We start from the raw sequence: 144,179 nt of genomic DNA, 5'->3' as shown, positions 1-144,179 counted from the left end.
TGTATGGGAAATGTATGGGAAGTGTACAGGAAGTGTATGGTTGTGTATGGGAAGTGTATGGTTGTGTATGGTTGTGTACAGGAAGTGTATGGTTGTGTATGGGAAGTGTATGGGAAGTGTATGGTTGTGTATGGGAAGTGTATGGGAAGTGTATGGTTGTGTATGGGAAGTGTATGGGAAGTGTATGGGAAATGTATGGGAAGTGTACAGGAAGTGTATGGTTGTGTATGGGTAGTGTATGGTTGTGTACAGGAAGTGTATGGTTGTGTATGGGAAGTGTATGGGAAGTGTATGGGAAGTGTATGGTTGTGTAAAGGGAAGTGTATGGTTGTGTATGGGAAGTGTATGGGAAGTGTATGGTTGTGTATGGTTGTGTATGGGAAGTGTATGGTTGTGTATGGGAAGTGTATGGGAAGTGTATGGAGTCATTGTAGCTAAAGGAGGCACAACGAGTTGTTGAGTGTTAGGGGACAATCACTTTTTTAATCACACATCCCATAACATATCATGATTTCTGGTTATTCCTTTATGTCTGATTCATAACTTGTTGTTGTTGTGTGGAAGACTCACCTGATATAAAGAGGCCAATGAGAAAAAACGTTCTCAGAACAAGCCATGTGAGAACTCACACACTACTGATCAACTGGAACAGTACAAACATTCACTTCCTGGTAAAGTAGGTCACATGACACATATTGTATAACATTGAAGCTTTAGTCCATAGTCACATAGGTTCTTCAGTTCTTCATGAACTAACAGCCGCATATTGAACATTTTGAATGTCATTACTTGTAATTAATTTCCTTTATTTAGTTTGAACATTAAAATATAAAGATAAGATAGTGAAGTAGTTGACACTTGCCTTACACTGATGTAAACGGTCCACAGGAGAGACTGTCACACACACATAGTGTGTTCTGACAAACTAAAGTGCTGAAATTCATGTGGCACATCTCACATCTCATCAGTGACGTACTTCCTAATAAGTGCATTTATGTGACAGGATGCTTGAATAGTCTATGTGCTGGGTGTCAACATCAGTTGTGAAAACATTGTATGCTAATGTAAGTGTTTAGAACATTGTAATTTTCTAATGAACCTTCTACTCCAGAACAATTAGTTTCAGTCACTTGAAACATTGCAGAGGTGGCCTGATCCATGTTTCACCAGCTTCAAATGAAATGGACCCCAGCTGCCCACTGACTGATTCTACACACAAAGTGTGTGTTAGCCACTGACTCAACAGCATTATATGACCTATACATTTCATTACTGCCCAAAATGAAGCACTTATATACAAGATATTTTTCATTGTGGGATAATAATATTCATTGCAGTTAATGTATGTGTGGTGGGTAAATAACCCTTTTAGGGGAAGGGGACCCCTTTACAGCCTTTTGTTACAGGCCCCCAAATAGTCAAGTCCGCCCTTGATACAACAATGGAAACGTTCTGCAACATAACCATCTCCCTCTCCTCTATCTCACATGCTTAAATGGTCATTTGTGTGAGATTTTTTTTTATGTAGCTAAATCATAAACCAAAATCCATCCAACTTGATAAGTTAAATTTGAGTTCAGTAAAAGATTCCCAGGTTCTGACATTATCTTTCAGCATGAAAAACAGACTTTGTCAGAAACAGAGTAACTGTAATTGTAGCTCATGGATTATCACACACTCCTCCATTTCTCCTGCATCCACTTCCTCTTTCATTACATCACTTCTATCTGCCAAGAAGAGCATGGTGGGCTGGGAGCCACAGGAGGGAGCCATCGACCTGCAGGGCAAGGTGTACCGCTTTGACGGTCATGTCTAGATGGTATACAGCTTTTGTCAAATTGAGGTTCTTAAGTTGATTTTATGTATTATTTTAGCTAACCCTAACCCTTTTTCTTACCTTAATCTAATTATCCTAACCTGCTACATTAATTCTCCCAACCTGCTGCACAAGTTCTCCTACATTTGCAAGGATTCTATTTTGACAAAAGGATATATCCCTTCTCTTCAAAACCCTCTTTGACCTGCCCAAGGCCTTCTGGGAGAAGGAGACAGGAGCTGAGGACGTACTTTACCCAGCAGGTGGGTTTTTACTACAGTGCAATTAATGAACAACCTCAAATGCATTCTCATTTGTGTCTCTTGAACAACACTCAAAATAAAAACAACACAATTTTATTTAACCAGGCAAGTCAGTTAAGAACACATTCTTATTTTCAATGACAGCCTGGGAACAGTGGGTTAACTGCCTGTTCAGGGGCAGAATGACAGATTTGTACCTTGTCAGCTCGGGGGTTTGAACTCGCAACTTTCCAGTTCCTAGACCAACGCTCTAACCACTAGGCTACGCTGCCGCCTCTACACTCTAACCACTAGGCTACGCTGCCGCATCTACACTCTAACCACTAGGCTACGCTGCCGCCTCTACACTCTAACCACTAGGCTACCCTGCCGCCTCTACACTCTAACCACTAGGCTACCCTGCCGCCTCTACACTCTAACCACTAGGCTACGCTGCCGCCTCTACACTCTAACCACTAGGCTACGCTGCCGCCTCTACACTCTAACCACTAGGCTACGCTGCCGCCTCTACACTCTAACCACTAGGCTACGCTGCCGCCTCTACACTCTAACCACTAGGCTACGCTGCCGCCTCTACACTCTAACCACTAGGCTACGCTGCCGCCTCTACACTCTAACCACTAGGCTACGCTGCCGCCCCACAATAACTCCCAACAATACACACATGAACATAGACATGTAATGGGGATATTTAAGATGAATAAAGTTCAGATTCAGTTTAGAGTGATTCATATAGTGTTCAGCATATTTATCTATTTGACCTTCCTGTAACATGATTTCAGGGGGGAGAATATGGTACAGGTTACAGGGTAGTCCAGGTAATTGAGGTAATATGTACAAGGAGGTAGGGGTAAAGTGACTAGGCATAGATAATAAACAACAGCCCAGCGTCGTCTGGGTCAGGGGAGGGTTTGACCCCCAGGGATGTCCTTGTCCCATCACGCTCTAACGACTCATGGGGCGGGCCAGGTGCACGTTGACACGTCGCCAGGTGTATGTTGTTTCCTCTGACACATTGTTGTGGATGGCTTCCAGGTTAAGCAGGCATTGTGTCAAGAAGCAGTGCAGCTTGGTTGGGTTGTGATTCGAAGGACGCACAACCTTTGCATCTCCTGAGTCCGTAAGGGAGTTGCAGCGATGAGACAAGACGGTTACTACCAATTGGATACCACAAAATTGTGGGGGAAAATTGGTACAAAATTAAATAGAATTAAACAAAGTATCTGTCATTAAAAATAAATCATATATACATTTTAGGACCTTCCTCTGACACCACGTGGTGTCCTTGATGGCTGGTTATACTGTTACATTGATGCGGTTGACCTGGATCACTGGTTGCTGTGGAAAATGAGGAGGTCAAAAGGAGGGTGAGTGTAACCGATGTGACATGGCTAGCTAGTTAGCGTGGTGTGTGCTAATAGCATTTCAATCTGAGACCTTGAAGTAGTTGTTCCCCTTGCTCTGCAGGGAACGTGGCTTTTGTGGAGCGATGGCTAACGATGCTTCTTGGGAAGCAGTTGTTGAAAGAGGGTCCTTTATTCGAGCCCAAATAGAGTCGAGGAGAGGGACGGAAGTGAAACTGTTACATTACAATCACGTCTGGCAGTGATTACAGCTGTGAGTCTTTCTGGGTAAGTCTATAAGAGCTTTGCACACCTGGAATCTACAATATTTGCACATTATTCTTTTTAAAAATTCTTCAAGCTCTTTCAAATTGGTTGTTGATCATTGCTAGACAGCCATTTTCAAGAGGTGCCATAGATTTTCAAGCCGATCAAAACTGTAACTTGGACAATTAGGAACATACAATATTGTCATAGTAAGCAACTCTGGTATATATTTGGCTTTTTGTTTTAGGTTATTGACCTGCTGACCTGCTGTCTTTTGAAAATCAGACTGAACCAGGTTTTTCTCTACAGTTTTGTCTGTGCTTAGCTTTATTCCATTTATTTTCATCATAAAACACTTGATGACAAGTATACCCGTAACATATTGCAGCCATCACCATGCTTGAAAATATGAAGAGTGGTACTCAGTGATATGTTGTGTTGGACATAGTGAATTTCTTTGCCAAATGTTTTGCAGTTTTACTTTAGTGTCTTATTGCAAACAGAATGCATGTTTTGTAATGTTTTTTATTCTGTACATGTTTCCTTCTTTTCACTCTGTCATTTAGGTTAGTATTATGGAGTAAGTACAATGTTGTTGATCCATCCTCAGTTCATCCAATCACAGCCATTAAACTATGTAACTGTTTTAAAGTCACCATTGGCCTTATGGTGAAATCAGTGGAGGCTGCTGAGGGGAAGACAACTCATATTAATGTCTGGAACGGAGCAAATGGAATGGAATCAAACACATGGAAAACATGTTGGATGTATTTGGTACCATTCCACCTGTTCTGCTCCAGCCATTACCACAAGTACTTTCTCCCCAATTAAGGTGCCACCAACCTCCTGTGGGTGAAATCCCTGTGCAGTGTTTTTCCTCTCCGGCGACTGAGTTAGGAAGGATGCCTGTATCTTTGTAGTGATTGGGTGTATTGATAAACCATCCAAAGTGTAATTAATAAACTCATTACGCTCAAAGGGATATTCACTGTCAGATATATTTTATTTTTACCCATCTACCAACAGGTGCCCTTCTTTGTGATACATTGGAAAAGCTCCCTGTCTTTGTGGTTGTATCTGTTTGAAATTCACTGCTTGACTGAGGGACCTTACAGAAAATTGTATGGGTGGGGTACAGAGACGAGGTAGTCATTCAAAAATCATGTTTAACACTAGTATTGCACACAGAGTGAATCCATGCAACTCATGTGACTAGTTAAGTAAATCTTTACTCCTGAACTTATTTAGGCTTGTCATAGAAAAGGTATTGAATACATATTGACTTTCAGCTTTTCATTTTTATGTCTAAAAACATAATTCCACATTGTGTGTAGAATAGTGACACAAAATCTCAATTTAAACAAGTTAATGAGATGTTAAATGTTGGACCAATAAGACCAAAAGATTCCATGGAAATTTAATTTAAAGGTTTTTATTACAGTGCAATTAATTAACAACCTTAAATGCAACCTAAATTGTTTTGTTCATTTAACACTAAATATAAAAACTTACAAGATAAATTATAAATAGATACAGTTGAAGTCTGAAGTCTACATACACTTTAGCCAAATACATTTAAACTCAGTTTTTCACAATTACTGACATTTAATCCAAGTAAAAATTCCCTGTCTTGGGTTAGTTAGGCTCACCACTTTATTTTAAGAATGTGAAATGTCAGAATAATAGCAGAGAGTGATTTATTTCAGCTTTAATTTCTTTCTTCACATTCAAAGTGGGTCAGAAGTTTACATACACTCAATTAGTATTTGGTAGCATTGCCTTTCAATTGCTTAACTTGGGACAAACATTTCGGTTAGCCTTCCACAAGCTTCCCACAATAAGTAGGGTGAATTTTGGCCCATTCCTCCTGACAGAGCTGGTGTAACTGAGTCAGGTCTGTAGGCCTCCATGCTCGCACACACTTTTTCAGTTCTGCCAACACATTTTCTACAGGATTGAGGTCAGGGCTTTGTGATGGCCACTCCAATACCTTGACTTTGTTGTCCTTAAGCCATTTTGCCACAACTTTGGAAGTATGCTTGGGGTCATTGTCCATTTGGAAGACCTGGTATTGTTCTGGTATTGATTTGCACTTTTCGCACCAAAGTACGTTAATCTCTAAGAGACAGAACGCGTCCCCTTCCTGAGCGGTTTGACGGCTGCGTGGTTCCATGGTGTTTATACGTGCGTACAATTGTTTGTTCAGATGAACGTGGTACCTTCAGGCGTTTGGAAATTGATCCAGACTGGTGGATGTCCACATTTTTTTCTGAAATCTTGGCTGATTTCTTTTGATTTTCCCATAATGTCAAGCAAAACATCTCATTCCAAAATCATGGGCATTAATGTCAGTCATGAAATAGCTGAATCCACGCATTTGAAGGGGTGTCCACATACTTTTGAATATATAGAGTATATGTAACCTACGATTGTGCCCTACGTGCCCGTTTGACATTTAATTAACATCTTAACGATCGGACCTAAAATGACATACCCAAATCTAACTGCCTGTAGCTCAGGATCTGATGCAAGGATATGTATATTCTTGATACCACTTGAAAGGAACCACTTTGAAGTTGGTGGAAATATGAGGGAAAGGGAAAGGGAGAGGGGGAGGGGGATAAGTAGCCAGTTGTCCTACTGAATGTATTCAACAGTAACCTCTCTTCCGCATTTAACCCAACCCCTCTGAATCAGAGAGGTGAGGGGGGCTGCCATAATCGACATCCACGTCTTCGGCGCCCAGGGAACAGTGAGTTAACTGCCTTTGCTCAGGGCCACTGATTTTTACTTTGTCAGCTCAGGGATTCGATTCGAACCTTCCGGTTACTGGCCCTAAAGCTCTAACCACTAGGCTAGTAAAAGATAAAACAAAGGAAAAATATGTGTTTAAAAAAAAAAAAATAATCTTTGAAATGTAAGAGAAAGGCCACAATGTATTATTCCAGTTTAGTCGCAATTTGGATTTTGGCCACTAGATGGCAGAATTTTAGACTGATCCTATGAACCATTGCATTTCTGTTCAAAATGTTGTATCAAGTCTGCCCAACTATGCCTAATTGGTCAATATATACATGTTCAAGTACATAACTGTGCACTCTCCTCAAACAATAACATGATACGTTTTCACTCTAACAGCTACTGTAAATTAGACAGTGCAGTTACAGTGGTTCCTCCTTTAAAAGTTGTGAGACTTAGAGGTACCCAGCATCACAGCTTCATTGCTCCAGACCACCGCAAGGGGGAGTTAGAGCACTCATTATGCATTTGGGTCCCAAGGTTTTTATATGACCAATCATATCAAGTGGTTCCAATGACGAATTTGATGTGAGCCACCCATCCCTGCTGACTTTCTTCAGCAAAGATAGCTGACAAAAAAAAGGCAAATTTAAGTAATTATAACGTCATAACGAGTCAAGCAAAAAATGTACAATTGAGAGGAATGTGTTAGTTAATGTAGATTGTGCATATTTATTTGTCAAAAATTTTAACTTTCGAAAATAGCTATTTAGCAAGTTTTTTTCCAGTCATATCCAATACCAGGTGTATCAAACTCCATTCTTTGAATGATGCTGTGTCTGCATGTATGTATTACAGATATACACTTCAACAGTGTTTACCACTCTTGCTCCTGGGACATCAATGATTACACATTGTAACTATGCAATAGACTAGAAACATGATTTAAGTAAAGGCTGATTTCTAATTCATATATACAGAATAAAAAACAGTACATCCTGCCAGCACGCCCACAAGCGAGCCACTCAGGTGGAGAATGAGACGTGGAAGAGAGCGTGGAACGAGATTGGAGTAACAATCCAGGCTATTTGCTCTGAGACCGGCATAATAATGTAATGAAACAAGCAGGGAGCAGGTTTTGAACCTTCAACATTCTAGCCTGAAGTCCAGCACGCTATCGACTGTGCCCAAATAGATTAATTGGGGTTGGGGTCGATTGTGGCTAAAAACACTTCTATCAATTGGAATCTTTAACATGTGGAAAGGGGAAAAAGTATTATTATTAGTTTTTCACAAGCATAGCAGGATGGGCGATTAGCCGAACAATAGACTATTCAACCTTTACGAAATAAATGTTGAATAGCCGAGCTAGGTGTGAAACCCCCCTCCCCCTCCCCAACTTGAGCTAGGTGTGAACCTCCCCTCCCTTCTCCCCAACTTTCAAAAAATAATCTTTCCACATCTACTGTACCTACACACGCATAAACTTGCCCGAGATGGCATAGCAGTTCAGACGTCTTTTGTCCTCGTCTTGTCGTGTCGTGTATATATATATATTTTACAACTTTTTTCACATACATTTTATTTTTATTTTCCATCAACTCATCTTCAATACACTCTCCTGCAACCTGCCTCACCAATTGATATGTATAAATACGTATTATTTACCTCAAATCTGCAATCCTCCAAGAAGCTAGCCAGAAGCTAGCCAGAAACTCCAAGAAGCTAGCCAGAAGCTAGCCAGGAGCTAGCCAGAAGCTAATCAGAAGCTAGTTAGCTTCTTTACTGGCAACTCGTTAGTATTCAGCTAACCACGGTTTGTGGTCATCAGCTATCCTTTAACTCGAAAATCAGTTTTGTACGGCGCAGCGCGGCTCGGAACGGAACATACCGGACCGATTTTTCTCTCCATGTCCCTGGATTTCAACTGCTCTCTGGACATTCACTCCCGGATCTCACAGCTAGCTGGCTGCTATCCGTGTGTCTATCTGCTTTCGTCGATTCCGGAGCAAACATCAATTACTCCGGAGCTAGCCAGCTCAGTCAATCACTCCTGAGCTCCGTCAATCACTCCTGGGCTGCAGTCACCTATCCGGACCCGTTTTACTGCCTACGCGGAGCCCCACCGGGCCTTCACAACTGGACTGCCGACGTTATCTACCCGAAGGAGATCCGGCTGGCTCCTCCGTCGCGACGTTACCTGAACGCCCATCTGCGCCCTGCTAACCGTTAGCTGTCTTACCGGCTGCTCTCAGAATAGACAATCGGACAATTTATTTATTTTTATTATTATTATGTTTCTTCTTGGGCCTCTATAACTATATCTATTGTTTTTATTTTTTTGTTGTTGTGTGATTTGGACTAATCCCCTACAACACGGAACTCCACTAATCTACTGACGGAACGCAAGAGGTGGCTAACAACAGACCTCCATCCTATGCTAGCTTGCTACCGATGTCCTGGCTAGCTGTCTAAATCGCCGTGACCCCCAAACCAACCTCTCCACTCACTGGACCCTTTTGATCACTCGACTAAGGATGCCTCTCCTTAATGTCAATATGTCTTGTCCATTGCTGTTCTGGTTAGTGTTTATTGGCTTATTTCACTGTAGAGCCTCTAGTCCTGCTCACTATACCTTATCCAACTTATTAGTTCCACCACCCACACATGCAATGACATCTCCTGGTTTCAATGATGTTTCTAGAGACAATATCTCTCTCTTCATCACTCAATACCTAGGTTTACCTCCACTGTATTCACATCCTACCATACCTTTGTCTGTACATTATACCTTGATGCTATTTTATCGCCCCCAGAAACCTCCTTTTACTCTCTGTTCCAGACGTTCTAGACGACCAATTCTTATTGATTTTAGCCGTACCCTTATTCTTCTCCTCCTATGTTCCTCTGGCGATGTAGAGGTGAATCCAGGCCCTGCAGTGCCTAGCTCCACTCCTATTCCCCAGGCGCTCTCTTTTGATGACTTCTGTAACCGTAATAGCCTTGGTTTCATGCATGTTAACATTAGAAGCCTCCTCCCTAAGTTTGTTCTTTTCACTGCTTTAGCACACTCTGCCAACCCGGATGTTCTAGCTGTGTCTGAATCCTGGCTTAGGAAGACCACCAAAAATTCAGAAATTTTAATTCCAAACTACAACATTTTCAGACAAGATAGAACTGCCAAAGGGGGCGGTGTTGCAATCTACTGCAAAGATAGCCTGCAGAGTTCTGTCCTACTATCCAGGTCTGTACCCAAACAATTTGAACTTCTACTTTTAAAAATCCACCTCTCTAAAAACAAGTCTCTCACCGTTGCCGCCTGCTATAGACCACCCTCTGCCCCCAGCTGTGCTCTGGACACCATATGTGAACTGATTGCCCCCCATCTATCTTCAGAGCTCGTGCTGCTAGGCGACCTAAACTGGAACATGCTTAACACCCCAGCCATCCTACAATCTAAACTTGATGCCCTCAATCTCACACAAATTATCAATGAACCTACCAGGTACCCCCCCAAAGCCTTAAACAAGGGCACCCTCATAGATATCATCCTAACCAACTTCCCCTCTAAATACACCTCTGCTGTCTTCAACCAAGATCTCAGCGATCACTGCCTCATTGCCTGCATCCGTAATGGGTCAGCGGTCAAACGACCTCCACTCATCACTGTAAAACGCTCCCTGAAACACTTCAGCGAGCAGGCCTTTCTAATCGACCTGGCCGGGGTGTCCTGGAAGGATATTGATCTCATCCCGTCAGTAGAGGATGCCTGGATATTTAAAAAAAATGCCTTCCTAACAATCTTAAATAAACATGCCCCATTCAAGAAAATTAGAACCAGGAACAGATATAGCCCTTGGTTCTCCCCAGACCTGACTGCCCTTAACCAACACAAAAACATCCTATGGCGTTCTGCATTAGCATCGAACAGCCCCCGTGATATGCAGCTGTTCAGGGAAGCTAGAAACCGTTATACACAGGCAGTTAGAAAAGCCAAGGCTAGCTTTTTCAAGCAGAAATTTGCTTCCTGCAACACTAACTCTAAAAAGTTCTGGGACACTGTAAAGTCCATGGAGAATAAGAACACCTCCTCCCAGCTGCCCACTGCACTGAAGATAGGAAACACTGTCACCACTGATAAATCCACCATAATTGAGAATTTCAATAAGCATTTTTCTACGGCTGGCCATGCTTTCCACCTGGCAACTCCTACCCCGGTCAACAGCACTGCACCCCCAACAGCAACTCGCCCAAGCCTTCCCCATTTCTCCTTCTCCCAAATCCATTCAGCTGAAGTTCTGAAAGAGCTGAAAAATCTGGACCCCTACAAATCAGCCGGGCTAGACAATCTGGACCCTTTCTTTCTAAAATTATCTGCCGAAATTGTTGCCACCCCTATTACTAGCCTGTTCAACCTCTCTTTCGTGTCATCTGAGATTCCCAAAGATTGGAAAGCAGCTGCGGTCATCCCCCTCTTCAAAGGGGGACACTCTTGACCCAAACTGCTACAGACCTATATCTATCCTACCATGCCTTTCTAAGGTCTTCGAAAGCCAAGTCAACAAACAGATTACCGACCATTTCGAATCTCACCATACCTTCTCTGCTATGCAATCTGGTTTCAGAGCTGGTCATGGGTGCACCTCAGCCACGCTCAAGGTCCTAAACGATATCTTAACCGCCATCGATAAGAAACATTACTGTGCAGCCGTATTCATTGATCTGGCCAAGGCTTTCGACTCTGTCAACCACCACATCCTCATCGGCAGACTCGACAGCCTTGGTTTCTCAAATGATTGCCTCGCCTGGTTCACCAACTACTTCTCTGATAGAGTTCAGTGTGTCAAATCGGAGGGTCTGCTGTCCGGACCTCTGGCAGTCTCTATGGGGGTGCCACAGGGTTCAATTCTTGGACCGACTCTCTTCTCTGTATACATCAATGAGGTCGCTCTTGCTGCTGGTGAGTCTCTGATCCACCTCTACGCAGACGACACCATTCTGTATACTTCCGGCCCTTCTTTGGACACTGTGTTAACAACCCTCCAGGCAAGCTTCAATGCCATACAACTCTCCTTCCGTGGCCTCCAATTGCTCTTAAATACAAGTAAAACTAAATGCATGCTCTTCAACCGATCGCTACCTGCACCTACCCGCCTGTCCAACATCACTACTCTGGACGGCTCTGACTTAGAATACGTGGACAACTACAAATACTTAGGTGTCTGGTTAGACTGTAAACTCTCCTTCCAGACCCATATCAAACATCTCCAATCCAAAGTTAAATCTAGAATTGGCTTCCTATTTCGCAACAAAGCATCCTTCACTCATGCTGCCAAACATACCCTTGTAAAATTGACCATCCTACCAATCCTCGACTTTGGCGATGTCATTTACAAAATAGCCTCCAATACCCTACTCAACAAATTGGATGCAGTCTATCACAGTGCAATCCGTTTTGTCACCAAAGCCCCATATACTACCCACCATTGCGACCTGTACGCTCTCGTTGGCTGGCCCTCGCTTCATACTCGTCGCCAAACCCACTGGCTCCATGTCATCTACAAGACCCTGCTAGGTAAAGTCCCCCTTATCTCAGCTCGCTGGTCACCATAGCATCTCCCACCTGTAGCACACGCTCCAGCAGGTATATCTCTCTAGTCACCCCAAAACCAATTCTTTCTTTGGCCGCCTCTCCTTCCAGTTCTCTGCTGCCAATGACTGGAACGAACTACAAAAATCTCTTAAATTGGAAACACTTATCTCCCTCACTAGCTTTAAGCACCAACTGTCAGAGCATCTTACAGATTACTGCACCTGTACATAGCCCACCTATAATTTAGCCCAAACAACTACCTCTTTCCCAACTGTATTTAATTTATTTATTTATTTTGCTCCTTTGCACCCCATTATTTTTATTTCTACTTTGCACATTCTTCCATTGCAAAACTACCATTCCAGTGTTTTACTTGCTATATTGTATTTACTTTGCCACCATGGCCTTTTTTGCCTTTACCTCCCTTCTCACCTAATTTGCTCACATTGTATATAGACTTGTTTTTTTTACTGTATTATTGACTGTATGTTTGTTTTACTCCATGTGTAACTCTGTGTCGTTGTATGTGTCGAACTGCTTTGCTTTATCTTGGCCAGGTCGCAATTGTAAATGAGAACTTGTTCTCAACTTGCTTACCTGGTTAAATAAAGGTGAAATAAATAAAATAAATAAATAAAAATCTACCTACACACGGTTAATGTTCTGAATTTAAAAAATAATAATATATATATATATATATATATATATATCGAATTCAGGCTGTATCACATCTGACCGTAATTGGGAGTGCCATAGGGCGGTGCACAAGTGGCCCAGCGTCATCTGGGTTTGGCTGTATACTGTATACCTACCATATGCGAAATGATTCTCACTAGTGTTGAGTAATGTTCTGTTAAACATTGTGACGGTCTTATATATTTCAAGAGCATATTGAAGTTAGAAACAAAAGCCTACAACTATTTTAGCACCGTTTCGCATGGCCCTGAGACAAGTGTGGGGACTGGTCTTGATGAATCAATTAGATTTTTTCCCCCACTTAATGTCCGTTTGGGTATTGGTTAGACAAGAATTAGAAAATGAGTGTGCAGAAATGGTATGCTCTTAGTGTAACCTTTATAGGCAAGTCAGTTAAGAACAAATTCATATTTAAAAGGACAGCCTACTCCTTCCTCCCCGTAGGGGAATTGAACCAGGTCTCCCACCTGCCCTGCGGGAATTCTTTAGCTAAATAGCCCAGTACTGTACTGCCGACCATCACGTTGTACAGCACCATATTTTCCGTTCCATACTAATGGAAATCCAGAGGGTTTTTCGTTTTTTCTTGGAATAGAAAAACCATAATATTAATCAAAATAATTAAGCAAGTACCAGTCAAAAGTTTGGACACACCTACTCATTCCAAGATTTAAAAAAACCAAACTATTTTCTACATTGTAGAATAATAGTGAAGACATCACAACTATGAAATAACACATATGGAACCAGTGAAGTTAAGAACAAATTCTTATTTACAAGACAGTCTACTCCTTCCTCCCTGTCAGGGATTTGAACCCCCGTCTCCTGTATGCTCCGCATTCTGTAGTACAGACATGGCCTGCTCTCCCTTATGTAAGGAATTAGGCACTTTCCCATGTTTACTACAGTATGTATTGTAGACTGCACAGTAGCCTAATAAAAAAATGCAGCTGGCTCATATCTTCAAAATGCTTTAAGTGTTTTATTATCCAAATGTAAAAGCATATACTGTACGGTACTGTATTTCTTCATCAGGATCTTTATGCTTTCGTTAATAAAATAATGATAAAAATACTCTTTCAAAATGCAGATGTTGATTTAGTTATGGATCCATAATGAATTACTGTGGGAATAAATATCACTGATTTACAGAAATATTGGAACAAAGTTGTCTAATGAAAGCAAACTATTTAGAATCCTCCTCATGCTGTAGCCTACATCTGACCGTCATGTTGTACAGCATCCATCCATCCTAACGGAAACCCTGAGGGTTTCGTTTTTTCATTTTTCTCGGAATAGAACACCAAAATAATAATCAAATTAATTAAGCCAAATTTCTTAAAATCAATCCAATTTCCAATGTTTTTACAAAAAAGGTTTTAAATTCTCTGGTAACGGAAGACAATCAAATGTTTCTCAAAGATGCCCTCAAAGATGCTCTCTGGTGGTCAAACTAGCAATAACTTGCATTAACAGAAAAAAATGGCTGACAAATAGATAACGTACCACAGAATGCTGCAGCAGGCAGCAAGGTGTGCCTCAGTATGACCCAACTTTTAAAGGAGGAACTACTGTAGATTAACAAGAATTTAAGCTTTCTGCCCATATAAGACATGTCTATGTCTGCGTCCTAGGAAATGTTCTTGTTACTGTCACACCCTGACCATAGTTTGCTTTGTATGTTTCTATGTTTTGTTTGGTCAGGGTGTGATCTGAGTGGACATTCTATGTTGTGTGTCTAGTTTGTCTGTTTCTGTGTTTGGCCTGATATGGTTCTCAATCAGAGGCAGGTGTTAGTCATTGTCTCTGATTGGGAACCATATTTAGTTAGCCTGTTTGCTGTTGGGTTTTGTGGGTGATTGTTCCTGTCTCTGTGTTTGCACCAGATAGGGCTGTTTAGGTTTTCACATTTCTTGTTTTGTAGATTGTTCATGTGCAGTTGCTTTATTAAAGTACCATGAATAGAAACCACGCTGCGTTTTGGTCCGCCTCTCCTTCACCACAAGAAGACCGTTACAGTTACTTACAACCTCATGCTAATCACATCAGCGCACGTTAGCTCAAATCAAATCAAATGTATTTATATAGTCCTTTGTACATCAGCTGATATCTCAAAGTGCTGTACAGAAACCCAGCCTAAAACCCCAAACAGCAAGCAATGCAGGTGTAGAAGCACGGTGGCTAGGAAGAACTCCCTAGAAAGGCCAAAACCTAGGAAGACACCTAGAGAGGAACCAGGCTATGTGGGGTGGCCAGTCATCGTCTGGCTGTGCCGGGTGGAGATTATAACAGAACATGGCCAAGATGTTCAAATGTTCATAAATGACCAGCATGGTCAAATAATAATAATCACAGGCAGAACAGTTGAAACTGGAGCAGCAGCATGGCCAAGTGGACTGGGGACAGCAAGGAGTCAACAGCCTTCCTGTGGGGGGGACCGATCACATAGAGGATAAGAAATTATTTTGGAAGTAGGTTAGGATTACAGAACGGCACCTGATAGCATATGATAGCAAAATGTATAGAATTGCAGGAAATTAGCTTTAAAACAGAAACCTTTTCTATCAGCCTCATGGCAAAATGTGTTTAGTAGCAGGAAAGTAAGCTCAGGATCCCAAATGCGGTCGTCCAACACTGGATAGGAGAGCATTTCCCTAACCCTAACACTTTTACCTAACCTTAACCTCAGTCTCCTAACATGCAGAATTAATTCTCCTAACCTACTGCATAAGTTCTCGTAAACTCCTATGAAAAAGTAAATTCCATATCGAAGTGACGTGAAAAGTTTGTATCTGTGGCATTCAGCCCAAAAGGCTCTTCTTGGCAAATAGACTTCAAAGAGGAAGTTGGTATAGGAGAAGTTGAGTGGTGTGTAAGAATCACTCAGATACAATTACAGTTACTCTGTTTCATACCAAGTCTGTTTTTCATGTTGAAACATAATGTGACAACCGTATGTTTTGTATCAAACTAAAATTGAACTTTTTCTTGTTTTGTCTTGAATAAATGAATAGTGGATTTTTGTTCATGATTTAACTATATGTTTAAATCAAACACACATTCCCATTCAAGCCTGTGAGATAGAGGAGAGGGAGATGGTTATAATGACGTTTCCTTTGTTGTATTATAACAATTTATTAGGGGCGGACTTAGTGATTTGGGGGCCCGTTTCTAAATGCTGCTGACCTGTCCTACCGTGACAAAGGGACATTAAATACCGTAGTATTCTTAAAAAAAAAATCTCATTACAGTTATTAGGAAGTACGTCACTGTTGAGATGAGAGATATGCCACATGAATTTCATCACTTTAGTTTGTCAGACCTCACTATGGGTGTAACAGTTTCTGCTGTAGACAGTTTACGTTACCGTCTAAGGCAAGTATCGACTTCTTCACTATATTTTCTGATAATTTTAATGTTCAAAATAAATTCAAGGAGATTAATTATGAGTAATGAGATTCAATATGTTCTAATGTACTGCTGTTTGTTCATGTATTAGCTTTACAACTGAAGGATATAGTGTAGTTGATATGGAGATGGTTCAATGCAATGTGTTGTGTGAGTTAAGTTACTCCACCAGTAAGTGTATGTTTGTACTGTTTCAGGTGATCAGTAGTGTGTGAGTTCTCACATGGCTTGTCCTGAGAACATGTTTTTTCTCATTGGCCTCTTTATATCAGGTGAGTCTTCCACACAACAACAACTAGTTATGAATCAGAGATAAAGGAATAACCACAAGTCATTATATTTTATGGGATGTGCTATATTCCAGCTTTTTAATTGTGTAGAAAAGTGTAAAGTTAATTCCTGATTAGTGTATTTAATAGTCTGGATTTAAACTGCTGTGAAAAAGTTTTTGCATGTTTTTGGTACTGAACATTATCAGATATTCAATCAAAAGCTGATATTAGATGAATGGAAACTGAGTGAACAAATAACACAACAATGACGTATTTATTTCATTTATTTCATTAACAACGTTATGCAACACCCAATGTCCCTGTGTGAAAAAGTAATTGCCCCTTATACTCAATAACTGGTTGTTTATCCTTCAGCTGAAATGACTCCAACCAAATGCTTCCTGTAGTTGTTGATCAGTGTCTCACGTTGCTGTGGAGGGATTTTGTCCCAACTCTCCTGTGCAGAACTGCTTTAACTCAGTGACATTTGTGGGTTTTCAAGCTCGTTTCAAGTCCTGCCACAATATCTCAATTGGGATTAGGTCTGGACTTTTAGTAGAACATTCCAAAACTTTAAATTTGTTGCTTTTTATCAACTCTCATGTAGACTTGATTGTGTGTTTTGAAATGGTGGCACAACCAGTCATTGAGAGTAAGGGAGAAAATCCCTTTCCACACAGAGGAACTGGGTGTTGCATTACTTTGTTAATGTAATAAATGAAGAACTATAAAAAAAAGTGTTATTTGGTAACTCAAGTTGCCTTTATCTAATATTAGGTTTTGGTTGAAGATCTGATAACATTCAGTAAAAAAAGAAGCAAAATAGAGAACCAGAAAGGGGAAAACCTTTTCATGTCATTGTATGTTCATGTGAAACCAGAGTATGCGGTTAACAGTATATCTTCCACCACTGTCCCTGTCCCCATACCGGGCTCAAACTAGTGGTCATCTGCTCACAAACACATGTCACCTCACTCCTTGACAACACACCAACCAATTGAAAAATAACCTGTACATTGAAATAAATTCATAATAATGTTATTGGGAGAGGCTGTACCAATGATGTGTATAAACCCTGGATCTCTAATGCTATGTAACGGCCAATGAGAGACTTTAAATCCACCGGTCTCTATATATGGTACTCCCCAGAAGAAGCACTCCTCCATAAGAATTAATGGAATTATACAGTATTTAAATCAAATGTTTCATGGACTATATTACATGTATTTCAGTATTTTGTTGTAGAAGGGACAGTAAAGTTAGTACTCTATAAATAAAATACTTTAATGTCTTTACATGTTTATTTATTTATTTGTTATGTTCAGGTGATATAAAAAGCATTATCTGGAGCACACCCAGAGAAAATGACTTAGTGTAGAGGTGCTGACTAACGGTGAATACACTGTAAGCTATAAAAACAAAGAGAGTTGCACAATCTATATATATATATAAACTCCCAGTCATTTATTGGGTAAAACACCAACGTTTCGGCATCACTGTTCCTTCTTCAGGGTAAAGTCATGAATGCTTGAACCAGGTTATGTAGAAATACAGTGCAATTAGTGCAACCAATAACAATAGTGAGGGGTGTGTCACAATTATGAGGTTAATTAGAATGAATTGAGTGAAACTGTTAAGATGATAGTTTACAGCATATTGACTATATTAGGCTATTGTTATCATTAACATTAGTATAAGATTAACATCACATATATAATTTCACATATATTTAATATATTTAATATGTTGTTACATGTAATCTTGTGGTTCATCCATAATGCATAATAAGCATCATCAACAGGGGGAACATATTGGTTCTACGCTGATAAGATGTAGAAAGAATAGATCCATTTATAAGACTTGTTCATAAAAATAATTGTTCATAAAAAGGGCCAGAGATCAAAGTCAGTATTCAGACCACTAGGGGTCAATGTTTCTAAATGGGAAATCCAGTAGGCCTCCCTCTGTAGTAGTAAGATCTCCATGTTACCTCCTCTCCTTGGTAGAGCAACATGCTCAATACCTGTGTATTTGAGGGAGGAGATGGGATGGTTAGCTTCAACAAATTGAGCTGCTTCTAGATAATAGTGTTCTTACAGCTATGCATTGTTTTAATTGTTTTTTTGTTTGTAATGCGTTGGCTTTCCCAAATTTGTCTTGCAAGAGATGATATCTCCAATATTGCGAGATCACCAGTGGGGTTCCTTGAAGATGTACACAATTTTTTTGTTGTCTGATTGTAGAACATCGCAGTGCTTTTTCAGGATTGCTTTAATTTTCTCTGAACATTTGGTGTTCTTAGTGCAAAAGACTGTTGCATTGTTTTCTTCTTTGGTTTAGTTTTTAGCAAATCCTCTCTTGGTTTTTGAGATATTTTCATCATTGCAGCATCAAGACTTTTTTCCTTGTAGCCTCTGATTTTGAAATTATTTTTCATTTTCTTATTATTGCCGTCAAAATCTGACTGTTGGCCACAGATTAGTTTAACCCTGCATAACTGGCTATATGGTAGACCATTCCTGAGGGGAAGGGGATGCATACTATCCCCACGTAGCAGGTTATTGAGGTCTGTTGGCTGTGTGTACAAGTCTTTATGTTATGCATCATTCTCTTTGATGATCCATAAGTCCAGGTAGTTTATACTTCTCTCAACAGTCTGCATGGTGAATTTGAGATATTCAGAGCTCTCTTTTAGCAGAGTTTGAAATTCATTTAGTTCCTGCTGAATTCCTTCCCAGAGCACAAAGACATCATCTATGTATCTCTTCCATAGGAGGAATATAGAAAGTAGGGAGTGTGTCTTTGTTTTGTAGATGAGTGCTTCCTCAAATTGTTCCACATACAGGTTCACATAGTTGGAAAAGGGGGAGAGGTCATGGCTACATCCTGAAATGAAAGGGAAAAGTCTGACTCAAAGATGAATTAGTTATTAGATAATACCAGTTCAGTGAGATACAAGATGCACTCATTGGCTGGAACAAGGGTAGGGTCTCTCTGCTGAAGGAAGTGTTGTAGGTCACAAAATATAATTTAAAAGTCTGCATTAAGGTGTCTCTAATAGAATATACTTGTCAAAAACGAATGTAGACATTAATGAATGCATTTCTATAGCTTCCAACATCTGTTTTACACTGGAGGAGGAGTAACAAGATGGCTGTGCAGTTGCCTCCAAACAGAGGCCCCTGTCAGTCATCTAGGGTTAATACATATCATTGGACTGAACTGATAATATATCAGAACCTCCCTGATGTTGTCTTTTATGTTGCAGGTGTTTTGGCCTGTTTTGGTCAACGAGATTTGATCACCACAATGCCAGATAAACTGGATGGACTGACTGGCTCCTGTGTGCAAATCCCATGTTCATTTGATATTCCTGACCAACATAAGGATAAATTTAACAGCACAATACTACTCTCTGGAGTGTGGATTAAAGGAAACCAATACTTTGGTGGGCGTCCGGACAGAGTGATTTTTAACAGTAGTGAGACGGTCAACAGATATCAAGGGAAGATAACTGGAAACATGTTCCAGAAGAACTGCACCACAGTCTTCTTCAATATAACCACCAATTACACTGATATATACTTCTTCAGGATTGAGAGTCAACCATTCCTTGCAACAGACACTGGAAAGTATGTTGAAATAGTTGTCAGTGGTAAGAGACAATTGAACTGTTTACCAACTATTTTTCCCAGTTTAGATTCCTTGCATCAAAGATAAGAACAAGTGGATAATTTAACAATTAGTGTAAAATATATTTATCTACAATTTTTTACAGATTTGCCTTCCAGTCCCATCCTTTCTGTCTCAGGTGAAGTGAAGGAAGGGACCCCTGTCAGTTTGAACTGCTCTGCTGTCGCTCCCTGTCCTGAACACCCCCCTGAGCTGACATGGACTCTCCCAACACAGTTCACACCTGAGAACCAACTGCAGGAGAAATCAGACCAAACCAAATCAGTTCTCTCCACGGTGACGTTCACTCCGTCATATCTTCATCATGAGAAGAACATCACTTGTACTGCAGTCTACCCAGTAGGGACAAGCAACAAGACAGCTGAACATAACATGATGCTTAACGTTTCATGTAAGATTTAGTCACCGGTTCCTGAAGAATAGATATTTTCACTGATTATTGTAATAGAGTGGATTTGATGAGACTATTCAATATACCATATCCAGATACATTCTAAATGAACCCCTCTCCCTCAGTCTCTCCTAAGGACACCTCGGCCTCCATCAGTCCAGCTGATCCAGTATTAGTGGGCAGCTGTGTTAATCTGACCTGCAGCAGTACAGCCAACCCTCCTGTGACAAACTTCACCTGGTTCAAGATCAGTGGGGGTAAACGAACACAGGTAGCATCTGGACAGAGTTACACCCTCAATGTGACTGTTGGTGATGGAGGACAATACTACTGTGAAGGAAGAAATAGTCACGGCTGTGGGAAGTCGAATGAAGTGCAGCTGGCTATAAAAGGTAAAATGGGCACGTTGGGCACAATCTTAGGTTAGATACAACATAAATATTCAAAAGTATGTGGACACCCCTTCAAATGCGTGGATTCTGCTATTAAATCCTCACATGTTTTGCTGACATGTGTTTAAAATCGAGCACACAGCCATGCAATCTCTGTAGACAAACATTGGCAGTAGGACTGCAACATTCACTACCGAGTTCCAAACTGCCTTTGGAAGCAACGGCAGCACAAGGACTGTTTGTTGAGGGCTTCATGAAATGGGTTTCCATGGCCGAACAGCCGCACACAAGCCTAAGATCACTATGCGCCGTGCCAAGAATCAGCTGCAGTGGTGGGAAGCTCACTGCCATTTGACTCTGGAGAAGTGGAAATCCGTTCTCTGGCTTGTTGAATATACGATTCACCATCTGGCAGTCCGGTGGGCGAATCTGGGTTTTGACGGATTCCAGGAGAACATTACCTGCCCCAATGCATAGTGCCAACTGTAAAGTTTGGTGGATGAGGTATAATGTTCTGGGGCTGTTTTTATTGTTTGGGCTAGGCCCCTTAGTTCCAGTGAAGGTAATTCTTAAGGCTACAGCATACAATGACATTCTATATTCCATATTAATGGCCATGATTTTGGAATGAGATGTTCGACGAGCAGGTGTCCACATACATTTGGTCAGGTAGTGTACTTGAGAGATCTTTTTGTGAGAATTGACCATAATATGTCTTGTATTTTCAGGGCAAGAAGAGTCAAAAACCTCAGGGGTTGGTTTCTGGTTTCTGGTTTCTGGGGTTGCAGCAGGAACTCTGGGGGCCATTTTGCTTATCAGCCTGATCAGTCTTTTTGTATGGTAAGAACTATTCCTGGCATCAACGCAAAACAATTTTATTTCTGCTGTGTTTGTGCTTTTGCATATGGAAACCCTCTCAGTGCATTCAGAATACCTTTCTAAATGTCTTCCAGGAGGAGAAACTCGAGGCTCCACGATGGACTTGAAAGGACAGACAGTCCATGGGGACAGGTGGGAATAAGGCTCAACTTACAAAACCATCTACAAAGTGTGTCTAAGGAAGTACAGAATTAGTGCTGAAACTATTTAAAGCCATGAGGTTAACATAATTTCAGAGCAAGTTTAGGGGGAGATGACCACATCGAAAGCAATGCCACATCCTGTAATGACATGGAATAATAACAGAATAGTTGTTGGACTTTGACAGTGTTTTGTTTAGATTGGAGCTCATTTGTTGACAAAATGAAATTCTTTACTCCTGTCAGTTTAATTTTAATTTTCATCGTCATCCACTCAGTATGTGTTGTGTAACCTGCTGACATTAGAGTTTTACACATTACTGATCTTAGAGCTTTACACCTGTTCCTCTCTCTGTGTTCTCTCCACAGAACTCCCCGGTTGGGACAGTGTGTACTAACCAGGCCACAGCCGGAGACGAACCAGAGGAACCTGCAGAAGACCAGCCTGAAGAGATCCAATACGGTGACATAGACTTCTCCAAACTACAGACCAAAGAGACCCCAGCTGCAGCCCAGGACAGGGTCCAGGGACAGGAGAGTGAGTACGCTGAAGTCAACGTGACTGGGAGTAGGGCCCAGTTACCACCACTGAACAACCTAGATGGGCTTTATGCACAAGTGACTAAATAAGTGCTTGTTAATTATTTTTCCAATGGGTATTAAGTGTTTTTATGTACAGTATTGTCATTGTGTATCTGTTTTCTATTGGTACTTTTGTTACATTTATAATTGTGTGCTCTTTGATTATCTGCATATTTGTAGAATTTTCTGGGATGAAAAGTGTTTAACTGTTACTATAGTGTTGATATGATGATGTAGGCTACTCTTTATTTTAGACCATTTATTTTGACTGTTGAGTTCACAGAGCTTCTGTTTAATGGGTTCCAGTATAGAGGAACTGCTGAGTTCAACTAGCTCACTGAAGGCAGTTTAAGACCATATAAAGTCAATGATGACTGAGGAGAGAAGACACAGTTAGTTGGAGAGACAGTGGTCTGATACAAGACAGGAAGTTGGTGCAGGAAGTCTACATGACGGCAGAATGGTGTTAACATCTACTAGTCACTGTTTATCTTCATCTTTTGTGCAGTTCCCAGAATAACAATGTTATCTATTTTCAGTTTATATCTATTTAGAAGTTATCGCGTCAGCTTTTATGTTGAGTGTTAAATTGAAGAAACAAATGAGACTGAATTTATTAAGGTTGTTTATTAATAATAAACCTTTACATTCAATTTCCATGACATCTTTTGGTCTTATTGGTCCAACATTTAACATCTCATTAAAATGGATTAAATTGAGATTTTGTGTCACTGTTCTACACACAATGTGGAATTATGTTTTTAGACATAAAAATGAAAAGCTGAAAGTCAATATGTATTCAACTCCCTTTCTATGGCAAGCCTAAATAAGTTCAGGAGTAAAGATTTCCTTAACTTGTCACATGAGTTGCATGGATTCACTTAGTGTGCAATACTAGTGTTTAACATGATTTTTAAATGACTCCCTCATCTCTGTACCCCACACATACAATTATCTGTAAGGTCCCTCAGTCAAGCAGCAACTTTCAAACAGATATAACCAGCTTTGCCATTGCCTCACAAAGAAGGGCACCTGTTGGTAGATGGATAAAATGAAAAGAAATCTGTTGGTAGTTGGGTAAAAATAAATGGAATCTGACATTTCCCTTTGAGCGTAGTGAGTTAATTACACTTTGGATGGTTTATCAATACACCCAATCACTACAAAGATACAGGCATCCTTCATAACTCAGTCGCCGGAGAGGAAAAACACCGCACAGGGATTTCACCCACAGGAGGTTGGTGGCACCTTAATTGGGGAGAACGTACTCGTGGTAATGGCTGGAGCAGAACAGGTGGAATGGTACCAAATACATCCAACATGTTTTCCATGTGTTTGATTCCATTCCATTTGCTCCGTTCCAGACATTATTATGAGTTGTCTTCCTCTCAGCAGCCTCCACTGATTTCACCATAAGGTCAATGGTGACTTTAAAACAGTTACATAGTTTAACGGCTGTGATTGGAGAAAACTGAGGATTGATCAGCAACATTGTACTTACTCCATAATACTAACCTAAATGACAAAGTGAAAAGAAGGAAATATGTACAGAATTAAAATATTCCTAAACATGCATTCTGTTTGCAATAAGGCACTAAAGTATAACTGCTTAAAAATGATCACATCACTGTGACGTGTAAATGAGTGAAGAGGTGTGGAGTCAGGCGCAGAGAGCAAAGGATGTGGGAAAAACAACACGCTTTAATGTCCTGGAAACATAACATGTACAAAAGTGGAAACACAAATGAACAGAAATATAAACGGACAGCGTGAAACCCAAATGCAAACAAAATACACTCAAACAAAGAAACAGGAGAACAAGCCCGCACGAAACAGAAGCGGGCTGAACAGACTATGTATAACCCTATCCTAACAACCAAACAAGAAACAGGTGATACCAATTAGACAGAACTAAACGAACACAGAACAACGGATCAGCGATAGCTAGTAGACCGGCGACGACGACCGCCGAGCGCCAACCGAACAAGAAGGGGAGTCACCTTCGGTAATATTCGTGACAATCACTGAGTACCACTCTTCATATTTTCAAGGTGATGGCTGCACCGTGTTATGGGCATTCTATTTAATCCATTTTTAATTCAAGCTGAAAAACAACAGAATGTGGAATAAGTCAAGGGGTCCTTTCTGAAGACACGGAGGATACCAAACATTAGGAACACCTTCCTAATTTTGAGTTGAAACCCCTTTTGTCTTCAGAACAGCCTCAGTTCATCAGGGCATGGACTCTTCAAGGTGACGAAAGCGTTCCACAAGGATTCTGGCCCATTATGACAGCAATTTATTTTATTTATTTTTATTTCACCTTTATTTAACCAGGTAGGCTAGTTGAGAACAAGTTCTCATTTGCATCTGCGACCTGGCCAATGCTTCCTACAGTTGTGTCAAGTTGGTTGGATGTTTTTTGGGTGGTGGTCCATTCTTGATACACACCTGAAACTGTTTAGAGTGAGAAAAAAACAGCAGTATTGCAGTTCCTGAAACCAGTGCACCTGGCACCTACTACCTCACCTCATTCAAAGGCACTTACATTTTTTGTCTTGCCCAAACACCCTCTAAATGGCACACATACACAACACACTTCTCAATTGTCTCAAGGCTTAAAAATCCTTCTTTAACCTGTCTCCTCCCCTTCGTCTACACTGAAGTGGATTTAACAAGTGACTTCAATAAGGGATCATAGCTTTAACTTGGATTCATCTGGTCAGTCTATGTCATGGAAAGAGCAGTAAGACTGGTTCTGTTTTATCACCTAATACCTACTCATATATCCATTGATAGTGAGTGGTAGCCTGATCTGCATGCAGGCACATCGTTTCATTATATTTTCATACATTTTATCCACATATAGGCAAAGCAGTTGAGCTTGTTAGTAATTTTAGTAATGTTAGTATTTTTTTGTCAGTACTACCATATCCCCATTCCCACCATATAGCAGCATCAGCGTAGTATAATGTCCAATAGTCAATACTTTCTCTCTTCTCTCTCTGAATCATCTGGTCCCTCCACCTCTCAATCCCTGATCCTGTCCTCCAGAGCCTTCAGCTCTCCCTCCACCTGTTGGGGGAGGTCGGCTCCCACCTGCTGGGTAAAGTACGCCCTCCTGGGTCTCCTTCTCCCAGAAGACCTTGGGAAGGTCGAAGAGTGATTTGTCCAAATGTAGTTTTCTAGCAAGATTAGGAGTATTAGGCTGCAGGTTAGGAGAATTAACGTAGCAGGTTATGATAATTAGATCAAGGAACGGAAAAGTGTTAGGATTAGCTCAAATGCTAAAAGAATTTGACGCCAATTTGACAAAGCTTTATCCCAACTAGACTTGACCGTTGTAGAGTGAGCCCATGTCCAACTTGCCTCCCAGTACCTGTTGGTCGTGGTCTCGGACATTCTTTTCACGCCACTTCAATAAGAAGTGATTTTGGTAGCAGGTTAGGAGCAGGTCTGGACTACAGAATGGCTCAAGATAGTAAATTATATAAAAATGTGTTGAATAGTGGGAAATTAGCTCGAAAACAACAAACAAATTTAGTCAGCTTCATGACAACATGTCAATTTTTTTATTTTTTTTAAATTTTACCAGGCAAGTCAGTTAAGAACAAATTCTTATTTTCAATAACTGCCTGTTCAGGGGCAGAACGACAGATTTGTACCTTGTCAGCTCGGGGGTTTGAACTCGCAACCTTCCGGTTACTAGTCCAACGCTCTAACCACTAGGCTACGCTGCCGCCCCTAGCATTATAAAACTGTAAATATGCATTTCTGCACCATGGGTTGAAATTCTCTCCACACCATGGCAAAATGGGTTGAAATGCTCTCCCCACCATGGCAAAATGGGTTGAAATGCTCTCCATACCATGGCAAAATGGGTTGAAATTCTCTCCACACCATGGCAAAATGGGTTGAAATGCTCTCCACACCATGGCAAAATGGGTTGAAATGCTCTCCACACCATGGCAAAATGGGTTGAAATGCCCTCCCAACATGGCAAAATGGGTTGAAATGCCCTCTCAACATCAAAATGGGTTGAAATGCACCATGGCAAAATGGGTTGAAATGCTCTCCACACCATGGCAAAATGGGTTGAAATGCCCTCCCCACCATGGTAAAATGGGTTGAAATGCAGTAAGTAAGAGGGGGGTGTGGGGTCGTCCAACCCTGGTTAGGAGAGCATTTTGACTAACCGTAACCCATAGCCGTAATTCTCCTAACCTGCTGCAGAAATTCTTCTAGCCTGATACGAAAAAGTCAAATCTGTATAGAAGTGGTGTGAAAATGTGTCATCCAGCCCACCAGGGTTTTCTTGGCAAATAGACTTCAAAGAGGAAGTTAAGCAAGAAAAAGAGGAAGTTGGTGTAGGACAAGTTGAGTGGTGTGTGTGAGAATCAGTCAGATACAATACACTTACTCTGTTTCATACCAAGTCTGTTTTTCATGTTGAAAGAATGATGTGACAACCCTATGATTTTGCATGGATCCCAAGATCCTCAAAAGGTTCTACAGCTGCACCATCGAGAGCATCTTGACCGGTTGCATCACCGACTGGTATGGAAACTGCTCGGCATCTGACCGTAAGCCGCTACAGAGGGTAGGTAGTACGTACGGCCCAGTACATCACTGGGGTCAAGCTTCCTGCCATCCAGGACCTATATACTAGGCGGTGTCAGAGGAAAACCCCAAAAAGTGTCAGGGACTCCAGTCAGCCAAGTCATAGACTGTTCTCTCTGCTTCCGCACAGCAAGCGGTACCGCAGCGCCAAGTATAGGACCAAAATGCTCGTTAACAGCTTCTACCCCCAAGCCATAAGACTGTTGAACAATTAATCAAATGGCCAACGGACTATTTACATTTACCCCCCACCTTCATTTGTTTTGTACACTGCTGCTTCTCGCTGTTTATTATCTATGCATGGTCACTTCACCCCTACCTCCATGTACAAATTACCTCGACTAACCTGTACCCCCACATTGACTCTGTACCGGTACTCCATGAATATAGCCTTGTTATTGCACATTTTTTTTGTTTCTTTTAATAATGTTTTACCTTAGTTAATTTAGTAAACATTTTCTTAACTCTTTCTTGAGTTGCACTCTTGTTCTATTCAGAGATTATGATTTAACTCATTTAAAAAAAACATCACACACACGTTCCCATTGAAGCCTGGGAGACCACCTGTTGGGGGAGGTCGGCTCCCACCTACTGAGTACGCCCTCAGTTCCTGGGTCTCCTTCTCCCAGAAGGCCTTCGGGAAGGTTGAGGGTTTGGTCTAGAAGGGATACAGCTTTTGTCAAAATTGAGTTTTCTAGCAAGTTTGGGAGAATTTTTACAACAGGTTAGGAGAATTAACATAGCAGGTTATGAAAATTAAATTAAAGTACGAAAAAGGGTTAGGATTAGCTAAAATGCTGTAATAATTACACTTTTTTCACATTTTGACAAAAGCTTAATCCTATCTAGACTTGACCACCGAAGAGGGAACCCATGTCCTCCTTGCTGTCCAGGACCTGCAGGTGTCTGGCTCCCTCCTGTGTCACCCGCGACATTCTTTTCACGGCACTTCAATAAGAAGCGACTTTGGAAGCAGGTCAGCAGCAGGGATTACTGAACGGCCCCAGATAGCATATGATAGCAAAATGTGTAGAACTGATTGTAGCGTTAAAACGGCAACCTTTTATATCAGCGTCATGGCAAAATGTGAACACAAGCATGAGGTGCTATAAAACAACAAACATATAAAAAATAATTCTCTCTGCACCACTGCAGAACGTGTTGAAATGAAGGAAAGTAAGCTCAGGGTCCCAAATGCCCTCATCCAACCCTGGATAGGAGACCATTTTCCCTAAACCTGACTATTTAACCTGACCTTAACCTCAGGCTCTTAACATGCTATGGTAATTCTCCATAAATTCTCATAAACTGCTGCGAAAAAGTCAATTCCGTATCAAAGTGGAGTGAAAAGAGTGTCTCTGTGGCATCCAGCCCACCAGGCTCCTCTTTGCAAATAGACTTCAAAGAGGAAGTTGGTGTCGGAGAAGTTGAAAAGTGTGTGAGAATCACTCAGATACAATTACAGTTACTCTGTTTCATACCAAGTCTGTTTTTCATGTTGAAACATAATGTGACAACCTTATGTTTTGTATCAAACTCGAATTTAATAAATTTTACTCTTTAATAAATGAATAGTGGATTTTGGTTCATGGTTTAACTATATGTTTAAATCCCACACACATTCCCATTCAGGCCTGGAAGATAGAGGAGAGGGAGATTGATATAATGCCTAAAGTTTCATTTGTTCTATTTAACAATGTGTCGGGGGCGGACTTAGTGATTTGGGGGCCAGTTTCAAAACACTGCTGACCTGTCCTACCCCGAGAAAGGGACATTAAATACAGTAGTATTCCTTTATAATGATTTCTCATACACATATTAGGAAGTACTTCACTGATGAGATGTGAGATATGCCACATGAATTTCAGCACATTAGTTTGTCAGACCACACTATGTGTGTAACAGTTTCTGCTGTAGACAGTTTACGTTACCGTCTAAGGCAAGTATCAACTTCTTCACTATATTTTCTGTTCATTTTAATGTTCAAAATAATTGAAAGGAAATGAATTATGAGTAATGAGATTCAATATGTTCTAATATACTGCTGTTTGTTCATGTATTAGCTTTACAACTGAAGGACATAGTGTAGTTGATATGGGGATGGTTCAATGCAATGTGTTGTGTGAGTTAAGCTACTCCACCAGTAAGTGTATGTGATACGGATATAGATACAGATATCCTGGGTGTGTGTGTGTATCCTGTGTCTTTTCTCTCATTCTCCCCTCCTCACAGGTGGCAATCATCATTCCCCAATCAGTCACCATTCAATCATCAGTCAGTAGACACACCTCCTATTCCCATTACCCTATCACATCCCCTTTCCCTTGGTTTGAAAACCCAGTTGTTTCCTCTAGAGCTCAATCTCTCTGTCAATCTTGGGGTCAATATCTCTGTCATACAATCTCTACGTAGTTCTCTTGTTTGTTTTAGCATCTCCAGATCACTTTGTTCCCACCTGGACAACTATAAACACCTGGGTGTCTGGTTAGACTGTAAACTCTCCTTCCAGACTCACAGTAAGCATCTCCAATCCAAAATTAATCTAGAATCGGCTTCCTATATCGCAACAAAGCATCCTTCACTCATGCTGCCAAACATACCCCTGTAAAACTGACCATCCTACCGATCCTCGACTTCGGTGATGTCATCTATTAAATAGCCTCCAACACTCTACTCAACAAACTGGATGCAGTCTATCACAGTGCCATCCGTTTTGTCACCAAAGCCCCATACACTACCCACCATTGCGACCTGTACACTCTCGCTGGTTGGCCCTCGCTTCATACTCGTCGCCACTGGCTACAGGTTATCTACAAGTCTCTGCTAGGTAAAGCCCCGCCTTATCTCAGCTCACTGGTCACCATAGCAGCACCCATTCGTAGCACCCGCTCCAGCAGGTATATCTCACTGGTCACCCCCAAAGCCAATTCCTCCTTTGGTCGTCTTTCCTTCCAGTTCTCTGCTGCCCATGACTGGAACGAATTGCAAAAATCTCTGAAGCTGGAGACTCTCATCTCCCTCACTAGCTTTAAGCACCAGCTGACAGAGCAGTTTACAGATCACTGCACCTGTACATAGATGGGCTATCTACCTACCTCATCTCCAAACTGGTATTTATTTATTTTGCTCCTTTGCACCCCAATATCTCTACCTGCACATTCATCTTCTGCCGATCTACCATTCCAGTGTTTAATTGCTATATTGTAATTACTTCGCCACCATGGCCCATTTATTTCCTTAACTTACCTCATTTGCACTCTCTGTATGTAGACTTTTGTTTTCTTTTGTTCTACTGTATTATTGACTGTATGTTTTGTTTATTCCACGTGTAAATCTGTGTTGTTTTATGTGTCGAATTGCTACGCTTTATCTTGGCCAGGTCGCTGTTGTAAATGAGAACTTGTTCTCAACTAGCCTACCTGGTTAAATAAAGGTTAAATAAATAAATAAAACCTGTGAGTATTGTTTGTGTTATGGTGTCTGATGTTGGGAAAAGGGGGCACCAAGACAAGTTGCCCATGGGCATACACTACCTGTAGGACTACTTTGTCTAAGAACACTAGGTAGAACTGGGCAGACCACCCACTGTATGTTTGGTTAGTTAGTTAGCTGTATTGAAGTAGGCTAGTCTAGCTTAGGGGTGTTTTGGTTATTTGTTTCTTTCCTCAGCGCCGTTTCCTGCCCCCCCTTTACCGTGTGTTTTCAAATAAACCATGACTGTTTGACGGTAATTTAGTTGTTTGTGGTTATTTCGTTCTCACTCTTACTTTTTCACTATTATAATTTGCATAAGTTATGTTACGGGTCTCGTTACCATCCCCCCTAGACTGTCGGGCCAAAAGGGATTCGTAACAGTATGTTTGTACTGTTTCAGGTGATCAGTGGTGTGTGAATTCTCACATGGCTTGTCCTGAGAACATGTTTTTTCTCATTGGCCTCTTTATATCAGGTGAGTCTTCCACTCAACAACAATTAGATATGAATCAGACATAAAGGAATAACCACAAGTCATGATATTTTATGGGATGTGTGATATACTGGCTTTTTAATTGTGTAGAAAAGTGTAAAGTTAATTCCTGATTAGTGCAGTTTAATAGTCTGGATTCAAACTGTCCTCTGAAAATGTATTTGGCATATTTTTGATACTGAATGTTATCAGATATTCAATCAAAAGCTGATATTAGATAAATGGAAACTGAGTGAACAAATAACACAACATTTACATACTTATTTCATTTATTTCTTAAACAACGTTATGCAACACCCAATGTCCCCGTGTGAAAAAGTAATTGCCCCCTTATACTCAATAACTGGTTGTGCCTCCTTCAGCTGAAATGACTCCAACCAAATGCTTCCTGTAGTTGTTGATCAGTCTCTCATGTTGCTGTGGAGGAATTTTGGCAAACTCTCCCATGTAGAACTGATTTAACTCAGTGACATTTGTGGGTTTTCAAGCATGAACTGTCACAATGTCTCATTTGGGATTAGGTCTGGAATTTGACTAGGCCATTCCAAAACTTTACATTTGGTACATTAAATCAATTTTGATGTATTCCTGATTGTGTGTTTTGGAATGGTGACATAACCAGTTATTGACTATAAGGTGGGAATTACTGTTTCACACAGGGGCGTGGGTGTTGCATAACTTTGTTAATGAAATAAATTAAATAACTATAACTATTTTTTTTGTTATTTGTAAACTCAAGTTCCCTTTATCTAATATTAGGTTTTGGATGAAGATCTGATAACATTCAGTAAAAAAAAGAAGCAAAATAGAGAACCAGAAAGGGGGAAATACTGTTTCATGTCATTGTATGTTCATGTGAAACCGACGTCAGTATGCGGTTAACAGTATATCTTCCACCACTGTCCCTGTCCCCATACCGGGCTCAAAATAGTGGTCATCTGCTCACAAACACACGTCACCTCACTCCTTGACAACACACCAACCAATTGAAAAATCACCTGTACATTGAAATAAATTCATAATAATGTTATTGGGAGAAACTGTACCAATGATGTGTATAAACCCTGGATCTCTAATGCTATGTAACGGCCAACGAGAGACTTTAAATCCACCGGTCTCTATATATTGTACTCCCCAGAAGAAGCAGTCCTCCATAATAATTAATGGAATTATACAGTATTTAAATCAAATGTTTCATGGACTATATTACATATATTTAAGTATTTTGTTGTAGAAGGGGAAGGTAAAGTTAGTACTCTATAAATAAAATACTTTAATATCTTCACATGTTTATTTATTTATTTGTTATGTTCAGGTCATATAAAAAGCATTGTCTGGAGCACACCCAGAGAAAATGACTTAGTGTAGAGGTGCTGACTAACGGTGAATACAAAGAGAGTTGCACAATCTATATATATATATAAACTCCCAGTAATTTATTGGGTAAAACACCAACTGTTTCGGTTTGCACTTTGTTCTTTATGTTTCAGTGTTCAGTTAAATAAAGGTCATGAACACTTACCACGCTGTGATTCCTCCTCATCAGACGACGACACACGTTACAGTGGTCAGCTATGCATTGTTTTAATTGTCTTTTTGTTTGTCCTACGTAGGTTTTTCCACATGAACATGTGATGAGACAGATTACTCCCTTTATCTTGCAAGAGATGATACCCCTAACAGGGATGTTTCTACCTGTATGTGGGTGTCTGAAGAAGGATGTTTGTGTAGTGCTATTGCACTGTGAGCATGAGCCACATTGGTATTTCCAATTTGGATTGTGTGTCAAGAGTGTCTGAGTGGGCTCAGGCGGCAGGTCAGATCTCACTAAACTATCCACAATATTGCGACCACACTTATAGACCACCAGTGGGGGGTCCTTGAAGAGGTTTGCCATTCTATAGTCTGACTGCAGAATATGCCAGTGCTTCTTCAGGATTGCTTTAATTTTCTCTGAACACTTGGTGTACTTAGTGCAAAAGATTTGTTTTTATTCTTTGGTTAAGTTTTTAGCATTTCCTCTAGTGGTTTTTGAGATCTTTTCATCGTTGCAACATCAAGAGTTTTTTTTCCATGTAGCCTCTGAATTTAAATGTATTTTTCATTTTCTTAGCATTGCTGTCAAAATCTGAATGTTGGCCACAGATTTGTTTAACCCTGCACAACTGGCTATATGGTAGATCATTCCTGAGGGGAAGGGGATGCATACTATCCCCACGTAGCAGGGTATTGAGGTCTGTTGACTTTGTGTACAAGACTGTATGTTATGCATAACTTTTAACAAGGCACACCTGTTAATTGAAATGCATTCCAGGTGACTACCTCATGAAGCTGGTTGAGAGAATACCAAGAGTATGCAAGAATGTCATCAAGGCAAAGGGTGGCTAATTTGAAGAATCTCAAATATAACATATATTTTGATTTGTTTAACACTTTTGGTTACTACATGATTCCATGTGTTATTTCATAATTTTGATGTTTTCACTATTCTACAATGTAGACAATAGTAAAAGAGAACACTTGAGTAGGTGTGTCTAAACTTTTGACTGTATATAATTAGTAGAAAATTATACTACTTCTTTTGAAAATGCAAATAATTTTGTTCACTTATAAGGAATAGGAAGTACATCACATGCCATTGTCCAACTTGAATTGCAACACTTCAGTTTGTCAGAACTCACTATGGGTGTGATATCATCTCCTTTTCTGTGATCGCTTTTCAAGATCGTAAGGCAAGTGTCAACTTCTTCACTATCTTTTCATTTTAATGTTAAGACTCACTGAACTGTTATTACTGGTAATGATTTGAAATGCTGCTGCTGTTGGTTCATGTTATAGCTTCACAACTGAAAGCCATACACTGCATTCAGAAAGTATTCAGACCCCTTTCCTTTTTCCACTTTTTGTTACTTTAGTCTTATTGTAAAATGCATTCAATTATTTTTACTTATCAATCCACACACAATACCCCATAATGACAAATCATTTCTAAAAAATGTTTTTTGTTATTATGGGGTATTGTGTGTAGATTGAGGGGAGACAACAATTTCATCCATTTTAAACAACATAACAACGAGGGGAAAAAGTCAAGAGGTCTGAATAATTTCTGAATGCACTGTACGCATTAAGGTTCAATGTAATACATTCGAGTAATTTAGCAGAGACACTCTTATCCAGAACGACATGCATTCATCTTATGATAGTCAGGTGAGTACACTCAAGCAGGTATCAGCAAAGTCAGAGCTAGTGTGTGTGTGTGTGTGGGGGGGGGGGTGCTGTGGGATGATTTAAAATGCCCTGAAGGGGTAGGGTTTCTGATGTTTTCGCAAGATGGGCAGGTAGCTTCAGGGGGAAGCTGGTTCCAGCATTGGGGTGCCAGGACAGAAAAGAGCTTGGACAGCCTGAGCGGGAGCTCAGCGGGAGAATGGAGTGCTCGCTCGGGTGTTGGGTTTGAGCCTGAAGGTAAGGAGGGGCAGTGTGTTGAGTTACTAAATGTGTGTATGTTTGTACTGTTTCAGGTGATCAGTAGTGTGTGAGTTCTCACATGGCTTGTCCTGAGAACATGTTTTTTCTCATTGTCCTCTTTATATCAGGTGAGTCTTACACACAGCGACAACTAGTTATGAATCAGACAGAGGAATAAGTACAAGGGATGATGTTTCATACTATGAGCTGTATTCCCATCTGTCTCAATGTAGAGAACAGCATAGTTTAATAGTCTGGATTCAAACATTGTGCTCCAGATATGTGCATGATCCAGTTTAGGGCATGGAGTTGTGACATCAGGAATCACCTGTACATTGAAATGAGTATATATTTTTTTGCTGCAGAGAGAGTGACTGTACTGAAAAGATCATATTACCTCCCTGATATTGTCCTTCATGTTGCAGGTGTTTTGGCCTGTTTTGGCCAACGAAATTTGATCACCACAATGCCAGATAGACTGGATGTACTGACTGGCTCCTGTGTGGAAATCCCATGTTCATTTGATATTCCTGACCAACATAAGGATAAATTTAACAGCGCAATACTACTCTCTGGAGTGTGGATTAAAGAAAACTCAAACTTTCGTGAGCGTCCGGACAATGTGATATTTAACAGTAGTAAGATGGTCAACAGATATCAAGGGAAGATAACTGGAAACATGTCCCAGAAGAACTGCACCACAGTCTTCTTCAATGTAACCACCAATTACACTAATATATACTTCTTCAGGATTGAGAGTCAACCATACCGTTCAACAGATCCTGATAAGTCTGTTAATATAGTTGTCAGTGGTAAGAGACTATTTATCTTTAAAACCAACAATTTTTTCCAGTTTAGATTCCTTGCATCAAAGATAAGAGTAGAACAACTGTCCACTTGTTCTACTAGTGTAAAATGTCTTTATCTGCAATGTATTACAGATTTTCCTTCCAGTCCCATCCTTTCTGTCTCAGGTGAATTGAAGGAAGGGACCCCTGTCAGTTTGAACTGCTCTGCTATCACTCCCTGTCCCGAACACCCCCCTGAGCTGACATGGACTCTCCCAACACAGTTCACAACTGAAAACCAACTGCAGGAGAATCCAGACCAAACCAAATCAGTTCTCTCCACGGTGACCTTCACTCCATCATACCTTCATCATGAGAAGAACATCACTTGTACTGCAGTCTACCCAGTAGGGACAAGCAACAAGACAGCTGAACATAACATGATGCTTAACGTTTCATGTAAGATTTAGTCACCGGTTCCTGAAGAATAGATCATTCTATCATGTTTTCACTGATGATTGTAATAGAGTGGTTTTGATTAGACTATTCAATATACCATATCCAGATACATTGTAAATGAACCCCTCTCCCCCAGTCTCTCCTAAGGACACCTTGGCCTCCATCAGTCCAGCTGATCCAGTATCAGTGGGCAGCTGTGTTAATCTGACCTGCAGCAGTACAGCCAACCCTCCTTTGACAAACTTCACCTGGTTCCAGATCAGTGAGGGTAAAACAACACAGGTAGCATCTGGACAGAGTTACACCCTCAATGTGACTGTTGATGGAGGACTGTACTACTGTGAAGGAAGAAATAGTCACGGCTGTGGGAAGTCAAATGAAGTGCAGCTGGCTATTAAAGGTAAAATGGGCACGTAGGGCACAATCGTAGGTTAGATATACAATATATATATTCAAGAGTATGTGGACACGCCTTCAAATGCGTGGATGTAGAAGAGGTACTTCTGCATGCCTGCTGTAACGGCTTTCTTCCTGGGAAGGAGAGGACCAAAGCGCAGCGTGGTTAGTGTCCATGGTTATTTAATGACAGAAACTCAACATGAACATACTACAAAACGTGGCAAAACCCAAAAACAGTCCTATTTTTTATTTTTTTTAATAAAAAATAATTTATTATCTTCAATACCATTCATTCTTTACAACTCATAATTTTCATACATACACAAATAATGGTATTTTAATTAAACTAATTTAACTAAACATAAACCCCAAACAAAACCTCAGGCGAGCATCTTCCCTCCCCGTCACACTACAAAATACCTTTCCCTATATCCCCGTCCCTAATCTATCCCCTTACAAATCTAAATGACACCCAGCCCTAAACCCCACTTCCACCTCTCCCGAGCAGCATGCTGCCCCCACTTCCTCTCCTCCCTCTTCATCCTCCCCCTCAAATCTCCTTCCACCCTCCTCACTATCCCTCCACCCCCAATCTTTCCCTGTCTTCACCATGTTCTGCCTGGCTTCCCACAGCCCCCCCGTTTAAAGAGACTCATGAGAAGCCAGAGCAGAAACCTGTCCCTATCCGTCCCTCTCGCTCTCCCTACACCTCTCTCTAACCTGGCCCACGTCAATACAAAATCCCCCCTTACCAAACCTAACAACACCCGTGCCCTAGCCCATACTACTCCGGCAAAGGCACAGTCCCAAAACACATGGCGCACAGTCTCCTCCCTGCCACAAGAGGATCTTGGACAGGTGGGGGATTGCACCAAACTATACCGGTACATGATGGAACGTACCGGCAAGCACTTATGGAGGCTCAACCAATACAGGTCCTTGAGCCTGTTGTCCAGACCCCGCACCTGCACTCCCTCCCAGACCACTTCCGAGATGCCCACTACAGGCGCCGGACTGCCTGCCTTTCTGACCTCCTCGTACAGGTGCCTGTGATCTAAACCTACTCGGGCAACTTCAACCTCAGGGTGTGCACGCAGCCACTTGGCCGCATGACCAAAGTGCCACGGCAGCTGTTCCGCCCGAGGACCCGTGTTAGACCACACCATTACGCTTCTCGCCTGATACGAGAAGAACACCCGCAGGAGGTAACCGGACGGGTGTACTTGAGGGGGAAATGTGGTACCCCCCTACCTCCCTCCCCGATGGGACAGATCATGCGTGCCCTGGCGACCCACTCGCACCTGCCACTCCACATAAACTGAAACACAAGCCTCACTAGAGGCCTCCTCAGACAAGCCGGCAACGGGTAGATGTACGCCAAATACAAAAGAGACGGCAACACATCCACCTTTGTCCATAGAAGACAAATACCTAGCCTTCCACATTGCTAGCTTCCTCTGTACCACTGCGATACGCATGTTCCAGTTTAGCGTCGCAGAGCCGGAGGTCTCAAAATGGACCACGAGAATCCTCAGGGCCCCTTCACAGAGAGATAACCCCCCAGGCACATCCGTTCTACCGCGCCATCTTCCGAAAAACTTGACGGAAGACTTTGCATGGTTCAGAACTGCTCCCGACGCTCGGGTGAAATCCCCAAAGATGGCAAGGGACCTTGTCAGGCACGAGTCCTTGCACAGCAGCAAGGAAGTGTCGTCGGCGTACTGCGTCATCTTAACACGCAGCCCACCACTTCCAGGGATCAACAATCCTTCCACCTCTGTGTCTGCCCTAATGGCAGCCCCCAGAGGCTCCATGTACAGAACGAAGAGGAGAGCCGAGAGTGGGCACCCCTGCCTGACCCCAGACGAGAGGTCAAAAACGTCACCCAAGTGACTATTTACACTAACTTGGCACCCCGCTCCGACATATAATGTACGAATCCATCCTATGAACTTCTCCCCAAATCCTAATCGACCTAACACTCTGAATAAAAAGGATCTATTCACGCGATCAAAGGCTTTCGCCTGATCTAGCGCTGCTACCATTAAAGGCAGTCCTCTATCTTCAACCCAAGCGATGGTGTCCCTGATTAACTGTAGGTTCCATCTAATAGAGCGGCCCTCTACCCCGCACGTCTGATCCTCATGGACGACGTAGGGAAGGGCTGTGCGCAACCGGTCTGCTAAAACCTTTGCAAGTAGCTTGTAATCTACACACAGCATGGTCAACGGCCGCCAGTTGCCAAGGTCTGTTACTTCCCCTTCTTATATAAAAGTGACAGCACACCAACAGCCATTGATCCCCCGGGACCCCCCCGTCTCAAGGATGGCCTTCAAGACTTCGAGGACCACTGGTCCAAGTATACCCCAAAACTTGAGATAAAACTCAGCCGGCAGCCCATCCATCCCAGGCACCTTCCCTTTCCCCATCCTCCTAAGAGCGCTCTCAACCTCTTCTAGTGAAATCTGGGCATCCATCACTTCTCTAATGTCCTCCGGCAACCGCCTGGACAAGTGTTCTAAAAACACATTTCCCTGCTCTACATCGATTTCCCTTTCCTTAAATAAACCTTGGAAATGATCAGTTGTCACCCTGACCATATCCTCTGGTTCTCTAACTATACTACCATTTTCTTCCCTAACGCCATGCATTACCTTCCTACTCTGTCTGGCCCTAACCGACTTAAAGAACATAGCAGTCTCATTATGTTCTAGAAAGCCACTATGCGCACGCTCCAGGAAAGCTCGAGCCTTCCGCTCCTGCAACTCCCTGAGCTGCGCCATTAGGGTTGCGGATCTCTCCCAGTCAAACGACCCGCCGAGGCTGCCTGCCTCGTACTCGAGTTCAAATAACCTTTGGATACGATCCACCTCCCTCCTCTCCTCCCTTTTTTCCCTCTTGCAATACCCTATTATAAAAGCCCTAATCCTCACCTTAACTAATTCCCACCACTCTAACACCCCCTCGCACATGGACCGGAGGCCTTCAAGCCTCCAAAAGAAACCATTAAACCCGTCAACAAAATCCTGCTCCTCCAGCACATCCTGATCTAACTTCCAGTACCCCCTACCAAAGAGGCAGACTGGCGACCCCACCTGCAGGAGCACCCCGTCGTGATCCGAAAAGAAAACAGGCAACAGCCGCCCAGACAACTTACCCAAAGACCTGGGTACAAAAATATAGTCGAGCCTCCGCTCAACCCCCCTGGAGTTGCGCCATGTAGGACCGTCCATTTTCGGAGTAGTGTGCAGGCCACCATCAACCAGACCATGGCAAGCCATTAGCCTGGCAATGGCGCCCGCACTGCTATCCCCCCCTCTTCCTAAATCTGTATTAAAATCCCCCCCTATCACTAATTTCCTATTTGTGACACACAGGGGCGTCAGACAGTCCACCATCTCCCTCCTGTCTGCCACCGCCTGTGGCCCATACACCCCCACTAATCTAAATTTACAATCCCTTATCGTGACATCCACCCCTATAACCCTCACCCTCCCCATCCTCCCCATGAAAAAATAAAAACATGTAATACACTCAAATTCTAAACCCAGACAGAAAAAAACAAAAACAGGAGACTCACCCGATGCTCCCCTGCTCCATATCTACCGGTGAGAACACCATCCGTACTCCCGACATTCCCCCCTCTTCCTCCATCTCACCAACCCAGGATGCAGGATTAGTGTTTGGCTCCGGGGGTGCCCTGCACCCTGGGTCTACCCCCACAATCCTCCCCCTCCCCAGTGCTGCAGCTGGATTGGAAAAAAAAAATTGGGGAGGCTAAAACAAAAAACTCCCCACCTCCTCCTGTACCCAGTCCTGAATCTTGTTAGGTGTGTCCCCACCCAACAGAAGTTGAGGGCCTGGGGAAACCAGCAGCAGCCCAGATGTTTCTCCCACCCCCATAACTCTCTTGGCCATCCCTTCCCTCTCACTGTCGGCCAATCGCACCCTCCTCTTCATTCTCTTCTTTGGTGATGGCGGCAGTGGAGAGATACCACCCCCCGCCAGCTCCTCCACCATACCCCTCATCTCTTCCACCAGGGCACTTTCCCCCAGTCCACTTGCTCTTCCACCGTCTCCTTCTCCAACACTCCTCCCTCGCTTTCTTCTCTCTCATGCTCCTCCACTCGGTTGCCTTCTTCCGCCACTTTTCCTGGTTCTCCTACTCCCGTGCCTTCCGTTTCCTTCTCTCTTCCATCCTCCGCTTCTTGCTCCTCCTCCTTCCTTGCGGCCTTCCCCTCTGGACCTGTACTCTGGTCATGAGGTGTGCTTCCTTCCGCTCCTCTTCTTCCCCCATCCCCCGCTCCTGCTCCCCCCCAGCCGCAGACGCATATGACCTCTGACGAGCCGGGCACCCCGCCACAGGTGTGCTGACGAGCCACACCCGTGGCACGTCTTAGGCTTGTCACAATCCTCGCCTCGTGTTCCTCAGATCCACAAAATCTGCATTTTCTTGTGCTGCACGAGGCGAATATGTGTCCGTAGGCCATACAGCGCCTGCAAAATGGGGGCTGACGTGCATAATACAACGTCCCCTGTCAGCCCCTAGGGAGAACATAGCAGGAGGATGGAGGTAGCCACCATGTCCCTTTGGGTCCTCCCCTGAGGAGGGCCTGGAAGCCTCTCCTCCCATTCCAAAACCCAAGGGAGTCTTTGAGGTGCCTTGCTGAGGAGACGTTATCCATGTATCTCCCCAGAAAGGCCCTCACCTCTTCGTCCTAACGTAAGGGTTGTAAATGTTGACAGTTACAACCCTAAAGTTATTCTTCGCCAGGCTTGTTATTTCATAGTGGCTCATCGGCCTCTCACCTCTCACTGCTCTTGCCCTTCTCAGGATATCATCGTGTTTCTCCTCTGTATATAGTGCCACGTCGTATGCTCCTCCAACGAGTTGCCTTGGAAACAAAACACGTCCTTCACCGTCAGCTTTAGAATCCTCATCAATTTTATCCTTCCAAAAGTTTCACGTTCTAAAGGCTCCAACTCCTTTTCCTTCCAAGCAAACCGAATCGTGTTGGCCAGCCCAATCCCAGGGACCGACCGTGTTGATGTATTTAGCACCATCTCCGCAAGGAGAATGGCGCTGTTCTCTTCTCTTCCAAAACAAGGAAAAAAGAAAAAACCAAAGTGACTGAGCCTATCTGGTGAACACTACACAGAGACAGGAACAATCACCCACAAATCCCAACACAAAACAGGCTACCTAAATATGGTTCCCAATCAGAGACAATGACTAACACCTGCCTCTGATTGAGAACCATATCAGGCCAAACATAGAAATAGACAAACTAGACACACAACATAGAATGCCCACCCAGCTCACGTCCTGACCAACACTAAAACAAGGAAAACACACAAGAACTATGGTCAGAACGTGACACCTGCTGTATGTATCTAGGTATGATACGGTTTTAAGATCTTAATTTGATCACTATATTGTTGCTTAGAAGTTTATTGCATTGTGGGAAACACAGATAAGCTTTGTGATTTGCATATATTCAACAGAATCCTGCACTGAAACGTGGTTATATTAATAGTATTGCACTTTTCATGTAGCCTTATTTTGTCCAGCTAATAGACTCACCACCAATGGATCAACATTACGGAGGAAACGTTCAGATCCTTTTGCTGCAGGATTATTTCACTGCAACAATACTGGATAAATTATGATCTTACATCTGTACATCTACAGTATGTGTATAATTTGTAATATTAAACAATGTGCAAAATATTTCCTCTTTTTTCCTCTTTTTGGAACAGATGGCTGTGTTTTATTTACAGGGCATGAAGAGCCTGTTAACCCAAAGGTTTTTGAGATTGTAGGAAAAACCTTGGGGTTGATTTTCCTTTTCAGCCTGATCGTATTCTTTGCATGGTAAAAAGTTATTCCCAGCCTCAATTTTAACATATTATCATGCTGATTGTGCTTTTGTATATGAAAACCTAAATGATGTCAAAATACCTTTATTCTTGTCTTCCAGGAGGAGGAGAACATCTCGACTCCCCAGTGGGTTTGACATGACAGACCGTTCACAGGGACTGGTGGGAATGGTAGAATAACCTTTTAAAACCCATCTAGAATGTGTGTTTAAGGAAGAATTGAATGAATACTGTGTTGTGTAACCAACTGTAACTATGAAGTCATTATTCTTCTGATGTGTTGGTCCTGACAACTGTTCCTTTCTCTGTGTTCTCTCCACAGAACTCCCCGGTTGGGACAGTGTGCTCTAACCAGGCCACGGTCGGTAGAGGGAACCAGTAACCACCACTTAACAACCTAGATGGTCTTTAAGCACAAGTCAATAAAAGAGGTGCATGTTAATTATTTTTCCAATGGGTATGAAGTGTTTTTATGTACAATATTGTCATTGTGTATTAGTTTTAAATTGATACTTTTGTTACCTTTATAATTGTGTACTCTTTGATTATCTGCATATTTGTAAAATTTGCTGGGGGAAAAATGTTTAACTGTAACAATAATGGTGATATGATGATGTAGGCTACTCTTTATTTTTGACCATTTATTTTGAGTGTTGAGTTCACAGAGCATCTGTTTAATGGGTTCCAGTATAGAGGAACTGCTGAGTTCAACTAGCTCACTGAAGGCAGATTAAGACCATATAAAGTCAATGATGACTGAGGAGAGAAGAGACAGTTAGTTGGAGAGACAGTGGTCTGATACAAGACAGGAAGTTGGTGCAGGAAGTCTACATGATGGCAGAATGGTGTTAACATCTACTAGTCACTGTTTATCTTCATCTTTTGTGCAGTTCCCAGAATAACAATGTCATCTACTTTCAGTTTATATCTATTTAGAAGTTATCGCGTCAGCTTTTATGTTGAGTGTTAAATTGAATAAATAATTGTGACTGAATTTATTAAGGTTGTTTATTAATTGCCCTGCAATAAAAACCTTTACATTCAATTTCCATGAAATCTTTTGGTCTTATTGGTCCAACATTTAACATCTCATTAAAATGGATTAAATTGAGATTTTGTGTCACTGTTCTACACACAATGTGGAATTATGTTTTTAGACATAAAAATGAAAAGCTGAAAGTCAATATGTATTCAACACCCTTTCTATGACAAGCCTAAATAAGTTCAGGAGTAAAGATTTCCTTAACTTGTCACATGAGTTGCATGGAGTCACTTAGTGTGCAATACTAGTTTTAACATGATTTTTAAATGACTACCTCATCTCTGTACCCCACACATACAATTATCTGTAGGGTCCCTCAGTCAAGCAGCAACTTTCAAACAGATATAACCAGCTTTTCCATTGCCTCACAAAGAAGGGCACCTGTTTCTAGATGGATTAAATGAAAAAGAAATCTGACATTGAATATTCCTTTGAGCGTAGTGAGTTTATTAATTACACTTTGGATGGTTTATCAATACACCCAATCACTTCAAAGATACAGGCATCCTTGCTAACTCAGTTGCCAGAGAGGAAAAACACTGCACAGGGATTTCACCCACAGGAGGTTGGTGGCACCTTATATGGGGAGAACGTACTTGTGGTAATGACTGGAGCAGAACAGGTGGAATGGTACCAAATACATCCAACATGTTTTCCATGTGTTTGATTCCATTCCATTTGCTCCATTCCATTATTATTATAGCCTCCACTGATTTCACCATAAGGCCAATGGTGACTTTAAAACAGTTACAGAGTTTAACAGCTGTGATTGGAGAAAACTGAGGATTGATCAGCAACATTGTACTTACTCCACAATACTAACCTAAATGACAGAGTGAAAAGAAGGAAACATGTACAGAATTAGAATATTCCTAAACATGCATTATGTTTGCAATTAGGCACTAAAGTAAAACTGCAAAACATTTGGACAATAAATTCACTCTATGTCCAACATATCGTTGAGTACCACACTTCATTTTTTCAAGCATGGTGATGGCTGCAGTATGTTATGGGTATGCTTGTCATAAAGTGTTTTAGGATAAAAATACATGGAATAGAGCTAAGCAAAGGCTAAACTAGAGAAAAACCTGATTTAGACTTCTTTTCAAAAGACACTGGGACACAAATTCACCTTTCAGCAGGACAACAACCTAAAACAAAAAGCCAAATATATACCAGAGTTGCTTACTATGACAATATTGAATGTTCCTAATTGTACAAGTTACAGTTTTGATCGGCTTGAAAATCTATGACATGACATGAAAATGGCTGTCAAGCTATGATCAACAACCAATTTGAAAGAGCTTGAAGAATTTTTTAAAAGAATAATGTGGAAATATTGTTCATTTCAGATGTGCAAAGCTCTTATAGACTTAACAAGAGACTCACAGCTCTTTTTGATTTATTTTTATTTCACCTTTAGTTAACCAGGTAGGCAAGTTAAGAGCAAGTCTCATTTACAACTGCGACTTGGCCAAAATAAAGCAAATCAGTGTGACACAAACAACGCAGAGTTACACATGGAATAAACATACAGTCAATAATACAATAGAAAAAGTCTATATACAGTGTGTGCAAATGAGGTAGGATAAGAGAGGTAATGCAATAAATAGGCCATAGTGGCAAAATAATTACAATATAGCAATTAAACACTGGGGTGATAGATGTGCAGAAGATGAGTGTGCAAGTAGAGATACTGGGGTGCAAAGGAGCAAAATAAATAACAGTATGGGGATGAGGTAATTGGATGGGCTATTTACAGATGGGCTATGTACAGGTGCAGTGATCTGTGAGCTGCTCTGACAGCTGGTGCTTAAAGTTAGTGAGAGAGATATGACTCTCCAGCTTCAGTGATTTTTGCAGTTCGTTCCAGTCATTGGCAGCAGAGAACAGGAAGGAGAGGCAGCCAAAGTAAGAATTGGCTTTGGGGGTGACCAGTGAAATATACCTGCTGGAGCGCGTGCTATGGGTGGGTGCTGCTATGGTGACCAGTGAGCTGAGATAAGGCGGGGCTTTACTTTGCAGAGACTTGTAGATGACCTGGAACCAGTGGGTTTGGCGACGAGTATAAAGCGAGGGCCAGCCAACGAGAGCATACAGGTCTCAGTGGTGGGTGGTATATGGGGCTTTGGTGACATTCAGATGACACTATGATAGACTGCATCCAATTTGTTGAGTTGAGTGTTGGAAGCTATTGTGTAAAGGACATCGACGAAGTCGAGGATCAGTAGGATAGTCAGTTTTACAAGGGTATGTTAGGCAGCATGAGTGAAGGATTCTTTGTTGCGAAGTACGACGCCAGGACAGCGGAGTCAATCACCACCTTCCGGAGACACCTGAAACCCCACCTCTTTAAGGAATACCTAGGATAGGATAAAGTAATCCTTCTCACCCCCTTAAAAGACCTAGATGCACTATTGTAAAGTGGCTGTTCCACTGGATGTCATAAGGTGAAAGCACCAATTTGTAAGTCGCTCTGGATAAGAGCGTCTGCTAAATGACTTAAATGTAAATGTAAATGAAGTAGTAAGCCGATTCTAGATTACATTTTGGGTTGGAGATGTTTAATGTGAGTCTGGAAGGAGAGTATACAGTCTAATCAGACACCTAGGTATTTGTAGTTGTCCACATATTCTAGGTCAGAACCGTCCAGAGTAGTGATGCTGGTTAGAGTTGCCCTGCCCTATACAAAACACTCACAAAATGTGAGTTTGCTATTCACAAGAAGCATTGCCTAATGTGAACTGTACCTCAAACAAAAGAGATCTCAGAAGACCTAAGATTAAGAATTGTTCTTATATAAATCTGGAAAGGGTTACAAAAGTATCTCTAAAAGCCCTGATGTTCATTAGTCCACGGTAAGACGAATTGTCTATAAATGGAGAAAGTTCAGTATTGTTGCTACTCTCCCTAGGACTGGCCTTCCTGCAAACGTGACTGCAAGACCACAGCGCAGAATGCTCAATGAAATTAAGAAGAATCCTAGAGTGTCAGCTAACGATTTACAGCAATCTCTGGAACCTGCAAACATCTCTTTTAACAAGTCTACGATATGTAAAACACTGAACAAAAATGGTGTTCATGGGAGGACACCACAGAAGAAGTCACTGCTGTCCAAAAACAAATATTGCTTTCACAGCGCTACTGGCAAAATATTCTGTGGACAGATTAAACTAAAGTTGAGTTGTTTGGAAGGAACACACAACATCATGTGTGGAGAAAAAAAGGCACAACACACCAACATCAAAACCTCATCCAAACTGTAAAGTATGGTGGAGGGAGCATCATGGTTGGGGTCTGCTTTGCTTCCACAGGGCCTGGAAAGCTTGCTATCATCGACGGAAAAATGATTTACCAAGTTTATCAGGACTTTTTTCAGCAGATTGTAAGGCTATCTGTCTGCCAATTGAAGGTCAACAGAAGTTGAGTGATGCAACAGAATGGCTTCAACAGAAGAAAATACGCCTTCTGGAGTGACCCAGTCAGAGTCCTGACCTCAACCCGATTGCGATGCAGTGGCATGACCTCAAGAGAGCAGTTCACACCAGACATCACAAGAATATTGCTGAACTGAAACAGTTCAGTAGTACAGAAAACGTTTGGTTGAGGTTATTGCTTCCAAAGGAGGGTAAACCAGTTCTAAAATCCAAAGGTTCACAAACTTTTCCCACCCTGCACTGTGAATGTTTACTCGTGTGTTCAATAAAGACGTGAAAACGTATAAATGTTTGTGTTGTTAGTTTAAGCAGACTGTGTTTGTCTATTGTTGTGGCTTAGATGAAGATCAGATCAAATTGTATGACCAATTTAAGCAGGTAATTCCAAAGAGTTCACATACTTTTTCTTGCCACTGTAAACTCAGGGTACCAAACGCTGTCTTCCAACCCTAGATAGGAAAGCATTTTCTTAACCATATTCCTTTTACCAAACCTATTTTTATTTATGTATTTAACCTTTATATAATCAAAGTGGAGTGAAAAGAGTGTCTCTGTCACGTTCTGACCTTTATTTCCTTTGTTTTGTATTCATTATTTAGTATGGTCAGGGCGTGAGTTGGGGTGGGCAGGTGTCATTAGTTGTCTCTGATTGAGAATCATACTTAGGTGGCCTGGGTTGCACTGTTTGTTTGTGGGTGATTGTCTATGCTAGTTGCTTGTGTCAGCACAGTCCTTATGATAGCTTCACGGTCTTTATTTGTTTATTGTTTTTGTATTCAGTTCTTTATTTAATTAAACATTCATCATGAACACATACCACGCCGCATTTTGGTCCTCTGATCCTTTTCGCCTCTCCTCTTCAGATGAAGAGGAGGAAGATCGTGACAGTCTCTGTGGCATCCAGCCCACCAGGCTCCTCTTTGCAAATAGACCTCAAAGAGGAAGTTGGTGTAGGAGAAGTTGAGTGGTGTGTGAGAATCACTCAGATACAATTACAGTTACTCTGTTTCATACCAAGTCTGTTTTTCATGTTGAAACATAATGTGACAACCATATGTTTTGCATCGAGCTCAAATGTAACTTTTCCTTTTTTGTCTTGAGTCAAATGAATAGTGGAGTTTGGTTCATGATTTCAATCCCACACACATTCCTATTCAAGCCTGACAAGTTGAGTGGTGTGTGTGAGAATCAGTCACATACAATTACACTTACTCTGTTTCATACCAAGTCTGTTTTTCATGTGGAGAAAATGATGTGACAACCCTATGATTTGGCATGGATCCCAAGATCCTCAAAAGGTTCTACAGCTGCACCATCGAGAGCATCTTGACCGGTTGCATCACGGACTGGTATGGCAACTGCTCGGCATCTGACCGTAAGCCGCTACAGAGGGTAGTACGTACGGCCCAGTACATCACTGGGGTCAAGCTTCCTGCCATCCAGGACCTATATACTAGGCGGTGTCAGAGGAAAACCCAAAAAGTGTCAGAGACTCTAGTCAGCCAAGTCATAGACTGTTCTCTCTGCTTCCGCACAGCAAGCGGTACCACAGCGCCAAGTATCGGACCAAAATGCTCGTTAACAGCTTCTACCCCCAAGCCATAAGACTCCTGAACAATTAATCAAATGGCCACCGGACTATTTACATTTACCCCCCACCTTCATTTGTTTTGTACACTGCTGCTTCTCGCTGTTTATTATCTATGCATGGTCACTTCACCCCTACCTCCATGTACAAATTACCTCGACTAACCTGTACCCCCACATTGACTCTGTACCGGTACTCCAAGAATATAGCCTTGTTATTGCACATCTTTTGTGTTTCTTTTAATAATGTTTTACCTTAGTTAATTTAGTAAACATTTTCTTAACTCTTTCTTGAGTTGCACTGTTGGTTAAGGGCTTGTAAGTCATCATTTCACGGTAAGGTCTACACTTGTTCTATTCAACGATTATGATTTAACTCGTTTAGAAAAAACATCACACACACGTTCCCATTGAAGCCTGGGAGACCACCTGTTGGGGGAGGTCGGCTCCCACCTGCTGGGTAAAGTACGCCCTCAGTTCCTGGGTCTCCTTCTCCCAGAAGGCCTTTGGGAAGGTTGAGGGTTTTGTCTAGAAGGGATACAGCTTTTGTCAAAATTGAGTTTTCTAGCAAGTTTGGGAGAATTTTTGCAGCAAGTTAGGAGAATTAACATAGCAGGTTATGAAATTCTAAATTGAAGTATAAAAAAGTGTTAGGATTAGCTAAAATGCTGTAATTTTGACAAAAGCTTAATCCCATCTAGACTTGACAACCGAAGAGGGCACCCATGTCCTCCTTGCATAAATGAATAGTGGATTTTGGTTCATGGTTTAACTATATGTTTAAATCCCACACACATTCCCATTCAGGCCTGGAAGATAGAGGAGAGGGAGATGGTTATAATGATGAAAGTTTCATTTGTTCTATTTAACAATGTGTCGGGGGCGGACATAGTGATTTGGGGGCCCGTTTCAAAACACTGCTGACCTGTCCTACCCCGAGAAAGGGACAATAAATACTGAAGAATTGTTTGAAAATAATTTCTCATACACATATTAGGAAGTACGTCACTGTTGAGATGTGAGATATGCCACATGAATTTCATCACTTTAGTTTGTCAGACCTCACTATGTGTGTGACAGTTTCTGCTGTAGACAGTTTACGTTACCGTCTAAGGCAAGTATCGACTTCTTCACTATATTTTCTGTTCATTTTAATGTTCAAAATAAATTAAAGGAGATTAATTATGAGTAATGAGATTCAATATGTTCTAATGTACTGCTGTTTGTTCATGTATTAGCTTTACAACTGAAGGATATAGTGTAGTTGATATGGAGATGGTTTAATGCAATGTGTTGTGTGAGTTAAGTTACTCCACCAGTAAGTGTATGTTTGTACTGTTTCAGGTGATCAGTAGTGTGTGAGTTCTCACATGGCTTGTCCTGAGAACATGTTTTTTCTCATTGGCCTCTTTATGTCAGGTGAGTCTTCCACACAATAACAACTAGTTATGAATCAGAGATAAAGGAATAACCACAAGTCATTATATTTTATGGGATGTGCTATATTCCAGCTTTTTAATTGTGTAGAAAAGTTTACAGTTAATTCCTGATTAGTGTATTTAATAGTCTGGATTTAAACTCGGCTGTGAAAAAGTTTTTGCATGTTTTTGATACTGAATGTTATCAGATATTCAATGAAAAGCTGATATTAGATGAAAGGAACCTGAGTGAACTAACAACACAACAATGACGTATTTATTTCATTTATTTCTTCAACCAAGTTATGCAACACCCAATGCCCCTGTGTGAAAAAGTAATTGCCCCTTTTACTCAATAACTGGTTGTTTATCCTTCAGCTGAAATGACTCCAACCAAATGCTTCCTGTAGTTGTTGATCAGTGTCTCACGTTGCTGTGGAGGGATTTTGTCCCACTCTCCTGTGCAGAACTGATTTAACTCAGCGACATTTGTGGGTTTTCAAGCATCGTTTCAAATCCTTCCACAACATCTCAATTGGAATTAGGTCTGGACTTTTAGTAGAACATTCCAAAACTTTACATTTGTTGCTTTTTATCAACTCTCATGTAGACTTGATTGTGTGTTTTGAAATGGTGACACAACCAGTCATTGAAAGTAAGGGACAAATTACTTTTTCACACAGAGGAACTGGGTGTTGCTTAATTTTGTTAATGAAATAAATGAATAACTATAACAAAATGTGTTATTTGGAAACTCAAGTTCTCTTTATCTAATATTAGGTTTTGGTTGAAGATCTGATAACATTCAGTATTAAAAAAAAGAGCAAAAATAGAGAACCAGAAAGGGGGTCAATACGGTTTAGTTTCACTGTATGTTCATGTGAAACCTACGTCAGTATACGGCTAACAGAATAGCTTCCACCACTGTCCCTTTCACCATACCAGGCAAAAACCAGATTAGCATCGACATACATTATTGTTTAATTTAATTTCACATATATTTAACTGTTTCCAATTTCATTAAATGTTATAAAATTGTAATATTTTGGTTAATCAATAATGCATAATAAGCATCATCAACAGGGGGAACATATTGGTTGTACCATGATAAGCTGTAGAAAGAATATATACATTTATAAGACTTCTTAATAAAAATAATTGTTCATAAAAAGGGCCTGAGATGAAAGTCAGTATTCAGACCACTAGGGGTCAATGTTTTAAATAGGAACTCCAATAGGCCTCCCTCTGTAGTAGTAGGATCTCCATGTTACCTCCTCTCCTTGGTAGAGCAACATGCTCAATACCTGTGTATTTGAGGGAGGAGATGGGATGGTTAGCTTCAACAAAGTGAGATGCTACTAGATAATCAGTGTTCTTACAGCTATGCATTGTTTTAATTGTTTTTTTGTTTGTAATGAGTTGGCTTCCCCACATGAACATGTGATGAGATAGATTTCTAAATTTGTCTTGCAAGAGATGATTCCCCTAACAGGGATTTTTCCACCTGTATGTGTGTGTCTGAAGAAGGATGTTTTTGTAGTGCTATTGCACTGTGAGCATGAGCCACATTTGTAGATCCCATTTGGAATGGGTGTCAAGAGTGTCTGAGTGGGCTCAGGGGGCAGTTCAGATCTCACTAAGCTATCCACAATATTGCGACCACGCGTATAGACCACCAGTGAGGGTTTTGAAGATGTGTACAATTTTCTTGTCTGATTGCAAAATATGCCAGTGCTTTTCAGGATTGCTTTCATTTTCTCTGAACACTTGGTGTACTTATTGCAAAAGACTATTGCATTGTTTTTCTTCTTTGGTTTACTTTTTAGCAATTCCTCTCATGTTTTTGAGATATTTTTATCATTGCAGCATCAAGAGTTTCTTCCTTCTAGCCTCTGATTTTGAAATGATTTGTCATTTTCTTGGCATTGCTGTCAAAATCTGACTGTTGGCAACAGATTCATTTAACCCTGCATAACTGGCTATATGGTAGACCATTCCTGAGGGGAAGGGGATGCATACTATCCCCACGTAGCAGGTTATTGAGGTCTGTTGGCATTGTGTACAAGTCTGTATGTAATGCATCATTCTCTTTGATGATCCATAAGTCCAGGTAGTTTATTTTTCTCTCAACAGTGAACAGTGAATTTGAGATATTCAGAGCTCTCGTTTAGCAGAGTTTGGAATTCATTTAGTTCCTGCTGACTTCCTTCCCAGAGCACAAAGACATCATCTATGTATCTCTTCCATAGGAGGAATATAGAAAGTAGGGAGTGTGTCTCTATGTTTTATAAATGAGTGCCTCCTCAAATTGTACCACACACAGGTTTGCATAGTTGGGGGAAAAGGGGGAGCCCATGGCTACACCCCGAATTTGAATGATAAAGTCTGACTCAAAGATTAATTAGTTATTGGATAATACCAGTTCAGCGAGTTCCAAGATACAATCATTGGCTGGAGAAACGGTAGGGTCTCTCTGCTGAAGGAAGTGTTGCAGGTCACATAATATAATTTAAAAGTTAGCATTAAGGTGTCTGTAATAGAATATACTTGTCAAAAACGAATGTAGACATGAATAAATGAATTTCTATATCTTCCAACATCTGTTTTATACTGGAGGAGGAGTAACAAGATGGCTGTGCAGTTGCCTCCAAACAGAGGCCCCTGTTAGTCATCTAGGGTTAAAACATATCATTCGACTGAACTGAAAAGATCATATTACCTCCCTGATGTTGTCCTTTATGTTGCAGGTGTTTTGGTCTGTTTTGGTCGACGAGATTTGATCACCACAATGCCAGATAGACTGAATGTACTGACTGGCTCCTGTGTGCAAATTCCATGTTCATTTGATGTTCCTGACAAAGATAAGAATACATTTAACAGCGCAATACTACTCTCTGGAGTGTGGATTAAAGAAAACTCAAAGTTTCGTGAGCGTCCGGACAGAGTGATATTTAACAGTAGTAAGACAGCCAACACATACCAAGGGGAGATAACTGGAAACATGTCCCAGAAGAACTGCACCACAGTCTTCTTCAACGTAACCACCAGTTACTCTGATAAATACTACTTCAGGATTGAGAGTCAACCATACCTTGCAACAGATTCTGATAAGCCTGTTAATATAGTTGTCAGTGGTAAGAGACAATTTATATTTAAAACCAACCATTTTTTCCAGTTTAGGTTCCTTGCATCAATGATAAGAGTTGAAAAAGTGGACAGTTTAACTGTTAGTGTAAAATATATTTATCTACAATGTATTACAGATTTGCCTTCCAGTCCAATCATTACTGTCTCAGGTGAGGTGAAGGAAGGGACCCCTGTCAGTTTGAACTGCTCTGCTGTCGCTCCCTGTCCTGAACCCCCCCCTGAGCTGACATGGGCTCTCCCAACACAGTTCACAACTGAGAACCAACTGCAGGAGAATCCAGACCAAACCAAATCAGTTCTCTCCACGGTGACCTTCACTCCGTCATATCTTCATCACGAGAAGAACATCACTTGTACTGCAGTCTACCCAGTAGGGACAAGCAACAAGACAGCTGAACATAACATGATGCTTAACGTTTCATGTAAGATTTAGTCATCGGTTCCTGTAGAATAGATCACTCTATCATGTTTTCACTGATGATTGTAATAGAGTGGGTTTGATGAGACTATTCAATATACCATATCCAGATACATTCTAAATGAACCCCTCTCCGTCAGTCTCTCCTAAGGACACCTCGGCCTCCATCAGTCCGGCTGATCCAGTATCAGTGGGCAGCTGTGTTAATCTGACCTGCAGCAGTACAGCCAACCCTCCTGTGACAAACTTCACCTGGTTCAAGATCAGTGAGGGTAAAACAACACAGGTAGCATCTGGACTGAGTTACACCCTCAATGTGACTGGTGATGGAGGACTGTACTTCTGTGAAGCAAGAAATAGTCACGGCTGTGGGAAGTCAAAGGAAGTGCAGCTGGCTATTAAAGGTAAAACGGGCATGTAGTACACAATCTTAGGTTAGATATATAATATATACACACATGTCTGTGGACACCCTTTAAATGAATGGATTCACCCATTGCTGACAGGTGTATAAAATCGAGGACAAAGCCGTGCAATCTCCATAGACAAAAACAGGCAGTATGGCAGTAGATTGGCAACATTCACCCGTTCTCTGGAGTGATGAATCACGCTTCACCATCTGGCAGTCCAACGGATGATTCTGGGTTTGGCGGTTGCCAATAGAACGCTACCTGCCCCAATGCATATTGCCAACTGTAAAGTTTGGTGGATGAGGAATGGTCTGGAGCTGTTTTTCATGGTTCGGCCTAGGCACCTTTTGTTCCAGTGAAGGGAATGCTACAACATACAATGACATTCTGTATTCCATATTAATACTCATGATTTTAGAATGAGATGTTCGACGAGCAGGTGTCCACATACTTTTGGTCAAGTAGTGTTCTTCAGAGATATTTATTTGAGAAATGACCATAATATGTTCTGTATTTTCAGGATCAGGAGAGCATGTTACCAACCCAACGGTTGGGGTTGCAGCAGGAACTCTGGGGGCATTTTTGCTTATCAGCCTGATCAGTCTTTTTGTATGGTAAAAACTTTTCCTGGCATCAATGTAAAAACATAAATGTATGTTGTGCTTGTGCTGTTGCATATGGAAACCCTCTCAGTGCATTCAGAATACCTTTCTAATGTCTTCCAGGAGGAGAAACTCGAGGCTCCACGATGGACTTGAAAGGACAGACAGTCCACAGGGACAGGTGGGAATAAGGCTCAACTTACAAAACCATCTACAAAGTATATCAAAGGAAGCACTGAATTAATGCTGAAACTATTTAAAATCATGAGGTTAACATCATTTCAGAGCAAGTTTAGGGGGAGATGACCACATCGAAAGCAATGCCACATCCTGTAATGACATGGAATGATAACAGAATGGCTGTTGGACTTTGACAGTGTTTACTGTCTTTACACCTGTCAGTTGAATTGACATTTTCATTGACATCCCCTCAGTATGTGTTGTGTAACCTGCTGACCTTAGAGTTTTACACATTACTGATCTTAGAGCTTTACACCTGTTCCTCTCTCTGTGTTCTCTCCACAGAACTCCCCGGTTGGAACAGTGTGTACTAACCAGGCCACAGCCGGAGAGGAACCAGAGGAACCTGCAGAAGACCAGCCTGAAGAGATCCAATACGGTGACATAGACTTCTCCAAACTACAGACCAAAGAGACCCCAGCTGCAGCCCAGGACAGGGTCCAGGGACAGGAGAGTGAGTACGCTGAAGTCAATGTGACCGGGAGTAGGGCCCAGTTACCATCACTTAACAACCTAGATGGGCTTTATGCACAAGTGACTAAATAAGTGCTTGTTAATTATTTTTCCAATGTGTATTAAGTGTTTTTATGTACAGTATTGTCATTGTGTTTCTTGCTTCATGTTGGTACTTCTGTTGCATTAATAATTAAGTGCTCTTTGATTATCTGCATATTTGTAGAATTTTCTGGGATGAAAAGTGTTTCTCTTACTATAGTGTTGATACGATGATGCAGGCTACTCTTTATTTTAGACCATTTATTTTGACTGTTGAGTTCACAGAGCATCTGTTTAATGGGTTCCAGTATAGAGGAACTGCTGGGTTCAACTAGCTCACTGAAGGCAGATTAAGACCATATAAAGTCAATGATGACTGAGGAGAGAAGAGACAGTTAGTTGGAGAGACAGTGGTCTGATACAAGACAGGAAGTTGGTGAAGTAAGTCTACATGATGGCAGAATGGTGTTAACATCTACTAGTTACTGTTTATCTTCATCTTTTGTGCAGTTACCAGAATAACAATATGATCTATTTTCAGTTTATACAGTTGGAGTCAGAAGTTTACATACAGATAGGTTGGAGTCATTAACATTAATTGTTCAACCACTCCACAAATTTCCAAACTATAGTTTTGGCAAGTCGGTTAGGACATCTACTTTGTGCAAGTAATTTTTCCAACATTTGTTTACAGACAGATTATTTCACTTATAATTCACTGTATCACAATTCCAGTGGGTCAGAAGTTTACATGCACTATGTTGACTGTGCCTTTAAACAGCTTGGAAAATTCCAGAAAATTATGTCATGGCTTTAGAAGCTTCTGATTAACATCATTTGAGTCAATTGCAGGTGTACCTGTGGATGTATTTCAAAGCCTACCTTCAAACTCAGTGCCTCTTTGCTTGACAAAGAAATCAGCCAAGACCTCAGAAAAAAATGTAGACCTCCACAAGTCTGGTTCAATTTCCAATTGCCTGAAGGTACCAAGTTCATCTGTACGAACAATAGTACGCACATATAAGCACCATGGGACCACGCAGCCGTCATACCACTCAGGAAGGAGACACGTTGTGCATCCTAGAGATAAACCTACTTTGGTGCGAAAAGTGCAAATCAATACCAGAACAACAGCAAAGGACCTTGTGAAGATGCTGGAGGAAACAGGTACAAAAGTATCTATTTCCACAGTAAAACGAGTCCTATATCGACATAACCTGAAAGGTCGCTCAGCAAGGAAGAAGCCAATGCTCCAAAACCGCCATAAAAAAGATAGACTACGGTTTGCAACTGCACATGCGGACAAAGATTGTAGTTTTTGGAGAAATGTCCTTTGGTCTAATGAAACAAAAATAGAACTGTTTGGAGAAAAAGGGGAGGCTTGCAAGCCGAAGAACTCTATCCCAACAGTGAAGCAAGGGGGTGGCAGCATCATGTTGTGGGGGTGCTTTGCTGCAGGAGGGACTGATGCACTTCACAAAATAGATGGCATCATGAGGAAGGAAAATTAAGTGGATATATTGAAGCTACATCTCAAGACATCAGTCAGGAAGGTAAAGCTTGGTCGGGGTCTTCCAAATGGACAATGACCCCAAGCATACTTCCAAAGTTGTGGCAAAGTGGCTTAATAAGGACAACAAAGTCAAGGTATTGGAGTGGCCACCACAAAGCCCAGAAGATTTGTGGGCAGAACTGAAAAAGTGTGTGTGAGCAAGGAGGCCTACAGACCTGACTTAGTTACTCCAGCTCTGTCAGGAGGAATGGGCCAAAATTCACCCTACTTATTGTGGGAAACTTGTGGAAGCTACCCGAAACGTTTGACCCAAGTTAAACAATTTAAAGGCAATGCTAACAAATACTAATTGAGTGTATGTAAACTTCTGACCCACTGGGAATGTGATGAAAGAAATAAAAGCTGAAATTAATCATTCTCTCTACTGTTATTCTGACATTTCACATTCTTAAAATAAAGTGGTGAGCCTAATTAACCCAAGACAGGGAATTGTTACTTGGATTAAATGTCAGGAATTGTGAAAAACTGAGTTTAAATGTATTTGGCTAAGGTGTATGTAAAATTCCCACTTCAAGAGTATCTATTTAGAATTCATCTTGTCAGTTTTTATGTTGAGTGTTAAATGAACAAAACAACTGAATTGAATTTAAGGTTGTTAATTAACTGCACTGTAATAAAAACCTTTATATTCAATTTCCATGACATCTTTTGGTCTTATTGGTCCAACATTTTACATCTCATTAAAATGGATAACATTGAGATTTTGTGTCACTGGTCTACACACAAGGTGGAAATATGTTTTTAGACATAAAAATGAAAAGCTGAAATGTCTCAAGTCAATATGTATTCAACACCTTTTCTATGACAAGCCTAAATGTCACGTCCTGACCTTCCTTTTTATGTCTATTTTGGTTTGGTCAGGGCGTGAGTTGGGGTGGGCGTTCTATGTTGTTCATTCTATGTTTTATTCTGTGTGGTGTATTTCTATGTGTTTGGCTTTGAATGGTTCCCAATCAGAGGCAGCTGTCAATCGTTGTTTCTGATTGAGAACCAAACTTAGGTAGCCTGTTCCCACCTGTGTTTGTGGGTAGTTGTTTTCTGTCTCTGCACCAGACAGAACTGTTTTGTGTTGGTCTAGTTTGTTTGTTGTTATTTTGTCTTAGTGTTCTGAGTTCAAATAAATATTAACATGGACACTTCCCACGCTGCGTTTTGGTCCGATCTTGTCTACTCTTCATCAGACGAAGAGGATTGTTACACTAAATAAGTTCAGGAGTAAAGATTTGCTTAACTAGTTACATGAGTTGCATGGATTCACTCTGTGTGCAATACTTGTGTTAAACATGATTTTTGAATGACTACCTCATCTCTGTACCCCACACATACAATTATCTGTAAGGTCCCTCAGTCAAGCAGTGAATTTCAAACAGATACAACCACAAAGACAGGGAGCTTTTCCAATGTATCACAAAGAAGAGCACCTGTTGGTAGATGGGTTAAAATAAATCTGACATTGAACCCCTTTGAGCATAGTGAATTCATTAATTACACTTTGGACGGTTTATCAATACACCCAATCGCGACAAAGATACAGGAGTTCTTCCTAACTCAGTCGCCGGAGATGAAAGCAAACGCTCAGAGATTTAACACAGGTTGTTGGCACCTTAATTGTGGAGAACGGGGGCGCTAGAAAGCGTGCTATGGTGTAGACGTGCTTTGCTAGAGCTCCCTCTTTTGAAACAAATTAGTATTTAACTTCAAACAAATATGACAAAGGGAAAAGGCACAAAAAAAGGGGTGCTAAACAAGATAATTTGAATGAGATAGACAACGAACCAATTTCAACGTCGCCAACCCACGAGGAGTTAGCTGAAGAGTCTAGCTTCCAAGAGTTCCCCACAGAGCCTACTCAAATTGACATACTGGCTGCCATAAACTCAATAAGCAAGAAGGTGGACACAAGGTTGGCTGATATCTCAAAGAGTATTGGGTCTTTGGCCGAAACTGTGAAGGCAACTCAGGGAAGGGTGCATGAGGTTGAGCAGACGACAGTCGATCACGAGGCCAGGCTACAGGACATAGAGAAACAGTGTCCAACTTTCAAAAATGACAACAAAACCCTGAAAGCCCGACTGGAAATACTGGAGTCGCATTCAAGACGCCAGAACATCAGAATATGTGGGATCCAGGAGGACACTGAGAAAGGGAAACCCACTGAATTTGTCTCGGAGCTGATACAGGCATTGCTGGGGAGTGAACACTTCAAAACGGCCATCCTGATCGACCGCGCACATAGATCTCAGGCAACGGCCGGCCAAGGGCGGGCTACCAAGGCCATTCATTGTACGGCTGCACTATCCCCAGACCAGGGATCTCATCCTCAAGCTGGCTAGTCAAAAGTTCCCCTTAACTTCAACGGAGCCAGGGTGGCTTTCTACCCAGATCTGGAATTGGAGGTGAGGAACCAACATTTAATTACATGAGATAGACAACGAACCAATTTTAGACGCCAACATCCAGAGGAGTTGTCCCAGCCCGGTTGGTGCTTTCAGCTTCACATCCAGTTCCCACAGAGCCTACTTTACATAGTGGCTGCTAGGTCACTAAGAAGGGGTGAGACACAAGGTTGGCCTGATATCCATAAAGATTGGGTTTTGGTGTCTCCGGAAACAACGGAAAGATTGCAACTCAGCGCAACAAATGCAGGTGCAACATCCGATATGGGATTCCTCTTCCAGCCCGGCTTAAGGTGACAGGTTTGAGGCAACAGGCTTCTGTGACAACCCAAAAGAGGCCGATCTGTGTCTTATGACATTCCAACGGATGGCAGACAGCTGTCAGCCGGGTCGTACAAACACAGGCATCAATTTGCTCTAAAATAAGAAAAGCCAGATAGTGACAGAGCACAGAGTAGACCAGAATAAAGATAGTCAGCTGGAACTGTAATGGCTTAGGGCATGTGGTAGAGCTGGTTTTTTCTCATCTTATATCACTGGGTGCTGACATAGTGCTTCTTCAAGAAACTCATATTAAACGCTCACTCACCCAAGCTAACAAGTCGGCTGGATCGAGATATACCAGTCTAACTTTGATGCAAAAGCGAGAGGGGTAGCAATCCTGATAAGGAAAAACATTCCTTTTGTTTACTCATCCTCGATTTCAGATCCTAATGGTCGGTATATTATTGTGGCTGGTACACTGAATTCGAAACCAGTAACCTTGGTCAATTTATATGGACCCAACTTCGAAGATCCATTATTTTTTCAAACGGTATTTAAGGACATCCCAAATATCTCAGATACAAGTGTTATTGTTGGAGGGGACTTTAACTGTACGTTAGATCCTCTTTTAGATAAACAGCTATCAAGGTCACTTCAACAATCAAATGCCAGTGTCTGTCTAAATACATTGATGACAAACCTTAACATTGTCGATATTTGGAGACTGACGCACCCAACAGACAGGGATTATTCTTTCTTTTCATCAGTTCATCAGTTCATAAATCATATTCCAGAATAGACTACAGCTACAGCCCTTGCAAGATTGAATCCTACTAAGATTGAATCCTACTACACCGGTTCCGATGCTCGTCGGATGTGGCAGGATTTGCTAACTATTATGGACTACAAAGGGATTCCACAGGTCAACATTCACAAGGCCGCAGGGCCAGAAGGATTACCACGATGTGTACTCTGAGCATAAGCTGACCAACTGGCAAGTGTCTTCACTGACATTTTCAACCTGTCCCTGGTCGAGTCTGTAATACCTACATGTTTCAAGCAGACCACCATATTCCCTGTGCCAAAGAACACCAAGTCAACCTGCCTAAATGACTACCAACCCATAGTACTCATGTCTGTAGCCAGGCTGGTCATGGCTCACATCAACACCATCATCCCAGAAACACTAGATCCACTCCAATTTGCACACCACCCCAACAGATCCACAGATGACGCAATCTCTATTGCATTCAAAAATGCCCTTTCCTACTCGGACAACAGGAACACCTACGTGAGAATGCTGTTCATTGACTACAGCTCAGCGTTCAACATCGTAGTGCCCTCAAAGCTCATCACTAAGCTAAGGACCCTGGGACTAAATACCTCCCCCTGCAACTGGATCCTGGACTTCCTGAAGAGCCGCACCCCAGGTGGTAAGGGTAGGCAAAAACACATCTGCCTCTCTGATACTCAACACGAGGGTTCCTCAGGGGTCCGTGCTTAATCCACTCCTGTACTCCCTGTTCACCCATGACTGAGCGACTCCAACACCATCATTAAGATTGCCGATGACACAACAGTGGTAGGCCTGATCACCAACTAAAATGAGGCAGCCTATAGGGAGGAGGTCAAAAACCTGGCAGTGTGGTGCCAGGGCAACATCCTCCCCCTCGACGTGATCACAACAAAGGTGATGAACGTGGACTACAGGAAAAGGAGGGCCAAGCGGGCTGTAGTGGAGCAGGTTGAGAGCTTCAAGTTCCTTGGTGTCCACATCACCAACAATCTATCATTATCTAAACACACCAAGACAGTCATGAAGAGGGCACAACAACACCTATTCCCCCTTAGGAGACTGAAAAGATTTGGCATGGGTCCTCCGAACGCAAGGCGCTACAGGAGGTAGTGTGTATGGCCCGGTACATAACTGTGGCCAAGTTTCCAGGCATCAAGGACCTCTACACCACGTGGTGTCAGAGGAAGGCCCTAAAATGTATATATTATATATATTTTTAATGATAGATACTTTTTAAAATTCTATTGAATTTTTACCACTTTTTTCCCCCAATTTTGTGGTATCCAATTGGTAGTTACAGTCTTGTCTCATCGCTGTAAATCCCTTACGGAGATGCAAAGGTTGTGCGTCCTTCGAAACACAACCCAACCAAGCTGCACTGCTTCATGACGCAATGCCTGCTTAACCTGGAAGCCATCCACAACAATGTGTCAGAGGAAACACCATAACCTGGCGACCGTGTCAGCGTGCACCTGGCCCGCCTCATGAGTCGTTAGAGCGTGATGGGACAAGGACATCCCTGTGGGTCAAACCCTCCCCTAACCCAGACGACGCTGGGCTGTTGTTTATTATCTATGCCTAGTCACTTTACCCCTACCTCCTTGTACATAATACCTCAATTACCTGGACTACCCTGTAACCTGTACCATATTCTCCCCCCTGGAAATCATGTTACAGGAAGGTCAAATAGATAAATATGCTGAACACTATATGAATCACTCTAAACTGAATCTGAACTTTATTCTTCTTAAATATCCCCATTACATGTCTATTATTCATGTGTGTATTGTTGGGAGTTAATTTGTCTGCTTTTGTTTTGAGTGTTGATCAAGAGACACAAATGAGAATGCATTTGAGGTTGTTCATTAATTGCACTGTAGTAAAAACCCACCTGCTGGGTAAAGTACGTCCTCAGCTCCTGTCTCCTTCTCCCAGAAGGCCTTGGGCAGGTCAAAGAGGGTTTTGAATAGAAGGGATACAGCTTTTTGTCAAAATAAAATCTTTGCAAATGTAGGAGAACTTGTGCAGCAGGTTGGGAGAATTAACGTAGCAGGTTAGGATAATTAGATTAAGGTAAGAAAAAGGGTTAGGGTTAGCTAAACTAAAACATAAAATCAACTTATGAACCTCAATTTGACAAAAGCTGTATCCCATTTAGACATGACCGTCAAAGCGGTACACCTTGCCCTGCAGGTCGATGGCTCCCTCCTGTGGCTACCAGCCCACCATGCTCCTATTGGCAGATAGAAGTGATGTAATGAAAGAGGAAGTGGATGCAGGAGAAATGGAGGAGTGTGTGATAATCCATCAGCTACAATTACAGTTACTCTGTTTCTGACAAAGTCTGTTTTTCATGTTGAAAGATAATGTGAGAACCGGGTATCTTTTACTGAACTCACATTTAATTGATCAAAGATGGATCGATTTTGGTTTATGATTTAGCAACATAAAAAAAAAATCTCACACAAATTCCCATTCAAGCCTGTGTCCGCAAGGAAAGTTTCCGTTGTTGTATCAAGGGCAGACTTGACTACTTGGGGGCCTGTAACAAAATGCTGTAAAGGGGTCCCCTTCCCCTAAAAGGGTTATTTACCCACCACACATACATTAACTGCAATGAATATTATTATCCCACAATGAAAAATATCTTGTGTATAAGTGCTTCATTTTGGGCAGTAATGAAATGTATAGGCCATATAATGCTGTTGAGTCAGTGGCTGACACACACTTTGTGTGTAGAATCAGTCAGTGGGCAGCTGGGGCCCATTTCATTTGAAACTGGTGAAACATGGATCAGGCCACCTCTGCAATGTTTCAAGTGACTGAGACTAATTGTTCTGGAGTAGAACGTTCATTAGAAAATGACAATGTTCTAAATGCTTAAATTAGCATACAATGTTTTCACAACTGATGTTGACACCCAGCACACAGACAATTCAACATCCTATTATACAAATACACTTATTAGGAAGTACGTCAATGATGAGATGTGAGATAATCAACATGAATTTCTGCTTACTGTTGTAAGGCAAATGTCAACAACTTCACATCTTATCTTTATATTTTAGTAATGAGATTCAAAATGTTCAATGTACGGCTGTTAGTTCATGTATTAGCTTCACAACTGAAGAACCTATGTGACTATGGACTCAAGCTTCAATATGATACAATATGTGTCATGTGACCTACTCTACCAGGAAGTGAATGTTTGACCTGTTTCAGGTGATCAGTGGTGTGTGAGTTCTCACATGGCTTGTCCTGAGAACATGTTTTTTCTCACTGGCCTCTTTATGTCAGGTGAGTCTTCCACTCAACAACAATTAGTTATGAATCAGACATAAAGGAATAACCACAAGTCATGATATTTTATGGGATGTGTGATATACTGGCTTTTTAATTGTGTAGAAAAGTGTACAGTTAATTCCTGATTAGTGCATTTTAATAGTCTGGATTCAAACTGTCCTGTGAAAATGTATTTAGCATATTTTTGATACTGAATGTTATCAGATATTCAATCAAAAGCTGATATTAGATAAATGGAAACTGAGTGAACAAATAACACAACATTTACATACTTATTTCATTCATTTCTTAAACAACGTTATGCAACACCCAATGTCCCTGTGTGAAAAAGTAATTGCCCCCTTATACTCAATAACTGGTTGTGCCTCCTTCAGCTGAAATGACTCCAACCAAATGCTTCCTGTAGTTGTTGATCAGTCTCTCACGTTGCTGTGGAGGAATTTTGGCAAACTCTCCCATGTAGAACTGCTTTAACTCAGTGACATTTGTGGGTTTTCAAGCATGAACTGTCACAATGTCTCATTTGGGATTAGGTCTGGACTTTGACTAGGCCATTCCAAAACTTTACATTTGGTACATTAAATCAATTTTGATGTATTCTGATTGTGTGTTTTGGAATGGTGACATAACCAGTTATTGAGTATAAGGTGGGAATTACTGTTTCACACAGGGGCGTGGGTGTTGCATAACTTTGTTAATGAAATAAATTAAATGACTATAACTATTTTTTTTGTTATTTGTAAACTCAAGTTCCCTTTATCTAATATTAGGTTTTGGATGAAGATCTGATAACATTCAGTAAAAAAAAGAAGCAAAATAGAGAACCAGAAAGGGGGAAATACTGTTTCATGTCATTGTATGTTCATGTGAAACCGACGTCAGTATGTGGTTAACAGTATATCTTCCACCACTGTCCCTGTCCCCATACCGGGCTCAAACTAGTGGTCATCTGCTCACAAACACACGTCACCTCACTCCTTGACAACACACCAACCAATTGAAAAATCACCTGTACATTGAAATAAATTCATAATAATGTTATTGGGAGAGACTGTACCAATGATGTGTATAAACCCTGGATCTCTAATGCTATGTAACGGCCAATGAGAGACTTTAAATCCACCGGTCTCTATATATGGTACTCCCCAGAAGAAGCAGTCCTCCATAAGAATGAATGGAATTATACAGTATTTAAATCAAATGTTTCATGGACTATATTACATGTATTTAAGTATTTTGTTGTAGAAGGGGAAGGTAAAGTTAGTACTCTTTTAAGAAAATACTTTGATATCTTCACATGTTTATTTATTTATTTGTTATGTTCAGGTGATATAAAAAGCATTATCTGGAGCACACCCAGAGAAAATGACTTATTGTAGAGGTGCTGACTAACGGTGAATACACTGTAAGCTATAAAAACAAAGAGAGTTGCACAATCTATATATATATATAAACTCCCAGTCATTTATTGGGTAAAACACCAATGTTTCGGCATCACTGTTCCTTCTTCAGGGTAAAGTCATGAATGCTTGAACCAGGTTATGTAGACAAACAGTGCAATTAGTGCAACAATGACAATCATGAGGGTTGTGTCACAATTATGAGGTTAATTAGAGTGAATTGAGTGAAACTGTTAAAAGACAATAGTTTCCATCATATTGAATATATTAGCCTATTGTTATCATTAAAATTAGCATAAGATTAGCATCAACATACAGTATTGTTTAATTTAATTTCACATGTATTTAATTGTGTGTGAGAATCAGTCAGATACAATTACACTTACTCTGTTTCATACCAAGTCTGTTTTTCATGTTGAAAAAATGATGTGACAACCCTATGATTTGGCATGGGTCCCAAGATCCTCAAAAGGTTCTACAGCTGCACCATCGAGAGCATCTTGACCGGTTGCATCACGGACTGGTATGGCAACTGCTCAGCATCTGACCGTAAGCCGCTACAGAGGGTAGTACGTACGGCCCAGTACATCACTGGGGTCAAGCTTCCTGCCATCCAGGACCTATATACTAGGCGGTGTCAGAGGAAAACCCAAAAAGTGTCAGAGACTCCAGTCAGCCAAGTCATAGACTGTTCTCTCTGCTTCCGCACAGCAAGCGGTACCGCAGCGCCAAGTATCGGACCAAAATGCTCATTAACAGCTTCTACCCCCAAGCCATAAGACTCCTGAACAATTATTCAAATGGCCACCGGACTATTTACATTTACCCCCCACCTTCATTTGTTTTGTACACTGCTGCTTCTCGCTGTTTATTATCTATGCATGGTCACTTCACCCCTACCTCCATGTACAAATTACCTCGACTAACCTGTACCCCCACATTGACTCTGTACCGGTACTCCAAGAATATAGCCTTGTTATTGCACATTTTTTTGTTTCTTTTAATAATGTTTTACCTGAGTTAATTTAGTAAACATTTTCTTAACTCTTTCTTGAGTTGCACTGTTGGTTAAGGGCTTGTAAGTAATCATTTCACGGCATGGTCTACACTTGTTCTTTTCAACGATTATGATTTAACTCGTTTAGAAAAAACATCACACACACATTCCCATTGAAGCCTGGGAGACCACCTGTTGGGGGAGGTCGGCTCCCACCTGTTGGGTAATTTACGCCCTCAGTCCTGGGTCTCCTTCTCCCAGAAGGCCTTTGGGAAGGTTGAGGGTTTTGTCTAGAAGGGATAGAGCTTTTGTCAAAATTGAGTTTTCTAGCAAGTTTGGGAGAATTTTTGCAGCAAGATAGGAGAATTAACATAGCAGGTTATGAAAATTAAATTGAAGTACGAAAAAGGGTTAGGATTAGCTAAAATGCTGAAATAATTATACTTTTCACATCATTTTGACAAAAGCTTAATCCCATCTAGACGTGACCACCGAAGAGGGCACCCATGTCCTCCTTGTGTGTGAGAATCACTCAGATACAATTACAGTTACTCTGTTTCATACCAAGTCTGTTTTTCATGTTGAAACATAATGTGACAACCTTATGTTTTGTATCAAACTCGAATTTAATAAATTTAACTCTTGAATAAATGAATAGTGGATTTCTGTTCATGATTTAACTATATGTTTAAATCCCACACACATTCCCATTCAGGCCTGGAAGATAGAGGAGAGGGAGATGGTTATAATGCCTAAAGTTTCATTTGTTCTATTTAACAATGTGTTGGGGGCAGACTTAGTGATTTGGGTGCCAGTTTCAAAATACTGCTGACCTGTCCTACCCCGAGAAAGGGACAATAAATACTGAAGAATTGTTTGAAAATAATTTCTCATCTATTAGGAAGTACGTCACAGTTGAGATGTGAGATATGCCACATGAATTTCAGCACTTTAGTTTGTCAGACCACACTATGTGTGTAACAGTTTCTGCTGTATACAGTTTACGTTACCGTCTAAGGCAAGTATCGACTTCTTCACTATATTTTCTGTTAATTTTAATGTTCAAAATAAATTCAAGGAGATTAATTATGAGTAATGAGATTCAATATGTTCTAATGTACTGCTGTTTGTTCATGTATTAGCTTTACAACTGAAGGACATCGTGTAGTTGATATGGAGATGGTTCAATGCAATGTGTTGTGTGAGATAAGTTACTCCACCAGTAAGTGTATGTTTGTACTGTTTCAGGTGATCAGTAGTGTGTGAGTTCTCACATGGCTTGTCCTGAGAACATGTTTTTTCTCATTGGCCTCTTTATGTCAGGTGAGTCTTCCACACAACAACAACTAGTTATGAATCAGAGATAAAGGAATAACCACAAGTCATTATATTTTATGGGATGTGCTATATTCCAGCTTTTTAATTGTGTAGAAAAGTGTAAAGTTAATTCCTGATTAGTGTATTTAATAGTCTGGATTTAAACTGCTGTGAAAACGTTTTTGCATATTTTCAGATATTCAATCAAAAGATATTAGATAAATGGAAACTGAGTGAATAAATAACACAACATTTACATACTTATTTAATTTATTTCTTAAACAAAGTTATGCTCCCTTACACTAAATAACTGGCTGTGCCTCCTTCAGCTGAAATGACAACCAACCAACATTCCCTGTAATTGTTGATCAGTCTCTCACATTGTTGTGGAGGAATTTTGGCAAACTGTCCCATGCAGATCTGCTTTAAATCAGCGACATTCATGGGTTTTCAAGGATGAACTGCTCGTTTCAAGTCCTGCCACAATATCTCAATTGGGATTAGGTCTGGACATTGAGTAGGCCATTCCAAAACTTTAAATTTGTTACTTTTAATACCTTTTCATGTATACTTGATTGTGTGTTTTGGAATGGTGGCACAACCAGTTATTGAGAGTAAGGGACAAATTACTTTTTCACACAGGGGTATTGGGTGTTGCATAACTTTGTTAATGAAAGGAAATAAATAACTCTAAAAAGTTTATAAACTCAAGTTCCCTTTATCTAATATTAGGTTTTGGTTGAAGATCTGATAACAGTAAAAAAAGAAGCACAAATAGAGAACCAGAAAGGGGGAAATAATTCTTCATGTCTCTGTATGTTCATGTGAAACCTACATCTGTGTGCGGTTAACAGTATAGCTTCCACCACTGTTCCTATCACCACTCCTTGACAACATACCGACCAATTGAAAAATCACCTGTACATAGAAATAAGTTAGTATTATGTGAGCGGACCAAGTCATTTGGTGTCACTCTAAAACAGAGAGGTGGAATAAACAAGTCAGGAGTAGGTTTTCTTGGTTGAACGCAGTTCTCTATTGAGAGATTTCTGACAATACCAACACAACAACACAATCAATGTGAATCTCCCAAGGAACAACATACATCTTCTTCTTTAGATGACACAGGAACACAATACAATTATCGTTAAACTATAACAACAATCACAGATTTGTCACTGTCTTAATGGATCTTCTTTGGCTAGCTCCCGTCTCTTGGTAGCCATTCTACAGAGAGGGGTTGTCTCTCCTCTCCCTGCTGGTTCCATCCTCTCTCTTATAGGGGAAAGAGAATATGTCATTAGTACCGTCAGCTGTGCTTAATTACCTCTGGTTACCTTGTCTCAACATGCTTTGTTGGGCTACTATCCGTGAGCCCAGCCTGCCCTCTAGTGGTCCTTCCACAACTATTATTATTGGGAGAGACTGTAACAGTGATGGTATAAACCCTGGATCGCTGATTCTATGTAACGGCCAATGAGAGACTATGAAACCACCTGTCTCTATATATGGTACTCCCCAGAAGAAGCAGTCCTCCATGATAATTAATGGAATTCTACAGTATTTAAATCAAATGTTTCAAGGACTATATTACATGTATTTAAGTATTTTGTTGTAGAAGGGGAAGGTAAAGTTAGTACTCTATAAATAAAATACTTTAATGTCTTTACATGTTTATTTATTTATTTGTTATGTTCAGGTGATATAAAAAGCATTATGTGGAGCACACCCAGAGAAAATGACTTAGTGTAGAGGTGCTGACTAACGGTGAATACACTGTAAGCTATAAAAACAAAGAGAGTTGCACACTCTATATATATATAAACTCCCAGTAATTTATTGGGTAAAACACCAACGTTTCGGCATCACTGTTCCTTCTTCAGGGTAAAGTCATGAATGCTTGAACCAGGTTATGCAGACAAACAGTGGAATTAGTGCAACCAATAACAATAGTGAGGGGTGTGTCACAATTATGAGGTTAATTAGAGTGAATTGAGTGAAACTGTTAAAAGACAATAGTTTACATCATATTGAATATATTAGCCTATTGTTATCATTAAAATTAGCATAAGATTAGCATCAACATACATTATTGTTTAATTTAATTTCACATGTATTTAATTGTTTCCAATTTCATAAAATGTTGTTACATGTAATCTTTTGGTTCATCAATAATGCATAATAAGCATCATCAACAGGGGGGACATATTGGTTGTACGCTGATAAACTGTAGAAAGAATATATTCATTTATAAGACTTCTTCATGAAATGAATAGTTCATAAGAAGGGCCTGAGATCAAAGTCAGTATTAAGACAGTAGGGGTCAATGTTTTTAAATACCTCCTCTCCTTGGTTGGCCAACATGCTCAATGCGTGTGTATATGCGTGTGTTTTTGAGTGAGGAGATGGGATGGTTAGCTTCAACAAAGTGAGCTGCTACTGGATAGTCAGTGTTATTACACCTGATTGAGCTGCGGTGGTTGTCACGCACTGACCTTAGAGAGCTTTTTATGTCTCTATTTTGGTTTTGTTAGGGTGTGATTTGGGTGGGCATTCTATGTTCCTTTCTCTATGTTTTGTATTTCTTTGTTTTGGCCGGGTATGGTTCTCAATCAGGGACAGCTGACTATCATTGTCTCTGATTGGGAACCATACTTAGGTAGCTTTTTCCCACCTATGTTTTGTGGGTAGTTGTTTTCTGTTTAGTGTTTTCTGCACCTGACAGGACTGTTTCAGTTTGCACTTTGTTCTTTATGTTTCAGTGTTCAGTTAAATAAAGGTCATGAACACTTACCACGCTGCGCTTTGGTCCGATCCCTCCTCCTCATCAGACGACGACCCACGTTACAGTGGTCAGCTATGCATTGTTTTAATTGTCTTTTCGGTTGTCCTACGTAGGCTTTTCCACATGAACATGTGATGAGACAGATTACTCCCTTTATCTTGCAAGAGATGATACCCCTAACAGGGAAGTTTCCACTTGTATGTGGGTGTCTGAAGAAGGATGTTTGTGTAGTGCTATTGCACTGTGAGCATGAGTCACATTGGTATTTCCAATTTGGATTGTGTGTCAAGAGTGTCTGAGTGGGCTCATGGGGCAGGTCAGATCTCACTAAGCTATCCTCAATATTGTGACCACGCTTATAGACCACCAGTGGGTTGGTCCTTGAGGTGTGCAATTGTTGTGTCTGATTGCAGAATATGCCAGTGCTTCTTCAGGATTGCTTTCATTTTCTCTGAACACTTGGTGTACTTAGTGCAAAACTTTTTCTTATTTGGTTTAGTTTTTAGCAATTCTTCTCGTGGTTTTTGAGAGATTTTCATCGTTGCATAAATTTTTTCCATGTAGCCTCTGATTTTGAAATTATTTGTCATTTTCTTAGCATTGCTGTCAAAATCTGAATGTTGGCCACAGATTCGTTTAACCCTGCATAACTGGCTATATGGTAGATCATTCATGAGGGGAAGGGGATGCATACTATCCCCACGTAGCAGGGTATTGAGGTCTGTTGACTTTGTATACAAATCTGTATGTTATGCATCATTCTCTTTGATGATCCATAAGTCCAGGTAGTTTATAGTTCTCAACAGTCTGCATGGTGAATTTGAGATATTCAGAGCTCTCGTTTAGCAGAGTTTGGAATTCATTTAGTTCCTGCTGACTTCCTTCCCAGAGCACAAAGACATCATCTATGTATCTCTTCCATGAGAGGATTTTAGAAAGTAGGGAGTGTGTCTGTTTTGTGAGTGGTTCCTCAAATTGTTCCACATAGTTTCTCATAGTTGGGGGCAAAGGAACATAGGAAAAACTCTGACTCAAAGATGTAGCAGCTATTGGATCATACCAATTTAGTGAGTTTCGAGATGCAATCATTGGCTGTAGAAACGGTAGGGTCTCTTCACTGAAGGAAGTGTTGCAGGTCACAAAATACAATTTAAAAGTCTGCATTAAGGTGTCTGTAATAGAAAATACTTGTCTAAAACTAATATAGACATTAATAAATGCATTTCTATGTCTTCTAACATCTGTTTTACACTGGAGGAGGAGTAACAAGATGGCTGTGCAGTGGCTTCCAAACAGAGGCCCCTGTCAGTCATCTAGGGTTAATACATATCATTGGACTGAACTGATAATATATCAGAACCTCCCTGATGTTGTCCTTTATGTTGCAGGTGTTTTGGCCCGCTTTGTTCAACGAGATTTGATCGTCACAATGCCAGATAAACTGCATGGACTGACTGGCTCCTGTATGCAAATCCAATGTTCATTTGATGTTCCTGAACAACATAAGAATATATTTAAAGCCACAATACCAACCTTTGGAGTGTGGATAAAAGAAGATCCTGATGTTCATCAGTATCCTGGAAACGTGATTTTTCACAGTAGTAAGACAGTCAACAGATATCAAGGGGAGATAACTGGAAACATGTCCCAGAAGAACTGCACCACAGTCTTCTTCAATGTAACCACCAGTTACTCTGATAAATACTTCTTCAGGATTGACGGTCAACCATACCGTGCAACAGATCCTGTAAAGTCTGTTGAAATAGTTGTCAGGGGTAAGAGACAATTTACCTGTTTACCAATTATTTTTTCCAGTTTAGATTCCTTGCATCATAAGAGTAGAACAAGTGGACAGTTGAACTATTAGTGTAAAATATATTTGCAATGTATTACAGATTTTCCTTCCAGTCCCGTCCTTACTGTCTCAGGTGAGGTGAAGGAAGGGACCCCTGTCAGTTTGAACTGCTCTGCTGTCGCTCCCTGTCCAGAACACCCCCCTGAGCTGACATGGACTCTCCCAACACAGTTCACAACTGAGAACAAAATGATGGAGAATCCAGACCAAACCATATCAGTTCTCTCCACGGTGACCTTCACTCCATCATACCTTCATCATGAGAAGAACATTACTTGTACTGCAGTCTACCCAGTAGGGACAAGCAACAAGACAGCTGAACATAACATGATGCTTAACGTTTCATGTAAGATTTAGTCACCGGTTCCAGTAGAATAGATAATTCTATCAGGTGTTCACTGATCAAATCAAATCAAATCAAATGATTGTAATAGAGTCGGTTTGATGAGACTATTCAATATACCATATCCAGATACATTGTAAATGAACCCCTCTCCCTCAGTCTCTCCTAAGGACACCTCGGCCTCCATCAGTCCAGCTAATCCAGTATCAGTGGGCAGCTGTGTTAATCTGACCTGCAGCAGTACAGCCAACCCTCCTGTGACAAACTTCACCTGGTTCAAGATCAGTGGAGATAAACCAACACAGGTAGCAGCTGGACAGAGTTACACCCTCAATGTGACTGTTGATGGAGGACTGTACTTCTGTGAAGCAAGAAATAGTCACGGCTGTGGGAAGTCAAAGGAAGTGCAGCTGGCTATTAAAGGTAAAACGGGCACGTAGTACACAATCTTAGGTTAGATATATAATATATACACACATGTCTGTGGACACCCCTTCAAATGAATGGATTCAGCTATTTAAGCCTCACCCATTGCTGACAGGTGTATAAAATCGAGGACAAAGCCGTGCAATCTCCATAGACAAAAACAGGCAGTATGGCAGTAGATTGGCAACATTCACTACAGAGTTCCAAACAGCCTCTGGAAGCAACGGCAGCACAATAAGTTGTCATAAGTCATTGGGAGCATCATGAAATGGGTTTCTATGGCTGTGCAGCCGCACATAAGCCTAAAATCACCATGCACAATAGCAAGAATCGTACTCTGGAGATGTGGAAACCCGTTCTCTGGAGTGATGAATCACGCTTCACCATCTGGCAGTCCAACGGATGATTCTGTGTTTGGCGGTTGCCAATAGAACGCTACCTGCCCCAATGCATATTGCCAACTGTAAAGTTTGGTGGATGAGGAATGGTCTGGAGCTGTTTTTCATGGTTCGGCCTAGGCACCTTTTGTTCCAGTGAAGGGAATGCTACAACATACAATGACATTCTGTATTCCATATTAATACTCATGATTTTAGAATGAGATGTTCGACGAGCAGGTGTCCACATACTTTTGGTCAAGTAGTGTTCTTCAGAGATATTTATGTGAGAAATGACCATAATATGTTCTGTATTTTCAGGGTCAGGAGAGCATGTTACCAACCCAACAGTTTTTGGGGTTGCAGCAGGAACTCTGGGGGCATTTTTGCTTATCAGCCTGATCAGTCTTTTTGTATGGTAAAAACTTTTCCTGGCATCAATGTAAAAACATAAATGTATGTTGTGCTTGTGCTGTTGCATATGAAAACCCTCTCAGTGCATTCAGAATACCTTTGTAAATGTCTTCCAGGAGGAGAAACTTGAGGCTCCACAATGGACTTGAAAGGACGGACAGTCAACAGGGACAGGTGGGAATAAGGCTCAACTTACAAAACCATCTACAAAGTGTATCTAAGGAAGTAATGAATTAATGCTGAAACTATTCAAAGCCATGAGGTTAACATCACTTTAGAGGAAGTTTAGGGGAGATGACCACATCGAAAGCAATGCCACATCCTGTAATGACATGGAATAATAACAGAATAGTTGTTGGACTTTGACAGTGTTTTGTTTAGATTGGAGCTCATTTGTTGACAAAATGAAATTCTTTACTCATGTCAGTTTAATTGACATTTTCATTGTCATCCACTCAGTATGTGTTGTGTAACCTGCTGACCTTAAGAGTTTTACACATTACTGAGCTTAGAGCTTTACACCTGTTCCTCTCTCTGTGTTCTCTCCACAGAACTCCCCGGTTGGGACAGTGTGTACTAACCAGGCCACAGCCGGAGAGGAACCAGAGGAACCTGCAGAAGACCAGCCTGAAGAGATCCACTACGGTGACATAGACTTCTCCAAACTACAGACCAAAGAGACCCCAGCTGCAGCCCAGGACAGGATCCAGGGACAGGAGAGTGAGTACGCTGAAGTCAACCTGACTGGGAGAGGGGCTCAGGAACCACCTCTTAACAACCTAGATGGGCTTTATGCACAAGTGAATAAAATAAGTGCTTGTTAATTATTTTTCCAATGGGTATTAAGTGTTTTTATGTACACTATTGTCATTGTGTATCTGTTTTCTATTGGTACATTTGTTACATCTATAATTGTGTGCTCTTTGATTATCTGCATATTTGTAGAATTTTCTGGGATGAAAAGTGTTTAACTGTTACTATAGTGTTGATATGATGATGCAGGCTACTCTTTATTTTGGACCATTTATTTTGAGTGTTCAGTTCACAGAGCATCTGTTTAATGGGTTCCAGTATAGAGGAACTGCTGAGTTCAATTAGCTCAGTGAAGGCAGATTAAGACCATATAAAGTCAATGATGACTGAGGAGAGAAGAGACAGGTAGTTGGAGAGACAGTGGTCTGATACAAGACAGGAAGTTGGTGCAGTAAGTCTACATGATGGCAGAATGGTGTTAACATCTACTAGTCACTGTTTATCTTAATCTTTTGTGCAGTTCCCAGAATAACAATATCCTCTACTTTCAGTTTATATCTATTTAGAAGTAATTGTTTCAGTTTTTATGTTGAGTGTTAAATTGAAGAAACAATTGAGACGGCATTTCAGGTTGTTTATTAATTGCACTGTAATTAAAACATTTACATTCAATTTCCATGACATCTTTTGGTCTTACTTGTCCAACATTTAACATATCTCATTAAAGTGTATTCAATTGAGATTTTGTGTCTCTGTTCTACACACAATGTGGAATTATGTTTTTAGACATAAAAATGAAAAGCTGAAAGTCAATATGTATTCAACACCCTTTCTATGACAAGCCTAAATAAGTTCAGGAGTAAACATTTCCTTAACTTGTCACATGAGTTGCATAGTGTCACTTAGTGTGCAATACTAGTTTTTAACATGATTTTTAATGACTCCCTCATCTCTGTACCCCACACATACAATTATCTGTAAGGTCCCTCAGTCAAGCAGCAACTTTCAAACAGATATAAACAGCCTCACAAAGAAGAGCACCTGTAGGTAGATGGGTAAAAAGAAATGAAATCTGGCATTGAATATTCCTTTGAGCGTAGTGAGTTTATTAATTACACTTTGGATGGTTTATCAATACACCCAATCACTACAAAGATACAGGCATCCTTCCTAACTCAGTCGCCGGAGAGGAAAAACACTGCACAGGGATTTCACCCACAGGAGGTTGGTGGCACCTTAATTGGGGAGAAAGTACTCGTGGTAATGGCTGGAGCAGAACAGGTGGAATGGTACCAAATACATCCAACATGTTTTCCATGTGTTTGATTTCATTCCATTTGCTCCGTTTTAGACATTATTATGAGTTGTCTTCCCCTCAGCAGCCTCCACTGATTTCACCATAAGGGCAATGGTGACTTTAAAACAGTTACATAGTTTAATGGCTTTAAAGAGCAAGGGGAACAACTACTTCAAGGTCTCAGATTGAAATGCTATTAGCACACACAACGCTAACTAGCTAGCCATGTCACATCGGTTACACTCACCCTCCTTTTGACCTCCTCATTTTCCGCAGCAACCAGTGATCCAGGTCAACCACATCAATGTAACAGTATAACCAGCCATCAAGGACACCACGTGGTGTCAGAGGAAGGTCCTAAAATGTATATATGATTTATTTTTAATGACAGATACTTTGTTTAATTCTATTTAATTTTGTACCAATTTTTCCCCCAATTTTGTGGTATCCAATTGGTAGTAACAGTCTTGTCTCATCGCTGCAACTCCCTTACGGACTCAGGAGATGCAAAGGTTGTGCATCCTTCGAATCACAACCCAACCAAGCTGCACTGCTTCTTGACACAATGCCTGCTTAACCTGGAAGCCATCCACAACAATGTGTCAGAGGAAACAACATACACCTGGCGACGTGTCAACGTGCACCTGGCCCGCCTCATGAGTCGTTAGAGCGCGATGGGACAAGGACATCCCTGGGGGTCAAACCCTCCCCTAACCCAGACGACGCTGGGCTGTTGTTTATTATCTATGCCTAGTCACTTTACCCCTACCTCCTTGTACATATTACCTCAATTACCTGGACTACCCTGTAACCTGTACCATATTCTCCCCCCTGGAAGTCATGTTACAGGAAGGTCAAATAGATAAATATGCTGAACACTATATGAATCACTCTAAACTGAATCTGAACTTTATTCTTCTTAAATTTCCCCATTACATGTCTAGTTTTCATGTGCCTAGTTAGAGTGTAGAGCAGCGTATTGTTAGCCTAGTGGTTAGAGTGTAGAGGCTGTGGTTAGAGTGTAGAGGCCCCTGTGGTTAACAGGCAGTTAACCAGGGTAGCCTAGTGGTTATTCCCAGGAGTTATTTTGTCTGCATTTGTTTTGAGTGTTGATCAAGAGACACAAATGAGAAAGCATTTGAGGTTGTTCATTAATTGCACTGTAGTAAAAACCCACCTGCTGGGTAAAGTACGTCCTCAGCTCCTGTCTCCTTCTCCCAGAAGGCCTTGGGCAGGTCAAAGAGGGTTTTGAAGAGAAGGGATATATCCTTTTGTCAAAATAAAATCCTTGCAAATGTAGGAGAACTTGTGCAGCAGGTTGGGAGAATTAATGTAGCAGGTTAGGATAATTAGATTAAGGTAAGAAAAAGGGTTAGGGTTAGCTAAAATAATACATAAAATCAACTTAAGAACCTCAATTTGACAAAAGCTGTATCCCATCTAGACATGACCGTCAAAGCGGTACACCTTGCCCTGCAGGTCGATGGCTCCCTCCTGTGGCTCCCAGCCCACCATGCTCTTCTTGGCAGATAGAAGTGATGTAATGAAAGAGGAAGTGGATGCAGGAGAAATGGAGGAGTGTGTGATAATCCATCAGCTACAATTACAGTTACTCTGTTTCTGACAAAGTCTGTTTTTCATGCTGAAAGATAATGTGAGAACCGGGTATCTTTTACTGAACTCACATTTAATTTATCAAGTTGGATGGATTTTGGTTTATGAATTAGCTACATTTTTTTTTTTAAAAAATCTCACACAAATTCCCATTCAAGCCTGTGAGATAGAGGAGAGGGAGATGGTTATATTGCAGAAAGTTTCCATTGTTGTATCAAGGGCGGACTTGACTACTTGGGGGCCTGTAACAAAATGCTGTAAAGGGGTCCCCTTCCCTCTAAAAGGGTTATTTACCCACCACACATACATTATCTGCAATTAATATTATTATCCCACAATGAAAAATATCTTGTGTATAAGTGTTTCATTTTGGGCAGTAATCAAATCAAATGTATTTATATAGCCCTTCGTACATCAGCTGATATCTCAAAGTGCTGTACAGAAACCCAGCCTAAAACCCCAAACAGCAAGCAATGCAGGTGTAGAAAAGGCTAGGAAAAACTCCCTAGAAAGACCAAAACCTAGGAAGAAACCTAGAGAGGAACCAGGCTATGTGGGGTGGCCAGTCCTCTTCTGGCTGTGCCGGGTGGAGATTATAACAGAACATGGCCAAGATGTTCAAATGTTCATAAATGATCAGCATGGTCGAATAATAATAAGGCAGAACAGTTGAAACTGGAGCAGCAGCACAGTCAGGTGGACTGGGGACAGCAAGGAGTCATCATGTCAGGTAGTCCTGGGGCATGGTCCTAGGGCTCAGGTCCTCCGAGAGAGAGAAAGAAAGAGAGAAGGAGAGAATTAGAGAACGCACACTTAGATTCACACAGGACACTGAATAGGACAGGAGAAGTACTCCAGATATAACAAACTGACCCTAGCCCCCAGACACAAACTACTGCAACATAAATACTGGAGGCTGAGACAGGAGGGGTCAGGAGACACTGTGGCCCCATCCGAGGACACCCCCGGACAGTAATGAAATGTATAGGCCATACAATGATGTTGAGTCAGTGGCTGACACACACTTTGTGTGTAGAATCAGTCAGTGGGCAGCTGGGGCCCATTTCATTTGAAGCTGGTGAAACATGGATCAGGCCACCTCTGCAATGTTTCAAGTAACTGAGACTAATTGTTCTGGAGTAGAAGGTTCATTAGAAAATTACAATGTTCTAAATGCTTAAATTAGCGTACAATGTTTTCACAACTGATGTTGACACCCATCACATAGACAATTCAACATCCTATTATACAAATACACTTATTAGGAAGTACGTCACTGATGAGATGTGAGATGTGCCACATGAATATCTGCTTACTGTTGTAAGGCAAGTGTCAACAACTTCACATCTTATCTTTATATTTTAGTAATGAGATTCAAAATGTTCAATGTACGGCTGTTAGTTCATGTATTAGCTTCACAACTGAAGAACCTATGTGACTATGGACTAAAGTTTCAATGTGATACAGTATGTGTCACGTGACCTACTCTACCAGGAAGTGAATGTTTGACCTGTTTCAGGTGATCAGTAGTGTGTGAGTTCTCACATGGCTTGTCCTGAGAACATGTTTTTTCTCATTGTCCTCTTTATATCAGGTGAGTCTTACACACAACGACAACTAGTTATGAATCAGACAGAGGAAGTACAAGGGATGATGTTTCATACTATGAGCCGTATTCCCATCTGTCTCAATGTATAGAAAAGCATAGTTTAATAGTCTGGATTCAAACATTGTTCTCCAGATATGTTCATGATCCAGTTTAGGGCATGGAGTTGTGACATCAGGAATCACCTATACATTGCAATTAGTATATAGTTTTTTGCTGCAGAGAGAGTGACTGTACTGAAAAGATCATATTACCTCCCTGATGTTGTCCTTTATGTTGCAGGTCTTTTGGCCTGTTTTGGCCAACGAGATTTGATCACCACAATGCCAGATAGACTGGATGTACTGACGGGCTCCTGTGTGCAAATTCCATGTTCATTTGATGTTCCTCACCAACATAAGTATACATTTAACAGCACAATACTACTCTCTGGAGTGTGGATTAAAGAAAACTCTAACTTTGGTGGGCGTCCGGATAGTGTGATATTTAACAGTAGTAAGACAGTCAACAGATATCAAGGGAAGATAACTGGAAACATGTCCCAGAAGAACTGCACCACAGTCTTCTTCAATGTAACCACCAATTACACTGATATATACTTCTTCAGGATTGAGAGTCAACCATACCGTGCAACAGATCCTGATAAGTCTATTAATATAGTGGTCAGGGGTAAGAGACAATTTATCTTTAAAACCAACAATTTTTCCCAGTTTAGATTCCTTGCATCAAAGATAAGAGTTGAACAAGTGGACAGTTTAACTGTTAGTGTAAAATATATTTATCTACAATGTATTACAGATTTGCCTTCGAGTCCAATCATTACTGTCTCAGGTGAGGTGAAGGAAGGGACCCCTGTCAGTTTGAACTGCTCTGCTGTCGCTCCCTGTCCCGAACACCCCCCTGAGCTGACATGGACTCTCCCAACACAGTTCACACCTGAGAACCAACTGTAGGAGAATTCAGACAAAACCAAATCAGTTCTCTCCACGGTGACCTTCACTCCGTCATATCTTCATCATGAGAAGAACATCACTTGTACTGCAGTCTACCCAGTAGGGACAAGCAACAAGACAGCTGAACATAACATGATGCTTAATGTTTCATGTAAGATTTAGTCACCGGTTCCTGAAGAATAGATGTTTTCACTGATTATTGTAATAGTGGATTTGATGAGACTATTCAATATACCATATCCAGATACATTGTAAATGAACCCCTCTCCCCCAGTCTCTCCTAAGGACACCTTGGCCTCCATCAGTCCAGCTGATCCAGTATTAGTGGGCAGCTGTGTTAATCTGACCTGCAGCAGTACAGCCAACCCTCCTGTGACAAACTTCACCTGGTTCAAGATCAGTGGGGGTAAAACAACACAGCTAGCATCTGGATTGAGTTACACCCTCAATGTGACTGTTGATGGAGGACTGTACTACTGTGAAGCAAGAAATAGTCACGGCTGTGGGAAGTCGAATGAAGTGCAGCTGGCTATAAAAGGTAAAATGGGCACGTAGGGCACAATCTTAGGTTAGATAGACAATATATATTCAAACGTATGTGGACACCCCTTCAAATGCATGGATTCCGCTATTAAATCCTCACATGTTTTGCTGACATGTGTTTAAAATCGAGCACACAGCCATGCAATCTCTGTAGATAAACATTGGCAGTAGGACTGCAACATTCACTACCGAGTTCCAAACTGCCTTTGGAAGCAACGGCAGCACAAGGACTGTTTGTTGAGGGCTTCATGAAATGGGTTTCCATGGCCGAACAGCCGCACACAAGCCTAAGATCACTATGTGCCGTGCCAAGAATCAGCTGCAGTGGTGGGAAGCTCACTGCCATTTGACTCTGGAGAAGTGGAAATCCGTTCTCTGGCTTGTTGAATATACGATTCACCATCTGGCAGTCCGGTGGGCGAATCTGGGTTTTGACGGATTCCAGGAGAACATTACCTGCCCCAATGCATAGTGCCAACTGTAAAGTTTGGTGGATGAGGTATAATGTTCTGGGGCTGTTTTTATTGTTTGGGCTAGGCCCCTTAGTTCCAGTGAAGGGAATTCTTAAGGCTACAGCATACAATGACATTCTATATTCCATATTAATGGCCATGATTTTGGAATGAGATGTTCGACGAGCAGGTGTCCACATACATTTGGTCAGGTAGTGTACTTGAGAGATCTTTTTGTGAGAATTGACCATAATATGTCTTGTATTTTCAGGGCAAGAAGAGTCAAAAACCTCAGGGGTTTTCTGGTTTGTGGTTTCTGGGGTTGCAGCAGGAACTCTGGGGGCCATTTTGCTTATCAGCCTGATCAGTCTTTTTGTATGGTAAGAACTATTCCTGGCATCAACGCAAAACAATTTTATTTTGTGCTTTTGCATATGGAAACCCTCACAGTGCATTCAGAATACCTTTGTAAATGTATTCCAGGAGGAGAAACTCGAGGCTCCACGATGGACTTGAAAGGACAGACAGTCCACAGGGACAGGTGGGAATAAGGCTCAACTTACAAAACCATCTACAAAGTGTGTCTAAGGAAGTACTGAATTAATGCTGAAACTATTTAAAGCCATGAGATTAACATAGTTTCAGAGCAAGTTTAGGGGGAGATGACCACATCGAAAGCAAATGCCACATCCTGTAATGACATGGAATGATAACAGAATGGCTGTTGGACTTTGACAGTGTTCACTGTCTTTACACCTGTCAGTTGAATTGACATTTTCATTGACATCCCCTCAGTATGTGTTGTGTAACCTGCTGACCTTAGAGTTTTACACATTACTGAGCTTAGAGCTTTACACCTGTTCCTCTCTCTGTGTTCTCTCCACAGAACTCCCCGGTTGGGACAGTGTGTACTAACCAGGCCACAGCCGGAGAGGAACCAGAGGAACCTGCAGAAGACCAGCCTGAAGAGATCCACTACGGTGACATAGACTTCTCCAAACGACAGACCAAAGAGACCCCAGCTGCAGCCCAGGACAGGGTCCAGGGACAGGAGAGTGAGTACGCTGAAGTCAACGTGACTGGGAGAGAGGCTCAGGAACCACCTCTTAACAACCTAGATGGGCTTTATGCACAAGTGAATAAAACAGGTGGATGTTAAGTATTTTGAAATTGGGAATTAAGTGTTTTTATGTACAGTATCGTCATTGTGTATCTGTTTCTATTGGTACTTTTGTTACATTTATAATTGTGTGCTCTTTGATTATCTGCATAGTCGTAGAATTTTCTGGGTTGAAAAGAGTTTAACTGTTACTATAGTGTTGATACGATGATGCAGGCTACTCTTTATTTTGGACAATTTATTTTGAGTGTTGAGTTCACAGAGCATCTGTTTATTAGTGGGTTCCAGTATAGAGGAACTGCTGAGTTCAACTAGCCTACTGAAGGCAGATTAAGACCATATAAAGTCAATGATGACTGAGGAGAGAAGACACAGTTAGTTGGAGAGACAGTGGTCTGATACAAGACAGGAAGTTGGTGCAGTAAGTCGACATGATGGCAGAATGGTGTTAACATCTACTAGTCACTGTTTATCTTCATCTTTTGTGCAGTTACCAGAATAACAATGTTATCTACTTTCAGTTTTTATCTATTTAGAATATATACTTTCAGTTTTTATGTTGAGTATTTAACAACAGAATCAATTGAGGCTGAATTTAAGGTTGTTTATTAATTGCACTGCAATAAAAACCTTTACATTCAATTTCCATGACATCTTTTGGTGTTATTGGTCCCTCTGCAACTGGATCCTGGACTTCCTGATGGGCCGCACCCCAGGTGGAAAGGGTAGGAAACAACACATCTGCCTCTCTGATACTCAACACGGGGGTCCTTCAAGGGTGTGTGCTTAGTCCGCTCCTGCACTTCCTGTTCACCCATAACCGTGTGGCCAAGCACGACTCCAACACCATCATTAGATTTGCAGACGAGACAACAGTGGTAGGCCTGATCACCAACAAAAATGAGACAGCCTATAGGGAGGAGGTCAGAGACCTGGCAGGGTGGTGCCAGGATAACAACCTTTCACTCAAAGTGATCAAGACAAAGGAAGAGATGATCGTGGACTACGGGAAATGGAGGGCTGAGCACGCCCCCAATCTCATTGATGTGGCTGTAGTGGAGCAGGTTGAGAGCTTCAAGCTCCTTGGTGTCCACATCACCAACAAACTATCATTGTACAAACACACAAAGACAGTCGTGAAGAGTGCACAACAACACCTATACCCCCTCAGGAGACTGAAAAGATTTGGACTGGGTCCTCAGATCCTCAAAAGGTTATACAGATGTATCGTGTCATTTTGCAGTCAATTTTATTGTAATTAAGAATATAATATGTTTCTAAACACATTCATGGGGATTCTACCATGATTACGTATAGTCCTGGATGAATAGTGAATAATTATGAGTGAGAAACATCAAACCCCCCCCCCCCCCCAAATTGCTAACCTCCCTGTCAATGCAGAGGTGAGAGGTTAGCATGTCTTGGGGGTATGATATTTGTGCGTCTATGAACAAAAGAGAAGAGAAATAGTTGATAAAGTCAATCATGAATCAATCAGGTTTAATACAAATTGCAACAGGTAGACAACATCCATCATAGAAGCAGAGACAATGTCTTACTGGCCTCTTGGAGACATTCCTTTTATTTCCCAATCAGACCAACAAATGTTCTGTAAACACCAGCCTCTTGGAGACAGTCCTTTTATTTCCCAATCAGACCAACAAATGTTCTGTAAACACCAGCCTCTTGGAGACAGTCCCGTTATTTCCTAATCAGACCAACAAATGTTCCGTAAACACCATCCTTTTGGAGACAGTCCCGTTATTTCCTAATCAGACCAACAAATGTTCTGTAAACACCATCCTCTTGGAAACAGTCCCTTTATTTCCTAAACAGACCAACAAATGTTCTGTAAACACCAGCCTCTTGGAGACAGTCCCTTTATTTCCTAACCAGACCAACAAATGTTCTGTAAACACCAGCCTCTTGGAGACAGTCCCTTTATTTCCTAACCAGACCAACAAATGTTCTGTAAACACCAGCCTCTTGGAGACAGTCCCTTTATATCCGAATCAGACCAACAAATGTTCTGTAAACACCAGCCTCTTGGAGACAGTCCCGTTATTTCCTAATCAGACCAACAAATGCTCTGTAAACACCAGCTTCTTGGAGACAGTCCCGTTATTTCCTAATCAGACCAACAAATGTTCTGTAAACACCATCCTCTTGGAGACAGTCCCGTTATTTCCTAATCAGACCAACAAATGTTCTGTAAACACCAGCCTCTTGGAGACTGTCCCTTTATTTCCTAATCAGACCAACAAATGTTCTGTAAACACCATCCTCTTGGAGACAGTCCCTTTATTTCCTAACCAGACCAACACATGTTCTGTAAACACCAGCCTCTTGGAGACAGTCCCTTTATTTCCTAACCAGACCAACACATGTTCTGTAAACACCAGCCTGAGAGGCTTGTAGGAAGTCAAAACAAAAGGCAGTGGCTTTGTTAACTACTACAGAATCAGTGTTTAACAGAATACAATAATAATCAGTATATCCTTCCTCCAGTCTGGCATCAATCACTATAATCAGTTATGAGTTTAATGCACAACATACAGCATTGAGTCTAGTGACCATCAACCCAAGTGTTACAAACAACACACTGGAAATCATGTAACAGAAAAGTCAAATATATGAATATGTTGAACATTATATGAATAGAGATACAAATGAGGCTGCATTTGAAGTTGTTCATTAATTGCACTGTAATAAAAACCCACCTGCTGGGTAAAGAACGTCCTCAGCTCCTGGGTCTCCTTCTCCCAGAAGGCCTTCGGGAAGGTTGAGGGTTTGGTCTAGAAGGGATACAGCTTTTGTCAAAATTGAGTTTTCTAGCAAGTTTGGGAGAATTTTTGCAGCAAGTTAGGAGAATTAACATAGCAGGTTATGAAAATAAAATTAAAGTATGAAAAAGGGTTAGGATTAGCTAAAATGCTGTAATAATTATACTTTTCACATAATTTTGACAAAAGCTTAATCCCATCTAGACGTGACCACCGAAGAGGGCACACATGTCCTCCTTACCGTCCAGGACCTGCAGGTGGCTGGCTCCCTCCTGTGTCACCCGCAACATTCTTTTCACGGCACTTCAATAAGAAGCGACATTGGAAGCAGGTCAGCAGCAGGGATTACTGAACGGCCCCAGATAGCATATGATAGCAAAATGTGTAGAACTGATTGTAGCGTTAAAACTGCAACCTTTTATATCAGCGTCATGGCAAAATGTGAACACAAGCCTGAGGTGCTATAAAACAGCAAACATATAAATAATAATTTCTCTGCACCATGGCAGAACGTGTTGAAATGAAGGAAAGTAAGCTCAGGGTCCCAAATGCCCTCATCCAACCCTGGTTAGGAGAGCATTTTCCCTCATCCAACCCTGGTTAGGAGAGCATTTTCCCTAAACCTGAATATTTTACCTGACCTTAACCTTAGGCTCTTAATATGCTAAGATAATTATCCTATCCTGCTACATGAATTCTCATAAACATGCTACGAAAAAGTAAATTCCGTTTCAAAGTGGAAGGCATCCAGCCCACCAGGCTCCTCTTTGCAAATAGACTTCAAAGAGGAAGTTGGTGTCAGAGAAGTTGAGAGGTGTGTGAGAATCACTCAGATACAATTACAGTTACTCTGTTTCATACCAAGTCTGTTTTTCATGTTGAAACATAATGTGACAACCTTATGTTTTGTATCAAACTCGAATTTAATAAATGTAACTCTTGAATAAATGAATAGTGGACTTTGGTTCATGATTTAACTATCTGTTTAAATCCCACACACATTCCCATTCAGGCCTGGAAGATAGAGGAGAGGGAGATTGATATAATGCTGAAAGTTTCATTTGTTCTATTTATCAATGTGTTGGGGGCGGACTTAGTGATTTGGGGGCCAGTTTCAATATACTGCTGACCTGTCCTACCCTGAGAAAGGGACAATAAATACTGACGAATTGTTTGAAAATAATTTCTCATCTATTAGGAAGTACGTCACATGAATTTCAGCACTTTAGTTAGTCAGACCTCACTATGTGTGTGACAGTTTCTGCTGTAGACAGTTTACGTTACCGTCTAAGGCAAGTATCGACTTCTTCACTATATTTTCTGTTAATTTGAATGTTCAAAATAAATTAAAGGAAATTCATTCTGAGTAATGAGATTCAATATGTTCTAATGTACTGCTGTTTGTTCATGTATTAGCTTTACAACTGAAGGATATAGTGTAGTTGATATGGAGATGGTTCAATGCAATGTGTTGTGTGAGTTAAGTTACTCCACCAGTAAGTGTATGTTTGTACTGTTTCAGGTGATCAGTAGTGTGTGAGTTCTCACATGGCTTGTCCTGAGAACATGTTTTTTCTCATTGGCCTCTTTATGTCAGGTGAGTCTTTCACACAACAACAACTAGTTATGAATCAGAGATAAAGGAATAACCACAAGTCATTATATTTTATGGGATGTACAATATTCCAGCTTTTTAAATGTGTAGAAAAGTGTAAAGTTAATTCCTGATTAGTGTATTTAATAGTCTGGATTTAAACTACTGTGAAAAAGTTTTTGCATGTTTTTGATACTGAATGTTATCAGATATTCAATGAAAAGCTGATATTATATGAATGGAACCTGAGTGAACTAACAACACAACATTTACGTACTTATTTAATTTATTTCTTCAACAAAGTTATGCAACACCCAATGTCCCTGTTTGAAAAAGTAATTGCCACCTTATACTCAATAACTGGTTGTTTATCCTTCAGCTGAAATGACTCCAACCAAATGCTTCCTGTAGTTGTTGATCAGTGTCTCACGTTGCTGTGAAGGGATTTTGTCCCACTCTCCTGTGCAGAACTGCTTTAACTCAGCGACATTTGTGGGTTTTCAAGCATCGTTTCAAGTCCTGCCACAACATCTCAATTGGGATTAGGTCTGGACTTTTAGTAGAACATTCCAAAACTTTACATTTGTTGCTTTTTATCAACTCTCATGTTGACTTGATTGTGTGTTTTGAAATGGTGGCACAACCAGTGATTGAGAGTTAGGGACAAATGACTTTTTCACACAGAGGAACTGGGTGTTGCTTAATTTTGTTAATTAAATAAATTAATAACTATAAGAAAATGTGTTATTTGGAAAGTCAAGTTCTCTTTAGGTAATATTAGGTTTTGGTTGAAGATCTGATAACATTCAGTATTAAAAAAAGAGCAAAAATAGAGAACCAGAAAGGGGGTCAATACTGTTTAGTTTCCCTGTATGTTCATGTGAAACCTACGTCAGTATGCGGCTAACAGAATAGCTTCCACCAATGTCACTTTCACCATACCGGGCTAAAACCAGATTAGCATCAACATACATTATTGTTTAATTTAATTTCACATATATTTAATTGTTTCCAATTTCATTAAATGTCATAAAATTGTAATCTTTTGGTTCATCCATAATGCATAATTAGCATCATCAACAGGGGGAACATATTGGTTGTACAATGATAAACTGTAGAGAGAATATATTAATTTATAAGACTTCTTAATAAAAATAATTGTTCATAAGAAGGGCCTGAGATGAAAGTCAATATTCAGACCACTAGGGGTCAATGTTTTAAATAGGAAATCCAGTAGGCCTCCCTCTGTTGTAGTAGGATCTCCATGTTACCTCCTCTCCTTGGTAGAGCAACATGCTCAATACCTGTGTATTTGAGGGAGGAGATGGGATGGTTAGCTTCAACAAAGTGAGCTGCTACTAGATAATCAGTGTTCTTACAGCTATGCATTGTTTTAATTATTTGTTTGTTTGTAATGAGTTGGCTTTCCCACATGAACCTGTGATGAGACAGATTACTCCCTTTATTTGGCAAGAGATGATACCCCTAACAGGGATGTTTCCACCTGTATGTGGGTGTCTGAAGAAGCATGTTTTTGTAGTGCTATTGCACTGTGAGCATGAGCCACATTTGTAATTTCCATTCAGAATGGGTGTCAAGCGTGTCTGAGTGGGCTCAGGGGGCAGGTCAGATCTCACTAAGCTATCTCCAATATTGTGACCACACTTATAGATCTCCAGTGGGGTTCCATGAAGATGTGTACGCAATTTTTTCGTCTGATTGTAGAATATCTCAGTGCTTTTTCGGGATTGCTTTAATTTTCTCTGAACATTTGGTGTACTTAGTACAAAAGAGAGTTGCATTGTTTTTCTTCTTTGGTTTAGTTTTTAGCAAATGCTCTCTTGGTATTTGAGATATTTTCACTGCAGAATCAATACTTTTTTCCTTGTAGCCTCTGATTTTGAAATTATTTTTCATTTTCTTAGCATTGCTCTCAAAATCTGACTGTTTGCCACAGATTAGTTTAACCCTGCATAACTGGCTATATGGTAGGCCATTCCTGAGGGGAAGAGGATGCATACTATCCCCACGTAGCAGGTTATTGAGGTCTGTTGGCTGTGTGTACAAGTCTGTATGTAATGCATCATTCTCTTTGATGATCCATAAGTCCAGGTAGTTTATTTTTCTCTCAACAGTCTGCATGGTGAATTTGAGATATTCAGAGCTCTCGTTTAGCAGAGTTTGGAATTAATTGAGTTCCTGTTGACTTCCTTCCCAGAGCACAAATACATCATCCATGTATTTCTTCCATAGGAGGATTTTAGAAAGTAGGGGGTGTGTCTCTATGTTTTGTAAATGAGTGCTTCCTCAAATTGTACCACATACAGGTTCCCATAGTTGGGGGAAAAGGGGGAGCCCATGGCTACACCCCGAATTTAAATGATAAAGTCTGACTCAAAGATTAATTAGTTATTGGATAATACCAGTTCAGTGAGATACAAGATGCACTCATTGAATGGACCAAGGGTAGGGTCTCTCTGCTGAAGGAAGTGTTGCAGTTCACAAAATATAATTAAAAGTTGGCATTAAGGTGTCTCTAATAGAATATACTTGTCAAAAAACGAATGTAGACATTAATAAATGCATTTCTATAGCTTCCAACATCTGTTTTACACTGGAGGAGGAGTAACAAGATGGCTGTGCAGTGGCTTCCAAACAGAGGCCCCTGTCAGTCATCTAGGGTTAATACATATCATTGGACTGAACTGATAATATATCAGAATCTCCCTGATGTTGTCCTTTATGTTGCAGGTGTTTTGGCCCGCTTTGGTCAATGAGATTTGATCGTCACAATGCCAGATAAACTGCATGGACTGACTGGCTCCTGTATGCAAATCCAATGTTCATTTGCTACTCCTGAACAACATAATAATATATTTAAAGCCACAATACCAACCTTTGGAGTGTGGATAAAAGAAGATCCTGATGTTCATCAGTATCCTGGAAACGTGATTTTTCACAGTAATGGGAAAGTCAACATATATCAAGGGAAGATAACTGGAAACATGTCCCAGAAGAACTGCACCACAGTCTTCTTCAATGTAACCACCAGTTACTCTGATAAATACTTCTTCAGGATTGACGGTCAACCATACCGTGCAACAGATCCTGATAAGTCTGTTGATATAGATGTCAGAGGTAAGAGACTATTTAACTCTTAACCAACAATTTTTTCCAGTTTAGATTCCTTGCATCAAAGATAAGAGTAGAACAAGGGGACAGTTTAACTATTAGTGTAAAATATATTTATCTACAATGTATTACAGATTTTCCTTCCAGTCCCATCCTTACTGTCTCAGGTGAGGTGAAGGAAGGGACCCCTGTCAGCTTGAACTGCTCTGCTGTCGCTCCCTGTCCCAAACACCCCCCTGAGCTGACATGGACTCTCCCAACACAGTTCACAACTGAGAACCAAATGCAGGAGAATCCAGACCAAACCATATCAGTTCTCTCCACGGTGACCTTCACTCCGTCATACCTTCATCATGAGAAGAACATCACTTGTACTGCAGTCTACCCAGTAGGGACAAGCAACAAGACAGCTGAACATAACATGATGCTTAACGTTTCATGTAAGATTTAGTCACCGGTTCCTGAAGAATAGATCATTCTATCATGTTTTACTGATGATTGTAATAGAGTGGTTTTGATGAGACTATTCAATATACCATATCCAGATACATTCTAAATGAACCCCTCTCCCTCAGTCTCTCCTAAGGACACCTCAGCCTCCATCAGTCCAGCTGATCCAGTATTTGTGGGCAGCTGTGTTAATCTGACCTGCAGCAGTACAGCCAACCCTCCTGTGACAACCTTCACCTGGTTCCAGATCAGTGAGGGTAATTCAACACGTAGCATCTGGACAGAGTTACACCCTCAATGTGACTGTTGATGGAGGACTGTACTTCTGTGAAGGAAGAAATAGTCACGGCTGTGGGAAGTCAAAGGAAGTGCAGCTGGATATTAAAGGTAGAAGCATTGGCACATTCAATACGACACAACATTAAGAATATTATAGATATAGATAGATATAGAAGAGATATACTTGTTTTTTTGGAACAGACCAGATAAAGCATGCCTGCTATATGTATCTAGGTATGATACAGCTGTAGGATCTTAATTTGATCACTTTTTTTGTTGCTGAGAAGTTTTTGCATTGTGGGAAATGCAGATAAGCTTTGATTTACATAAATTCACCCACTAAAATTCACTAAAATGTGGTTATATTAATAGTATTGCACTTTTCTGCAGCCTTATTTTGTCCAGCTAATAGACTCACCACCAATGGATCAACATTACGGAGGAAACGTTCAAGTCCTTTTACTGCAGGATTATTTCACTGCAACAATACTGGATAAATTAAGATCTTACATCTGTACATCTACAGTATGTGTATAATTTGTAATATAAGACAATGTGCAAAATGTTTCCTCTTTTTTGAACAGATGGCTGTAATGTGTGTTTTATTTACAGGGCATGAAGAGCCTGTTAACCCAAAGGTTTTTGAGATTGTAGGAAAAACCTTGGGGTTGCTTTTCCTTTTCAGCCTGATCGTATTCTTTGCATGGTAAAAAGATATTCCCAGCCTCAATTTTAACATATTTATCATGCTGATTGTGCTTTTGTATATGAAAAACTAAATGATGTCAAAATACCTTTATTCTTGTCTTCCAGGAGGAGGAGAACATCTAGACTCCCCAGTGGGTTTGACATGACAGACCGTTCACAGGGACTGGTGGGAATGGTAGAATAACCTTTTAAAACCCATCTAGAATGTGTGTTTCAGGAAGAATTGAATGAATACTGTGTTGTGTAACCAACTGTAACTATGAAGTCATTATTCTTCTGATGTGTTGGTCCTGACAACTGTTCCTTTCTCTGTGTTCTCTCCACAGAACTCCCCGGTTGGGACAGTGTGCTCTAACCAGGCCACGGTCAGTAGAGGGAACCAGTAACCACCACTTAACAACCTAGATGGTCTTTAAGCACAAGTCAATAAAAGAGGTGCATGTTAATTATTTTTCCAATGGGTATGAAGTGTTTTTATGTACAATATTGTCATTGTGTATTAGTTTTAAATTGATACTTTTGTTACCTTTATAATTGTATACTTTGATTATCTGAATCTAAATTGGAAAAAATTGTTTGTAAAAATATATATTGTCTCTTACCCCTGACAACTATATCAACAGACTTTTCAGGATCTGTTGTTAAGAATGGTTGACTCTCAATCCTGAAGAAGTATATATCAGAGTAACTGGTGGTTACATTGAAGAAGACTGTGGTGCAGTTCTTCTGGAACATGTTTCCAGTTATCTTCCCTTGATATCTGTTGACCGTCTCACTACTGTTAAATATCACATTGTCCGGACGCTCACCAAAGTATGGGGATTCTTTAATCCACACTCCAGAGAGTAGTATTGCGCTGTTAAATTTATCCTTATGTTGGTCAGGAATATCAAATGAACATGGGATTTGCACACAGGAGCCAGTCAGTACATCCAGTATATCTGGCATTGTGGTGATCAAATGTCGTTGGCCAAAACAGACCAAAACACCTGCAACATAAAGGATAACATCAGGGAGGTAATATGATCTTTTCAGTTCAGTCACTCTCTCTGCAGCAAAAAATATATACTCATTTCAATGTACAGGTGATTCCTGATGTCACAACTCCATGCCCTAAACTGGATCATGAACATATCTGGAGCACAATGTTTGAATCCAGACTATTAAACTATGCTGTTCTATACATTGAGACAGATGGGAATACAGCTAATAGTATGAAACATCATCCCTTGTACTTAGTCCTCTGTCTGATTCATAACTAGTTGTTGTTGTGTGGAAGACTCACCTGATATAAAGAGGACAATGAGAAAAAACATGTTCTCAGGACAAGCCATGTGAGAACTCACACACTACTGATCACCTGAAACAGTACAAACATACACACATTTAGTAACTCAACACACTGCCCCTCCTTACCTTCAGGCTCAAACCCAACACCTGAGCACTCCATTCTCCCACCCCTAAGGGAGGGCAGCTCCCGCTCAGGATGTCCAAGCTCTTTTCTGTCCTGGCACCCCAATGCTGGAACCAGCTTCCCCCTGGAGCTACCTGCCCATCTTGCGAAAACATCAGAAACTCTACCCCTTCAGGGCATTTTAAATAATCCCACAGCACCCCCTTTCACAGCCCGACCTCAAAAAAAGCCTTTTGTGAACTAACATCCGCACTTGACCCCCCACACACACTAGCTCTGACTTTGCTGATACCTGCTTGAGTGTACTTACTATGAATGTAATGCGGTTGTCTCACCTGACTATCATAAGATGAATGCACCAACTGTATGTCGTTCTGGATAAGAATGTCTCTGCTAAATTACTCAAATGTATTACATTGAACCTTAATGCGTACAGTGCATTCGGAAATGATTCAGACCTCTTGACTTTTCTCCCCTCGTTGTTGTTTAAAATTGATGAAATTGTTGTCTCCCCTCAATCTACACACAATACCCCATAATAACAAAAACCATTTTTTAGAAATTATTTGTCATTATGGGGTATTGTGTGTGGATTGATAAGTAAAAATAATTTAATGCATTTTACAATAAGACTAAAGTAACAAAATGTGGAAGAAGGAAAGGGGTCTGAATACTTTCTGAATGCAGTGTATGGCTTTCAGTTGTGAAGCTATAACATGAACCAACAGCAGCAGCATTTCAAATCATTACCAGTCATAACAGTTCAGTGAGTCTTAACATTAAAATGAAAAGATAGTGAAGAAGTTGACACTTGCCTTACGATCTTGAAAAGCGATCACAGAAAAGGAGATGATATCACACCCATAGTGAGTTCTGACAAACTGAAGTGTTGCAATTCAAGTTGGACAATGGCATGTGATGTACTTCCTATTCCTTATAAGTGAACAAAATTATTTGCATTTTCAAAAGCAAGTAGTATAATTTTCTACTAATTATATACAGTCAAAAGTTTAGACACACCTACTCAAGGGTTCTCTCTTTTACTATTGTCTACATTGTAGAATAGTGAAAACATCAAAATTATGAAATAACACATATGGAATCATGTAGTAACCAAAAGTGTTAAACAAATCAAAATATATTTTATATTTGAGATTCTTCAAATTAGCCACTCTTTGCCTTGATGACAGCCTTGCACTCTTGGTATTCTCTCAACCAGCTTCATGAGGTAGTCACCTGGAATGCATTTCAATTAACAGGTGTGCCCTGTTAAAAGTTAATTTGTTGAATTTCCAAGGTATCCTTAGGAGAGACTGAGGGAGAGGGGTTCATTTAGAATGTATCTGGATATGGTATATTGAATAGTCTGATCAAAACCACTCTATTACAATCATCAGGGAAAACATGATAGAATGATCTATTCTTCAGGAACCGGTGACTAAATCTTACATGAAACGTTAAGCATCATGTTATGTTCAGCTCTCTTGTTACTTGCCACTCTTGACACACAATCCAAATTGGAAATACCAATGTGGCTCATGCTCACAGTGCAATAGCACTACACAAACATCCTTCTTCAGACACCCACATACAGGTGGAAACATCCCTGTTAGGGGTATCATCTCTTGCAAGATAAAGGGAGTAATCTCTCTCATCACATGTTCATGTGGAAAAACCTACGTAGGACAACCGAAAAGACAATTAAAACAATGCAGAGCTGACCACTGTAACGTGTGTCGTCGTCTGATGAGGAGGAATCGGACCAAAGAGCAGCTTGGTAAGTGTTCATGACCTTTATTTAACTGAACACTGAAACAAAAAGACCAAAGTGCAAACTGAAACAGTCCTGTCAGGTGCAGAAAACACTAAACAGAAAACAACTACCTACAAAACATAGGTGGGAAAAAGCTACCTAAGTATGGTTCCCAATCAGAGACAACGATAGTCAGCTGTCCCTGATTGAGAACCATACCCGGCCAAAACAAAGAAATACAAAACATAGAGAAAGGAACATAGAATGCCCACCCAAATCACACCCTGACAAAACCAAAATAGAGACATAAAAAGCTCTCTAAGGTCAGTGTGTGACAACCACCGCAGCTCAATCAGGTGTAATAACACTGACTATCCAGTAGCAGCTCACTTTGTTGAAGCTAACCATCCCATCTCCTCACTCAAAAACACACCCATATACACACGCATTGAGCATGTTGGCCAACCAAGGAGAGGAGGTATTTAAAAACATTGACCCCTACTGTCTTAATATTGACTTTGATCTCAGGCCCTTCTTATGAACTATTCATTTCATGAAGAAGTCTTATAAATGAATATATTCTTTCTACAGTTTATCAGCGTACAACCAATATGTCCCCCCTGTTGATGATGCTTATTATGCATTATTGATGAACCAAAAGATTACATGTAACAACATTTTATGAAATTGGAAACAATTAAATACATGTGAAATTAAATTAAACAATAATGTATGTTGATGCTAATCTTATGCTAATTTTAATGATAACAATAGGCTAATATATTCAATATGATGTAAACTATTGTCTTTTAACAGTTTCACTCAATTCACTCTAATTAACATCATAATTGTGACACAACCCTCATGATTGTCATTGTTGCACTAATTCCACTGTTTGTCTACATAACCTGGTTCAAGCATTCATGACTTTACCCTGAACAAGGAACAGTGATGCCGAAACGTTGGTGTTTTACCCAATAAATTACTGGGAGTTTATATATATATATATAGATTGTGCAACTCTCTTTGTTTTTATAGCTTACAGTGTATTCACCGTTAGTCAGCACCTCTACAATAAGTCATTTTCTCTGGGTGTGCTCCAGATAATGCTTTTTATATCACCTGAACATAACAAATAAAATAAATATGTAAAGATATTTAAGTATTTTATTTATAGAGTATTAACTTTACTGTCCCTTCTACAACAAAATACTGAAATACATGTAATATAGTCCATGAAACATTTAATTTAAATACTGTATAATTGCATTAATTATTATGGAGGAGTGCTTCTTCTGGGGAGTACCATATATAGAGACCGATGGATTTAAAGTCTCTCATTGGCCGTTACATAGAATCAGAGATCCAGGGTTTATACACATTACTGGTACAGTCCCTCCCAATAACATTAATATGAACATTAATATGAATGTATTTCTAAGTACAGGTGATTTTTCAATTGGTTGGTGTGTTGTCAAGGAGTGAGGTGACGTGTGTTTGTGAGCAGATGACCACTATTTTGAGCCCGGTATGGGGACAGGGACAGTGGTAGAAGATATACTGTTAACCGCATACTGACGTCGGTTTCACATGAACATACAGTGACGTGAAAAGGTTTCCTCCCTTTCTGGTTCTCTATTTTGCTTCTTTTTTTACTGAATGTTATCAGATCTTCATCCAAAACCTAATATTAGATAAAGGGAACTTGAGTTTACAAATAACAAACAAAATAGTTATAGTTATTTAATTTATTTCATTAACAAAGTTATGCAACACCCACGCCCCTGTGTGAAACAGTAATTCCCACCTTATACTCAATAACTGGTTATGTCACCATTCCAAAACACACAATCAGGAATATATCAACATTGATTTAATGTACCAAATGTAAAGTTTTGGAATGGCCTAGTCAAAGTCCAGACCTAATCCCAAATGAGACATTGTGACAGTTCATGCTTGAAAACCCACAAATGTCACTGAGTTAAATCAGTTCTACATGGGAGAGTTTGCCAAAATTCCTCCACAGCAACATGAGAGACTGATCAACAACTACAGGAAGCATTTGGTTGGAGTCATTTCAGCTGAAGGAGGCACATCCAGTTATTGAGTATAAGGGGCAATTACTTTTTCAAACAGGGACATTGGGTGTTGCATAACGTTGTTTAAGAAATGAATGAAATAAGTATGTAAATGTTGTGTTATTTTTTCACTCAGTTTCCATTTATCTAATATCAGCTTTTGATTGAATATCTGATAACATTCAGTATCCAAAATATGCAAAATACATTTTCACAGGACAGTTTGAATCCAGACTATTAAAATGCACTAATCAGGAAGGAACTGTACACTTTTCTACACAATTAAAAAGCCAGTATATCACACATCCCATAAAATATCATGACTTGTGGTTATTCCTTTATGTCTGATTCATAACTAATTGTTGTTGAGTGGAAGACTCACCTGATATAAAGAGGCCAATGAGAAAAAACATGTTCTCAGGACAAGCCATGTGAGAACTCACACACTACTGATCACCTGAAACAGGTCAAACATTCACTTCCTGGTAGAGTAGGTCACGTGACACATACTGTATCACATTGAAACTTTAGTCCATAGTCACATAGGTTCTTCAGTTTTGAAGCTAATACATGAACTAACAGCCGTACATTGAACATTTTGAATCTCATTACTAAAATATAAAGATAAGATGTGAAGTTGTTGACACTTGCCTTACAACAGTAAGCAGAAATTCATGTGGCACATCTCACATCTCATCAGTGACGTACTTCCTAATAAGTGTATTTGTATAATAGGATGTTGAATTGTCTGTGTGCTGGGTGTCAACATCAGTTGTGAAAACATTGTATGCTAATTTAAGCATTTAGAACATTGTCATTTTCTATTGAACGTTCTACTCCAGAACAATTAGTCTCAGTCACTTGAAACATTGCAGAGTTGGCCTGATCCATGTTTCACCAGTTTCAAATGAAATGGGCCCCAGCTGCCCACTGACTGATTCTACACACAAAGTGTGTGTCAGCCACTGACTCAACAGCATTATATGGCCTATACATTTCATTACTGCCCAAAATGAAACACTTACACACAAGATATTTTTCATTGTGGGATAATAATATTCATTGCAGTTAATGTATGTGTGGTGGGTAAATAACCCTTTTAGGGGAAGGGGACCCCTTTACAGCATTTTGTTACAGGCCCCCAAGTAGTCAAGTCCGCCCTTGATACAACAATGGAAACGTTCTGCAACACAACCATCTCCCTCTCCTCTATCTCACAGGCTTGATATTTTTTAAACGTAGGTAAATCAGAAACCAAAATCCATCCAACTTGCTTAGTTAAATTCAGTAAAGGATTCCCGGTTCTGACATTATCTTTCAACATGGAAAACAGACTTTGCCAGAAACAGAGTAACTGTAATTGTAGCTGATGGATTATCACACACTTCCACATTTCTCCTGCACCCACTTCCTTTTTCATGACATCACTTCTATCTGCCAGGAAGAGCATGGTGGGCTGGGAGCCACAGGAGGGAGCCATCGACCTGCAGGGCAAGGTGTACCTCCCCGACGGTCATGTCTAGATGGGATACAGCTTTTGTCAAATTGAGGTTCTTAAGTTGATTTTATGTATTATTTTAGCTAACCCCAACCCTTTTTCTTACCTTAATCTAATTATCCTAACCTGCTACGTTAATTCTCCCAACCTGCTGCACAAGTTCTCCTACATTTGCAAGGATTTTATTTTGACAAAAGGATATATCCCTTCTCTTCAAAACCCTCTTTGACCTGCCCAAGGCCTTCTGGGAGAAGGAGAAGGAGACTCAGGAGCTGAGGACGTACTTTACCCAGCAGGTGGGTTTTTACTACAGTGCAATTAATGAACAACCTCAAATGCATTCTCATTTGTGTCTCTTGATAATATATACATTTTAGGCACTTCCTCTGACACCACGTGGTGTAGAGGTCCTTGATGGCTGGAAACTTGGCCCCAGTTATGTACCGGGCCATACACACTACCTCCTGTAGCGCCTTGCGTTCGGAGGACCCATGCCAAATCTTTTCAGTCTCCTGAGGGGGAATAGGTGTTGTTGTGCCCTCTTCATGACTGTCTTGGTGTGTTTAGATAATGATAGATTGTTGGTGATGTGGACACCAAGGAACTTGAAGCTCTCAACCTGCTCCACTACAGCCCGCTCGGCCCCTGAGGAACCCTCGTGTTGAGTATCAGAGAGGCAGATGTGTTTTTGCCTACCCTTACCACCTGGGGTGCGGCTCATCAGGAAGTCCAGGATCCAGTTGCAGGGGGAGGTATTTAGTCCCAGGGTCCTTAGCTTAGTGATGAGAATTGAGGGCACTACGATGTTGAACGCTGAGCTGTAGTCAATGAACAGCATTCTCACGTAGGTGTTCCTGTTGTTCGAGTAGGAAAGGGCATTTTGAATGCAATAGAGATTGTGTCATCTGTGGATCTGTTGGGGTGGTATGCAAATTGGAGTGGATCTAGTGTTTCTGGGATGATGGTGTTGATGTGAGCCATGACCAGCCTGGCTACAGACATGAGTACTATGGGTTGGTAGTCATTTAGGCAGGTTGACTTGGTGTTCTTTGGCACAGGGAATACGGTGGTCTGCTTGAAACATATAGGTATTACGGACTCAACCAGGGACAGGTTGAAAATGTCAGTGAAGACACTTGCCAGTTGGTCAGCGCATGCTCAGAGTACACATCGTGGTAATTCGTCTGGCCCTGCGGCCTTGTGAATGTTGACCTGTGGAATCCCTTTGTAGTCCATAATAGTTAGCAAGTCCTGCCACATCCGACGAGCATCGGAGCCGGTGTAGTAGGATTCAATCTTAGTAGGATTCAATCTTGCAAGGGCTGTAGCTTTTGTGGCGTGATGGGTAACAATCATTTAATGTGTGCAGAGGGTCCCTGGTTCGAGCCCAGATAGGGGCGAGGAGAGAGACTGAAGCTATACTGTTACATTGATACAGTTGACCCGTTGACCCGGATCACTGGTTGCTGCGGAAAAGGAGGAGGTCAAAAGCGGGGTGATGTGAAACGATGTGAAATGGCTGGCTAGTTAGCGGGGTGCTAATAGCATTCCAATCTGTAACGCCACTCGCTCTGAGACCTTGAAGTAGGTGTTCTTCTTGCTCTGCAGGGGCCATGGCTTTTGTGGAGCGATGCTTCGTGCGAGGCAGTTGTTGATGTGTGCACAGGGTCCTTCGTTCGAGCCCAAGTAGGGGCTTTTGTTTTAGGTTATTGTCCTGCTGAAAGGTGAATTTGTGTCCCAGTGTCTTTTGAAAATCAGACTGAACCAGGTTTTTCTCTAGTTTTGCCTGTGCTTTGCTCTATTCCATTTATTTTCATCCTAAAAAACTTGATGACAAGCATGCCCATAACATATTGCAGCCATCACCGTGCTTGAAAATATGAAGAGTGTACTCAGTGATATGTTGTGTTGGACATAGTGAATTTCTTTGCCAAATATTTTGCAGATTTACTCTAGTGCCTTATTGCAAACAGAATGCATGTTTTGTAATATTTTTATTCTGTACATGTTTCCTTCTTTTCACTCTGTCATTTAGGGTAGTATTGTGGGGTAAGTAAAATGTTGTTGATCCATTCTCAGTTTATCATATCACAGCCATTAAACTATGTAACTGTTTTAAAGTCACCATTGACCTTATGGTGAAATCAGTGGAGGCTGCTGAGAGGAAGACAACTCATATTAATGTCTGGAACAGAGCAAATGGAATTTCTCTCAGCCTAGTATTGGCACGTTTAATGTAACCTCTAATCACAGCCTTTAGAGATTCCCAAAGGGTGGAGTCGTCAACATCCCCCGTGTCGTTAGTTCAGAGGAAAAAGGCAATCTGCTCCTTCAAATACTGACAAAAAGCCTCATCTTTCAGCAGGTATGGGTCTAAGCGCCACGGTCGCCGACCTGTCGACATATTGTCGAGTTTCAGCACCATGGACACAGGAGAGTGGTCCGTAATTAGAATAGGGTGATAGGTAACCGACTCAGCTGCTGAAATTAGTTTGGAGTCCAACAAAAAATAGTCTATTCTGGAATATGATTTATGAACTGATGAAAAGAAAGAATAATCCCTGTCTGTTTGGTGCATCAGTCTCCAAATATTGACAATGTTAAGGTTTGTCATCAATGTATTTAGACAGACACTGGCATTTGATTGTTGAAGTGACCTTGATAGCTGTTTATCTAAAAGAGGATCTAACGTACAGTTAAAGTCCCCTCCAACAATAACACTTGTATCCGAGATATTTGGGATGTCCTTAAATACTGTTTGAAAAAATTATGGATCATCGAAGTTGGGTCCATATAAATTGACCAAGGTTACTGGTTTCGAATTCAGTGTACCAGCCATAATAATATACTGACCATTAGGATCTGAAATCGAGGATGAGTAAACAAAAGGAATGTTTTTCCTTATCAGGATTGCTACCCCTCTCGCTTTTGCATCAAAGTTAGACTGGTATATCTGACCGATCCAGCCGACTTGTAGCTTGGCCTGAGCGGAGCGTTTAATATGAGTTTCTTGAAGAAGCACTATGTCAGCACCCAGTGATATAAGATGAGAAAAAACCTTAGCTCGTTTTACCACATGCCCTAAGCCATTACAGTTCCAGCTGACTATCTTTATTCCACCTGGTCTACTCTGTGCTCTGTCACTATATGGATTTTCTTATTTTAGAGCAAATTGATGCCGTTTTGTATGATGCTGTCATACAAAACGACCCGCCGTGTGGGAGCTTGTCATGCCACCTGTACTAATAATAAACGTGAACATAAAACACAGACCCCATCCCCCCTCCCGTCCCTTTACTGAGTGACTTCCCAGAACGAAGCACTCCTTGGCTAACACACAAACCTTAGGGTGTCTAGACATACAGCTTGAACTAACTCGTCGTCTATAGATGCTCCACATATAAACTAATATTAAATAACACTTAACACTTAACTCTCACGTTAGGGGGTGAGTGGCGCTAAAACATGATGTGCTAAACAATGCTATATTAGCCACAACATCTCACCTATCATATAAGTCCCAATTTCTGATCTTCTAATCGAAAAGACATAGGCCGGAAATTCAAACACATTCCTGGCCTGTGTTTGGTCATTTAGCCAGCTGACACAGCCGTTCTGTATCCTCAGCCAGGGAGCTTGCTCGTCAAGAACAGATCGGCCTCTTTTGGGTTGTCAAACGTACGTGTTGATCCTTCGACTGTCACCTTAAACCGGGCAGGGAAGAGGAATCCATATCGGATGTTGGCCGCCCTGCATTTGTTGCGTACCTCATCATACTCTTTCCGTTGGTTCCTCACCTCCAATGTAAGATCTGGGTAGAAAGCCACCCTGGCTCCATTGAAGTTAAGGGGGAACTTTTGACTAGCCAGCTTGAGGATGAGATCCCTGGTCTGGGGATAGTGCAGCCGTACAATGAATGGCCTTGGTAGCCCGCCCTTGGCCGGCTTCGTTGCCTGAGATCTGTGTGCGCGGTCGATCAGGATGGCCGTTTTGAAGTGTTCACTCCCCAGCAATGCCTGTATCAGCTCCGAGACAAATTCAGTGGGTTTCCCTTTCTCAGTGTCCTCGTGGATCCCACATATTCGGATGTTCTGGCGTCTTGAATGCGACTCGAGTATTTCCAGTCGGGCTTTCAGGGTTTTGTTGTCATTTTTGAACGTTAGACACTGTTTCTCTATGTCCTGTAGCCTGGCCTCGTGATCGACTGTCGTCTGCTCAACCTCATGCACCCTTCCCTGAGTTGCCTTCACAGTTTCGGCCAAAGACCCAATACTCTTTGAGATATCAGCCAACCTTGTGTCCACCTTCTTGCTTAGTGAGTTTATGGCAGCCAGTATGTCAATTTGAGTAGGCTCTGTGGGGAACTCTTGGAAGCTAGCCTCTTCAGCTAACTCCTCGTGGGTTGGCGACGTTGAAATTGGTTCGTTGTCTATCTCATTTAAATTATCTTGTTTAGCGCCCCCTTTTTTGTGCCTTTTCCATTTGTCATATTTGTTTGAAGTTAAATACTCATTTGTTTCAAAATAGAGGGAGCTCTAGCAAAGCACGTCTACACCATAGCACGCTTTCTAGCGCCCCCGTTCTCCCCAATTAAGGTGCCAACAACCTCCTGTGTTAAATCTCTGAGCGTTTGCTTTCATCTCCGGCGACTGAGTTAGGAAGAACTCCTGTATCTTTGTCGTGATTGGGTGTATTGATAAACCGTCCAAAGTGTAATTAATAAAATCACTATGCTCAAAGGGATATTCAATGTCAGATTTATTTTACCCATCTACCAACAGGTGCTCTTCTTTGTGATACATTGGAAAAGCTCCCTGTCTTTGTGGTTGTATCTGTTTGAAATACACTGCTTGACTGAGGGACCTTACAGATAATTGTATGTGTGGGGTACAGAGATGAGGTAGTCATTCAAAAATCATGTTTAACACTAGTATTGCACACAGAGTGAATCCATGCAAATCATGTGACTAGTTAAGCAAATCTTTACTCATGAACTTATTTAGTGTAACAATCCTCTTCGTCTGATGAAGAGTAGACAAGATCGGACCAAAACGCAGCGTGGGAAGTGTCCATGTTAATATTTATTTGAACTCAGAACACTAAGACAAAATAACAATAAACAAACTAGACCAACACAAACTAGACCAACACAAACTAGACCAACACAAACTAGACCAACACAAACCAGTCCTGTCTTGTGCAGAGACAGAAAACAACTACCCACAAACACAGGTGGGAACAGGCTACCTAAGTATGGTTCTCAATCAGAGACAACGATTGACAGCTGCCTCTGATTGGGAACCATTCAAGGCCAAACACATAGAAATACACCACACAGAATAAAACATAGAAAGAACAACATAGAACGCCCACCCCAACTCACGCACTGACCAAACCAAAATAGAGACATAAAAAAGGAAGGTTTCAGCTTTTCATTTTTATGTCTAAAAACATCATTCCACCTTGTGTGTAGACCAGTGACACAAAATCTTAATGTTATCCATTTTAATGAGATGTGAAATGTTGGACCAATAAGACCAAAAGATGTCATGGAAATTGAATATAAAGGTTTTTATTACAGTGCAGTTAATTAACAACCTTAAATTCAACCTCAGTTGTTTTGTTCATTTAACACTCAACATAAAAACTGACAAGATGAATTCTAAATTGATACTCTTGAAGGCGGAATTTTACATACACCTTAGCAAAATACATTTTAACTCAGTTTTTCACAATTCCTGACATTTAATCCAAATAACAATTCCCTGTCTTGGGTTAATTAGGCTCAGCACTTTATTTTAAGAATGTGAAATGTCAGAATAACAGTAGAGAGAATGATTAATTTCAGCTTTTATTTATTTCATCACATTCCCAGTGGGTCAGAAGTTTACATACACTCAATTAGTATTTGTTAGCATTGCCTTTAAATTGTTTAACTTGGGTCAAACGTTTCAGGTAGCCTTCCACAAGTTTCCCACAATAAGTAGGGTGAATTTTGGCCCATTCCTCCTGACAGAGCTGGAGTAACTAAGTCAGGTCTGTAGGCCTCCTTGCTCACACACACTTTTTCAGTTCTGCCCACAAATCTTCTGGGCTTTGTGGTGGCCACTCCAATACCTTGACTTTGTTGTCCTTATTAAGCCACTTTGCCACAACTTTGGAAGTATGCTTGGGGTCATTGTCCATTTGGAAGACCCATTTGCGACCAAGCTTTACCTTCCTGACTGATGTCTTGAGATGTTGCTTCAATATATCCACATAATTTTCCTCCCTCGTGATGCCATCTATTTTGTGAAGTGCATCAGTCCTCCTGCAGCAAAGCACCCCCACAACATGATGCTGCCACCCCCTTGCTTCACTGGTTGGGATAGAGTTCTTCGGCTTGCAAGCCTCCCCCTTTTCCTCCAAACACAACAATGGTCATTATGGCCAAACAGTTCTATTTTTGTTTCATTAGACCAAAGGACATTTCTCCAAAAACTACAATCTTTGTCCGCATGTGCAGTTGCAAACCGTAGTCTATCTTTCTTATGGCGGTTTTGGAGCTTTGGCTTCTTCCTTGCTGAGCGACCTTTCAGGTTATGTCGATATAGGACTCGTTTTACTGTGGAAATAGATACTTTTGTACCTGTTTCCTCCAGCATCTTCACAAGGTCCTTTGCTGTTGTTCTGGTATTGATTTGCACTTTTCTCACCAAAGTAGGTTTATCTCTAGGATGCACAACGTGTCTCCTTCCTGAGTGGTATGACGGCTGCGTGGTCCCATGGTGCTTATATGTGCGTACTATTGTTCGTACAGATGAACTTGGTACCTTCAGGCAATTGGAAATTGAACCAGACTTGTGGAGGTCTACATTTTTTTTCTGAGGTCTTGGCTGATTTCTTTGTCAAGCAAAGAGGCACTGAGTTTGAAGGTAGGCTTTGAAATACATCCAGAGGTACACCTGCAATGGACTCAAATGATGTTAATCAGAAGCTTCTAAAGCCATGACATAATTTTCTGGAATTTTCCAAGCTGTTTAAAGGCACAGTCAAAATAGTGCATGTAAACTTCTGACCCACTGGAATTGTGATACAGTGAATTATAAGTGAAATAATCTGTCTGTAAACAAATGTTGGAAAAATTACTTGTGTCATGCACAAAGTAGATGTCCTAACCGACTTGCCAAAACTATAGTTTGTTAACAAGAAATTTGTGGAGTGGTTGAAAAATGAATTTTAATGACTCCAACCTATCTGTATGTAAACTGACTCCAACTGTATAAACTGAAAATAGATCATATTGTTATTCTGGTAACTGCACAAAAGATGAAGATAAACAGTAACTAGTAGATGTTAACACCATTCTGCCAGCATGTAGACTTACTTCACCAACTTGCTGTCTTGTATCAGACCACTGTCTCTCCAACTAACTGTCTCTTCTCTCCTCAGTCATCATTGACTTTATATGGTCTTAATCTGCCTTCAGTGAGCTAGTTGAACCCAGCAGTTCCTCTATACTGTAACCAATTCAACAGATGCTCTGTGAACTCAACAGTCAAAATAAATGGTCTAAAATAAAGAGTAGCCTGCATCATCGTATCAACACTATAGTAAGAGAAACACTTTTCATCCCAGAAAATTCTACAAATATGCAGATAATCAAAGAGCACACAATTATAAATGTAACAAAAGTACCAATAGAAACAGATACACAATGACAATACTGTACATAAAAACACTTAATACCCAATTGCAAAATACTTAACATCCACCTGTTTTATTCACTTGTGCATAAAGCTCATCTAGGTTGTTAAGAGGTGGTTCCTGAGCCCCTCTCCCAGTCACATTGACTTCAGCGTACTCACTCTCCTGTCCCTGGACCCTGTCCTGGGCTGCAGCTGGGGTCTCTTTGGTCTGTCGTTTGGAGAAGTCTATTTCACCATAGTGGATCTCTTCAGGCTGGTCTTCTGCAGGTTTCTCTGGTTCCTCTCCGGCTGTGGCCTGGTTAGTACACACTGTCCCAACCGGGGAGTTCTGTGGAGAGAACACGGAGAGAGGAACAGGTGTAAAGCTCTAAACTCAGTAATGTGTAAAACTCTGAGATCAGCAGGTTACACAAAACATACTGAGGGGATGTCAATGAAAATGTCAATTCAACTGACAGGTGTAAAGACAGTAAACACTGTCAAAGTCCAACAGCCATTCTGTTATCATTCCATGTCATTACAGGATGTGGCATTGCTTTCGATGTGGTCATCTCCCCCTAAACTTGCTCTAAAGTGATGTTAACCTCATGGCTTTAAATAGTTTCAGCATTAATTCTATACTTCCTTAGACACACTTTGTAGATGGTTTTGTAAGTTGAGCCTTATTCCCACCTGTCCCTGTAGATTGTCTGTCCTTTCAAGTCCATCGTGGAGCCTCGAGTTTCTCCTCCTGGAAGACATTTAGAAAGGTATTCTGAATGCACTGTGAGGGTTTCCATATGCAAAAGCACAAACACAACATATATTTTTGTTTTTACATTGATGCCAGGAAAGGTTTTTACCATACAAAAAGACTGATCAGGCTGATAAGCAAAAGGGCCCCCAAAGTTCCTGCTGCAATCCCAGAAGCCATTGTGTTAACAGTCACTTCTTGCCCTGAAAATGCAGCACATATTAGGTCATTTCTCACATAAAGATCTGCAATGTACACTACATGACCAAAAGTATGTGGTCACCTGCTCATCGAACATCTCATTCCAATATCATGGGCATTAATGTCAATGTCATTACATAGCTGAATCCATGCATTTGAATGGGTGTCCACATACTTTTGAATATATATTGTATATCTAACCTACGATTGTGCCCTACGTGCCCATTTTACCTTTTATAGCCAGCTGCACTTCATTTGACTTCCCACAGCCGTGACTATTTCTTGCTTCACAGAAGTACTGTCCTCCATCACCAACAGTCACATTGAGGGTGTAACTCAGTCCAGATGCTACCTGTGTTGAATTACCCTCACTGATCTGGAACCAGGTGAAGTTTGTCACAGGAGGGTTGGCTGTACTGCTGCAGGTCAGATTCACACAGCTGCCCACTGATGCTGGATCAGCTGGACTGATGGAGGCCAAGGTTTTCTTCGGAGAGACTGGGGGAGAGGGGTTCATTTACAATGTATCTGGACATGGTATATTGAATAGTCTCATCAAAGCCACTCTATTACAATCATCAGTGAAAACATGATAGAATGATCTGTTCTTCAGGAACCGGTGACTAAATCTTACATGAAACGTTAAGCATCATGTTATGTTCAGCTGTCTTGTTGCTTGTCCCTACTGGGTAGATTGCAGTACAAGTGATGTTCTTCTCATGATGAAGGTATGACGGAGTGAAGGTCACCTTGGAGAGAACTGATTTGGTTTGGTCTGGATTCTCCTGCAGTTGGTTCTCAGTTGTGAATTGTGTTGGGAGAGTCCATGTCAGCTTAGGGGGTGTTCGGGACAGGGAGCGACAGCAGAGCAGTTCAAACTGACAGGGGTCCCTTCCTTCACCTCACCTGAGACAGTAATGATGGGACTGGAAGGCAAATCTGTAATACATTGTAGATAAATATATTTTACACTAACAGTTAAACTGTCCACTTGTTCAACTCTTATCTTTGATGCAAGGAATCTAAACTGGAAAAAAATGGCTGGTTTTAAAGATAAATTGTCTCTTACCACTGACAACTATATTAACAGACTTATCAGGATCTGTTGCACTGTATGGTTGACTCTCAATCCTGAAGAAGTATATATTAGTGTAATTGTTGGTTACATTGAAGAAGACTGTGGTGCAGTTCTTCTGGGACATGTTTCCAGTTATCTCCCCTTGATATCTGTTGACTGTCTCACTACTGTTAAATATCACTCTGTCCGGACGCTCACCAAAGTTTGAGTTTTCTTTAATCCACACTCCAGAGGGTAGTATTGTGCTGTTATATGTATATATATGTTGGTCAGGAATATCAAATTAACATGGGATTTGCACACAGGAGCCCGTCAGTACATCCAGGTTATCTGGCATTGTGGCGATCAAATCTCGTCGACCAAAACAGGCCAAAACACCTGCAACATAAAGGACAACATCAGGGAGGTTCTGATGTATTTTCAATTCAGTCCAATGATATGTATTAACCCAAGATGACTGACAGGGGCCTCTGTTTGGAGGCAACTGCACAGCCATCTTGTTACTCCTCCTTCAGTGTAAAACAGATGTTGGAAGCTATAGAAATGCATTTATTAATGTCTATATTCGTTTTAGACAAGTATATTCTATTAGACACCTTAATGCAGACTTTTAAATTATATTTTGTGACCTGCAACACTTCCTTCAGTAGAGAGACACTGCCGTTTCTCCAGCCAATGATTGCATCTTGAAACTCACTAAATTGGATGAAACCCCACCTTATCCAATAGCTGCCCTCTCATCTTTTAGATGCAGAGTTTTCCCTTTTTCCTATTTTCCTTTGCCCCCAACTAAATGAAATGAAAATCCAATAGTATCTTTGAGTCAGGTTTTCCTATGTTCCTTTGCCCCCAACAATTTGAGGAACCACTTACAAAACAGAGACACACTCCCTACTTTCTAAAATCCTCTCATGGAAGAGATACATAGATGATGTCTTTGTGCTCTGGGAAGGAAGTCAGCAGGAACTAAATGAATTCCAATCTCTGCTAAACGAGAGCTCTGAATATCTCAAATTCACCATGCAGACTGTTGAGAGAAAAATAAACTACCTGAACTTATGGATCATCAAAGAGAATGATGCATTACATACAGACTTGTACACACAACAGACCTCAAAACCCTGCTACGTGGGGATAGTAGGCATCCCCTTCCACTCAGGAATGGTCTACCATATAGCCAGTTATGCAGGGTTAAACTAATCTGTTGCCAACAATCATATTTTGAGAGCAATGCTCAGAAAATGAAAAATAAATTCAAAATCAGAGGCTACAAGGAAAAAAGTCTTGATTCTGCAGTGAAAATATCTCAAATACCAAGAGAGCATTTGCTAAAAACTAAACCAAAGAAGAAAAACAACGCAACTGTCTTTTGCACTAAGTACACCAAATGTTCAGAAAAAAATAAAGCAATCCCAAAAAAGCATTGAGATATTCTACAATCAGATGAAAAAATTGTGTACACATCTTCAAGGAACCCCACTGGTGATCTATAAGTGTGGTCACAATATTGGAGATAGCTTAGTGAGATCTGACCTGCCCCCTGAGCCCACTCAGACACGCTTGACACCCATTCCGAATGGGAACTACAAATGTGGCTCATGCTCACAGTTCAATAGCACTACAAAAACATCCTTCTTCAGACACACACATACAGGTGGAAACATCCCTGTTAGGGGTATCATCTCTTGCAAGATAAAGGGAGTAATCTATCTCATCACATGTTCATGTGGGAAAGCCAACTCATTACAAACAAACAAATAATTAAAACAATGCATAGCTGTAAGAACACTGAGTATCTAGTAGCAGCTCACTTTGTTGAAGCTAACCATCCCATCTCCTCCCTCAAATACACAGGTATTGAGCATGTTGCTCTACCAAGGAGAGGAGGTAACATGGAGATCCTACTACTACAGAGGGAGGCCTACTGGATTTCCTATTTAGAAACATTGACCCCTAGTTGTCTGAATACTGACTTTGATCTCTGGCCCTTTTTATGAACAATTATTTTTATTAACTTAAGAAGTCTTATAAATGAATATATTCTTTCTACAGTTTATCATTGTACAACCAATATGTTCCCCCTGTTGATGATGCTAATTATGCATTATGGATGAACCAAAAGATTACAATTTTATAACATTTAATGAAATTGGAAACAATTAAATATATGTGAAATTAAATTAAACAATAATGTATGTTGATGCTAATCTGGTTTTAGCCCGGTATGGTGAAAGTGACATTGGTGGAAGCTATTCTGTTAGCCGCATACTGACGTAGGTTTCACATGAACATACAGTGAAACTAAACACAATTTACCCCCTTTCTGGTTCTCTATTTTTGCTCTTTTTTTAATACTGAATGTTATCAGATCTTCAACCAAAACCTAATATTACCTAAAGAGAACTTGACTTTCCAAATAACACATTTTGTTATAGTTATGAATTTATTTCATTAACTCTTAGAACTCCCCATCCCGGATCCGGGATCGTGACTACGGCTCAAGCTCATTACCATAACGCACAATGCAAAAAAATATTCCTAGAAATATTTAACCTCCACACATTAACAAGTCCAATAGCTCAAATGAAAGATAAACATCTTGTTAATCTACCCAGCAAGTCAGATTTCTAAAATGTTTTACGGTGAAAACATAGCACATATTTATATTAGATCACCACCGAAACAAAAGACAAGCGGCGGCCATTTTGTCCCAGAAAAAATAAAATTTTAAAGTAGGATTAAAAAATAAATAATTCACTAACCTTTTGAAAATCTTCATCAGATGACAGTAATATTACATGTTACACAGTACATTTTTTTTTTTCAATAATATGCCATTTATATCCATAAATCTGTGTTTACAATGACGACATTTCAAAAAATGCTACTCAAATGTCCGGAGAAATTATGATAGCTCCGACAGATAACGTCAGATAACAAGCAATAAACATGACTAAATATACATGTTCTACATATATTTACAAAGATACACTTCTTCTTAACCTTTAAGTCGACCCTCTACTTTTTTGAACATTCTGTTAAAAATCGCGCAACATTTCAGCGCCCTGCTACTCATGCCAGGAATATAGTATATGCATTTGCTTAGTCTGTGTGGATAGAAAACACTCAGACGTTTAAAAAACTGGTTAAATCACTGCTGTGGCTTTACCAGAACGGCATTTACATCGAAAAGCACAGGAAAAACTGATCACTGAAAATGGGAAAATATATCCATGCGCTACTTGAACCCATTGATAAACGTGAACCACAATTAATTGACTGAGGTTGCAGTACCTACAGCTTCCACACGGTGTCTAGAGTCTTGTCATTTCCCTTCGACTTTTTTCTTGGTCAAACACATACAGGACACTGTATCTCCTCCGGTCTAGGACCGGATATTTTCGTTGAGTTTCTAGCCGGACATTTTTCCAGACGGACAGCTAATGATCTTTACATCGCCTCCTGATGAATTTTATCGCTTATTAACGTTTACTAATACCTAAAGTTGCATTACAAACGTATTTCGAAGTGTTTTGTGAAAGTTTATCGTCGACTTTTTGAATTTAAAAAAATGACGTTACGTTTTGAAACAATGTTTTTTTCGTTTATCACACAGTCTACATATAACGATATCTAGGCTTTATATGGACCGATTTAATCGAAATAAAGACCCAAATAGTGTTTATGGGACATCTAGGAGTGCCAACAAAGAAGATGGTGAAAGGTAATGAATGTTTTCTATTTTATTGTGCGGTTTGTGTAACGCCGAAATGCTAATTATTTTGTTTACGTCCCCTGTGGGTCTTTTGGGGTGTTGCATGCTATCAGATAATAGCTTCTCATGCTTTCGCCGAAAAGCATTTTAAAAATCTGACTTGTTGCCTGGATTCACAACGAGTGTAGCTTTAATTCGATATCCTGCATGTGTATTTTAATGAACTTTTGAGTTTTAACTAATACTATTAGCATTTAGCGTAGCGCATTTGCATTTCCAGAGCTCTAGTTGGGACGCAAGCATCCCGAGTAGAAGCAACAGGTTAATGCAACCGCTGTATTACATTTATTTTTAACGTTACAGACATCGTTCACTGGGCTATACAATGAGACGGCACTCAGATATTAGCAGTATGTCTCCTCTACGTTTGGAGTCCACAGAAACCCAAAATAACCACATAAATATTCCCTTACCTTTGATGTTCTTCCATTAGAAGACGTAGAAGGAGTCATACTTACCCAATACATTGTTTGGTTTCACGTTGTGTGTCCCTGTATTAGCATATGCTAACAGCGTCAGCTGAAATGCATCAAAAATGACTTCTGGTCCAGCACTCTTGCGCATCAAAACTTCCAATTTACATATTATATGTCGACTAAACTGGTCAAACGATGTGCAAAATCGAGCTTTATGATGTTTTTAGCATGTAGAACAAAGATCAGCGCGAACAGACAAACCGGCTTCAAATGCTGGATCATGGAAAACAACGTACTCCAAATCGGCCGCGCGCAATAGAGTGCATGTTTTTCAGAGGGACACGAGCAATTTCGCCCGCCAAACGTGTAGGGCTCGTGGGATTCTCACAATGAACGTGTCATTTGAAAGCAGGCATCGCGCTGAAGAGATAGAGACTGTTCCTGGATCGGTAGCTGCCTGGGAAGGGTGGGGGCGATGACGTCAAAGTTGGCCCAACTTTTCTCTTCACAAGAGAGAGTTTGGGAGAAAGGCTGCCCTGAGAGTTCTGCTTTACATACAGACATAATTTAAACGGTTTTAGAAACTTTAGAGTGTTTTCTATTCAATAATAATTTTTATATGCATATATTAGCAATTTTGGGAAAAAATATTTTCAGTTTACTATGGGCATGCACTGTCTCCAAAGGGCGCAGTATTCAGCCCGAGCTCTAAGAGGTTTTAACAAAGTTATGCATCACCCAATTCCTCTGTGTGAAAAAGTAATTTCTTCCTTACTCTCAATGACTGGTTGTGCCACCATTTCAAAACACACAATCAAGTCTACATGAGAGTTGATAAAAAGCAACAAATGTAAAGTTTTGGAATGTTCTACTAAAAGTCCAGACCTAATCCCAATTGAGATATTGTGGCAGGATTTGAAACGATGCTTGAAAACCCACAAATGTCGCTGAGTTAAAGCAGTTCTGCACAGGAGAGTGGGACAAAATCCCTTCACAGCAACGTGAGACACTGATCAACAACTACAGGAAGCATTTGGTCGGAGTCATTTCAGCTGAACAAACAACCAGTTATTGAGTAAAAGGGAGCAATTACTTTTCACACAGGGACATTGGGTGTTGCATAACGTTGTTTAAGAAATAAATGAAATAAGTATGTAAATGTTGTGTTATTTGTTCACTCAGGTTCCATTCATCTAATATCTTTTGATTGAATATCTGATAATGTTCAGTATCAAAAATATGCAATAACTTTTTCACAGCAGTTTAAATCGAGACTATTAAATATACTTATCAGGAATTAACTGTACACTTTTCTACACAATTAAAAGGCTGGAATATAACATCCCATAAAATATAATGACTTGTGGTTATTCCTTTATGTCTGATTCATAACTAGTTGTTGTTGTGTGGAAGACTCACCTGATATAAAGAGGCCAATGAGAAAAAACATGTTCTCAGGACAAGCCATGTGAGAACTCACACACTACTGATCACCTGAAACAGGTCAAACATACACTTACTGGTGGAGTAACTCAACTCACACAACACATTGCATTGAACTCTCCCCATATCAAATACACTATGTCCTTCAGTTGTAAAGCTAATACATGAACAAACAGCAGTACATTAGAACATATTGAATCTCATTACTCAGAATTAATTTCCTTTAATTTATTTTGAACATTCAAATTAACAGAAAATATTGTGAAGAAGTCGATACTTGCCTTAGACGGTAACGTAAACTGTCTACAGCAGAAACTGTTACACACATAGTGTGGTCTGACAAACTAAAGTGCTGAAATTCATGTGGCATCTCAGCCATATTTCTGTCGAAATCTAATTGTTTTTTGCAAATTCTTTTGATTTGACAGAATTGGCTGTAGGGCAAACTATTTTTTAAGGGAAGTGGGTGACAACTATCAGCCCTCAACAAACTGTTACGATCAGTAGGCTTCCTGTAAAGATCAGTGTATAGAACATTATCTTCACACAAGATCAGAAGATCAAGAAAACTGATTAGACGTGTATCAGATTGCATAGTAAATCTCAAATGATCAGATCAGGCGTTAAGAAAAGCATGGAATGCCTGGAGCTGTTTTGCATCACCCCTCCATAGAACAAAAATATCATCAATATACCGTTTCCAAATAATGATGTTAGGCAAGAAAACATTTTTGAGAGGCTGGAAAATAGACTGCTTCTCCATGTAACCCACATACAAATTAGCATAGTTAGGAGCCATGGGGGATCCCATAGCAGTACCCTTCGTCTGAATAAAGAAATGATTTAGAAACATGACATAGTTATGTGTGAGTACTATTTCAGCCAATGTTATAATGCATGCACAGGAAGGTAGTTCATTAGGGTCACGTTGCAGAAGAAAATGTTCCAGAGCTTCCATATTGCCCTCGTGTGGAATATTTGTGTATAACAACTCAACATCAAAAGTAACTAACAAGGTGTTCTCCGGGAGAGGATCAAGAGATTCAATGATAGAGATCATGCTGCTGCTGTCCTTTACAAAGGAGGGGAGCTGTTCTGCGAGTGGTCTAATAAAAAAGTCAACAAAAGTAGATAAGAGGGGCCGTTACTGCATCAATGCCCGCTACAATAGGGCGCCCTGGAGGTTTTGTAACATTCTTGTGTAATTTCGCGCAAAGTATAGAAAGTGGCAATTTTAGGGTGTTGAATAGCCAAAAAGTCATGTTCTTTTTTGGTTATCTGACCAGAACTTAAATACCCATCTAAGACAGTAAAGATAGTATTCTGAAATTGGGAAGTAGGGTCACTTCTGAGTTTCTTGTAAAAGGTGTTGTCAAGCAGCTGTCTATGACATTCATGTACATAAACTGTCCTATCCATGAGTACAACCGACCCACCCTTATCAGCAGGACGAATAAGGACTGACGTACCAGACTGAACAACCGACCCACCCTTATCAGCAGGATCAATAAGGACTGACGTACCAGACTGAACAACCGACCCACCCTTATCAGCAGGATCAATAAGGACTGACGTATCGGTTTGTAAATCAAGCAAAGCTTGTTCTTCATCCTCAGGTAAATTATGGAAAGATTGGGATCCCTGTTTATTCTTAAGGAGATCTCCAACATCTTTTTCCACAAGTCTGCAATATGTCTCGATATTGATTGCGATAGGCTGGAGGTATAAAATAACTCTTGCTTCTAAAAGGAGTCGGAATATGTGCAGGAGAGCAACCTGCTGGTTCAATAGAAGTGTCAGAATTAGGGGAGCTAAAGTAATTCCCTTAAACGGATGTTTCTGAAAAACTTAAACAGGTCTACCTTAACATCAAAATTGTTGCACTGGGTTGTAGGCACAAAAGATAACCCTTTATTAAGCAAAGAGACATGGGCAGGGCTCCATATCTTGCTTGATAAATTAAAGACACTCAGTCTCGTGGGTTCTGGGACCGTGTGAACGGGCTCCTCTGCCTCTGATAGTCGTTTCTTCTTCCCCCGTCGGGTGCGACATCTCGTCGATGAGCGTGCCTGCGGTCTCCTCTGCCTCTGATAGTCGTTTCTTCTTCCCCCGTCGATGCGCGTGCCTGCGGTCTCCTCTGCCTCTGAAAAGTCGTTTCTTCTTACCCCGTCGGGTGCGACATCTCGTCGATGCGCGTGCCTGTGGCCTCCTCCGCCCTTCTGTCCGTCCAGTCTCTGGTTGAATAAAAAACTACCACTGGAAGCCTATGAGGCGCTGGTTGTAGAGCGTTGATCAGACGAGGGTGGATAGAAGTAAGCGGCATCCATCCTGCGTCTGCAATGGAGAGGAGGAGCAGGACCTCCCTTGTCAGGGTTTCTCCAGAAGTAGACTTTATCCTCGGCCTTGTCTTTTTTGTCTTGGTTGAATTTCTTGATTTTAAGTTCCTTTATTTCTGAAGACAACTTGTCCTGGAGCGCTTGGTTAGTTTTCATGAGTTCATTTGAATATGTCATCATCATTAACAGCTATTTGTAGAGCTGTGCGTTTGTCTTTAATCATGTTATCCATTTCAATAACATCCTTCTTCAACTGGTCAACAATTAATGTCATTAAACATGAACATGAAAAACAGACATGAAAAATAGACTTGGTATGAAACAGAGTAACTGTAATTGTATCTGAGTGATTCTCACACACCTCTCAACTTCTCTGACACCAACTTCCTCTTTGAAGTCTATTTGCAAAGAGGAGCCTGGTGGGCTGGATGCCACAGAGACACTCTTTTCACTCCACTTTGATACGGAATTGACTTTTTCGTAGCAGTTTATGAGAATTTATGTAGCAGGTTAGGAGAATTATCTTAGTTAGGTTTAGGGAAAATGCTCTCCTAACCAGGGTTGGATGAGGGCATTTGGGACTCTGAGCTTACTTTCCTTCATTTCAACATGTTCTGCAGTGGTGCAGAGAGAATTATTATTTATATTGTTGCTGTTTTATAGCACCTCATGCTTGTGTTCACATTTTGCCATGAGGCGGATATAAAAGATTGCAGTTTTAACGCTACAATCAGATGACCGCATTTGGGACCCTGAGCTTACTTTTCTGCTATTCAACACATTTTGCCAGGGTGCAGAGAGGAACATTTGCAATTTGATAATGATATTCTACACATTTTGCAATGAGGCTGAGACTAAATTTGCAGTTTTAAAGCTAATTCCCTGATATTCAACACCTTTTGCCATGAGGTCGATAGGAAAGGTTTCAGTTTTAAAGCTAATTTCCTGTAATTCTACACATTTTGATATCATATGCTATCTGGGGCCGTTCGGTAATCTGTCCCTGCTCCTAACCTGCAACCAAAATAATTTCTTATTGAAGTGTTGTGAAAAGAGTGTGTCCCATGTGCAACAGGAGAGAGCCAGCGACCTGCAGGGCATGGGCGGCAGGGTAGACATGGGCCCTCTCTTCGACAGTCAAGTCTAGATGAGATAAAGCTTTTGTCAAGTTGAAGTTGTATTCTTTTAGCATTTTAGCTAATCCTAACCCTTTTCCGTACGTTCATCTAATCATCATAACCTGATACGTTAATTATCCTAACCTGCTGCATAAATTCTGCTAAACTTGCTAGAAAACTACATTTTCACAAAAGCTGTATCCCTTCGAGACAAATCCAGCTTCGACCTGCCCAAGGCCTTCTGGGAGAAGGAGACCCAGGAGCTGACGGCGTACTTTACCCAGCAGGTGGAGGGAGACCTGAAGGCTCTGGAGGACAAGGTCAGGAATTGAGAGGTGGAGGGACCAGCTGATTCAGAGAGAGAAGAGAGAAAGTATTGACTATTGGACATTATACTTTATACTATGCTTATGCTGCTATATGGTAGTACTGACAAAAAATTACAAACAAGCTCATTTCAATTTTGTGGAAGCTGCTTTGCCTATATGTGGATAAAATGTATGAAAATACAATGAAACGATGTGCCTGCATGCAGATCAGGCTACCACTCACTATCAATGGATATATGAGTAGGTATTAGGTGATTTAACAGAACCAATCGTACAGCTCTTTCCATGACATAGACTGACCTGGTGAATCCAAGTGAAAGCTATGATCCCTTATTGAAGTCAATTGTTAAATCCACGTCAGTGTAGACGAAGGGGAGGAGACAGGTTAAAGAAGGATTTTTAAGCCTTGAGACAATTGAGAAGTGTGTTGTGTATGTGTGCCATTTAGAGGGTGTTTAGGCAAGACAAAAAATGGAAGTGCCTTTGAATGAGGTGTGGTTGTTGGTGCCAGGAGCACTGGTTTCAGGAACTGCAATACTGCTGTTTTTTTTTATCTCACTCCAAACAGTTTCCGGTGTGTATCAAGAATGGTCCACCACCCAAAAAACATCCATCCAACTTGACACAACTGTAGGAAGCATTGCTGTCATACTGGATCAGCATCCCTGTGGAACGCTTTCGCCACCTTGTAGAGTCCATGCCCTGGTGAACTGAGGCTGTTCTGAAGACAAAAGGGGTTTCAACTCAAAGTTAGGAAGGTGTTCCTAATGTTTGGTATCCTCAGTGTCTTCAGAAAGGACCCCTTGACTTATTTTATATTCTGTTGTTTTACATCTTGAATTAAAAATGGATTAAATAGAATGCCCATAACACGGTGCAGCCATCACCTTGAAAATATGAAGAGTGGTACTCAGTGATGTGTTGTGTTGGATTTGCCCCAAACATACACTTTTTATTCAGGACATAGAATTAATTTCTTTGCTAATTTTCAAGCAGTTTTACTTTAGTGCCTTATTGCAAACAGAATGCATGTTTAGGAATATTCTAATTCTGTACATGTTTCCTTCTTTTCAGTCTGTCATTTAGGTTAGTATTATGGAGTAAGTAACATGTTGATCCATCCTCAGTTTTCTCCAATCACAGCCGTTAAACTATGTAACTGTTTTAAAGTCACCATTGGCCTTATGGTGAAATCAGTGGAGGCTGCTGAGGGGAAGACAACTCATAATAATGTCTGGAACGGAGCAAATGGAATGGAATCAAACACATGGAAAACATGTTGGATGTATTTGGTACCATTCCATCAGTTCTGCTCCAGTCATTACCACGAGTACGTTCTCCCAATTAATGTGCCACCAACCTCCTGTGGGTGAAATCCCTGTGCAGTGTTTTTCCTCTCCGGCGACTGAGTTATGAAGGACGCCTGTATCTTTGTAGTGATTGAGTGTATTGATAAACCATCCAAAGTGTAATTAATAAACTCACTACGCTCAAAGGGGTTTTCAATGTCAGATTTATTTTCTTTTTTCTTTTTATCTACCAACAGGTGCTCTTCTTTGTGAGGCAATGGAAAAGCTGGTTATATCTGTATGAAAGTTGCTGCTTGACTGAGGGACCTTACAGATAATTGTATGTGTGGGGTACAGAGACGAGGTAGTCATTTAAAAATCATGTTAAACACTAGTATTGCACACAAAGTGAATCCATGCAACTCATGTGACAAGTTAAGGAAATGTTTACTCCTGAACTTATTTAGGCTTGCCATAGAAAAGGTGTTGAAGACATATTGACTTTCAGCTTTTCATTTTTATGTCTAAAAACATAATTCCACATTGTGTGTAGAACAGTGACACAAAAACTCAATTGAATACACTTTAATGAGATGTTAAATGTTGGACAAGTAAGACCAAAAGATGTCATGGAAATTGAATGTAAAGGTTTTAATTACAGTGCAATTAATAAACAACCTGAAATGCAGTCTCAATTGTTTCTTCGATTTAACACTCAACATAAAAACTGAAACAATTACTTCTAAATAGATATAAACTGAAAATAGATATTATTGTTATTCTGGGAACTGCACAAAATAATAAGAGAAACAGTGACTAGTAGATGTTAACACCATTCTGCCGTCATGTAGACTTCCTGCACCAACTTCATGTCTTGTATCAGACCACTGTCTCTCCAACTGGGGCTGCAGGGTAGCCTAGTGGTTAGAGCGTTGGACTAGTAACTGGAAGGTTGCAAGTTCAAATCCCCGAGCTGACAAGGTACAAATCTGTCGTTCTGCCCCTGAACAGGCAGTTAACCCACTGTTCCTAGGCCGTCATTGAAAATAAGAATTTGTTCTTTACTGACTTGCCTAGTAAAATAAAGGTAAAATAAAAAACTAACTGTGTCTTTTCTCCTCAGTCATCATTGACTTTATATGGTCTTAATCTGCCTTCAGTGAGCTAGTTGAACCCAGCAGTTCCTCTATTACTGGAACCCATTAAACAGATGCTCTGTGAACTCAACACTCAAAAGAAATGGTCCAAAATAAAGAGTAGCCTGCATCATCATATCAACACTATAGTAACAGTTAAACACTTTTCATCCCAGAAAATTCTACAAATATGCAGATAATCAAATAGCACACAATTATTAATGCAACAGAAGTACAAACATGAAGCAAGAAACACAATGACAATACTGTACATAAAAACACTTAATACACATTGGAAAAATAATTAACAAGCACTTATTAAGTCACTTGTGCATAAAGCCCATCTAGGTTGTTAAGTGGTGGTTCCTGGGCCCTACTCCCGGTCACATTGACTTCAGCGTACACACTCTCCTGTCCCTGGACCCTGTCCTGGGCTGCAGCTGGGGTCTCTTTGGTCTGTAGTTTGGAGAAGTCTATGTCACCGTATTGGATCTCTTCAGGCTGGTCTTCTGCAGGTTTCTCTGGTTCCTCTCCGGCTGTGGCCTGGTTAGTACACACTGTCCCAACCGGGGAGTTCTGTGGAGAGAACACAGAGAGAGGAACAGGTGTAAAGCTCTAACCTCAGTAATGTGTAAAACTCTAAGGTCAGCAGGTTACACAACACATACTGAGTGGATGACAATGAAAATGTCAATTCAACTGACAGGAGTAAAGAATTTCATTTTGTCAACAAATGAGCTCCAATCTAAACAAAACACTGTCAAAGTCCAACAACTATTCTGTTATCATTCCATGTCATTACAGGATGTGGCATTGCTTTCGATGTGGTCATCTCCCCTAAACTTCCTCTAAAGTGATGTTAACCTCATGGCTTTAAATAGTTTCAGCATTAATTCAGTACTTCCTTAGATACACTTTGTAGATGGTTTTGTAAGTTGAGCCTTATTCCCACCTGTCCCTGTGGACTGTCTGTCCTTTCAAGTCCATCGTGGAGCCTCGAGTTTCTCCTCCTGGAAGACATTTACAAAGGTATTCTGAATGCACTGAGAGGGATTTCATATTAAAAAGCACAAACACAGCAGAAATAAAATTGTTTTGCGTTGATGCCAGGAATAGTTCTTACCATACAAAAAGACTGATCAGACTGATAAGCAAAAAGGCCCCCAGAGTTCCTGCTGCAAACCCAATAACCTCTCCTTGACCTGAAAATACAGCACATATTGTGGTCAATTCTCACAAAAAGATCTCTAAAGTACACTACATGACCAAAAGTATGTGGACACCTGCTCGTCGAACATCAATTCCAAAATATTGGGCATTAATATGGAATATAGAATGTCATTGTATGCTGTAGCGTTAAGAATTCCCTTCACTGGAACTAAGGTGCCCAGCACAAACCATGAAAAAAACAGCCCCAGACCATTATTCCTCATCTACCAAACTTTACAGTTGGCACTATGCATTGGGGCAGGTAATGTTCTCCTGGAATCCGTCAAAACCCAGATTCGTCCGCCGGACTGCCAGATGGTGAATCGTATATTCAACAAGCCAGAGAACGGATTTCCACTTCTCCAGAGTCCAATGGCAGTGAGCTTTACACCACTGCAGCTGATTCTTGTCACTGCACATAGTGATCTTAGGCTTGTGTGCGGCTGTTCAGCCATGGAAAGCCATTTCATGAAGCCCTCAACAAACAGTTATTGTGCTGCCATTGCTTCCAAAGGCAGTTTGTAGCTCGGTAGTGAATGTTGCCATCCTACTGCCAATGTTTGTCTACAGAGATTGCATGGCTGTGTGCTCGATTTTAAACACCTGTCAGCAACATGTGAGAATCTGTCTCCTCACCACGTGCTCTCACCACTGGTGTCCCCCAGGGCTCTGTTCTAGGCCCTCTCCTATTCTCGCTATACACCAAGTCACTTGGCTCTGTCATAACCTCACATGGTCTCTCCTATCATTGCTATGCAGACGACACACAATTAATCTTCTCCTTTCCCCCTTCTGACGACCAGGTGGCGAATCGCATCTCTGCATGTCTGGCAGACATATCAGTGTGGATGACGGATCATCACCTCAAGCTGAACCTCGGCAAGACGGAGCTGCTCTTCCTCCCGGGGAAGGACTGCCCGTTCCATGATCTCGCCATCACGGTTGACAACTCCATTGTGTCCTCCTCCCAGAGCGCTAAGAACCTTGGCGTGATCCTGGACAACACCCTGTCGTTCTCAAATAACATCAAGGCGGTGGCCCGTTCCTGTAGGTTCATGCTCTACAACATCCGCAGAGTACGACCCTGCCTCACACAGGAAGCGGCGCAGGTCCTAATCCAGGCACTTGTCATCTCCCGTCTGGATTACTGCAACTCGCTGTTGGCTGGGCTCCCTGCCTGTGCCATTAAACCCCTACAGCTCATCCAGAACGCCGCAGCCCGTCTGGTGTTCAACCTTCCCAAGTTCTCTCACGTCACCCCGCTCCTCCGCTCTCTCCACTGGCTTCCAGTTGAAGCTCGCATCCGCTACAAGACCATGGTGCTTGCCTACGGAGCTGTGAGGGGAACGGCACCTCAGTACCTCCAGGCTCTGATCAGGCCCTACACCCAAACAAGGGCACTGCGTTCATCCACCTCTGGCCTGCTCGCCTCCCTACCACTGAGGAAGTACAGTTCCCGCTCAGCCCAGTCAAAACTGTTCGCTGCTCTGGCCCCCCAATGGTGGAACAAACTCCCTCACGACGCCAGGACAGCGGAGTCAATCACCACCTTCCGGAGACACCTGAAACCCCACCTCTTTAAGGAATACCTAGGATAGGATAAAGTAATCCTCCTCCCCCCTTAAAAGATTTAGATGCACTATTGTAAAGTGGCAGTTCCACTGGATGTCATAAGGTGAACGCACCAATTTGTAAGTCGCTCTGGATAAGAGCGTCTGCTAAATGACTTAAATGTAATGTAAATGTTAATAACTGAATCCACACATTTGAAGGGGTGTCCACATACTTTTGAATATATATTGTATATCTAACCTACGATTGTGCCCTACGTGCCCATTTTACCTTTTATAGCCAGCTGCACTTCATTCGACTTCCCACAGCCGTGACTATTTCTTCCTTCACAGTAGTACAGTCCTCCATTACCAACAGTAACATTGAGGGTGTAACTCTGTCCAGATGCTATCTGTGTTGTTTTACCCCCACTGATCTGGAACCAGGTGAAGTTTGTCACAGGAGGGTTGGCTGTACTGCTGCAGGTCAGATTAACACAGCTGCCCACTAATACTGGATCAGCTGGACTGATGGAGGTCGAGGTGTCCTTAGGAGAGACTGGGGGAGAGGGGTTCATTTAGAATGTATCTGGATATGGTATATTGAATAGTCTCATCAAAACCACTCTATTACAATCATCAGTGAAAACATGATAGAATGATCTATTCTACAGGAACCGATGACTAAATCTTACATGAAACGTTAAGCATCATGTTATGTTCAGCTGTCTTGTTGCTTGTCCCTACTGGGTAGACTGCAGTACAAGTGATGTTCTTCTCATGATGAAGGTATGACGGAGTGAAGGTCACCGTGGAGAGAACTGATTTGGTTTGGTCTGGATTCTCCTGCAGTTGGTTCTCAGTTGTGAACTGTGTTGGGAGAGTCCATGTCAGCTCGGGGGGGTGTTCGGGACAGGGAGCAACAGCTGAGCAGTTCAAACTGACAGGGGTCCCTTCCTTCACCTCACCTGAGACAGTTAGGATGGGACTGGAAGGCAAATCTGTAATACATTGTAGATAAATATATTTTACTCTAATAGTTAAACTGTCCACTTGTTCTTCTCTTATCATTGATGCAAGGAATCTAAACTGGGAAAAATAGTTGCTAAACAGTTCAATTGTCTCTTACCACTGACAACTATATTAACAGACTTATCAGGATCTGTTGCACGGAATGGTTGACTCTCAATCCTGAAGAAGTATATATTAGTGTAATTGGTGGTTACATTGAAGACGACTGTGGTGCAGTTCTTCTGGGACATGTTTCCAGTTATCTTCCCTTGATATCTGTTGACCATCTCAGTACTGTTAAATATCACACTGTCCGGATGGCCCCCAAAGTATGGGTTTCCTTTAATCCACACTCCAGAGGTTAGTATTGTGCTGTTAAATGTATACTTATTTTGGTCAGGAATATCAAATAAACATGGGATTTGAATACAGGAGCCCGTCAGTACATCCAGTCTATCTGGCATTGTGGCGATCAAATCTCGTTGGCCAAAACAGGCCAAAACACCTGCAACATAAAGGACAACATCAGGGAGGTTCTGATATATTATCAGTTCAGTTCAATGATGTGTATTAACCCTAGATGACTGACAGGGGCCTCTGTTTGGAGGCAACTGCACAGCCATCTTGTTACTACTCCTTCAGTGTAAAACAGATGTTGGAAGCTATAGAAATGCATTTATTAATGTCTATATTCGTTTTAGACAAGTATATTCTATTACAGACACCTTAATGCAGACTTTTAAATTATATTTTGTGACCTGCAACACTTCCTTCAGTAGAGTGACCCTACCGTTTCTCCAGCCAATGATTGCATCTTGAAACTCACTAAATTGGTATTATCCAATAGCTGCTTCATCTTTGAGTCAGAGTTTTTCCTTTTTCCTTTGCCCCCAACTATGAGAAACTATGTGGAACAATTTGAGGAAACACTTACAAAACAGACACACTCCCTACTTTCTAAAATCCTCTCATGGAAGAGATACATAGATGATGTCTTTGTGCTCTGGGAAGGAAGTCAGCAGGAACTAAATGAATTCCAAACTCTGCTAAGCAAGAGCTCTGAATATCTCAAATTCACCATGCAGACTTGAGAGAAAAATAAACTACCTGGACTTATGGATCATCAAAGAGAATGATGCATTACATACAGATTTGTACACAAAGCCAACAGACCTCAAAACCCTGCTACGTGCGGATAGTATGCATCGCCTTCCACTCAGGAATGGTCTACCATATAGCCAGTTATGCAGGGTTAAACGAATCTGTGGCCAACATTCAGATTTAGACAGCAACGCTTAGAAAATGACTAATAATTTCAAAATCAGAGGCTACATGGAAAAAATCCCTGATGATGCAACGATGAAAATATCTCAAAAACCACGAGAAGAATTGCTAAAAAGTAAAGAAGAAAAACAAATATTTTGCACTAAGTACACCAAGTGTTCAGAGAAAATTAAAGAAATCCTGAAGAAGCACTGGCATATTCTGCAGTCAGACTATAGAATTGCAAACCTCTTCAAGGACCCCCCACTGGTGGTCTATAAGTGTGATCACAATATTGTGGATAGTTTAGTGAGATCTGACCTGCCCCCTGAACCCACTCAGACACTCTTGACACACAATTGGAAATACCAATGTGACTCATGCTCACAGTGCAATAGCACTACAAAAACATCCTTCTTCAGACACCCACATACAGGTGGAAACATCCCTGTTAGGGGTATCATATCTTGCAAGGAAAAGGGAGTAATCTCTCTCATCACATGTTTCATGTGGAAAACCTACGTAGGACAACCGAAAAGACAATTAAAACAATGCATAGCCTGACCACTGTAACGTGTGTCGTCGTCTGATGAGGAGGAATCGGACCAAAGCGCAGCGTTGTAAGTGTTCATGACCTTTATTTAACTGAACACTGTTAAAATCGATGAATAAAAAACAAAAGAAAATTCAAATCACACCCCAACAAAACCAAAATAGAGACATAAAAAGCTCTCTAAGGTCAGGGTGTGACAACCACCGCAGCTCAATCAGGTGTAATAACACTGACTATCCAGTAGCAGCTCACTTTGTTGAAGCTAACCATCCCATCTCCTCACTCAAAAACACACCCATATACACACGCATTGAGCATGTTGGCCAACCAAGGAGAGGAGGTATTTAAAAACATTGACCCCTACTGTCTTAATATTGACTTTGATCTCAGGCCCTTCTTGTGAACTATTCATTTCATGAAGAAGTCTTATAAATTAATGTATTCTTTCTACAGTTTATCAGCGTACAACCAATATGTTCCCCCTGTTGATGATGCTTATTATGCATTATTGATGAACCAAAAGATTACATGTAACAACATTTTATGAAATTGGAAACAATTAAATACATGTGAAATTAAATTAAACAATAATGTATGTTGATGCTAATCTTATGCTAATTTTAATGATAACAATAGGCTAATATATTCAATATGATGTAAACTATTGTCTTTTAACAGTTTCACTCAATTCACTCTAATTAACCTCATAATTGTGACACACCCCTCATGATTGTCATTGGTTGCACTAATTGCACTGTTTGTCTGCATAACCTGGTTCAAGCATTCATGACTTTACCCTGAAGAAGGAACAGTGATGCCGAAACGTTGGTGTTTTACCCAATAAATTACTGGGAGTTTATATATATATAGAGTGTGCAACTCTCTTTGTTTTTATAGCTTACAGTGTATTCACCGTTAGTCAGCACCTCTACACTAAGTCATTTTCTCTGGATGTGCTCCACATAATGCTTTTTATATCACCTGAACATAACAAATAAATAAATAAACATGTAAAGACATTAAAGTATTTTATTTATAGAGTACTAACTTTACCTTCCCCTTCTACAACAAAATACTTAAATACATGTAATATAGTCCTTGAAACATTTGATTTAAATACTGTAGAATTCCATTAATTATCATGGAGGACTGCTTCTTCTGGGGAGTACCATATATAGAGACAGGTGGTTTCATAGTCTCTCATTGGCCGTTACATAGAATCAGCGATCCAGGGTTTATACCATCACTGTTACAGTCTCTCCCAATAATAATAGTTGTGGAAGGACCACTAGAGGGCAGGCTGGGCTCACGGATAGTAGCCCAACAAAGCATGTTGAGACAAGGTAACCAGAGGTAATTAAGCACAGCTGACGGTACTAATGACATATTCTCTTTCCCCTATAAGAGAGAGGATGGAACCAGCAGGGAGAGGAGAGACAAACCCTCTCTGTAGAATGGCTACCAAGAGAACGGAGCTAGCCAAAGAAGATCCATTAAGACAGTGACAAATCTGTGATTGTTGTTATAGTTTAAAGATAATTGTCTTGTGTTCCTGTGTCATCTAAAGAAGAAGATGTATGTTGTTCCTTGGGAGATTCTCATTGATTATGTAGAAGTGTTGTCAGAAATCTCTCAATAGAGAACTGCGTTCAACCAAGAAAACCTACTCCTGACTTGTTTATTCCACCTCTCTGTTTTAGAGTGACACCAAATGACTTGGTCCGCTCACATAATACTAACTTATTTCTATGTACAGGTGATTTTTCAATTGGTCGGTATGTTGTCAAGGAGTGGTGATAGGAACAGTGGTGGAAGCTATACTGTTAACCGCACACAGATGTAGGTTTCACATGAACATACAGAGACATGAAGAATTATTTCCCCCTTTCTGGTTCTCTATTTGTGCTTCTTTTTTTACTGTTATCAGATCTTCAACCAAAACCTAATATTAGATAAAGGGAACTTGAGTTTATAAACTTTTTATAGTTATTTATTTTCTTTCATTAACAAAGTTATGCAACACCCAATACCCCTGTGTGAAAAAGTCATTTGTCCCTTACTCTCAATAACTGGTTGTGCCACCATTCCAAAACACACAATCAAGTATACATGAAAAGGTATTAAAAGTAACAAATTTAAAGTTTTGGAATGGCCTACTCAATGTCCAGACCTAATCCCAATTGAGATATTGTGGCAGGACTTGAAACGAGCAGTTCATGCTTGAAAACCCATGAATGTCGCTGATTTAAAGCAGATCTGCATGGGACAGTTTGCCAAAATTCCTCCACAACAATGTGAGAGACGGATCAACAATTACAGGGAATGTTGGTTGGTTGTCATTTCAGCTGAAGGAGGCACAGCCAGTTATTTAGTGTAAGGGAGCATAACTTTGTTTAAGAAATAAATTAAATAAGTATGTAAATGTTGTGTTATTTATTCACTCAGGTTCCATTTATCTAATATCTTTTGATTGAATATCTGAAAATATGCAAAAACGTTTTCACAGCAGTTTAAATCCAGACTATTAAATACACTAATCAGGAATTAACTGTACACTTTTCTACACAATTAAAAAGCTGGAATATAGCACATCACATAAAATATAATGACTTGTGGTTATTCCTTTATCTCTGATTCATAACTAGTTGTTGTTGTGTTGAAGACTCACCTGACATAAAGAGGCCAATGAGAAAAAAACATGTTCTCAGAACAAGCCATGTGAGAACTCACACACTACTGATCACCTGAAACAGTACAAACATACACTTACTGGTGGAGTAACTGAACTCACACAACACATTGCATTGAACCATCCCCATATCAAATACACTATGTCCTTCAGTTGTAAAGCTAATACATGAACAAACAGCAGTACATTAGAACATATTGAATCTCATTACTCATAATTCATTTTCTTTAATTTATTTTGAATATTCAAAATAACAGAAGATACTGTGAAGAAGTCGATTCTTGACAGGCTTGAATAGGAATGTGTGTGGGATTTAAAAAATATAGTTAAATCATGAACCAAACTCCACTATTAATTTGACTCCAGACAAAAAAGGAAAAGTTACATTTGAGTTCGATGCAAAACATATGGTTGTCACATTATGTTTCAACATGAAAAACAGACTTGGTATGAAACAGAGTAACTGTAATTGTATCTGAGTGATTCTCACACACCACTCAACTTCTCCTACACCAACTTCCTCTTTGAGGTCTATTTGCAAAGAGGAGCCTGGTGGGCTGGATGCCACAGAGACACTCTTTTCACTCCACTTTGATTATATAAAGGTTAAAAAATAAATAAAAATAGGTTTGATAAAAGTGATATGGTTAAGAAAATGCTCTCCTATCTCGGGTTGGAAGACAGCGTTTGGTTCCCTGAGTTTACAGTGGCAAGGAAAAGTATGTGAACTCTTTGGAATTACCTGCTTAAATTGGTCATACAATTTAATCTGATCTTCATCTAAGCCACAACAATAGACAAACACAGTCTGCTTAAACTAACAACACACAAACAATTCTACGTTTTCACGTCTTTATTGAACACACGAGTAAACATTCACAGTGCAGGGTGGGAAAAGTTTGTGAACCTTTGGATTTTATAACTGGTTTTACCCTCCTTTGGAAGCAATAACCTCAACCAAACGTTTTCTGTACTACTGAACTGTTTCAGTTCAGCAATATTCTTGTGATGTCTGGTGTGAACTGCTCTCTTGAGGTCATGCCACTGCATCGCAATCAGGTTGAGGTTAGGACTCTGTCTGGGTCACTCCAGAAGGCGTATTTTCTTCTGTTGAAGTCATTCTGTTGTTGATTTACTTCTGTGTTTTGGGTTGTTGTCCTGTTGCATCACCCAACTTCTGTTGACCTTCAATTGGCAGACAGATAGCCTTACATTCTGCTGCATTAGGTATTGATAAACTTGGGAATACATTTTCCCATCAATGATAGCAATCTGTCCAGGCCCTGTGGAAGCAAAGCAGGCTCAAACCATGATGCTCCCTCCACCATCATTTACAGTTGGGATGAGGTTTTGATGTTGGTGTGCTGTGCCTTTATTTCTCCACACAGTATTGTGTGTTCCTTCCAAACAACTCAACTTTATTTTAATCCGTCCACAAAATATTTTGCCAGTAGCGCTGTGAAACATTCAGGTGCTCTTTTGTGAACTTTAGACGTGCAGCAATGGGGTTTTTTGGAGAGCAGTGACTTCTGCTGTGTTGTCCTCCCATGAACACCATTTTTGTTCAGTGTTTTAAGTATCGTAGACTCGTCAACAGAGATGTTAGCATGTCCCAGAGATTTCTGTAAGTCTTTGGCATACACTCTAGGATTCTTCTTAACCTCATTGAGCATTCTACGCTGTGCTCTTACAGTCATCTTTGCAGGAAGGCCAGTCCTAGGGAGAGTAGCAACAGTGCTGAACTTCCACCATATATAGACAATTTGTCTTACCGTGGACTGATGAACATCCAGGCTTTTAGAGATACTTTTGTAACCATTCCCAGATTTTTGCAAGTCAACAATTCTTAATCTTAGGTCTTCTGAGATCTCTTTTGTTCAAAGTATGGTTAAAATCAGGCAATGCTTCTTGTGATTAGCAAACTCAAATGTTGTGAGTGTTCTGTATAGGGCAGGGCAACTCTCACCAACACCACCAATCTCATTGATTGGACTCCAGGTTAGCTGTCTCTTGACTCTAGCTTTTGGAGAAGCCATTAGCCTTACCTTTTCCAACCTACACTATGCATGTTTAAATGATGTATTCAATAAAGACAAGGAAAATATAATAATTTGTGTGTTACTAATTTAAGCACACTGTGTGTGTCTATTGTTGTGACTCAGATGAAGATCACAGTTTATGACCAATTTCTGCAGAAATCCATGTAATTCCAAAGGGTTCACATACTTTTTCTTGCCACTGTACTTTCTTGAACACATTTTGCACATTGTACTTTCTTGAACACATTTTGCCACAGTGCAGAGAGAAACATTTGCAATTTATAACGCTATTCTACACATTTTGTCAGTTTTAAAGCTAACTTCCTGAAATTCTACACTTTTTGTCATGAAGCAGATATTTATTTTGGTGTTTATTAGCTCATCATGCTTGTGTTCACATTTTGCCATGAGGCTGAGACAAAGTGTTGCAGTGTTAAAACTCATTTCCTGCTATGCAACACATTTTGCTATCATATGCTTTATGGGACCGTTCAGTAGTTCGGCCCTGCACCTAACCTGCTACCAAAATCACTTCTTATTGAATTGATGTGAAAAGAGAGTCCACAGGTACCACAGGAGAGAGCCAGCGACCTGCAGCGCCTGAGAGGCAAGGTGGAAATTGGCGCCATCTTCGACGGTCAAGTCTAGGTGGGATGAAGCTTTTGTCAAATTTACGTCAAAAGTTGAATTATTTTAGCATTTTATCTAATCTCAACCCTTTTCTGTACTTGAATCTAATTATCATAACCTGCTATGTTAATTATCCTAATATGCTGCATAAAATATCCTAAACTTGCTAGAAAACGTTTTTTATTCTTTATTTCTTTTTAAAGCTGTATACCTTCTAGACAAAACCCTCTTTGACCTGCACAAGGTCTTCTGGGAGAAGGAGACCCAGGAGCTGAGGGTGTACTTTACCTGTTAGGTGAGAGCCACTTCCCTCAACAGGTAGAGGGAGAGCTGAAGGCTCTGGAGGACAGGGTCAGGAATTGAGAGGTGGAGGGACCAGATGGTTCAGAGAGAGAAGAGAGAAAGTATTGACTATTGGACATTATACTACGCTGATGCTGCTATATGGTGGGAATGGGGATATGGGGGACTGACAAAAAAGGGACTAACAAGCTCATTGCAGTTATGTGGAAACTGCTTTGCCTGTATGTGGATAAAATGTATGAAATTACAATTAAATGATGTGTCTGCATGTAGATCAGGCTTCCACTCACTATCAATGGATATGTGAGTAGGTATTAGGTGATAGATCAGAATCAGTGTTCAGCTGTATCTTACTGCTCTTTCCATGACATAGACTGACCAGGTGAATCCAAGTGAAAGATATGATCCCTTATTGAAGTCACTTGTTAAATCCACTTCAATCAGTGTAGATGAAGGGGAGGTGACAGGTTAAAGAGGAGACAGGTTAAAGAAGGATTTTAAGCCTTGAGACAATTGAGAAGTGTATTGTGTGTGGGTGCCATTTAGAGGGTGTTTGGGCGAGACAACAAATGTAAGTTAGGAAGGTGTTCCTAATGTTTGGTATCCTCCGTGTCTTCAGGAAGGACCCCTTGACTTATTCCACATTCTGTTGTTTTACAGCTTGAGGGGGATCATCTCTTGCAAGATAAAGGGAGTAATCTATCTCATCACATGTAACATGGAGATCCTACTACTACAGAGGGAGGCCTACTGGATTTCCTATTTAAAAACATTGACCCCTAGTGGTCTGAATACTGACTTTGATCTCTGGCCCTTTTTATGAACAATTATTTTTATGAACAAGTCTGATAAATGGATCTATTCTTTCTACATCTTATCAGCGTAGAACCAATATGTTCCCCCTGTTGATGATGCTTATTATGCATTATGGATGAACCACAAGATTACATGTAGCAACATTTTAAATATATTAAATATATGTGAAATTATATATGTGATGTTAATCTTATACTAATGTTAATGATAACAATAGCCTAATATAGTCAATATGCTGTAAACTATCATTTTAACAGTTTCACTCAATTCATTCTAATTAACCTCATAATTATGACACACCCCTCACTATTGTCATTGTTGCACTAATTACACTGTTTGTCTGCATAACCTGGTTTAAGCATTCATGTCTTTACCCTGAAGAAGGAACAGTGATGCCGAAACGTTGGTGTTTTCCTTAATAAATTACTGGGAGTTTTTATATATATATAGATTGTGCAACTCTCTTTGTTTTTATAGCTTACAGTGTATTCACCGTTAGTCAGCACCTCTACAATAATTCATTTTCTCTGGGTGTGCTCCACATAATGCTTTTTATATCACCTGAACATAACAAATAAATAAATAAACATGTGAAGATATTAAAGTCAGTGACATGAAACAGTATTTCCCCCGTTTCTGATTTTCTCTATTTTAGAGTTTTTTTAATACTAAATGTTATCAGATGTTCAACCAAAACCTAATATTAGATCAAGGGAACCTGAGTTTACATTTTTTTAATTGTTATTTATTTATTTAACTAACGAAGTTATGCAACACCCAATACCCCTGTGTGAAAAAGTAATTGCCCCCTTACACTCACTAACTGGTTGTGCCACTATTCCAAAACACACAATCTACATGAAAATGTATAAAAAGCAACAAATGTAAAGTTTTGTAATGGCCTAGTCAAAGTCCAGACCTAATCCCAAGTGAGACTTTGTGACAGTTCATGCTTGAAAACCCACAAATGTCACTGAGTTAAAAAGCAGTTCTGTATGGGAGAGTGGTCCAAAATTCCTCCACAGCGATGTGAAAGACTGATCAACAACTACAGGAAGTGTATGGTTGTGTATGGTTGTGTATGGTTGTGTATGGGAAGTGTATGGTTGTGTATGGTTGTGTATGGGAAGTGTATGGGAAGTGTATGGGAAGTGTATGGGAAGTGTATGGTTGTGTATGGGAAGTGTATGGTTGTGTATGGGAAGTGTATGGTTGTGTATGGGAAGTGTATGGTTGTGTATGGGAAGTGTATGGGAAGTGTATGGGAAGTGTATGGTTGTGTATGGGAAGTGTATGGTTGTGTATGGGAAGTGTATGGGAAGTGTATGGTTGTGTATGGGAAGTGTATGGGAAGTGTATGGTTGTGTATAGGAAGTGTATGGTTGTGTATGGGAAGTGTATGGGAAGTGTATGGGAAGTGTACAGGAAGTGTATGGTTGTGTATGGGAAGTGTATGGTTGTGTATGGGAAGTGTATGGGAAGTGTATGGTTGTGTATGGAGTTATTGTAGCTAAAGGAGGCACAACGAGTTATTGAGTGTTAGGGGACAATCACTTTTTCACACAGGGGCATTGGGTGTTGCATAACTTTGTTAATTAAATAAATGAAATGAGTATGTAATTGTTGTGTTATTTGTTCATTCAGGTTCCATTTATCTAATATTAGCTTTAGATTGAATATCTGATATAAAATCAAACATTTACTTTCAAAAACAAGGAAAAGTAGAAACATTTGAAAGGGGGAAAAAACGTTTCACGGCACAGTTTGAATCCAGACTATTACACTGCACGAATCAGGAATTAACTTTACACTTTTCTACACAATTAATAAGCCGGAATATAGCGCATCCCATAACATCATGATTTCTGGTTATTCCTTTATGTCTGAATCATAACTAGTTGTTGTTGTGTGGAAGACTCACCTGATATAAAGAGGCCAATGAGAAAAAACATGTTCTCAGTACAAGCCTTGTGAGAACTCACACACTACTGATCACCTGAAACAGGTCAAACATTCACTTCCTGGTAGAGTAGGTCACATGACACATATTGTATCATTTTGAAGCTTTAGTCCATAGTCACATAGGTTCTTCAGTTCTTCATGAACTAACAGCCGCATATTGAACATTTTGAATGTCATTACTTGTAATTAATTTCCTTAATTTAGTTTGAACATTAAAATATAAAGATAAGATAGTGAAGTAGTTAACACTTGCCTCACACTGATGTAAACGGTCCACAGGAGAGACTGTCACACACACATAATGTGTTCTGACAAACTAAAATGCTGAAATTCATGTGGCACATCTCACATCTCATCAGTGACGTACTTCCTAATAAGTGCATTTGTATAATAGGATGTTGAATAGTCTGTGTGATGGGTGTCAACATCAGTTGTGAAAACATTGTATGCTAATTTAAGCATTTAGAACATTGTCATTTTCTATTGAACGAAAATTAGTTTCAGTCACTTGAAACATTGCAGAGGTGGCCTGATCCATGTTTCACCAGTTTCAAATTAAATGGGCCCCAGCTGCCCACTGACTGATTCTAAACACAAAGTGTGTGTCAGCCACTGACTCAACAACATTATATGGCCTATACATTTCATTACTGCCCAAAATGAAACACTTATAGACAAGATATTTTTCATTGTGGGATAATAATATTCATTGCAGTTAATGTATGTGTGGTGGGTAAATAACCCTTTTAGGGGAAGGGGACCCCTTTACAGCATTTTGTTACAGGCCCCCAAGTAGTCAAGTCCGCCCTTGATACAACAACGGAAACGTTCTGCAACATAACCATCTGCCTCTCCTCTATCTCACAGGCTTGATTTTTTTTTATGTAGGTAAATCAGAAACCAAAATCCATCCAACTTGCTTAGTTAAATTCAGTAAAGGATTCCCGGTTCTGACATTATCTTTCAACATTGAAAACAGACGTTTGTCAGAAACAGAGTAACTGTAATTGTAGCTGATGGATTATCACACACTTCCACATTTCTCCTGCATCCACTTCCTTTTTCATGACATCACTTCTATCTGCCAGGAAGAGCATGGTGGGCTGGGAGCCACAGGAGGGAGCCATCAACCTGCAGGGCAAGGTGTACCTCCCCGACGGTCATGTCTAGATGGGATACAGCTTTTGTCAAATTGAGGTTCTTAATTTGATTTTGTTTTATTTTAGCTAACCCTAACCCTTTTTCTTATCCTTAATCTATTTATCCCAACCTGCTGCAAAAGTTCTCCTACATTTGCTAGGAAAAGTTCATTTTGACAAAATGCTGTATCCCTTCTACACAAAACCTTCTTCGACCTGCCCAAGGCCTTCTGGGAGAAGGAGACTCAGGAGCTGAGGATGTACTTTACCCAGCAAGTGGGTTTTTATTACAGTGCAATTAATGGACAACCTCAAATGCATTCTCATTTGTGTCTCTTGATCAACACTCAAAATAAAAACGACACAATAACTCCCAACAATACACACATGAACATAGACATGTAATGGGGATATTTAAGATGAATTAAGTTCAGATTCAGTTTAGAGTGATTCATATAATGTTCAACATATTCATATATTTGACCTTTCTGTTACATGATTTCCAGTGTGCTGTTTGTAACACTTGGGTTGATGGTCACTAGACTCAATGCTGTATGTTGTGGATTAAACTCATAACTGATTATGGTGATTGATGCCAGACTGGTGGAAGGATATACTGATTATTGTTGTATTCTGTTAAACACTGATTCTGTAGTAGCTATCCCTCTAGTGGTGTGGGGGCTGTGCTTTGGCAAAGTGGGTGGGGTTATATCCTTCCTGTTTGGCCCTGTCTGGGGGTGTCCTCGGATGGGGCCACAGTGTCTCCTGACTCCTCCTGTCTCAGCCTCCAGTATTTATGCTGCAGTAGTTTATGTGTCGTGGGGCTAGGGTCAGTTTGTTATATCTGGAGTACTTCTCCTGTCCTATTCGGTGTCCTGTGTGAATCTAAGTGTGCGTTCTCTAATTCTCTCCTTCTCTCTTTCTTTCTCTCTCTCGGAGGACCTGAGCCCTAGGACCATGCCCCAGGACTACCTGACATGATGACTCCTTGCTGTCCCCAGTCCACCTGGCCGTGCTGCTGCTCCAGTTTAAACTGTTCTGCCTTATTATTATTCGACCATGCTGGTCATTTATGAACATTTGAACATCTTGACCATGTTCTGTTATAATCTCCACCTGGCACAGCCAGAAGAGGACTGGCCACCCCACATAGCCTGGTTCCTCTCTAGGTTTCTTCCTAGGTTTTGGCCTTTCTAGGGAGTTTTTCCTAGCCACTGTGCTTCTATACCTGCATTGCTTGCTGTTTGGGGTTTTAGGCTGGGTTTCTGTACAGCACTTTGAGATATCAGCTGATGTACGAAGGGCTATATGAATACATTTGAAGGGGTTTGCAGAGGGACCAATAACATCAAAAGATGTCATGGAAATTGAATGTAAAGGTTTTTATTGCAGTGCAATTAATAAACAACCTTTAATTCAGCCTCAATTGATTCTGTTGTTAAACACTCAACATAAAAACTGAAACTATATCTTCTAAATAGATAAAAACTGAAAATAGGAAAAAATGTTATTCTGGCAACTGTACAAAAGATGAAGATAAACAGTGACTAGTAGATGTTAACACCATTCTGCCATCATGTCGACTTACTGCACCAACTTCCTGTCTTGTATCAGACCACTGTCTCTCCAACTAACTGTGTCTTCTCTCCTCAGTCATCATTGACTTTATATGGTCTTAATCTGCCTTCAGTGAGCTAGTTGAACTCAGCAGTTCCTCTATACTGGAACCAATTAAACAGATGCTCTGTGAACTCAACACTCAAAATAAATGGTCCAAAATTAAACAGTAGCCTGCATCATCATATCAACACTATAGTAACAGTTAAACACTTTTCATCCCAGCAAATTCTACAAATATGCAGATAATCAGAGAGCACACAATTATAAATGTAACAAAAGTACCAATAGAAACAGATACACAATGACAATACTGTACATAAAAACACTTAATACCCAATTGCAAAATACTTAACATCCACCTGTTTTATTCACTTGTGCATAAAGCCCATCTAGGTTGTTAAGAGGTGGTTCCTGAGCCCCTCTCCCAGTCACATTGACTTCAGCGTACTCACTCTCCTGTCCCTGGACCCTGTCCTGGGCTGCAGCTGGGGTCTCTTTGGTCTGTCCTTTGGAGAAGTCTATGTCACCGTATTGGATCTCTTCAGGCTGGTCTTCTGCAGGTTCCTCAGGTTCCTCTCCGGCTGTGGCCTGGTTAGTACACACTGTCCCAACCGGGGAGTTCTGTGGAGAGAACACAGAGAGAGGAACAGGTGTAAAGCTCTAAGCTCAGTAATGTGTAAAACTCTAAGGTCAGCAGGTTACACAACACATACTGAGGGGATGTCAATGAAAATGTCAATTCAACTGACAGGTGTAAAGACAGTAAACACTGTCAAAGTCCAACAGCCATTCTGTTATCATTCCATGTCATTACAGGATGTGGCATTGCTTTCGATGTGGTCATCTCCCCCTAAACTTGCTCTGAAATTATGTTAGCCTCATGGCTTTAAATAGTTTCAGCATTAATTCAGTACTTCCTTAGATACACTTTGTAGGTGGGTTTGTAAGTTGAGCCTTATTCCCACCTGTCCCTGTGGACTGTCTGTCCTTTCAAGTCCATCGCGGAGCCTCGAGTTTCTCCTCCTGGAAAACATTTACAAAGGTATTCTGAATGCACTGAGAGGGTTTCCATATGCAAAAGCACAAACACAGCAGAATTAAAATTGTTTTGCGTTGATGCCAGGAATAGTTCTTACCATACAAAAAGACTGATCAGGCTGATAAGCAAAATGGCCCCCAGAGTTCCTGCTGCAACCCCAAACACCATTGGGTTTTTTGGCTCTTTTTGCCCTAAAAATACAGCACATATTATGGTCAATTCTCACAAAAAGATCTCTCAAGTACACTACATGACCAAAAGTATGTGGACACCTGCTCGTCGAACATCTCATTCCAAAATCATGGGCATTAATATGGAATATAGAATGTCATTGTATGCTGTAGCGTTAAGAATTCCCTTCACTGGAACTAAGGGGCCCAGCCCAAACCATGAAAAACAGCCCCAGACCATTATTCCTCATCCACCAAACTTTACAGTTGGCACTATGCTTTGGTGCAGGTTGTGTTCACCTGGAATCCGACAAATCCCAGATTCGCCGGGCCTCCCGGGTGGTGCAGTGGTTAAGGGCGCTGTACTGCAGCGCCAGCTGTGCCATCAGAGTCCCTGGGTTCGCGCCCAGGCTCTGTCGTAACCGGCCGCGACCGGGAGGTCCGTGGGGCGACGCACAATTGGCCTAGCGTCGTCCGGGTTAGGGAGGGCTTGGTCGGTAGGGATGTCCTTGTCTCATCGCGCACCAGCGACTCCTGTGGCGGGCCGGGCGCAGTGCGCGCTAACCAAGGTTGCCAGGTGCACGGTGTACCCTCCGACACATTGGTGCGGCTGGCTTCCGGGTTGGATGCGCGCTGTGTTAAGAAGCAGTACGGCTGGTTGGGTTGTGTATCGGAGGACGCATGACTTTCAACCTTCGTCTCTCCCGAGCTCTATCGGGAGTTGTAGCGATGAGACAAGATAGTAGCTACTACAACAATTGGTTACCACGAAATTGGGGAGAAAAAAAGAGGTCAAATTTAAAAAATTAAAATAAAAAATAAAAAATATCCCAGATTCGCCTGCCGGACTGCCAGATGGTGAATCGTATATTCAACAAGCCAGAGAACAGATTTCCACTTCTCCAGAGTCCAATGGCAGTGAGCTTTACACCACTGCAGCTGATTTTTGGCACTGCACATAGTGATCTTAGGCTTGTGTGCGGCTGTTCGGCCATGGAAACCCATTTCATGAACCCCTCAACAAACAGTTCTTGTGCTGCCGTTGCTTCCAAAGGCAGTTTGGAACTCGGTAGTGAATGTTGCCATCCTACTGCCAATGTTTGTCTACGGAGATTGCATAGCTGTGTGCTCGATTTTAAACACCTGTCAGCAACATGTGAGGCTTTAATAACTGACTCCACGCATTTGAAGGGGTGTCCACATACTTTTGAATATATAGTGTATATCTAACCTACGATTGTGTCCTTCGTGCCCATTTTACCTTTTATATCCAGCTGCACTTCATTTGATTTCCCACAGCCTTGACTATTTCTTGCTTCACAGTAGTACAGTCCTCCATCACCAACAGTCACATTGAGGGTGTAACTCTGTCCAGATGCTACCTGTGTTCGTTTACCCTCACTGATCTGGAACCAGGTGAAGTTTGTCACAGGAGTGTTGGCTGTACTGCTGCAGGTCAGATTAACACAGCTGCCCACTGATACTGAATCAGCTGGACTGATGGAGGCCGAGGTGTCCTTAGGAGAGACTGAGGGAGAGGGGTTCATTTACAATGTATCTGGATATTGTATATTGAATAGTCTCATCAAAAGCACTCTATTACAATCATCAGTGAAAACATGATAGAATGATCTATTCTTCTGGAACCGGTTACTAAATCTTACATGAAACGTTAAGCATCATGTTATGTTCAGCTTTCTTGTTGCTTGTCCCTACTGGGTAGACTGCAGTACAAGTGATGTTTTTCTCATGATGAAGGTATGACGGAGTGAAGGTCACCGTGGAGAGAACTGATATGGTTTGGTCTGGATTCTCCTGCAGTTGGTTCTCAGTTGTGAACTGTGTTGGGAGATTCCATGTCAGCTCAGGGGGGTGATCAGGACAGGGAGCGACAGCAGAGCAGTTCAAGCTGACAGGGTTCCCTTCCTTCACCTCACCTGAGACAGTAAGGTTGGGACTGGAAGGAAAATCTGTAATACATTGTAGGAAAATATATTTTACACTAATAGTTCAACTGTCCACTTGTTCTTCTCTTATCATTGATGCAAGGAATCTAAACTGGGAAAAATAGTTGCTAAACAGTTAAATTGTCTCTTACCACTGACAACTATATAAACAGACTTTTCAGTGTCTGTTGCAAGGAATGGTCGATTCTCAATCCTGAAGAAGTATATATTAGTGTAATTGATAGTTACATTGAAGAAGACTGTGGTGCAGTTCTTCTGGGACATGTTTCCAGTTATCTTCCCTTGATATCTGTTGACCATCTCACTACTGTTAAATATCACATTGTCCTGACGCTCACCAAAGTATGGGGATTCTTTAATCCACACTCCAGAGGGAGGTATTGCACTGTTAAATGTATACTTATTTTGGTGAGGAATATCAAATGAACATGGGATTTGCACACAGGAGCCCGTCAGTACATCCAGTCTATCTGGCATTGTGGTGAACAAATCTCGTTGACCAAAGCAGGCCAAAACACCTGCAACATAAAGGACAACATCAGGGAGGTTCTGATGTATTTTCAGTTCAGTCCAATGATGTGTATTAACCCTAGATGACTGACAGGGGCCTCTGTTTGGAGGCAACTGCACAGCCATCTTGTTACTCCTCCTCCAGTGTAAAACAGATGTTGGAAGAAATATAAATGCATTTATTAATGTCTGTTAGTTTTAGACAAGTATATTCTATTACAGACACCTTAATGCAGACTTTTAAATTATATTTTGTGACCTGCAACACTTCCTTCAGTATAGAGACCCTACCGTTTCTCCAGCCAATGATTGCATCTTGAAACTCACTAAATTGGTATTATCCAATAGCTGCTTCATCTTTGAGTCAGAGTTTTTCCTTTTTCCTATTTTCCTTTTCCCCCAACTATGAGAAAATGTGGAAGAATTTGAGGAACCACTTACAAAACAGAGACACTCCCTACTTTCTAAAATCCCCTCATGGAAGAGATACATAGATGATGTCTTTGTGCTCTGGGAAGGAAGTCAGCAGGAACTAAATGAATTCCAAACTCTGCTAAGCAAGAGCTCTGAATATCTTAAATTCACCATGCAGACTGTTGAGAGAAAAATAAACTACCTGCACTTATGGATCATCAAAGAGAATGATGCATTACATATAGATTTGTACACAAAGCCAACAGACCTCAACCTGCTACGTGGACATATAATGCATCCCCTTCCCCTCAGGAATGGTCTACCATACAGCCAGCTATGCAGGGTTAAACGAATCTGTGGCCAAAATTCAGATTTTGAAAGCCATCCTTAGAAAATGACAAATAATTTCATAGAGGCTACATGTAAAAAAAAATCCCTAATGATGCAAAGATTAAAATCTCAAAAACCACGAGAAGAATTGCTAAAAAGTAAACCAAAGAAGAAAAACAAGTCTTTTGCACTAAGTACACCAAGTGTTCAGAGAAAATTAAAGCAATCCTGAAGAAGCACTGGCATATTCTGAAATTAGACACAACAATTGCACACCTCTTCAAGGACCAACCCACTGGTGGTCTATAAGTGTGGTCACAACATTGGGGATAGTTTAGTGAGATCTGACCTGCCCCATGAGCCCACTCAGACACTCTTGACACACAATCCAAATTGGAAATACCAACGTGGCTCATGCTCACAGTGCAATAGCACTACACAAACATCCTTCTTCAGACACCCACATACAGGTGGAAACATCCCTGTTAGTGGCATCATCTCTTGCAAGGAAAAGGGAGTAAAATGTCTCATCACATGTTCATGTGGAAAAGCCTACGTAGGACAACCGAAAAGACAATTAAAACAATGCATAGCTGACCACTGTAACGTGTGTCGTCATCTGATGAGGAGGAATCGGACCAAAGCGCAGCGTGGTAAGTGTTCATGACCTTTATTTAACTGAACACTGAAACATAAAGAACAAAGCGCAAACTGAAACAGTCCTGTCACGTGCAGAAAACACTAAACAGAAAACATCTACCCACAAAACATAGGGTGGGAAAAAGCTACCTATGTATGGTTCCCAATCAGAGACAACGATAGACAGCTGTCCCTGATTGAGAACCATACCCGGCCAAAACAAAGAAATACAAAACATAGAGAAAGGAACATAGAATGCCCACCCAAATCACACCCTAACAAAACCAAAATAGAGACATAAAAAGCTCTCTATGGTCAGTGTGTGACAACCACCGCAGCTCAATCAGGTGTAATAACACTGACTATCCAGTAGCAGCTCACTTTGTTGAAGCTAACCATCCCATCTCCTCACTCAAAAACACACACATATACACACGCATTGAGCATGTTGGCCAACCAAGGAGAGGAGGTATTTAAAAACATTGACCCCTACTGTCTTAATACTGACTTTGATCACAGGCCCTTCTTATGAACAATTAGTTTCATGAAGAAGTCTTATAAATGGATCTATTCTATCTACATCTTATCAGCGTACAACCAATATGTTCCCCCTGTTGATGATGCTTATTATGCATTATTGATGAACCAAAAGACTACATGTAACAACATTTTATGAAATTGGAAACAATTAAATACATGTGAAATTAATTTAAACAATAATGTATGTTAATGCTAATCTTATGCTAATTTTAATGATAACAATAGGCTAATATATTCAATATGATGTAAACTATTGTCTTTTAACAGTTTCACTCAATTCACTCTAATTAACCTCATAACTGTGACACAACCCTCATGATTGTCATTGTTGCACTAATTCCACTGTTTGTCTACATAACCTGGTTCAAACATTCATGACTTTACCCTGAAGAAGGAACAGTGATACCGAAACGTTGGTGTTTTACCCAATAAATGACTGGGAGTTTATATATATATAGATTGTGCAACTCTCTTTGTTTTTATAGCTTACAGTGTATTCACCGTTAGTCAGCACCTCTACACTAAGTCATTTTCTCTGGGTGTGCTCCAGATAATGCTTTTTATATCACCTGAACATAACAAATAAAATAAATAAACATGTAAAGATATTTAAGTATTTAATTTATAGAGTACTAACTTTACTGTCCCTTCTACAACAAAATACTTAAATACATGTAATATAGTCCATGAAACATTTGATTTAAATACTGTAGAATTCTATTCATTCTTATGGAGGACTGCTTCTTCTGGGGAGTACCATATATAGAGACCGGTGGATTTAAAGTCTCTCATTGACCGTTACATAGCATTAGAGATCCAGGGTTTATACACATCATTGGTACAGTTTCTCCCAATAACATTACTATGAACATTAATATGAATGTATTTCAATGTACAGGTGATTTTTCAATTGGTTGGTGTGTTGTCAAGGAGTGAGGTGACATGTGTTTGTGAGCAGATGACCACTAGTTTGAGCCCGGTATGGGGACAGGGACAGTGGTGGAAGATATACTGTTAACCGCATACTGACGTCGGTTTCACATGAACATACAATGACATGAAAAGGTTTCCCCCCTTTCTGGTTCTCTATTTTGCTTCTTTTTTTACTGAATGTTATCAGATCTTCATCCAAAACCTAATATTAGATAAAGGGAACTTGAGTTTACAAATAACAAAAAAAATAGTTATAGTTATTTAATTTATTTCATTAACAAAGTCATGCAACACCCACGCCCCTGTGTGAAACAGTAATTCCCACCTTATACTCAATAACTGGTTATGTCACCATTCCAAAACACACAATCAGGAATACATCAACATTGATTTAATGTACCAAATTTAAATTTTTGGAATGGCCTAGTCAAAGTCCAGACCTAATCCCAAATGAGGCATTGTGACAGTTCATGCATGAAAACCCACAAATGTCACTTAGTTATAGCAGTTCTACATGGGAGAGTTTGCCAAAATTCCTCCACAGCAACATGAGAGACTCATCAACAACTACAGGAAACATTTGGTTGGAGTCATTTCAGCTGAAGGAGGCACAACCAGTTATTGAGTATAAGGGGGCAATTACTTTTTCAAACAGGGACATTGGGTGTTGCATAACGTTGTTTAAGGAATGAATGAAATAAGTATGTAAATCTTGTGTTATTTGTTCACTCAGTTTCCATTTATCTAATATCAGCTTTTGATTGAATATCTGATAACATTCAGTATCAAAAATATGCTAAATACATTTTCACAGGACAGTTTGAATCCAGACTATTAACATGCACTAATCAGGAAGGAACTGTACACTTTTCTACACAATTAAAAAGCCAGTATATCACACATCCCATAAAATATCATGACTTGTGGTTATTCCTTTATGTCTGATTCATAACTAATTGTTGTTGATGTGTGGAAGACTCACCTGACATAAAGAGGCCAATGAGAAAAAACATGTTCTCAGGACAAGCAATTGTGAGAACTCACACACTACTGATCACCTGAAACAGGTCAAACATTCACTTCCTGGTAGAGTAGGTCACATGACACATACTGTATCACATTGAAACTTCATAGTCACATAGGTTCTTCAGTTGTGAAGCTAATACATGAACTAACAGCCGTACATTGAACATTTTGAATCTCATTACTAAAATATAAAGATAAGATGTGAAGTTGTTGAAACTTGCCTTACAACAGTAAGCAGAAATTCATGTTGCACATCTCACATCTCATCAGTGACGTACTTCCTAATAAGTGTATTTGTATAATAGGATGTTGAATAGTCTATGTGCTGGGTGTCAACATCAGTTGTGAAAACATTGTATGCTAATTTAAGCATTTAGAACATTGTCATTTTCTATTGAACGTTCTACTCCAGAACAATTAGTTTCAGTCACTTGAAACATTGCAGAGGTGGCCTGATCCATGTTTCACCAGTTTCAAATGAAATGGGCCCCAGCTGCCCACTGACTGATTCTACACACAAATGAAACACTTCTATACAAGATATTTTTCATTGTGGGATAATAATATTCATTGCAGTTAATGTATGTGTGGTGGGTAAATAACCCTTTTAGGGGAAGGGGACCCCTTTACAGCATTTTGTTACAGGCCCCCAAGTAGTCAAGTCCGCCCTTGATACAACAATGGAAACGTTCTGCAACATAACCATCTCCCTCTCCTCTATCTCACAGGCTTAAATAGAAATTTGTGTGAGATTTAAAAAAAAAAAATGTAGCTAATTCATAAACCAAAATCCATCCAACTTGCTTCCATCACACATGATAAGTTAAATTTGAGTTCAGTAAAAGATACCCGGTTCTGACATTATCTTTCAGCATGAAAAACAGACTTTGTCAGAAACAGAGTAACTGTAATTGTAGCTGATGGATTATCACACACTCCTCCATTTCTCCTGCATCCACTTCCTCTTTCATTACATCACTTCTATCTGCCAATAAGAGCATGGTGGGCTGGGAGCCACAAGAGGGAGCCATCAACCTTCAGGGCAAGGTGTACCGCTTTGACGGTCATGTCTAGATGGGATACAGCTTTTGTCAAATTGAAGTTCTAAAGTTGATTTTATGTTTTATTTTAGCTAACCCTAACCCTTGTTCTTACCTTAATCTA

At 40.6% G+C, this 144,179-nt stretch overlaps 6 protein-coding genes, 3 long non-coding RNA genes and 3 pseudogenes across 18 annotated transcripts; 9 read left to right on the top strand and 3 right to left on the bottom strand.

Annotated features, from left to right (window-relative positions):
• Positions 1–3,069: 3,069 nt before the first annotated feature.
• Positions 3,070–4,665, top strand: LOC135563876 (uncharacterized). Of its 4 annotated transcripts, none has more exons than XR_010460617.1 (4): positions 3,070–3,199; positions 3,337–3,446; positions 3,527–3,710; positions 3,937–4,665. It is a non-coding gene; the product is annotated as an uncharacterized LOC135563876 (long non-coding RNA). The 4 variants fall into 4 exon arrangements; XR_010460616.1 differs by having other exon boundaries at positions 3,070–3,229; XR_010460614.1 differs by having other exon boundaries at positions 3,075–3,446.
• An 11,320-nt stretch (positions 4,666–15,985) lies between these two features.
• Positions 15,986–23,127, top strand: LOC115104855 (B-cell receptor CD22-like). The gene is made up of 8 exons (XM_065006923.1): positions 15,986–16,092; positions 16,323–16,397; positions 19,666–20,052; positions 20,176–20,481; positions 20,607–20,873; positions 21,602–21,713; positions 21,827–21,884; positions 22,262–23,127. Exons 2-8 carry the CDS (start codon positions 16,349–16,351, stop codon positions 22,520–22,522), a joined length of 1,440 nt encoding a protein of 479 aa, XP_064862995.1. The 5' UTR covers positions 15,986–16,092; positions 16,323–16,348; the 3' UTR covers positions 22,523–23,127.
• Positions 23,128–33,609: 10,482 nt separating this feature from the next.
• LOC135563738 (B-cell receptor CD22-like) lies at positions 33,610–43,097 on the top strand. Of its 6 annotated transcripts, XM_065006932.1 has the most exons (8): positions 33,613–33,793; positions 34,580–34,654; positions 34,952–35,338; positions 35,468–35,773; positions 35,910–36,173; positions 41,933–42,047; positions 42,154–42,223; positions 42,375–43,097. In XM_065006932.1, exons 2-8 carry the CDS (start codon positions 34,606–34,608, stop codon positions 42,432–42,434), a joined length of 1,251 nt encoding a protein of 416 aa, XP_064863004.1. In that variant the 5' UTR covers positions 33,613–33,793; positions 34,580–34,605; the 3' UTR covers positions 42,435–43,097. The 6 variants fall into 6 exon arrangements, with proteins under 6 accessions (XP_064863005.1, XP_064863004.1, XP_064863000.1 ...); XM_065006928.1 differs by having other exon boundaries at positions 33,615–33,793; positions 34,580–35,338; XM_065006931.1 differs by having other exon boundaries at positions 33,617–33,793; positions 34,580–35,338; positions 35,501–35,773.
• Positions 43,098–52,165: 9,068 nt separating this feature from the next.
• LOC115127933 (B-cell receptor CD22-like) lies at positions 52,166–56,409 on the top strand. The gene is made up of 7 exons (XM_065007719.1): positions 52,166–52,199; positions 52,284–52,670; positions 52,800–53,105; positions 53,242–53,505; positions 54,032–54,125; positions 54,237–54,294; positions 54,639–56,409. Exons 1-7 carry the CDS (start codon positions 52,166–52,168, stop codon positions 54,897–54,899), a joined length of 1,404 nt encoding a protein of 467 aa, XP_064863791.1. The 3' UTR covers positions 54,900–56,409.
• Positions 56,410–66,798: 10,389 nt separating this feature from the next.
• LOC135563737 (sialic acid-binding Ig-like lectin 7) lies at positions 66,799–74,519 on the top strand. The gene is made up of 7 exons (XM_065006924.1): positions 66,799–66,900; positions 71,068–71,454; positions 71,575–71,880; positions 72,037–72,300; positions 73,002–73,098; positions 73,211–73,268; positions 73,646–74,519. Exons 1-7 carry the CDS (start codon positions 66,852–66,854, stop codon positions 73,916–73,918), a joined length of 1,434 nt encoding a protein of 477 aa, XP_064862996.1. The 5' UTR covers positions 66,799–66,851; the 3' UTR covers positions 73,919–74,519.
• Positions 74,520–78,283: 3,764 nt separating this feature from the next.
• On the top strand, positions 78,284–82,074 carry LOC115126891 (B-cell receptor CD22-like; annotated as a pseudogene).
• A 3,352-nt stretch (positions 82,075–85,426) lies between these two features.
• LOC135563743 (uncharacterized) lies at positions 85,427–88,571 on the top strand. The gene is made up of 3 exons (XR_010460455.1): positions 85,427–85,507; positions 85,738–85,812; positions 88,561–88,571. It is a non-coding gene; the product is annotated as an uncharacterized LOC135563743 (long non-coding RNA).
• A 243-nt stretch (positions 88,572–88,814) lies between these two features.
• On the top strand, positions 88,815–90,827 carry LOC115126889 (B-cell receptor CD22-like; annotated as a pseudogene).
• An 11,844-nt stretch (positions 90,828–102,671) lies between these two features.
• On the bottom strand, positions 102,672–115,118 carry LOC115121798 (sialic acid-binding Ig-like lectin 6; annotated as a pseudogene).
• A 3,045-nt stretch (positions 115,119–118,163) lies between these two features.
• Positions 118,164–127,015, bottom strand: LOC115119569 (myelin-associated glycoprotein-like). 2 transcript variants are annotated; one of them, XM_065006926.1, is made up of 7 exons: positions 126,918–127,015; positions 122,552–122,938; positions 122,118–122,423; positions 121,715–121,981; positions 119,787–119,865; positions 119,616–119,673; positions 118,164–119,239 (listed from the first exon to the last, which is right to left on the bottom strand). In XM_065006926.1, exons 1-7 carry the CDS (start codon positions 126,922–126,924, stop codon positions 118,982–118,984), a joined length of 1,362 nt encoding a protein of 453 aa, XP_064862998.1. In that variant the 5' UTR covers positions 126,925–127,015; the 3' UTR covers positions 118,164–118,981. The 2 variants fall into 2 exon arrangements, with proteins under 2 accessions (XP_064862998.1, XP_064862999.1); XM_065006927.1 differs by lacking the exon at positions 119,787–119,865 and having other exon boundaries at positions 119,039–119,239; positions 126,918–127,014.
• A 2,073-nt stretch (positions 127,016–129,088) lies between these two features.
• LOC115127189 (uncharacterized) lies at positions 129,089–131,350 on the top strand. Its single transcript, XR_003863326.2, has 3 exons — positions 129,089–129,625; positions 129,811–129,902; positions 130,571–131,350. It is a non-coding gene; the product is annotated as an uncharacterized LOC115127189 (long non-coding RNA).
• Positions 131,351–134,086: 2,736 nt separating this feature from the next.
• On the bottom strand, positions 134,087–143,002 carry LOC135563728 (B-cell receptor CD22-like). Its single transcript, XM_065006846.1, has 6 exons — positions 142,972–143,002; positions 138,321–138,626; positions 137,918–138,184; positions 136,584–136,677; positions 136,413–136,470; positions 134,087–136,068 (listed from the first exon to the last, which is right to left on the bottom strand). The coding sequence occupies exons 1-6, from the start codon at positions 143,000–143,002 to the stop codon at positions 135,796–135,798; spliced, it is 1,029 nt and encodes a 342-aa protein (XP_064862918.1). The 3' UTR covers positions 134,087–135,795.
• Positions 143,003–144,179: the final 1,177 nt, after the last annotated feature.

Source organism: Oncorhynchus nerka, linkage group LG22 (assembly GCF_034236695.1).
Source record: "Oncorhynchus nerka isolate Pitt River linkage group LG22, Oner_Uvic_2.0, whole genome shotgun sequence".
Lineage (NCBI taxonomy): Eukaryota > Metazoa > Chordata > Actinopteri > Salmoniformes > Salmonidae > Oncorhynchus > Oncorhynchus nerka.
This window is presented reverse-complemented; position numbering and strand designations above follow the sequence as displayed.

Bases quoted from the DNA above. Each gene is read 5' to 3' on its own strand.
- LOC135563738 (XM_065006928.1), top strand. From the start codon at position 34,807: ATGTGCATGATCCAGTTTAGGGCATGGAGTTGTGACATCAGGAATCAC. The intron at 35,774-35,909 runs GTAAGATTTAGT...CCTCTCCCCCAG, and splicing joins CATGATGCTTAACGTTTCAT to TCTCTCCTAAGGACACCTTG. The intron at 42,048-42,153 runs GTAAAAAGTTAT...CTTGTCTTCCAG, and splicing joins CTGATCGTATTCTTTGCATG to GAGGAGGAGAACATCTCGAC.
- LOC135563737 (XM_065006924.1), top strand. From the start codon at position 66,852: ATGGCTTGTCCTGAGAACATGTTTTTTCTCATTGGCCTCTTTATGTCA. The intron at 66,901-71,067 runs GTGAGTCTTCCA...TTTATGTTGCAG, and splicing joins CATTGGCCTCTTTATGTCAG to GTGTTTTGGCCCGCTTTGTT. The intron at 73,099-73,210 runs GTAAAAACTTTT...AATGTCTTCCAG, and splicing joins CTGATCAGTCTTTTTGTATG to GAGGAGAAACTTGAGGCTCC.
- LOC115119569 (XM_065006926.1), bottom strand. The intron at 119,866-121,714 runs GTAAAATGGGCA...CTGTATTTTCAG, and splicing joins AGTGCAGCTGGCTATAAAAG to GTCAAGGAGAGGTTATTGGG. The intron at 119,674-119,786 runs GTAAGAACTATT...AATGTCTTCCAG, and splicing joins CTGATCAGTCTTTTTGTATG to GAGGAGAAACTCGAGGCTCC.
- LOC115127933 (XM_065007719.1), top strand. From the start codon at position 52,166: ATGGCTGTGCAGTTGCCTCCAAACAGAGGCCCCT. The intron at 53,106-53,241 runs GTAAGATTTAGT...CCTCTCCGTCAG, and splicing joins CATGATGCTTAACGTTTCAT to TCTCTCCTAAGGACACCTCG. The intron at 53,506-54,031 runs GTAAAACGGGCA...CTGTATTTTCAG, and splicing joins AGTGCAGCTGGCTATTAAAG to GATCAGGAGAGCATGTTACC.
- LOC135563728 (XM_065006846.1), bottom strand. From the start codon at position 143,002: ATGTTTTTTCTCATTGGCCTCTTTATGTCAG. The intron at 138,627-142,971 runs GTGAGTCTTCCA...AATGTATTACAG, and splicing joins CATTGGCCTCTTTATGTCAG to ATTTTCCTTCCAGTCCCAAC. The intron at 136,678-137,917 runs GTAAAATGGGCA...CTGTATTTTTAG, and splicing joins AGTGCAGCTGGATATAAAAG to GGCAAAAAGAGCCAAAAAAC.
- LOC115104855 (XM_065006923.1), top strand. From the start codon at position 16,349: ATGGCTTGTCCTGAGAACATGTTTTTTCTCATTGGCCTCTTTATATCA. The intron at 20,482-20,606 runs GTAAGATTTAGT...CCTCTCCCTCAG, and splicing joins CATGATGCTTAACGTTTCAT to TCTCTCCTAAGGACACCTCG. The intron at 21,885-22,261 runs GTGGGAATAAGG...TTCTCTCCACAG, and splicing joins CAGACAGTCCATGGGGACAG to AACTCCCCGGTTGGGACAGT.